Here is a 129,228-nt window from a genome sequence, read left to right as displayed (position 1 = left end):
CTAGGTGCTTAATTTAATTTAAGATTAGGTACTTTACTGAGATATAATTTACATACCATGAAATCTACCTATTGTAAGGGTACAGTTTGATGATTTTTAGCAAATTTATACAGTTGTGAACCATGACCACAATCCGTTTTTAGAACATTTCCATCAGCCGCATAAGTTCCCTCGTCCTAATTTGCATCAGTCCCTGCTCCAGCCTCTAGCCCCAGGTAACCACCCACCTGCTTTCTGTCTCTGTAATTTTCCTTTTTCTAGAAATTGCATGTAAATGGAATCATGACTTTTCGTGTCTGGCTTCTTTCACTCAGAATAATGCTCTTAAGGTGCATGCATGCAAGTTTACTGCTGAATAGTATTCCTTCGTAAGGATATACCACATTTTGGTTTCCATTCACCAGTTGATGGGCATTTGGACTATTTCCAATTTGGGGCTATTATGAATGGTGCTGATATGAAAGTTTATGTACAAGTCTTTGTGTGGACATACATTTTTATTTTTATTGGGTAGATACCTAGGAGTGGAGTTGCTGGGTTATATGTTAAGTATGTGTTTAACTTTTTAAGAAATTGCCAAAGTGTTTTCCAGGGTACTGTACCCTTTAACATTCCTACCAGCAATGTGCGAGAGCTCCAGTTTCTCCACCCTTGCCAACATACAGTATTGTCTGCTTTTTAAATTATTATTGTAGTGGGTGTGTAGTGGTATATCACTGTGGTTTCGATTTGTCTTTCCTTAATAACTAATGATGTTGAGCATCTTTTCCTTATTAGCCACTTGTATACCTTTGGTGAAGTGTCTGTTCCAATCTTTTTCCGACTTTTTACTGAGTTGTCTGTCTTATTATTTAATTGTAAGGCTTTTTCATGTATTCTGGATGCAAGTCCTTTATCAAGACATGATTTGCAAATATTGTCTCCCAATCTTTGTGGCTCGTCTTTTCCTTTTCTTCATAGTGTCTCTTGAAGGTCAAAAGTTTCACATCTTGGTGAAGTCCAATTTATCAGGGTTTTTTTCTTTTATGAATTGTGCTTTCCATGTCATATCCAAGAGATTTTTGCTCGATCCAAGGTCACAATGATTTTCTTCTTTGCGTTTGTCTAGAAGTTTTGTAGTTTTAGGTCTTAGAGTAAGGTTGAGCTAAATGTCCATTTTGAGTTAACATTTGTATATGGTGTGAGGGAAGGGTCTCAGTTTTCTTGTTGTTGTTTTATTTTGTTTTGCTTTTGCAAATGAATATCCAATTGTTCCACTACCATTTGTTGAAAAGACTGTCCTTTCCTCTTTTTTTGTAAACCTATTTTTATTATTTTTTATTGTTTACTAATGTTAACTGTATTCCACTGGTTCAGATATGTACTGTTTTTAATTTATTTTCTAGATAACATTTTACTTTTGGCTTTTATTTTCTTTTTGACTCAAGAATTTGTAAGCCTTAATTTCTAGATAGCAAGACTGACATTTTTCAATTTTAAAAATTAATTTCTATTTTTAATAATTGTTAGTAGAGAACATTTCTACTTTAAAAAAAATATTCTGAGGTATCCTTTACAACCAAATATATGATCTTTTGTGAGTGTGAAAATTCCATGGTTCTTTTAAAAAAAAAAGTGTATTCTGTATTTTCAGGACATAGAGTTCAATACATATCAAATTAGTTCTGCCTTATTAAATGTATCCATTATATATTTGGATTTCGATACCTTAGTTTAAAATATTTTGTTTATTTGTTCTATTATGGACTGAGAGGTAAATTAAAATTTCCTGCTTCTAAATATTTTTTTGTCATCTCTTATGTCCTATCAATTCTGCTTGATGAATTTTGATGCTGTGTTATCTAGTGCATACAGAGTCATGATGTAAGATAATCAGAGTGGATACGAAGTGACTCCTTGTATCTCATTTAGAGCTTTCTGTATTGAATTCAACATAAGAGATATTAACATGGAGATTTCTGCTTCCTTTACGCTTGTATTTGCTTTTACTTATTTATGCTCATTTTTATACTTTCAATATAATTAAGAGATTTAAATTGGTTAATAATTGGAAGCTGTTCTAACGTGCCTGGCACATGGCAAGTGCCAATTAAATGTTTGCTAAAAGTAAAAACAAACACAGCCCTTTTGTTTCTCCTATATACAGAGTATAGTTGGCTTTTGCTTGTGATGACTTTCTTTTTCCATTTACAATATATGAATAAGACAAATCTAATTAGTCTTTGGTTTATCATCTGATTTTAGAGCATGCTTTTTGTTTTTAATGCTTTTTCTAAATTTTTAATTTTTCTTATTTGGTTGTTTTTTTTTTTTTTTTTTTTTTTTTTGCCTTCTTGTGTGCTCCTTCTGATAATTTGGAATGTTTATATTCTGTTTCTCCCAGTGGTTATTATTCTTTTAAATTTTTTATTGTCATGAAATTCACATGACATAAAATTAACCTTTTTAAAGTGTCCACTTCAATGGCATTTAGTACATTCTCAGTGTTGTGCGACCACCACCTCCATGTAGTTCCAAAACATTTTCTTCTCCCCAAAGGAAATCTCATAACCATTAAGCAGTCACTCCCGGTTCCCCCTTCCTCAGCCCCTGGCAACCACCATTCTACTTTCTGTTTCTATGAATGTAACTAGTCTCGGTGCCTCATATAAGTGGAATCACACAATATTTGTCCTTTTGCATCTGGCTTATTTCACTTAGCATGTTTTCAAGGTTCATCCATGTTGTAGTGTGTGTCCCTACTTCACTCCTTTTCCTGGCTGAATAATATTTCATTGTGTGGAAATACCATGTTTTTTTTATCCATTCATCCATTGGTGGATATTTGGGTTGTTTCCACCTTTTGGCTATTGTGGATAGTGCTACTGAACATTAGTGTATGAATATTTGTTATATAGCTGGGGGTGGATAATATGGCAACTGTACAATTAGCTTCTTGAGGAACCACCTTATTCTTTTCCACAGCAGATGCGAAGGGTGTAGGAGGATTCCAATTTCTTCACACCCTCACCAGTTCATTTCCTTTGTGTGTGTGTGTGTGTGTGTGTGAAGTGTTATTTCATTGTGGTTTTGATTTGCATTTCCCTAATTGCCAATGATGTTGAGCATCTTTTCATGTGCTTGTTAGCCATCTGTTCTCGTGGTTATTTTTAAACAACTTTTTATAATATGGTTAATCCTCGACGTCTCAGACAATATCTACTGCCTGTCCAATACGGGTGAAGACAAAATTAGAATACCACTAATTGTGCTGCCCATCTGGCCACCTTTTCTGGTGATTCTTTCTAGAGAAGCCTCTCCTCCTCCATCTCTTCATTCCTTGTTCCAGCATCTTGTTTCCTTTATGGTTCGAAAACCAGTTTATATTACTTTTTATTATTTGCTTATTTGTTTTTGCCTCTCCTTGCACTAAATATAAGCTCCTTGAAGGCAGGGGATCTGTGGGATCTGTCTGTCTTGCTCTCCTTTGGACACCCAGCACTCATCTAGTACAGTGTCTGCTGGCATATCGTAAGCACTTAATAAGCATTTTTGAATGAATATTTGGTTTTGGGGGGGGGTGGGGTTTTTTTGGAAGAAGATTAGCCCTGAGCTAACATCTGCCACCAATCCTCCTATTTTTGCTAAGGAAGATTGGCCCGGAGCCAACATCTGTGCCCATCTTCTTCTACTTTATGTGTGGAATGCCTGCCACAGCATGGCTTGATAAGCAGTGCGTAGGTCTGCGCCCCGGACCCTAACCTGTGAACCCCAGGCTGCCGAAGCGGAGTGCACAAACTTAACCACTATGCCACTAGGCCGACCCCTGAATATTTGAATGAGTGAACTGAAGTCCAATTTTATAAACAATGCTTTCCTATATGATAATCATGATAACGATGGCTATAAGGACATATTTATATCCAATTGTATTCGTTTCCAAGGGCTGCTGCAATACATTGCCACAAGTTTGGTGGCAGAAATTAATTTCTCATAGTTCTGGGGTCAGAAATCCAAAATCTAAGTGTCAGCAGGGCCACACACTCTCTGAAGGCTCTAGAGAGGAGTCCTTTCTCATCTCTTCCAGCTGTGGTGGCTCCAGCCACTCCTTGGCTTGTGGCAGCGTGACTCCAATTTCTGCCTCTGTCACCCCATGACCTTCTTCCCTGTGTCACTGTGTATCCTCTTCTGTCTCTTATAAGGACACTCACCATTGGACTTAGGATCTGCTCTAATCCAGGATGATTGAGACCCTTCCCTTAATTACTTCCACAAAGGCCATTATTCCAAATAAGGTCACATGCTGAGGTTCCAGGTGGACATATCTTTTGGGGCAACACTGTCTTAGTCTGTTCAGGCTGCCATAACAAACAACATAGTATTTTGGTTTAAACAACAGAAATGTGTTTCTCACAGTTCTGGAGGCTGGAAGTCTGAGATCCAGGTGCCAGCAGATTCGGTGTCTGGTGAGAGTTCCCTTCCTGGCTTACAGATGGCCCCTTTCTCACCTTGTCCTCCACGGTGAGGGGTGGGGGAGAGCAAGCTGTCTGCTCGCTGCTTATAAGGGCACTAATCCCTTCACAGGGGCCCCATCCTCATGACCTCATCTAATCCTAATTACCCCTTGAAGGCCCCCACCTCCAAATACCATCATTTTGGGGGGTGGGACTTCAACATGCAAATTTTGGAGGGACACAGTTCAGTTCATAGCCAACATCATTCAACTCACTACGCAAACTAATCAAGTTCTGTACGTTCTACTTCCCAAATATCTCTCGAACCCATTGAGTTCCCTCCAGTCTTGCTCTCACTACCCTCTTGCCTGGATTATGCCCACAGCCGCCTGACTGATTTCTCTGCCTCTGCTCCTGTCCCTCTTCGATCCACGCTCTATTCTGCAGCCCAAGCCATGTAGGACAGGTAGCTTTTCTCTTTTTTGGAGGATGTGCTACCAACTGGTTCCATCCTGGGACCCAACCCCAGTTCTACAGTGATTTCCTGAAGCACATATCTGACTCCAGCCAATCAGAGCCATTCCCTGGGATTCTCCTGGCTAAACAGGCAGAAAAGCAGCCTCTTCCCCCTTCGGTAGTAGACTGTTGGGATGTGGGTCTGAGTGTCACATGCTACACTATGTGGAGAAAATCCTTCTACCATAGGACAGGGTGCAAAGAGAGGCAAAGATGGAAGACAGACATGGGTCCTCGTCCCTGGGCCCCTTAGGCCACCTCTACCCTGCCTCTCTCTTGCTTACTTGAGCCCATAAAATCTCCCTTTCTGCTAACTGTTGTGTAATTTTGAATGTGCGTCCCAGAGCATGCTGATGGTAGCCATCACCGTGACAGACAAGACTCACGGGATGTCGTAATAACTCAGCCTTATTTGTGCTCCTGCCGTTTGTTTAATTCTTTCATTCTGCTCTGTGGACTCTACCCATGTAAGGTTTGATCTTTCCCTGCCCCTATGGTCATGTTAGGTTGGGGAAAATGGTCCTAATTCAGTAATTAAACTATGCAGTCCCAGATCAAAATCAAAATTCTGAACTAGATTTAAGATGGAGACCCCTCACTTCTCCCAGCTCAGGCTGCAGGAGCAAGAGAGCTGCAGCGGGAAAGTGGCGGCTGCACGTGCTTCTGCCTTCCACCCCTGCTCTTCTGCTTTGACTCCCTCGACTGATTAACCGTGGTGTCTGACCTCCCCAGGGCTGAAGCAGGGGAGTGAGAGAGAGCTAATGGAGCGGAACAGTCTTATTTGTCGCTTCTGCAGTGTAAACTAGCAACAGGCAGGCGTTTAGAGCTAATGCCTTCTCCTGGGGGCACTGTCTTGAGGTCATTGTAGATTTCCTCAGCATCATCCGTCAGAGCGGGCAAGGGCGGTGTTCAACAGCGGCCCCATGTGGCGGCTGGAGGCAACAGCAGCAGAGGATTATTCAGATACGTCTGGTCCTGTGGGCCTCGCGGAGGAAGCCAGACTACCCAGCCTGCCGGCTCTGGACAAAGTACCTGGGAGTCCTGGTCAACGCAGGAGGTCTTAAGAGGGAGATAAGTATAAGATGTCCTGTTAACCAGGCAACCAGGGGCTCAAGCCATCGGTTGGGAGAAGAAATGAGATGTGACTGTATTTGCCCCTTGGGTTTGTGGAGTCACTTATGTCGTCACAATTTCTCTCTCTCTCTTTTTTTTTTTTTTTTTTTTTTTTTTACAGCTGAGGTTCAGAGCAGTGGAGGGACTTGCCCACAGTCCCTCAGTTAGCAAGCCATAAAACCCTACTGGAAGCTGGGTCCTCCCATTCCCAAGGCTGTGAGCTTTCCTCTGCCCCTCCCTGGAGACAAGCAGTGACAGTTAACGTCCTTGAATGCTGGAGACGACAACAATGAAGTTAAAAGGAAAAGAAAGAATGACGCATAAGTGAAAGATTTTTAAAATATGTAAAACGTCTTCGAAATGTCCTCTGGAAGGTTGTACCCCCTGCAAAGGCAGAAACATCCAGAATCTGTGTTCTTGGCCAGGAGGAGCTCTGAGAGCCCTTTGCTGGAGCAGGGCAGGCCCTCCACAGGGCTCCTGAACCGTCATTTTTCATATTCCTTTGCATGGTGGGATGTCCGAATTGGCTGGTGAGGTGTGCCCTCTCTAGAAAATACTCCTTAGAAAGAATGCCAGCTGTGGATATGAGCATTTATATTGACAGTTTTTTTAATATCAGTTCTGGCACCCTCAAATGCAAAAGCCTTGTTTCTTTTCCTTTTTTGTCTTTTTGGAGAGTCAAGTCCACATCATGGCCACCTTTGCTCCCAATTTAGACGTCTTCTAAGCCCACTGGCTCTTCAGTGAACCCAAAACAGAAAAATGTCCACGGCCCTCCAGGAGAGTTTAGTCTCTGATGTGAGAGGAGCCAGAGGGTATCGGAGTCCTTTCTCCCAGGGCTGTAGCTCAGACAAATATTTACTGGGCGAGCGGTTTTGCTTGATTGCGTTTAGGTCAACATTGGTCTGGACTGAACCAGAAGGCCTAAGGAGACATACACACATAGGAAGAAAATATCTGCCTTCGTGGTGGTACAAGCTGTTCCATTTCACTGTTGTATAAGCTTTCCGGAATGACAAACAGTGAGCGTCAGCCACACTGCATAAAAAGGCAGGCAGCTGCCCACCCCCTGTGACCATGAGCTTGACCGTCCCCCACCCCCAGGGACAGAACACTCTTCATTAGAAGGTACCATGTGGCCACAGCCACGACAGAATACAGAATCCTATAAAAATAGCATTTGTATTTTTCTATATAAACCTTAATTTTTTTTTCCCGTTGCCTATTAGGGCTCTCCATGTTAAGGAAACAACAGGAGAAGGTTTTCACTGAAGTGTAACATGCACGCAGAAAAGTGAACACAGCCTAAGTGTGCAGCTCTATGAAGTGCCCCAAAGTGAGCAAACCATGAAATGGAACACAACCAGCACCTGAGGATCCCCTCCTGCCCCCTCTAGTCACTTGCCCTTAGCTGAAGGACATCCATTATGCTGACTTTTAATGTCATAGTTTGATTTTGGCCACAGAGAGGGTTTCAAGGTCATGCATATGCCCTAGCAGTGACAGTACACAGTTCCACCTGTAGGACAAGCAATCGGGAGAATTCATGGGACCCTGGGTGCAGCTTGAAGGTGACATTCAGGATGTGGAAGGAGAATGCCTTTGGTGTCAGACATCCCACCTCTGACACCTACGAGCTGTGTGACATTGGGCAAGTCAATTCTCTGAGCCTGAAGATGCCCCCGATCTTTAAGGGGGAACAGCCCCCCATTTTTCGGGAGCTTATCACTCCCCACATACCACACCAGCATCCTGCTGAGCTGAATGCAGAAACCTTCAGGGATGACAGCTGACTTCACAGATGACACACTCTCCGAGGCCTCCACCTCTTGGCCGAGAGCCGCCAGGGCGTGTCTTCCCTCTGCCGAGGCGGCCGCGTTGGCAGCGCTCCCGTGAAGCCACCTCCACACCCAGCCTTCCCACCTGCCTTCCTGGAACCAGAGGGTATCTGATCCTGCCACTCCTCCACCTTACAGGTGAGGAAACTGCGGTTCATGGAGGGGACAGGACTTGCCTGGGGTCACACAGCAAGGACCCAGCTGGGACCGGAGCCCTGACTCCTACCCAGCCCTGTCACTGCCACTGGCCCTTTATCACCCAGGGCCTCCCTTCTGCCCCTTCTCACATCACCTGGTCATTGCTGGAAATCCCCATCTGTGTGGCAGAGCCGGAAGAGCCACAGTTCAGCCATTCCGTAGCAAGAGACAGCAAGAGCCTAAATAGAATTTGGACAAAGACTTACATTTAATTGATGGATGTATTTATCATTGAATAGACAACACACACATGGTTAAAATTCTTTATATTCATAAAGAATAGACAGTGAGAATTCTCCCTCCCACTCTAGCTCTCCATCTACCCAGGTCTCTCCTCCTTCAAGGAACTCCTGTTCTTACCTTCTCTGTTGTCCTTAAAGCAGCTTTTCAATGCCTACGCAAGCAAAACCAGATCCATTTGATTCTCTCCCTACTTTTTTACATAGATGGTAAAATAATCTCTGCTGTTTTCGTTCAACAGTACGTCTTGGAGATCTTTACACATCAGTGCACAAATAGCATCCTCATTCTTTTTCACAGCTGCATAGTATTCCATTGCATACCTGTATTATATTATTGAGATATAATTCACATACCATAAAATTCACTGCGTTAAAGTTTATAATTCAAGACCTTTATGTATTCACAGAGTTATGCAACCAGCACCACAATTAATTGTAGAAGACTTTTACCACCCCCTGTACCCCTTAGTAATGACCCCTCCAACTCCCTGCCTAGGGTTGCTCCCTAGGCAACCACTAATTTACTTTTTGTCTTTATAGATTTGTCTCTTCCTGACATTTCATATAAATGGAATCATACAATATGTTGTCCCTTGTAAGTGGCTTCTTTCACTTAACATAATGTTTTCAAGGTTCATCTATGCTGGATCATGTGTCAACACTTTATTCCTTTTTATTGCCAAATAGTATTCCATTGCATAGAGCTACCACATTTTATTTATCCTTTCATCTATTGATGGACGTTCCGACTATTTCCACTCTTCGGCTGTTATGAATAATGCTGCTGTGAACATTCATATACTTGTTTTTGTCTGGATGTATGTTTCCATTTCTCCTGGGTATATGCCTCAGAGTGGAATTGCTGCATCACATAGCTTGTTTTATAAATTACTTATCTAGTCCCCCATTGATGGAAATTTGATCAAGTTACATCTTAAAAGCCAACAGCCCTCACAAGTTTAGCAGGTCATGATCATATTAGTGAGGAGTCAGGAGATGTGGGGCTGGAGAGGATGGCTGCCTTACAGAACCTGCCAGAGTCTTCCAACCTTTCCTCTCCGTGTTCTCTTTTCTTCCAGACTCTTATTCTGGCAATTTCCAGTTAAACCTGCTTTTATTCTAATGAGGTCTGTGACTCAGGGTTGTGGGGAAGAGAAGCACCTTTCCCCACAGCCTGGCCTGTGAGCCCATTGCCCACTGATCCCTGAGGGCAAACTCCAGCCCCTCAGCTGCATCCTCATGTGCCTGCTCCTTCCTGTCTGGGTTTCCTCATCTGGGAGACATTCCAAGAGGAAACTGGTGACTCTTGACCGTGGAGTTTCCTGGCCCTGTGGCAATGGGCCTCTGCCACACCTGCAACAGGTGCAGAGCAGGGGAATTCAGGAGCCATCCAGGCTATAAGCTGGTGAGCCAGCCTCAGGGAGAGCTTCCACCACCACAGGCCTGGATGGGACCTGGGAGGGCTGGAGTCTCTTTGGTGACAGCGTTTTTGAAACAATTCCTTTGCTTCAGACCTTCTCAACAAGCCAGACTTCTCAACAAGACAGATTGACATCGATCCTCTGATTGATTGAATGAGAGAGAATTAGTCCAATTCCTCTGTGCTAAGTGTCTATTTGATACTGCTGTAAAATTCTCAGGGTATCATGTTACTCCCTGCTCAGGACCCTCAGTGCAGACCAAACGCAATAGGACTGTGATCATTTGCAAGAAGGAGTTCTCCTTTTATCCTTTTCTCTTTCCATGGCAGCCGCTTAAACTTGCCTCCCCAAGAGTTGAGGAAAAGACCAACTCGTGGAATGTGAGTATATTCTGCTATGATGCAAGGACGGGCAGTTGTGGAATTACCTGTATATTTCACATTGTTAAATGGCAAATGCAAAATGGCACAAAGGGTTGTCTCTTCTACAGGATGTGTTTATCCAGTAAGATATAATCTAATTTACTCTTATTTTTCTTAAAAAAGGTAAAGAACAATTTACTGCAATAATTAATATAGTGAGTTTTTTCATGTGGAAAATAAACTGGTTTTAAAATAATTCAATGTTCTATCATTCTTAGTTGGGTATGTTTTATATGTATTTGAACATATCACATCTTTCTATAACAATTCCAGAAAGGTGTATGAGTTTAGGTATGTGTTCCAAGTGTAAACAAGTTCTCTTGCCTTCATTAAGGTTTATGACATTCTTGTTGGCTGATTTGTTTTTTAATAATTATGGGAATTTTTTCCCCTTCCTGACGTGAAGTTCTCAAACCATTGCACCATCAGTGATGTAAAATTCCTGATTGTTTTGTTGTTTCTTACGCATGACCAATTTTGTATAATTAAATCTGTTCATTGGGGTTTTGTCACATGTGATTTGTAGAGTTATTTTTTTAAGTGGTTTCTCTTTTCATCTAAAAGTAATAAGATTATTCACTCATCCTGACAGTTAACTATGATAAAAAATGCCAGCCTCTCTGAATCTTGCATTAGCAAAATGAACTAGCAGCAAACAAATCTCCCATGGAAAGCATTTATGGAGCACCTTTGGTATACTCAGCGAGCTATGGGATTTATCCTGATGTGTCTTAATCTAGCTGTGCTCACAGAGCACAAGAAATAGAGATTTGAACCAGGGAGGCTCAACTAAAAATGTCTCCCAGTTTTACCACTTCTTCGGCTGTTATCATTTCATTTTCACTGGCTCCCCTACTAGAGAAAACAGTTTTGAATTAAACAGTAGTTAAGATCTTAATCTTCTGGTCCTGGAAGGTCACACAGTATCTTTACCCAGAGACATTTCCAAGCAGACCAGAAAAGTGTCCACTTGTAGTCTTTCATTTTTAAATTAACTTCTTTTTGAAAATAAATACACATGGGACAACATGTACAAAAGGGCATCAAGAAAAGTGCTAAAGGACATCTCCCTCCCCCAATTCTCTTCCCCATGAACAACCATAGGTACCAATTTCTTGTGTATTCTCCCAGAAATATTTTGCAAATAACACTTCCCTCCTTTATTTATGCATATGATTGCATACTATATCACAGTTAGGTTACTTTTTCATTTGTTAATATTTAGTATCAAAAATCTGTTTATTGCTGTTTAGGGCTGCATAGTATTCCACCGCATGGAGGTTCCAAAATGTCTGAAACCATCTCCCAATTGATGCTATTCAGGCTGTTCTCAAGCATTAGTCATCACAAGCAATGCTGCAATGAGTAACCTTAAACATGCATTGTTTTGGACACGTTTCAGAGTATCTTTAGGATCAATTCCTACAGGTGGAATCACTAGATCAAAGGTAAGTGCGTTGGTAATGTCGCTAGATTTTGTCAACCTGCCCTCCGTATTGGTTGCATGAATTTGCACTCTTGCCAGCAATTTAGCAAAGGCCTGGTGGCCCTGCAGACACATCCACACAGTGCTTTCTGAAGCATCATGAGTTTGCAAACCCAACAGATAACAAAATTTTATCTTGTAATTTTAATTTTCGTTTATCTTATTGTGAATCATACAAGAAGCTTTTTCTGTGTTCAAGGTTTGCTTTTTTTCCTCTGACCTAATTGTCCATTATCCTTTGCGTACTTTTCTACTGAGATTTTGGACTTGAAAGCTATTAAGAAATTTAGTGATAAAATTGCAATTTTTCTCCAGTTTGTTGTCTTTTGGTTTTATGGTATATAATAACCTTAAAATTGTCTATGTAGTTGAATTTAACATTTTCTGTCTTTTTTTCTTTCTTCCTTCCTTCTTTTTTGTGCCCCCCTCTCAATTTTTGTTTATGCTTTGAAAGGGATGTCCCACTCCGAGGTGTTGAAAGAAAAAAATCTACCATGCTTTTTTCTAGTACTTTAAATTGTTTCATTTTTTTATGTTAAAATCTTTGATTTATCTGGACTGTTTTGGGACATAAAGTGAGAGATGTGAATCCAACAGCATGTGGCTCCAATGTTACTTATTGAATAATCCATCTTTTTCCTACTGGGCAGAAATGCCTCTTTCTTATCCACCAATTCCAATTCTTAGCTTTCCGACGGTGTCTTCCTCTATTCCATTGGTCTGCCTGTCTATGCAGCAGCATCACACTCTTTTAGCTATTGCAGTCTTATGGGGAGACTTTTTAGGGAGAGTTGTACCTGGTTCTGAAGAGCCCCCAGACCCTTTGCAAAGTCCAATGAGCCACAGCTGGGCTGTGGGCAAATAAGGCATTCATTTATTCCGACAACTGTAAATTATTTTTCTAGCTGGCTAGTTTTAAATCTTTGGCTTGGCTCATTTCCATTCATCACTATTTTTTTCAGAGTTTTCATAGTTAATCTGATGGTTGATTTTTCAATATGCATCATTTGTCTATTTCACAAGGCAACTCTATTTTTATTGCAATTTTGTTAGTTACATAGATTATTTTAGGGACAATTGACATATTTATGATGTTGCATGTCCTGTTCAAGAACTTGGTGTTTTGAACTCTTGATTTTTAAGAATTTATCAACATATATATTATTAGGTTCCTGCCAATTCAATAGAGAAAGTGTCTTTAAGCAGTCCCACGTTTCCTGCTACTGCGAGGCCCTGCTGGCATTGGCTGAGCCAGGCAGCCCTCAGCCCAGGATGCTGGGTCTCATCCAGACCTCTCTATTTCTCAGTGATCAAGTGGACTCTCCGGGAGGCCCCATCCAGACCCAGACCAGCACTGTCCTGGGCACCTGCTGAAGGCCCACATGGAGGGGAGCAACAGCACCAACTCCACCAGGGCCCTGAACCTTCCAGATGGGACCAGCGCTGCCTGGTACATCCTCACCATCATTGGCATCTACGGAGTGATTTTCCTCTTCCAGTTGGCCAGCGACATCCTCAGAAAGAATGATAAGTGCTTGGAAGATGTGTGTTACTCAAATTTGACCTCTGAACTCAAAAAGAAAGGGCTCCAGAGCAAGGTGGCCAAACGCTCCACACTGACCATTAGCAACAGAGCTTTCCTGCCGCCCAGCCAGTGCAGCGTGGGGCCAGAGCGTGGAAATAGCGGGCCCCAAACCGAACTCCAAGGGACCCCTGAAAGTCAAGACAGGCAGGCCTCCACAGGGGCCAACTTTCTTGCCGGGGAACAGCTTTGGATTTATCGGGAACATTGAGAGAGGAGTCAAGGTCCTTGAATGGGGCTGGAAGAGCATCTCTGAGCTGTGGGCACTTCTGGCTGATAGGGATGTGACTGAAAGCCAGCATCCCGTTTCCTTCTCAGACTTTCTGGCACTTTGAGAAGAGAAAGCAGGGGCAGCAGCTTTCAGTCATATTCATTCTTCACTGGAAAATCTTGTGCTCCAGGGAAGGGCATGGGGCACTCAGTGTTCCCAGAGGAACATAGGAGACTCCTGAGGGGTATATGGAAAGGTGGCCTCTGGTCGTGGAAAGAAGGCTGAATTTGGAGTCAAATGCCCTGGATGAAAACTGAACTTCTAGGGGGTCATATGAACTTTGAGTGGCTAGTGGCTCACCTGGAACACATGAGGGCTGCAATATATGGTCTCAAATGACCTTTCATTCAAAGACTCTGACTGGAGCATAGAACCAAAGTTGTTAATATCAGAATTTAGTCAGAAGTTCTTCATTTTCATTGGGAGGATGGGGTCCACTGAAAAAAAGGGTTCATTTTGCAGTCAGAAGAACCAATCTCTAGTCTGTGTTTGATTGTCAACCACTTTGGTGTCCTTGCGCACACCACTTCACCTCTCTGGACCTTCGTTTCCATACAGACAAAGTGAGGATAATGATGCCAGTTCTGCCAATCTTACAAAGTAGATAAGAGCTAATGAGATCATGCATATGAATATATTTTGAAAAGTAAAATAAATATGTAAATATAAGCCTTGTTGTGGTGGAGGTGATGATGATTGACGCTGATGGCGTATTGGGGTTGGTGGTGATGGTAGGGATGGTTGTGCTAGTGGTGGTGGTGTTGGTAGTGATTGATGGTGGTTGATGTTGATGGTTGGTGATGGTGATAGTTGATGGTTGGTGGTGGTTGATGTTGACAGTGGTGGTGTTGGAATGGTTGATGTTGGTGGCGGTGGTAACGCTACTGTGGAACAGGAAACAACTAGTCCACTGGCAATTGGTCTGTAAGCAATGGCTGTCTTCCCTTGTCCTACAGGAGAACCCATCTGCATAACAGGTGATGACCTGTGCTCTGAATCAAGTCCGTGAGATTCAAGTTTTACGTGTAGACAGAACAGCCACTTTTAGGTTTGTTACATTAGGCGCAGTATGATTCACTCAAATGTTTTACAAATATCTATTACTCATATACGTGTCTCTGCCTAAAAAAAAAGAAATAAGATCTGGCATAGATGACTGATTAACTTAGAGCAATTGGGATTAGCTGAATTTCTACAAGTGGCTTTCAGCAAGCAAAGAGAAAAATTGAATCTTATACCAACTTCTGTGAAGTTCAACCAGTTTGGCTTTTGGGGATGTTCCCTACGAGTGAAATATTTTTTTCCCTGCCTGCAGACAGTGGTCTACACCAGCCCCGTGATTTCATAAAGTTCAAACTTAAGCCCCAAGCTTTTGTTTTTGGAAGGTGGGATAGACTTCCAAGTATTTTTCTTTGTTTCCATATTTTCTACATCATCATCTCACGGGTTCTCCAACAAAGTGTTGGTTTGTTTATATGGTTATGGCTGGGCTTTCTCCATATGTTTGAGTTGGTTAAAGGGCAGGACAAAACAGAAGACACAAAGATAGACAAAATGTAATCCATAATGAGTAAGAATGCAGAATGTGTTAAAATGAGACTGAAAGGCCAGAACTTAAGTGAATTTAAAGATATGATCCTCTCCTGTTGGTCGCTTTCCCAGTATGCATTTCCCCCTTCTTTAACCCAACAGCCTCTAATTTACGTTTGGGGATCCATGTGGCTCTAGGGAAGCTGGAACTACTCCCAGCTCATGGGCTGAAATAAGAGACCTAGGTTACTCCAATCAGTGCGTTCCATCTCCCAGCTTCACTGATCGGGTCCAAGACAGACCCATGACCTAAGTAAGCCCACCCCATAGGAATGACCTGGAAGACTTTAAGGGGGAATTCTGGGACACGAAAACACTCTCTTGCTCTGGATGGTGTTAAACACAGATCTGGAATTGCTGGAACCATGTTGCCACCATGAGAAAAGCCAATTTGAGGGCAAAGGCCAACACAGAGAGGGGAGCTGAGAAAATTCTAGAGACTAAAGTCCTGATCAAACTGTGCCTATAGCCTTAAATTTACCACTGGATTGTTTTAGTTTGTGAGCCAATAAATTCCCTTTCTTGAGTCCATTGGAGGCAGGCTTTCTGTCCCCCTCAACCAAGAGTATCCTAAATGATACCACTGGATAAATAACTTCCTGAAAAAAATGGGCTCTGGAGTGGAATTTGAAAAGAAAAGCTATGTGATGTGGTAAGTTGAGATATTTCTTTCATCAAAATTTTCATATTTATAGGATTTTAGTATTTATAGGGAAAACATAGATTTCATATGCTTCTTATGTCAGCTCAGTGATCACTTATGAGATTTCTTGTTGCTTGACCTCTCAAAAAGCATTCAACGAAATCTGTTCTCTTTAATCCCCAAGCCCTGACTCTGTCAATAAACTGCTATGGAAACCCCAAGGAGGGCTTGTCATGTTAGACACGTGGTCAAGGCCTAACTCCAAAGGTCTTTCCTAAGGAGCAAAAGCCACTGTCTTCCCATTGACACCCAGACAGTTACATGAGATCCAAGGGCATTTTTCCAAGTCACCTAACTGTTGCTTGATCCAACTTCCCCCACCTTCTGGGGAGCTAGTTTGAGAGTTTGCCTGGCAGATGTGTTCTTGGATGGGAACTGCGTCTGCATAGTCTCCATTTTAAGCAAGACGCGTGGGAAGCAATCTCAAGTTATATGGATAGTTTATGCAAAATCCCTTAAATCTAATATGCTCAGGTGCAGAGCAATTAACCGCTGTCTTGGCAAACCCCATGTAGTGGGACTGGTGGGGAGGGTGCCTGGGCACAGCGTGTGTTCAGTTCAGAGAGTGGGGGAGAGATTTGCTTGTTCCACCAACCCTGGTGGAGACAGGAACAGAGGCAGCTGATTCCCAACATTCCAGACACTTTTTCTTTCTTTGTCCCTATAAGTTTCCCCCAAGGTTAGGGGATCAGGTCAGATAAGGCCTTCCTCTGAAATGGAAATTATTTAAGATCAATGCAGAATGGATCCAGTTGGCTGTTTCCGGGAATGGCTCCTCTGGGGACTTGTGGCTGATGGTACCAGGATTTGTACCAAATCGAGTCAAGGTTACTGGAGACTTCCTCTGTGATTGGAACACGTCTATTCTAAATAAAATTCTAATCGGCTCAGCTGCATTATCGTTGTCTGGTGTGATATAATTATCATAACATTTTAAAAAAAGATTGAAAGAAAGAATTCAGAGACGAAACATTTGTGAGTATTTGCTCAGCCTTTCCTAGAGTGGCCAGTGAATTTGAAGCAGATGGCAGACACGGGATGTTGGGGACAGAAATGCTGTAGTCTAGTTTAAGTTTAGTTTCAGCTAAACTATCTAAAGGTCACAAAAGTCATTGGAAGGATGGTACCAGATTTAACCCAATATCTGTAGAATGGGTGCAGGGAAGAGAATAAGAGTAAGGACAACATCTTATTAATTTTGACATGACCCACTGCTTACGAAATTCACAATAGGTATTTGCCGAATGAATGAAGGATGTAACACTAGTGCGTCAGTAAATTGTTTACAGTGGGTGCTCTTTCGTTTGGGATGGTAGGTCCTAATGATTTTCACGAGGCACTTCTTTCTGGTGGAAATGTCTAGTCCCCAGAAAATATAATAAGCATGGAATTTGAACAAGGGGATTGGTTGGAGTTAGGTCCACTTCCAGAAAGCAAAGATAGTTGGATTATTACTGTCTACAGTCTCTCTCTATGTTTACAAAGTACATTTATCTTTCTATCTCACTTCAGTCCTTGGCAGGTGGGCGAGCTTCCAGCCTTGGCCCTGGCGCCTCCCTTTCCGCCCATGTGCCCAGCTCGCTTCTCTGTCTTCAAAGCACCTCAGACATCATTTCCTCCAGAAAGACTTCTGTTGCCCAGCCTCCTGCAGATGTGCTAAAAAAAATTCACTTAAAAACAATAAAAGCCAAAATGAAAGGACTTGGTAGGGCCAGGCACTGAGTGTGCTACATGCGCTATCTCAGCTGCCTGTTGCCCATCCTCTGTACCCCTATATCCTATGCTGCGTCTTTGGTGACACCCACAAATGAAGCTGGAGACAGACCACGCAGTCATTTGAACAGAGGGAGTGTCACATAAAGAATTACTAAATTGTGATGGGGAAGAAACTACAAGGATGTAAAGAGAACTCTAAAGCATGTCCCGGGGCTGAGGGAGAGTGTCCAGAGGACAGACTTGGAAGGGGGTCCGCTCCCTAAGGCTGAGGTTTAGACCTCATCAGAGAAGTTCTGTTTGCAGCCACTGGTTGGTGGAGAAGTTCATGGGGTTGCCTGGGCCAGAGCTGAGCCACAGTCTCAGGGCAGCAGAAAACAATTTCTCAGGGCCCTGGAGAGCCAAGGCTGGTGGGCGGGGGCTCAGAGAGAGTCAGGATGTAGGAAGCCCACTTGCTGGCAGGGTGATACATAGTCTGGTGTGCACTGTGCCCAGGATGGAAAGGCTACGGAAAACAACCGTCCAGGACAGAGGCCAGCAAGGCTGGTGGACGTCAGGTAGAGGGGTCAGGGGTTGGTAGTGTTCTGTGGACTGAGTGTTTATGGCCCCTCCAAATTCATATGTTGGAGCCTTAGCCCCAGTGTGATGGCATTTGGAGGCGAGATCTTTGGGAGGTATTAGGTTTCCATGAGGTCAAGAGGGTGGAGCCCCCATGATGGAATTAGTGTCCTTATGGAAGAAAGACACCAGAGCTCGCTCTCTCCACCCTGTGAAGATACAGCAAGAAGGTGGCAAACCGGGAAGAGTCTCCCTCAGAAGCTGAATGTGCCCGCACCTTGACCTTGGACTTCCAGCCTCCAGAACTGTGAGAAATAAACGTCTACTGTGTAAGCCCCCAGTCTGTGATATTTGTTATGGCAGTCCCAGCTGACGAAGATGGAGTGTCCAAGAAAAGCCAGCACTGGACACTCGTTAAAGGAGGCAAGACAGATCATGTTCAGATGAGGGCAGTAGGGGAGGGAGACACCGGTGTAGACTGAGCTGCACTCCAACTGAGACAAATAGCTGAGGTTTTTAAAGGGAGAACAGAGAAGACACAATAAGGGACTGGGGGCTGGGCGGAAGTGGAAGATTCCAGAAGGGGGAGGTGGAGAATTACTGAAAACGGTTTGGCAAGGTGGGTTGTACACAACGTGTATGTTGTGGGACAATGTACATTTCGTGGTTTCGCAGAATTGTGTTTTCTTGAGCCAAGACTCAGCGTGGGTGTGCGGTCATCTTTATGGACACTGCCTAGAGCAGGTGGAAGCCAGGCTACGGTTTGGTCGAACCTCTTAGCACAGAGTTCAGGGGCGTCCTTTGTGCCATGTGGAGTTCGGAGCTCACAGGAGCCGGCTCGCTGGCAGGGCTCCGTGCAGCCTGGGGCGCATGGTCTCCCCATCAGGAGGGCCACGGGAAACAGCGGCAGCGTCCCCGGAGGGATCCCTGCCCCGCCCACCAGCTTGGCCCTCTTGTGCCCTGGGAAATTGTTTCCTGCTGTCGGAAGACTGTGGCCCAGCTCTGGCCCAGGCAACCCCACAAACTTCTCCTCTACCCTGTGGCTGCAACCACACCTCCTCTAACCAGGTCTGAACCCCTGCTTGGGGTGGGGACCCCCCCGCTTCAGAGTTGTCCTTCCCTGGGCACTCTCCCGTAGACCTGGGCACCTTTAGAGTTCTCTTTACATCTTTATAGCTTCTCTGTTTAGTAATAGTAATTCTATACATTAAATGTTCGCCGCTCATTAAGGGGCTTTGCACCCAGAGTGATACAAGGTCTGACAAACAATGAAAGTCCACAGCCAAGCAAACTTGGGCCATGGTGGACGAAAGGAAGCTCAACAGGCTTCTGGACCCCGTGGTTACCGGGAGACTTCAATATATCCTTCAGCCTTAACCAAACAATGGGCCACTTCTTTCATTGACCTTGGCCAAGGATTAATGTTTAGTGTGGGACTGGCTCCATGACAATAAAACATTGTCATGGAAACCAAGAGACAGCCTCCACATTTGTGAGCCTTTTACTTCTTTTTCATTTTCTATTACTCTAGTTAAATCGACCAATAAGCTGCTATGTACACAACACCTACTTTGTGCATGACGCTTTGCTACATAAAGCCTAAGACAGCTTCCTCTTACGTAGTTAAAGCCCGGAGGGTATAAATCATACAAGATTAACTACAAATACAAAAGTCAGGCAAGAGGTGCTACGTGACAGCATATTTATAACTATAAAATGGGTGGTGGTGAGTGCTCAGAGGTCAGGAGGGGAAAAGCCACACATCTATTGTGTTAAGGCTGCTTCCCAAGCAACGACTTATAACCCCTTTTTCTTTCCTTCCCTCTCTTTTCTGCTCTTCGTCTTAACTTCATCTTTTTGTAGCAGGCCTATCAAAGTAACACTGCATATTGGCAAGGTGCACAACGTTCTTGTCCTGAGGTCATATGATTCCCCAGACATTTTCAAAGGAAATTCTGAGCTGTTTTTACTCACACTTGTGACACCAAATGTGTGGGTTTTCCACACCAACAATCAGTTCTCCCACTCTCCAGACCCCAATTCAATTCTGCTCTGACACTGACTGCCCAGAGTGAGTGCAGACCCCACAAGCCAAGGGTTCATCCCACAAGACTGCCCCCACCTCAGATGCCAGTCTCAGGTCCCAGGTTGTCACCTGCACTTCTGACCAATTGCCTATGTCGACGAAAATAATCCATAACCAATCTATAAATGAAAATTTGGGTGAGTTTATTCTGAGCTTAAATCTTAGGATTATAACCCGGGAGAGTCTTTCCACAAAGGAACAGAGCACTCCAAAGAAGTGGGGGTACACAAGGTGGTTATATATCCTCAAAGAGGGTGTTTCACATATGATTGAAATGTCCCTTTTACAATAGTCACAAGGCTGCTCTGTCAGCACACCAATTGATGGAAATGGCAGATAGGTCTGCTGTCTCAGTGAACGCTGCAGGGTGGCAGGTGTGTTGCCTCCGGCTGGGGGGTCACAGATGAGTGCTGCAATCGGTTGCCAGCCTAAAGAAAGATGCTTAATCTTTAAGGAGATGCCAACGTTGGCAGGGGGAGGGAAGTTGCATCTTTATCTCAAGGGCCTTTGCTCTTGCCATAGGGAATCTCTAAAGCAGATATGCAATGCACGCTCAAGGGCCTCGGTCAGGCCCTTTTGGAAAGACAAGGTCAGGCCAAATTAGGTTTATACCAAATGGCTTCCTCATATACTCCAATATATCCTATTGCTTGCCATTTTTATTTGTCACCTATAAATTGGGGGTTCCCACGACCTCCTCCTCAGGTTCCATAATTTGCTTAAACAGCTCACAGAAAACACTTGACTTAATGGATTACTGGTTTCTTACACAGGACACAACTCAGGAACAGCCACAGGGAAGAGACCCACGGGGCAAGGAATGGGAGAAGGGCACTGAGCTTCCATGCCCTCTCCTGGGGCACCACCCTCCCAGCACCTCTGTGTGTCCACGAGCTCAGAAGCTTTCCAAATCCCATGTTTTAGGAGTTTTCATGGAGGCTTCATTACACACACATGGTTGATTAAATCATTGGCCGTTGCTGGTTAACTCGCTCTCCTGTCCCTCTCCCCTCCCCGGAGATTGAGGGGTGGTGGTGAAATTTCCAACACTCTGATCACAGGGTTCGTTCCTCTGGCAACCAGCCCCCATCCTGCAGCTATCTAGGGGACCACCAAGAGTCACCTTATCAGCATAAACTTGGGTATGGTTGAAAGGGGCTTGTGATGAATAATAAAAGATGCTCCTACCACTCAGGAAATTCCAAGGGTTTTAGAAGCTCTGTGCTAGGAACTGGGGACAAAGACTAAATATACGTTCCTTATTCTACCACAGGCACTCAAAGGCCCAGGCACTGTGCTAGGGCCAGAGATGCAGAGAAACACAGTCTCCTGGTGAAGACAGTGTCAAGGGAGCACTTACGGAGCAGGGCAAAAGGAGCAAAGCTGGAGGTGAGCCAGGGTCTTGTAGGAGTAGGGAGGGGGGCAGTGAGCCTGGACAGATATAGTGTGTTGGGGGGATGAAGTAAGGATGGGCTGCAGGAGAAGAACCACCCTTCAGGGACCTGGCCTGTGATAAACACCTCCTATAAAGGGAGAGATTCAGGGCGGATCACCTTCAGAAGGGGTCATGACCTCTCTTGGGTTCCCTGTGGCATATGGACATCCCCTCCAATTAGACCCCTCCTCCCAGCCCTGGCAGGGTGACCACTCAGTGTGTGACAGAAGGAAAACCTTCCACGGTCTGTGACCTCTTTGTAAGAAGAGCATGCATAAAGTGTTGGAAATTCAGAACAATATGTTACAACAGTACTGAAAAATGGATGGATAAACCGCAGGTCAGGGCAGAAAAAGAGATTTATGTCATCCAGCATCCGCACAGAGCAATATAATTCGACACACTGGCAAATTTAATGAAGTGAAACCAACTAGCGGGATTATGTTGATGAGTCTTCAATAAAAGTCATAAATGTCAACTTAAGCCACATCATTTCCATGACATGGATTTCTGCGTTGCCTTCCTGTGGGCACAAATCCTAAACTTCTTTGGAGATGATTATTATTGTAATTATTACTTGCCAGGGAGATGCTGAGCTGTCTGACCCCCAGTCACGGTCTTCCTGGTTGTTTGAAATCCTGATTATTTCGTCCCTTCTGCCGGAAGCTGCCACCATGGCCCAGACAAGTACTGTCACTCATGTGTCTCTTTATTAGTACGAAATGCAGAGGGGACTGCCTCCTCTCCAAGCCAGGCAGGGCCCTTTATCCCACACCCCCTGCCTTGCAAACCCACTTAGCACAGAGTTATATTAGGAAGTTTAATTAGCAGAAAACAAATAAGTAGGGGTCCCAGCTGGAACCCAGGCTGTGTCCCCTGCCGGGGGTTGGATGTGTCTGAACAAGTGTTGGCTGGAGAGGCTTTTTGTATGAAGGACAGAGGACAGCTCTCCTCCTAGGGAAAGACAGAGGCAAGGAAGGAAGTTTGGCCCCCTCTCTTGGAGGCTGAGTGCTCAGAAGTCCAAGCAAGAACCCCGAGGTTGACTGGGTCTCTTTATGTCACAACAGCACCCCGAACCATGCGGTGGGCCCAGCAGTGGAATGCGCTGATCAGCTTAAATCTGGAGCAGGAGTGGTCATGGCTTCCTCCAAGAGGACTTGAGCTTCACGGGAGACAGGTGAACACCTGAACCAAACTCAGGATAACATCAGGAGGGAGGGAGGGCGATGGAAGCAGGGTAGGCAACATATGTCCATTAAAAGTGCGATAGGAAGGCAAGAAAACCAACATTTAATGAACGCTACCAAATGCTAAGTGCTTTGGAGTATACTAGCCTGGTGATCCCCTTATACGCTCCACGAGGTGGGTACTATTAGGGAATTGAGGCTCAGAGAGGTTAAGAAATCTGTATAATGTCACACAGCTGGCAAGATGTTCAAAGTTGAGTCTACCAGATTCTCAAGTCCACGTGATGTTTCCACTAAGTCTTTGTCTAAAATATACTTTTATTTTCATTCAAGGTGAGGAGAGGGAAGGTTACAAGTTTGGGCTGGGTTGATTGCTGTCTCAGGCCACATGTACACAGCAGGTCGGCTGAGGCTCGGCTCCATGTCATTGCTGTCCGCACCCTGAGAGCCAGGTTTCCGGAGCAGCCACTCTGGGAACCATCGCTGGTCTCAGTGCCAGAGGGCAAAACTCTGGAGGGTCTCACTCGGATAATTAAATGCTCCAGCCTGGAAGGGACACCATCACTTCCGCTGGCCGCTCACTGGCTAGAATGAGCCCATGGCTGCTCCCATCACAAGCCATCCTACCTACCATGTGCCTGGAAGGCCCAGAGCCAAAACATCTGGGGCAGAGGAGTGATGGCTACCAGAGTTGAAGCAAATGTGAGGCTCTCAGACCAGGTGCTATGGACTGAATGTCTGTGTCTCCCCAAAATTCGTATGTTGAAATCCCAGCTTCCGTGAGATGGTGTTGGGAGGCGGGGCCTTTGAGGGGTAATTGGTTCATGAGGGTGGAGCCCCCAGGACGGGATTCTTGCCCTCGTAAGAAGAGACTCACAGCTTGCCTCCTCCCTCTGCTCTCCCCGAGGCGAGCATACAACGAGAAGATAGCTGTCTGCAAACTCGAGAGACAGCTGTCACCAGATACCATATCCACCAGCATTTTGATGTCGGACTTCTCAGCCTCCAGAGCTGTGAGAAATAAATGTCTGTTGTTGAAGCTCCCCCAGTCTCTGGAAACTTCTTACAGCAGCTGGAATGGACTAAGACGCCATGTTCCATGAAGGTTCCTCAGGCCACCACAGGGAGCAAGGAGAAGCCCAACCCCATTCCCTACCTTCTATCTTTATTTATATAAAACTCAAATGTTTCTATATTAAAAAGTCTATATATGTTTACACGAAGAATGTGTTCTATTCCTTTTTTTTTTAAGATTGTTTTTTTTAATTTTTTTCCTTTTTCTCCCCAAAGCCCCCCAGTACATAGTTGTATATTCCTCGTTGTGGGTCCTTCTAGTTGTGGCATGTGGGACGCTGCCTCAGCGTGGCTTGATGAGCAGTGTCATGTCCGAGCCCAGGATTCAAACCAACGAAACACTGGGCCGCCTGCAGTGGAGCGCACGAACTTAACCACTTGGCCACGGGGCCAGCCCCTGTGTTCTATTCCTTTTAAGACTAACTCTGAGGTCCCAGCAGCTCTAACATCCTGCACCTACAGGTCCCCACGGGCCCTGATTAGAACCTACTTGAAGACAACAGTTCTCACCTTGACTTCACCCCAGAGTCACGAAGAAGCTTGTAAAAATCTCCATGATGCACAGGCCTCACCCTAGGCCAATTCAATCAGAACCTCCGAGCTTGGAGCTCAGACACAAGCAATGGGGTAAAGCTCCCCATGCAATTCCCGGATGCACCTGGGCTGGGGTCCACTGTCCCAGGCAGAGCTCGGAAGAAGCCTTGAGCTCTGTGGGTTATTTTTACCTCCCAGGGGAGGGCCGTAGGAGAAGCCAGAGATGGAAGTCTTGGCTCAGCCAAACAAGGCAAGAAGTGAGCCGCAGGAGACTGAAGAGAATTTGGTAATTACTCTGACTAATGGTTCCAGCTCCGGGCCCAGTGGGAAGTGCTGTCACTCCGGGCCAGGCCTGAGGAGGGCGTTCTCTGGGAGCTCGGCTGCTGAGCAAACAGGAAGCACATCTGGAGAGGGATGTCCTCCCACAGGTCCCAGGTATTCAAAAGTCACACATGCACATACGTGCGCACACACACACACAACACAGGCCACATGCACTCACATACAGACACATATGTACACACACATTTACACATGCATTTGCACACCCTTTACAAACATGCAAACTCACACACATATGCAACATCCCACACACGTATACACAAACACACACTCTCATGAGTCTGCACACACAAACACACACAGTTACATCCACACTTATATATATATATCTTTTTTGTTCCACGAGAAAGAAAAAAATCCAATTTTAGGGTGAATGAACCTCAGCCCTTGCCTGGTCCAATTCTCTCATCTTGCACGCAAGGAAAAGAAGCTCTGGAGAGGGTCAAGGAATGTGAGAAGCCCCCTTGTCCTGGTCAACTCTCCGTGGCTCTAGAAAGCACATTAGAAGGATTTTTTTTAAAAGAATCTCCTTTGCAGAGAAAGAGGTGACTGGGGACTCTTCTCTTGCTTGGCAAGGAGACAAAAGGGGCCCCTCTGCCCTCTCTCCCTAAGCAACTCGTCCTGCAAATGGGGCGACAATCCTTCCAACCCCACGGGTCCCAGCGAGGATTAACTAAGATGCTTCATGCAAAGGGGCCAGGGCCTTTCCCAGCGGTTCCAGAAGAACTGCACCTGGCAAATCCGAAAGTTTCTCTCTTGAGGGGGATGAATGGGCTGAACAGAGACACAAAGACGTGAATGCAAAGCAGGAGAAGGAGGAGGAACCGATGACTGCGTGGGAGAACGGCATTGAGAGTGGGGTCACGGGGACACTGTTTATATGCTGTCTGCACACTTCCTGTTTGCTAAGTGGTCTGTTAATTAAACCTCTACACGCACCTGGGTGGTCAGAGTACTTCCTCCTATTCCAGGGCTGGGAAGGGGCGGGCAGTGGGAAACAGAGGATCTCTTAACCTGTCAGAATTTAAATTAAAAAAAACTTTCTCGTTACCTTTTAAGGTATAAACACAACGCTTGTGTGTTGTGAATAATTTCCAGCTACTGGCTCTTCCTCCATCCACACCTCTGTTCCACTTACCAGAGGAAACACTGTTAGAGTTGTTGTGTCATCCAGACGCTTGTCTATCTGGATCCGCAAAGGTAGATACAGATCCTTAAATAGATGTTTGATTTTTTAAAAATGAATCATACTCTGCGTCTACTTGCTTTTGTAAACCTAACGATAAGTCATGGACACTCTTCCAGGTCATTGATACCCACTCTGAAATGGAATCCACACAAGGAAAGGCCGGACAAGCATTTGATTCTTTTACTTATTAATTGGCAAAATAATGCAATGGTGCTCTTCATAGTCACCTGCAAAGGCAGTCACTGAGTTTTTTGAGTATTCGTTTGTTTGAGTACCATTGTGAATGCAAAGATTTTTATACATACATTCTGCTTCAATTTATCACATTGTTTATTGATTGGTTGATTGATTGATTGATGCTCAAATTCTTCCATCTTTGGCCATGGGAGCCTTCTTTAATTGACTCTTAGTTCCTTTCAACAGACCTGGTAGTCTTTGATGTCCCAACCTCATCTTGTACATTTCCTACCCTAGGCCTAGAATGAAAGGATCTCTGATTCCTATAGTAGGAAACAATATTTAGAGACCATAACCTAGCGGGTAGGAGTGTACATTGCTACTGGATTGAGGGTTTTTTGTTGTTGTTGTTGTTACTGACCCAATAAGCAGTTAGGCTCATTAGTTTGAGTTTTATTTGTGTATCTTAGAGATCATTTTCTTGTTTTGCTTTTTTAAAAAAAAAATGTAAAATTCTTACATTTTCTGGTCAAAACTGTAAAAGAAGATACATTCAGAAAAGCCGAGAGGCCAGCCCAGTGGTGCAGCAGTGAAGTCCACTTTCGTGGCCCAGGATTCGCAGTTCGGATCCTGGGCTCAGACCTATGCACTGCTTGTCAAGCCTTGCTGTGGCAGGCATCCTACATATAAAGTAGAGGAAGATGGGCACAGACATTAGCTCAGGGCCAGTTTTCCTCAGCAAAAAGAGTAGGATTGGTGGTGGATGTTAGCTCAGGGCTAATCTTCCTGAAAAAAAAAAACAAAGAAAAGTCTAGATTTCTTGCTTTTTTCATTTCTCCTGTTCTAGCCCTCTTCTTATAGGTAAGCATTTTTAAGTAATGTGTGGTTTATTCTTCCGTTGTTTATATTTGAAAATATAGCAAATTTTCATATGTATATTTTGTTTACATACAGATATATATTTACACAAAGGATAACATATTATACATTCCCTTCTATACTTCTGAACATGTTTCTCATATCCATACATAACTAAAAATTGGATGAGAGAAGCAAAAAACCGTTGTCTTAAAATTGACTTTGGGGCCAGCCTGGTGGTGTGGTGGTTGGGTTCATGTGCTCTGCTTCAGTAGCCTGGGGTTCACGGGTTCAGATCCTGGGCATGGACCTACACACTGCTCATCAAACCCATGCTGTGGCAGCAGCCCACATATAAAATAGAGGAAGACTGGCACAGATGTTAGCTCAGGGACAATCTTTCTCACACACACACACACACACACACACATGCAAAAAAATTGACTTCGTTGTATTGTATGGTGTTTTCACACTGCCATTCCAGGCCACAGGGTCCCTTGGGGCAAGAGGGAGGAGGGGGTGACTGAACAGGGGGCCTCTGGGACCACCATTACCACTCCAGCCAGAGCAGCCACAGAAGCAGCCACTTCTGTTCTACATATTTGGCGTCCATGTCTCATTTGGTCTGAAAAAGAATTCCCGCTACCAAAAGAAAAATCCCAAGAGAAAATGGCCACAAGCCAATTGTCAACCCAAACCACTGATCCTGGCCTCTGAGAGAGGCTGTTCGGAGAGCACAGGCCTCGTGTTAACTTTGCTGTGCTGGAGAAGTCCTACTGTCTGGGGTTGCCTAAACCTTAATCCCAAGAAAGCCCTTGTGGGAGGAAAAGTTCTCATCCATTCAACAGTTGGGCAAAGGACCTGATCAATCATTTTGTCCACATCTTCAGTTGAGGGAATCCATTATGCACATTTATGAAACATCACTAACTTTGCGTAAGGGGGCAGGAAAATACAAACAAAGGAAATTGAGGAGACTGCTAGCATTTCAAGCAAACTGACATTTGGCCTTGAGTACGTGAAATTAAACCTGCTTTCCAGATGGGGTATTGAATTAGCTCAAGAATTCGCAGCCCCAGTGAAAGTAGGTACGCAGGCTGATTTTCTTTTGCTATTTGCTGTACTTTCTTCTGCCACCTGGAAAAATTATCTTGCTTGTCAGAGTGGGCAGACAGCTGGTGTGAACTCCATGCATACAGACATATGCCACACACATGTTCAGGCCTCATTGGACATGTCATGGCTGTACCTCTGGTGCCTGGCACAATGCCTGGCGCTTAGTAAGTGCTCAGTAAATATATTTTGGATGGATGGATGCAAATATTCCTCTCCATCCTCATGAACCACATGGAGAGGAGTCAGAAACTTGGCTCATCACTCTGAAAAGATTGTTGTTATGGGCTGGATTGTGTCCCCCGAAAATCATATGCTGAAGCCCTAACCACCACCCCCAGTACCTCGGAATGTGACTGTATTTGGAGAGAGGCTTTAAAGAGGTGATGATGCTAAAATGACGTCGTATGGGTTGGCCCTAATCCAACAGGCCTGGTGACCTTGTTAGAAGGGGAGATTAGGGCTGAGTCATACATGGACACAGAGGAAAGGCCACGTGAGGACACAGAGGGAAGACAGCCGTCTACAAGCCAAGGAGAGAGGCCTCAGAAGAAACCACACCTGCTGACACCTTCATCTTGGACTTCCAGCTTCCAGAACCATGAGACAATAAATTTCTGTTGTTCAAGTCACCCACCCCATGGTATTTTGTTATGGCAACTCTAGCAAACTAATACAATCGCCAATCTCCGTCCCAGACTTACTGCAGAAGTGATGTCAAAGAAACATTTTATGTGGATAGCATTTCCATTCCCATACGGCATAAGCCATGAGAGAATAGTTCCGAGTATGTGTTCCATGATGCTTGGAAATCCAAAGTGTATCTATGGGACTGGCCCAGTGTAAGAGTGCCCTTTGTGAGGTCATCATTCCACTCTGGCTAGATCTCCACGGAGGGAGACATGCCAGCTTTTAAAGACCCTTGAGGAGCCATCATGCCTCACTTCACAAACCTTCTTTTGAGAAACATCATTAGCAGAAATCTATTTGATACCGCCAAGAGGAAGCAATGCCTGCAGTATTTGAAAACCCTGAGAACGCTGCAATACGATGGATTTAAGACCATATATTTGGGGGAAGCTGAAATCCCTGAAAGCCTTGTCACTGGGGAAGATTTTAATGACGGATATTACATTCAGACTCCAACTTGGTGTATTGTGCATGCCGGTGGTAGTCAAGGATGGGTGCCCTGGAAATATCGGATGTTCCTAAGAGATGAGTTATGCGTCAAACAAGAAGACAACCTCTTCTTCGAGTTCTGTGATGCAGCAAAGAAGGCCTATGGGAGGTGCGCCATTGTGGTCAAAGAGAGAAGGCTGCAGGATGAGATGGGGCCAAAGGAAGATAAAGAGTCAGTCATTAACTTAACGAGCATCATGTGTTGCCCTGAGGTGGCCAAGTCCTGTGGCCATGAACTGCTCTCTCTGCCTTCCCCTTACAATTACCTGAACCCTTTAGACACAGCCTGGTCTTTTCTGAAATGGTTTATCATCAATAACAGAAAGGAGTTTTGTTTGCAGTCCATTGACAGTGTCTATTCTTACCAGTATATACTTTTAAGTGATTTAATTAGCAAAGGGATTGACAGGATAAACCCAAGCAAATGGAAAACACTAACTAACAAAGTGCGGAGATGGGAAAACTACTATCTTGGTAAATTTTCTTGAGGGTGATTCCTCCAACAAGTGGTGGGACTATGCTACAGGCATGGTCTTTACCAACTCCATTGGGCTCGATTCTGGACCACTGCAGCCAAAGACACTCCAACAGTGACCTCGCAGGGATGCTGTGAGGACTGAGGCTCCTAAAGGCATTGGCAAAGTACTTTAGGTTCACTGGAGGTTTCATTAAAGGTCATTGGTAAATTAGGGATCTCGACTTCCATCCCGTTAAGGCCTCTCTGAGGGCTATGTCACAGGGAGGATTAGAGGCAATCCAGCCTAAACCAGCTTGGCAGTGAGCAGAGCTAAAGGTTGTGTGTTCAAAATTTTGGTCTGAGAAACAAATAGAACCAAGTGCGTAATCACAAAAAAGTTGAAATTAAGTAGTGTGCCAACCAGTTTCAGCCCACCAACGTAATCCACAGGAAGCCAGCTTGCCAGCAGCTGGAGATGTGGTCCAGACAGGCTCTCTCCTTCCCATTGCGTGAAAGCAAGGCAAGAAGCATCCATGGAGGTGAAATCCCATCCAGATGCTCCAAGGCAATTTGGTGGTCCCAATAAGAACCTGGAAAGCTATCACAGTGATTGGTTCAAGGGGGACTTGATGGGTGAACAGGTGGAGGGAACGGGGTCTGTGGAACCCCCTTACCCAATTCATCTCCCATCCCAACCCAAGAATCCCAACAGGAGGTCATAAAACTTTGTCATGGAGTCGCATCTCAGCGCCCTGAGAGCTAAGCCACGTGCAGTTGGTGCAGCAGCACCCTGTTCCAGTTTGGGGCTGCTGCTGATGTAGATTGTAAGGATTTATGGTGATATTTTTCACTTTTATAGAAAAAGGCCTGCCTCCTATTAAACACATCATGAAGTTCACTCTTGTTTATATCTGTTCAGATAGTAAGTTTACAATGGAAGTAATTATTCTGGGGTGTAATTATTCCCCAGTAACTTCTGGGGTTGGCCTGGTGGCATAGTGGTTAAGTTCGTGCGCTCCGCTGAGGCTCCCCAGGGTTTGCTGGTTCAGATCCTGGGTGTGGACTTAGCACCGTTTGTCAGGCCAAGCTGTGGTGGTGTCCCACATAGAAGAACTAGAAGGACTTACAGCTAGGATGTACAACTATACTAGGGCTTTGGGGAGAAAAAAAAAAGAGGAAGATTGGCAACAGGTATTAGGTCAGGGCCAATCTTCCTCAGCAACAGAAAAAGCATACCTTTAAAAAAAAACAACTAAAGATCTCTTCTAGAGGGTGACTAGTTGATAAACGATCTAAGGGGAGGCTCTAAAAAAATAAAAATAACTTCTGAGCATTTCTACCCAACTCCTAACAGACTTGCCCATTTACAGGATTATGAGCGGGGCTCCTGCTGGCCCAGTGCTGAAAGCATCAGATTCCTTGCTTGTCTTCCTGCCCTGCTTCCTTTCTGCACCTCCCCACATTATTCAGAAACACTTTGTCCAATGAAAATAGATGTTCAATGCTTTTCGGCCACCAAGTGGTGGACTTCCATAGCATCTTGTCCTTATGTGTTTTATCTGGGGATGAACTGTGCCTACAACAGCCGACCACATGGAACCAGGCCATGTCAGTTGTTGCACAGCCCACTTTACAGCCCATGGTGTTGTATTTGTTTCCCGTGGCTGCTGTAAGAAACTACCACAAACTTGGTGGCTCGAAAAAACCAAAACTTATTCTCTCCCAGTTCAGGAGGCCTGAAATCTACAATCAGTTCAACTGAGCCAAAATCAAGATGTGGGCAGGGCCACGCTCCCTCCAGAGGCCCCAAGGGAGAAGCCATTCCTTGCCTCTTCTGGTTTCTGGTGACTGCCGGCATTCCTTGGCTTGTGGCTACATCACTCCGACCTCTGCTTCCCTGGCCATGTTACTTTCTCCTCTTCTGTGTCAAACCTCCCTCTTATGAAGACACTCGTGATTGCATTTTAGGGCCCACCTGGATAATCCAGAATCTTCTCTGCAGATGGGATTGAGTTGAGGATTTTGAGATGGGGAGGATTTTTCCACATAAGGTCACATTCACAGGGCCCAGGGATGAGGACTTGGGTACCTTTGGGGACCATTTCTCAGCTGACCACAGGTAAAGAAAGTCTTCTTCCCCCAACTGAACTACCACATTCCCCATCAGCAGTTAACCGGGTGAAATAACCCTCACCGCGTGGGACACTTGTGTGGGCTTTTTCACCACCTGTGTCACGTATGTTTTAGAATTCAAGTTCCCTGAGAGCAAGTAGGAGGTCTCAACCCTCCCTGCTGACTTCACTGCACTGGCACTGTGCAGGCCCAAGTGTGGGTGGCCCGGGTTTGGGGACATGAGTGCATTTTGCCCCAGCATCACATTTATCACACACCTACCCAGAGTAAAGCACTCACAGCTACACTTGCTGAATCATTTAATCTTTGCAATAGTCTGTGATGTAGGAATTACTGTTATCTCCATTTTCAGATGGGGTAAACTGAGGCACAGAGTTATGTAACTTGCTCCTGTGCAGAGGAGCTGTGGTTCAAGGCCAGAGTTCATGCGTAGAGCCATTATTCACACTGCCTCTCTACTAACAAGCGGTTCATTTAATCCTGATTGCAACCCCATCAGGTATGTTCTACCATCTTCCCATTTTACACAAGAGGAAACTGAGACATCAGGAGCTCATTTGGCCAGTCAGATTCCAGAGCCCAGGAGCCTAACCACCGAGCCTGGCTTAGTTATCGAAGGCCAGCTTTTCCCTTCTCACTCCTACAGTTCACACGGCGGAAGGGCCGCCTCTGACATCAGACCAGACCTCCTGGCAAAGCAGCCATCTCCAACTGGACACCACAACAGAAACGTATTCTAGCAGGACACTGAGCCAGAGGCGGAATACCTCTTGAAGACACGTTACTTGGTGGTGAGGAAACAATGGAACGTCTTTAGGTTCTCAGATGAACAAGATAAACCAACTGGAGCTATTGTTGTTTGAAAACCGAAACAATCTAGTGAGACGAATTTAGGGTTCCAACCCTCTGAGGCCTTGTTTAACTGTCAGGCAGGCAAGTAGGGGGAGAGAAGGTCCATACAACCAGAGAGACCAAAAGGACCATGTTTAATGTGCAATTTGGATTGTCTTCACAACTAAGAGACGCTGCTTTATACTAAGCATGGAAACTTCCAGCAGAAAGTAACGGAGAGGGCGCTGGGCTTTGGGGGGGGGGGGGGGGGAGTGGACCTAGTTGGAATCTCAAGTTTCCAGCTCGTTAACTTTGAGACTTTGGACAAGTTACCTTCCTTCCCGGAGGCTCAGTTAACTCACTGGTAAACTAGTCTTGAGGCCTTTAAAATTCTTAGCACACGCCAACCCACCTCATCGTGTCTGGCGCCTCCCGAGGGCCCAAGAGCCTGAAGCTCCTGTTCTTACTGTCCAGCTCCAGGTTCCAGCAAGTATGGCTACAATTATACCTGATGTCGCTGACCTCATTTCCTTTTCTCTTCTTGAGGAAAATTCTTGCTTCTTTTTATCATCAGGGCATAATAAGAGCAGACACATCTTAAGATACTGTGATCAAAGGAAACTCCGTTCTCTGGCATTTCTTCTGAGATCATCTGTGATGGGTTAGGAAGTCAATGACAATAAGAGGTTTCTTCCTGTGGAGTGGACAGGGAGGATGGTGCGTGCAGCCCAGAATCTCTTGGGGAGCAGCCATGTGTGGCGTTCGCATGAAATAAAAAGTGGGTGACAGTGCCCAGCAACCCCGCATGTCTGGACACGTCCTCTGGGAGAGACTTTACGATGTCGGCGGCGCTATTCCCCCGAGACGTTGGCTGACGGAACTCCCACCCTCTCTGGCCCTCACCATCACCAACAACCACATCCCACTCTCTTCCCGTGGGCCAGGGTGACTCCTGAGAAGTCGGTGGTGAGTTGGAAAATGGCGCAGCCCTGGAAAGAGCCCAAAGGTGTCAAGTGAAGCCAGATACCCCTGGCTCTGGCCTTGTCCATCCAAGGAAGGTCCAAGCTCAGCGGGGTTGATGGAGCCGCGTCTGGCCCAGAAGAGGGTGGAGCTGCCCATCCAGGCAGTTCACACTCCTTCTATTTGTGAAGGTTTTATGTATACAAATCATTTTTTTTCAAGGTATGCTTTTGTTTTGGTGAGGAAGATTGGCCCTGAGCTAATATCTGTTGCCAATCTTCCTCTTTTCTTTTTTCTCCCCAAAGCCCCAGTACATAGTTGTATATCCTTGTTGTATGTCCTTCTAGTTCTTCTATGTGGGATCCTGCAACAGCGTGGCTTGATGAGCAGTGTGTAGGTCTGCGGCCAGGATCTGAACCAGCGAACCCTGGGTGTACGAACTCAACCACTATGCCACCAGGCCAGCGCTATACAAATCATTGTTACATACTTGATCTCATTAGGTTCAGACGACCACTCTGTACATGGGCAGGGCAGTGACCTTTAAGCTCGTTTTACAGATGAAGACAAGGCCAGGCACAACTGATTCACCTGGGGCACGCATACCCGTACTGACAGGTGGCTCAGGGCTAGAATCCACGACTTCCTATTGGGAAGCCCTCGCACCCCTCTCCAGCTGGCTCCATGGGCAGTTAGGATTGGGTTGGGCTATGAGTACTGGAGATGTAACTACAGAGATTTAAGCAAAATAGACCCAAAACAAGAAGTGTTAAAGTGGCAGTTCACTGTTAATGAGATGGATCCAGGTTCATCAAGAACCCAGGGTCCTATCTTTTACTCCACTGTCCTAGAATTGGTTCTATCCTCAAAGCCACTCAATAGTCCAAAATGGCTGCTGAACAAGCCATTGCATTAGCATTCCAGGCAGTAGAGAGGGAGAAAGGGAAGAAGAGGGGCTCATTCCTTTCCTTTTAAGGGAACTTCCAGGAAGTTCCACACAACACTTCCACTTAAATTTCATTGGCCAGACTTTGTTGCAAGGGAAGCTGGGAAATATAGTCTTTTATTTTGGGTGGCAGTGTGACCCCAGCTAAAAGTCAGGGTTCTAATAGTCGGGAGGAGAGGAGAAGGAATATTTAGGTGGCAATGGCAGTCTCGGCTACACTCCCTGCTCTCCTTCCTTTTGGTGTTACCACTCATCCACTCCTCAAACATTTGAGCACTTTCTAGCTGCCTGGTAAAGTGTGCCAGGAACAGATGTACCAAAGAAGATGAGCTCAGGCCCTCACAGCGGTCAGGGTCTGGGGGGCGGGGCATCTCTCGGTCAGTGGGAGGCTGGAGGTCAGGGTGGCGAGGGCTCCCAGTCTAGTGCCTGGTGCTGGGGAGATGGGGTCAGAGCCACAGGAAGAGAGAGACTGGAGCAGAAGTCAGAGGAGGAGCGAGGATTTCATCATGGGCAAAGGAGGGGGACAGGAGGGCCCTCGAGGCAGGGGCTCGTGCAAGCGTTCAAGTCTCCCCGCTTCCTGGGGCACAGGCGTGTGAGTGTGTGTGTGAGAGAGACTGCATGTGTGAGACTGTGAGAGGTGTGTGTGTGTGTGACCTTGTGTGAACGTTGTGTGTGTGTTAGCTGGAGAGTGGGGAGCAGAGTGAGAAAGGCAAGCGGAAGGAGAAGAAGAATGGCAGTGGGACAGGGACGGGAGGGGAAAAGGAAACGACAGCGCGTCCTGTGCGGGGGGCCAGGCTTTCTTCTGCAGGGAAAGGAACCCCAAAGGGTGTTGAGCAGGAAGACGCCCCTTCAGTTCGGCTGTGGAATCACAGCCCTTCCCACAAGGAGGCCACTCCAGGTTGAACCCCCTGGGTGAGTTTTCAGGCTGGACCACAGGCAGTGAACAGGACCCACAGGGACACAAGCTACCTCCCCCAGCAGATGTGGCGGCAGCCAGGGCCCTGCGGTTTCTGATGGGAGGGGCAGTCAGGACTCAGGCCCCTGGCTGGCCCAGCGCTTACACGTCTGCACACCCAGCCCGGAGCCCTCCTTCCTGGATCTCCATCTGAGGCTGGGTCTTCAGGCTCCTCTGCTGACACCTCCTCACAGAGGGGAGGGGACACCTGGAAGACACTTTGCCCCGCTGTGACTCAGCACCCAGTACTTTTCCAGTCTCAGTCCTTCCGCCTTGCCTCCCACCCCCATGCCAGGGTCCATAAAACAGAGCCTTCTGTTTGCAGTCAGTCAACAGGGAGATGACCCCCGTCTGCACGGAGCCCCCTGACCTGGACAGGTGCGCTGTTCCATGGAAGTGGGATGGGAAGAGCCGGGGTGTCCTCGGGTTTAGATTCTTGCTTGTACCGTCTTGTGCCCTGGCAGTAAGTGGCTAAAGGCTTAACCCTCGTTTTTGGCTTGTTGCTCCTTCTGACACCTGATGGCTCGGCTCTTTGTCTCTCTCTCTCTCCCAGCTCAGCCAGCCTCCTGACACTCACAAGCACCTGGAAGCGGGGGGACACCGGACACTGGAGGGGGCTGGGAGGACGGTGCTCCACCTGACGGGAGAAGGGAGAGGGGAGGGGGTTGCAGAAGCTGGGCTCCTCGAGGCTCTGGTCAAGCCCCAGGGGCTCTGCCCAATGCACCCACACCCCTCCCATTTGGAGCAGAAGGCCTTGCCTCAAGCCAAAAGGGAAACTGAGGCCACCAGCACGGCTTCCCTCGATTTCCCCTTGCCCTGCACTTATCAGGGGCCTCAGTGCCCGGGCCCCAGATGGCCCCCAGGTTCCCTCCCCACTTCCTCCGGCAGCCGGTCTCCCTTCCTCTGCTGTTGCCTTCAGCCTTGATTCTGCTCAAGATCCTGCTCAAGCTCCCGCCTTCTGGAGTAAACCTTGCCCTCCATCCTGCCTTCCCCTGAGACACCAAAGTCTCTCCCCTCCTGTGAGGTTTGCAGCGTCTGCAAAGTGGGGAAACAGGATAACTTCTCCTACAATTCTCAAATCATCAGCTCGTTATGTTTCTAGGTGAAGTACCTCCAAATTTAATCCAATGAGGCTGATTGTGAATCTGAAAAAAGCACAATTGATACGTTAGAGTGTCCAAAACATCTGGAAACACAAGGAAACTATTAAGCCAATCATTTGAAAACTAACCAGTTACTTGCAACTAACACAGTGTTCAAAAATAAGTTTGTTTCAGGGCTGGCCCCGTGGCATAGTGGTTAGGTTTGCATGCACCACTTCAGTGGCCCAGGGTTCACAGGTTCGGATCCCAGGCTTGGACCTACCACCACTCGTCAAGCCATGCTGTGGTAATATCCCACATACAAAGTGAAGGAAGATTGGCACAGACATTAGCTCAGGGCCAATCTTCCTCACCAAAATAAAGGAAAAAAAGTTTGTTTCCTGCCTCTGCAGACACAACCACTTGCGCGTGCACTCACACACACACACATGCACACACTCTTGAGTAACGCAAATGGCAGTGTTTCCATTTCCTCATGTCCTCCCAGGTCCTCGGCTCGCCCCAGCCTGGCCTCTGTCCTTGTGGCCCTCATGCTGCCATCTTGAAGACTTGATGACTCACAACTGGGAAGAACAAGAACTCCTGCCCGTCTTCCCTTTCAGTGCTTAGAAGTGAAAAGCTGGACCACCAGGCCTACATCTTGTCTCTTTCTCTCGCCAGCTGGGGGACGACAGACAGGGTGACTAAGCTCTCTGTGCCTCAGTTTCCTTACTTGTGAGAAGGGATGAAGCAACTGTTGGAGGTACAGGTATAAAGTGCTTGGAAGGACAAGGGCAGAATGAGGATTCACGCCACCTTCACGCTCTCCTGCTCTGCACCCTCCCGCTCTCAGCTTCTGGTTCATCTCCCTCTGCCCTCTGTTTAAACCTCAAAAGGAGTTCGAAGGCCCACCTGGTCGGAATCCCCTGGGGGTGATCAAATCGCAAATTCCTGGTCTCTCCCCGACAGGTTCTGATGCAGTGGATCTGGAATCCAGCCCAGGGGTCTGCATTTTAGACAGCCTCTCGTGCGTGCTCGCCTTAGACCCCAGCCTCAACTCTCTTCTCCCTCTGATGCGGGGTCGGTGAGCCGAGGAGTCGAAAGAAAGATTTCTTGGACTCTTAACATCTGGCAGTAGTGCTCTTTTATTTAGAGAATAGTGTGGAATAGCATGGGGACAGGACCCATGGGCAGTCAGAGCTTCTGCTGCTGCTGCTTCTGCTGCCCCCGCTGGCATGGGGACAGGACCCATGGGCAGGCAGAGCTGGTGCGTGGGGACAGGACCCACGGGCAGTCAGAGCTCCTGCTGCTGCTCCGAGTTGAGGGTTAGGGCTAAATTTAAGGCATGGGTATGTGAGTCATCTCTTTACAAGACAAAGGAAAAAAAGTTAAAATGGTACCAGTGCCGGTAGGGTCCGGACATTGGGCGGTCCCACAACTTTTAGATAAGAATCAAACCGGATTGAGTAAATGGCAGAAGTCACCGCTCAAATATTATCTTCAACTAAAGACAAAGGAGGATTTTGGGGTGGGGGGTCAGTTACATGAGGTTGCCAGACAGTAAACAACTTAAGTTCTTGCCTTCCCCATTAAGAGTTTCCAGAGATAAGGCCATCCCCCCTTCCTCCTGGGGCAGAGAGTGAGGCATGGAGATTTCCTTCACAAATGCAATTGTCTCTGATCAAAGGGCAAACAAATTCCACTCCTCGGAGCCTGCTTCTTATCTGTAGTTTTAAAAGTAACCAGCCTAAAAATCCTCGTCATAAACCATTTTAAAATTAAGCAGCCTAAAAATCCTCATCACCTCTAGACTCTGTGACCCCCGGCTTCAGTCCAACAAGGACAAGACCTGCTCCACAGAGCCGAGCTCAACGAACGTCCACGGAATCCAGCCAGGGAGACTGGCCTGAAAACCGTTAGGAATGCGTCCTGCAGACAGCCACATTTCCCTAGAATGAGAATTTGGACATAGCTTGGGGGGAGGTGACCCTTTTTAAAGCACCCCAGATTTTTTGTTGGAACTATTCAGTTCCTGAAATACATTACATGTGTCTCTGCCTTGTTAAGCAAAGTATATAAACACAACCTAACCTTTTTCTTAATGACTAAGCTCATCATTACGAACATCACGTCATAATATGTGGTGTTCCTGATCCGGCACTGGGCAATCACGCCATGAGTTCTCTTAGTCTGCTGCTTAAAGACTGTCTCTCTTGCTCTAAGGTATTTCTGCTGCCAACAGCCTTTCTTCCTTTCTATTTCTAGTATGTTGTAAGCTTGAAAATCCAAAAAATGTGTTAGGAACGCGTCCAATAAGATTGAATAGGATCTGGGATCCTAGGCCCCTCTTGTGGATGGAGGACATGGATTTCCATTTATGTCTTTGAAACACCTTTCAGCCACCCAGGGTCTCCTCCTTCTTGTGGACTTATGCTCGATTATGGTCAGAGAGTGGCCGGATGGGTGCAGTCCAGATGGAGTCCTAGTTGTGGGCTTTATCATCTATCTATCCACCTACATCCACCCATGCATGCGTGTATCCTACCAATTATTTAAAGTCAACTGCAAATCGACTGACTTCATGTATATGGAGTGGAATGCTATCAATAACTCCAACTGGTGATTGATCACCTCCCCCTAGTGGTGGAAAAGCGTATAAGAAAGGTAACTAAAAAAACCCCCACACACTGTTTACAGAAAACCCACGGATGAGGTCAACGGTTTAGTCCCATTCTTAGGTCATCCTCTACAAATTTTCCAAGACGGCCAGGTGTTCCGCAAATTCCAAAACTGAGTTTTAAGTCCCAAAGCCTAGAAAAGCACCTGTGTTTAAAATAAACATAAACATCTACTGGTTAGGCATATTAAGGTTCTTCGTGAAAAGCCAACAGCCGCTCCCCTTCGGATTTATGAGGCACACGGGCAGGAGCGCAGTGGGAGGAAAGGGCACGCAGAGGTGGGGGTTATGCCAGGCGTGCTGGCAACCAGTGACACCCTAGTCCTGCAGAGAGAGGAAGCAGAGGCTGCGTCTCTAGAGCAGGGCGGGCAGGTCACCTGCCAGGCTGCAGAGGGCGCTCTGACGATGACAGGAGGGTCGGCCGTGACCCAGGGTCGTTCTGGGCCCCACCTGAGTAGGTGAGGGAAGCTTGGGAGCCAGGTCACAGAAACCCAAGGGCATTACTCCTCTGCTCTGGCCATTCGTTCACACTCCACGAGATCCCCGGCGGACGGAGGCTCCGGGGCAAAGACTCGCAGGAAGGCTGGGGTGCAAGCTTAACGGAAAGCCCCCTTTTGACTATTTTGGGATTTGCAGTTTGTAGGGTCAGGGTCTATTCTGCACTCATAATTCTGACTCCATGTGAATCCTGCTCTCTAAATTGTGATTAACAGCATCCAGCAAACAGGAAAATTTAAGATAAAATTCCCTCTACTTCTCACGTTTAAAATTCCACCTTCTACCAATCTGGGCCGGGACACAGTAGACATTTATTAATACACAGTCACACAAATTTTCCACATGGCCAGTGGCAATGGAACCCAGCACTCCACTGCATTCACAGCTTTGGTGACTGCTTTCTCATTCCCCATCCTCTCTGGTTTCTCGAAAAGTGAGAGAACTTGAACCTTTTAATAGAGACCTCAGTCTGTTAGGTGCCAAGTCAAAAAGTCTTATCAGGCCCCCTGCTCTCCGATCTGAAAGTCCCTTCGGTGTGTCCACCCTTCCTCTCTTCTCAGCAAACCCCAACAAGCAAACCGGCGGGAAGAGGACAAAGCTCATGGGTTCCTCCTGTTCCCTCACCACAGGACTCAGCGCAGGGGGTTCTTCAAGACTTGGGACCCATCGTGGCAGACGGGCACACGGTGATCCTCCATACAGACCCTCACAGATCGGCAGAGGCATCAACGCTCCTGGACAAACTCCTTCCCCCAACAATGAAAACACGCGCACAAGGGTGACAGTGCTTGTGGGAGGGAAGAGAAGAAAAGGGGTGTATGGCAGGGGGCAGACTAGAGGGACGGAGGGGTGGGGGACGGCGAGCAGGCCGAGGCTTCCATCCCCCGTGGCCAACGCCACTTCTCCTGCGGCCCAGTCCTCTGTGGAGGCGAACCTGTGATCTGGGACCCACAGTGAGAAAATGCTGGAAGAGGGTGAGTTTGCAGAAGTCCCTCCTCTCACAACATAGAGGGGGGTGTGTGTATGAGAGAGACACACACAGACAGACAGAGAGACAGACTTTGGTTTATTCCAAAGACCAGAGACACCTTTTTTTACAAAGGTATTTTATTTCAGTAAACAAAATACTGTTTCTTTCAAAAGCACATAAAAATTCACATTATTTTAAGTTAGAGCTATAGTTTGGGAGTTTATCCTCTGACCCATGATTCAATAATTAAGTCTTTCTTCTCTTTCTTCTCAGCTGGAGTCCCCTCAAGCTGACATTTAAATTACAAAATCTAGAAAGGAAGACCAAAGGGATAGCATGAAATGTCTAATAAAATAATAGTGAACATTTCACTTGCTCAGCGTTAGCCCCTGTGTTCAGCCATTTAGATTAACTAACAGAAACCAGTGAAGTTCATTTATTAATGAATAGATTTTTAGTGTCATAATTTCCTTCCATCTAGAAATCCTTTTGTTTAAAACAAGGCTCCAGGCTTTGAGGAGCTGCCCCCTGGGAGGGAATGTGAAGCCCGTGGCCAGCTCCAAGCGCAGCTGTGTGAGCCATGGTCCCCATGTCACTGCAGGCCTCTGTGGGTGTTTGTGGGATGGAAGAAGCGTTTATGACCACACACCCAATCTTTGTTCCTCTTCTTGGGTTAACACACAAAATGATGTCTGGAACGGAAATTCAGTCAAGATTTCAATAGAACCGCCTTCCCTCACCCTTCTTAATTTCTAACTGCTCCCTTTTCCATCACCCTAGTGCCTACTCTTGAGTTTCAGTCCATAACACATCTTAAAAACAAAGAAAGGCGAGATTCCACCACAGTAACCTCTCTGCCTGGCACAAGTGTGCAGCTCCCCGAGGCTCAGGGAGTGGCGCCGGGCGGGTGACAGAGGCGGCGAGCACCAGGGAGCCACGGGCCTTCTCACAGCTCACGGCCCTGCGCTCAGCGAGGCGGCGCGGCCAGGGGTGCGGCCCGGTGGTGGGGTGTGTGACCTGGGCCAGTTCTGGTTCTGCTCCTCACCGTGTACAGTGTGAGCCACTTTCTCAATCTGCATGGACCTCACAGAGTTGTCAGGAGGAGGATACGACACAACACCGCTGTGTATGAAACGCTCAGCAAAACGCCAGCACAGAATAACCATTCAGTAAGTACCACTATTACGACTAACAAGTCTGCCCGTACCCTCGACAAGTCTGCAGGTACTGTAAGGGAGGTCACCTTTCCAGAAGCATGGAAGCTCAGCGTGGGTGGGGTTTTGGATGTCACCAGCCCTGTGGTTCCTACAGTGACCTGTTGCTAAGACGACTACGTAAGAACAGATGTCCAGACCCAACCACAGGCAAACGGAATCTCTCTGAGGCTGGAGCCTGGGAATCTGTATTTTCATTTTTATTTTATTTATTTTGTTTAGGAAGATTAGCTCTGAGCTAACATCTGCTGCCAATGCTCCTCTTTTTGCTGAGGAAGACTGGCTCCGAGCTAACATCCGTGCCCACCTTCCTCTACTTTATATGTGGGACGCCTGCCACAGCATGGCTTGCTAAGCGGTGCCATGTCTGCACCAGGGATCCGAACCAACGAACCCCGGGCCACGGAAGCAGAACGTGCGAACTTAACTGCTGTGCCACCGGGCCAGCCCCGGAATCTGAATTTTTAGCAAGCACCCTAGGCAATTCTGACTGCTAGCCAAGTTTGGGAATCACTGATCTGGAACCACCTACCATGATATTTGAATCCTCTAACTTTTAGAGAAGCACAGAATTCAACCTGATAAATGAAAAAATTGGACAGCACACCAGAATTAAGGAGACCGCTAACTGTCATATGATAACTCTCTCACTGGGCTTAATAACAACTTCCTGGTGCCTTGATGTACTTAACAAACACGTTCCGGGCACCCTGTGTGCGCTGTGGGCACTGGGCTACGACGAGGAGTAAGACTTCGTGCCTGGTGAGGTCGTCTTTGGGAAGGGCCCTCTAGGCCAGGGAGCCAACAAGCAGTGGCAGAGGGGCCTGACAGTCTACTGTGGTGAAGCAGTGGCCTGCAGGAGCACGGGGAGAGGGCTGCAGAAGCGCAAATGTAACCTGGACTGGGAAGGGATTTACACGCCGTACCCAGGAGTCAGACTTCATCCTGAAGACAGAGGGTTTCTGATCTCAGGCACAGGCAGGGGTTTCAAATGACCCGGGAGGAATTTTACACACACTTGTAGGTATTTCTAGTATGTGCACTTCTCCGAGGAGAAGGTCCACCGCTTTCATGAAATTCCCAGGAGTGCTGTGGCCCAGCAGCTGGAAAGCACCAGCACTCCCGCTAAGGGAGAACCAGGCAGGCTCAGAGCCGAGGCGCGGACGGATCACACATGTGCCCTGGCTCAAGGGCTGGGATCTGCACTCCCCTCATCCACAGCAGCCCGACCTCAGAGGACAGGCGGGGCCCCGAGCCCTCAGCCGCCTCCAGACCCGAGGGACGTGGGGTTCTCTGAGCTCTCACATCCGAGGACGGCCCACCCTGACCCACCGTACAGTTCACACTTGCAAAGTCCCAGTACCTCTGATTTCCCTTTAGTTGTCTTTCTTCTCCGCCTGCTGCTGCTTCTCAGCTTCCAGCTGTCGCTGTTTTGCTTCCAGTCTCTTCCTCTGGTAGACTTTGACTCCAGCAAATGCCAGGCAGAGAATTAATGTTTTCGCTGCCAAGATATACAGCAGCAGGGGCACGTGCTCAAGCACCTTAAAGAAGAAAGAAACCACTCTCAACGTTCTGCAGTTGATAAGGAGTGTTTCTTTTATGTTCCGTCAGTCAACAAACATTTACCGAGCACCTCTTATGTAACAGGCACTAGGCCAGGTGCTGGGGCTTCACTGGTGAGCAGGACAGACATGGTGCCTGTCCCCACATCACTGACAGTCTGGTTTGAGCTCTGCCTTTCATCACCCCCTGGCTGCTGGCTTCACCGAGAGGACCACCAGTAGACTACAGACGTCATAACGCTGGTCTCTCACGACCTGACCATGTACTTTGCCCATCACCCAGGCCCTCTGCTTCTGATGCAGCAGCGTGGTCCAGTGCAAGGAGCCAGAGCCAGGGAGCCTGGGTGACGGCTCCACTCTGCCACCAACTGACTGTGCGACCTGGGTCAGTCACTTGACTTTTCTGAGCTTCCTCCTTTTCACCTGTGAAGGAAGGCTGGACCAGACCTTCCTTCTGGATTCTTCTACTTTAGTACACAATTTCCTCTTGGTTCCAGCTACCCATCAGCACTCATACTTGAATGTAAAATAAATACAAAAATAAAATACAACAAAACTTAAAACATTAAATCATGGCCACTATTTACTGTTCCTGTAATTTTCTGTTGGAGAGAAGTTTTAAGCCATTGGCTAACATGAAGTCTGGGGAACAAGCGGGGATTTGAATTCCTCTTTGCACGAGTGAGCTTTCTTATGAAATTCTATCTACCACAATAGTATCTCAAGGCAAATACTATGCTAGATTTGTCAACATGATTAGTATGACCTGAAGGATAATTATGAGCTTTTGGTGCGATTAAAAATTCCTACCTGGGGCTGGCCCCATGGCCTAGTGGTTAAGTTCAGTGCACTCCATTTTGACAGGCTGGGTTCGGTTCCCAGGCACAGACCTACACCACTCGTTGGCAGCTGTGCTGTGGTGGTGGCCCACATACAAAATAGAGGAAGACTGGCAGAGACGTTAGCTCAGGGTGAATCTTCCTAAAGCAAAAAAAAAAAAAAACCTTCCCAAATAAAGCAAAAAGGTACACTTTTGTTGAATGATCATTATTCTAAAGGACTAGGTAGGACTTATTCTAATGAAATCATTAGTTAAACTGCCAAACACCACGTATGATATGTAACACCCGCAGAATGAGATTCTACTACAGGGAGTACACTTGTCCTCCCCCTAACAGTGTAGCTCCAGTTAATCTGAAACTAGTTAGTGAAAACTTTAGCTGAGAACAATATGCTCACAGACCTGAAGGGCAGGAAAGGATTTTAAAGATGACTCAGTCTACCACCTTGTTTTATAAACAAGGAAAGTAAAGCTCCTGGCAGTTGAGACATCAATCAGTATCACACAGCTAATTCCTGATGAGGCCAGAGTTGGGACAGAACATTCTAACCCCCGTGCCAGGCTTCTTTCCACTGATTCCTGATTTTCAATGAAATGGCATTAATGAAATGAGAAATTATGTACACGTATGTTCCTATAGTTTTATTCTAATTCTTTATGACTCAGACCTAGACGAAGATTTCACATATGGAAGCTGTAGCATCAGCTACCACCCACTGGGAGCTTCCTGTGCTCTAAGCGCCTCACACAGACTTCTCCCTTTAATCCTCAGAGTGTCCCCACGAGGCGGACAGACTGTCCTCATTTTACGGCTGAGAGAACGTCAAGTCCAGAAAGGTGAGGGTCTGACTGTGCTCCGACTGCCCCAAAGCCTGAAGTCGTCATCACCACACACGACTGTAACAGACATGCTGCTCTCCCTGATCCTCACCAATTTCACAAGTAAATTATGCAAATCAACGACGGCGTGGCTACTGACCCTACCAAAGGCAGCTGGAACCACCACCTCTGAAGTTACTGAACGGGTTCCTTACCGACATTTGAGGAAGGCTGCAATGCGACGCAGTAGGAACATAACAGGTATCAAAAGGAGGACTCCAAATACTTAAATTGGTTTAATTTAACTAAAACAATAGGAACACAAGAACACTCGGAGTCACTAGGTAATAGTTTTCAACCACAAAATCATTTTAACAGTCGAGAATAAACAGAACATATGCACTTCAGAAAGATCACTCTGGCAACAATACAAAAGACTAAAAAAGTTACAAAAGTGAAACTTTCTATCTCGACAAACATAAGCAGCTTAGAACGCTGATTTGGTTTCCAGGTCCTTCCTCCTGAGACCCATGGCCAACCTCCCCACCTCCTCCAAATCATCCTCTAAGTCATTTACTTTCTGGAAGGTTCTCATTTTAGAGAGAAGAGGCTTGACTCCACGTTTATAAATCAGCTATGAAAGAAAAGAATGTTAAATGTTATTTGTCTCTTTGGAGGCAAAAATCACGAATTTGTTGAAATACACCTCTTTTTATGTTCACTAGGATTTTCTAGGCTAACTGAGCCCTGTTCATATTGGAAGAGCTACCATCTTCTAAGTCTCTCGATCTACGGATGAGCCACGAGAGTCCTACCGTGATGGAGCCCACATCACAGCCCAGGGTGTCGCCCGCGTGAGCTAAACACGAAACTTAGCTTTAGCAGCTACAGTAATGTCTCTCTCAATCAGAAGTTAGAAAATCCACTGAAATGGTAACACATCCACAGATGGGCACAGCTAAGAGGTTTTGGTATTTACTTTCTTTTTAAAGGTAATGGAGAGGAGGTGACAAGAGGCAGAAGTTTCAGGTTTGAGAGGGGGCCAGAGCAGAGGCAGGAGAGGTCAAGGATGCTACAAGGGCTGAAGCAAAGGGGCCTTCTTGCGTACTAAGGGGCCCCGGTCCTGCCCTCTGGGGTACCAGGCTTCAGTGGTGTTGAATCTCTTCCTTTGATTTCCTTCTAACAAACCCCTTCTCACATTAACTTTCAAAACATGCAAACCCTCAAGGCGGTAAATGAATAAAATATTGTTGGGGTGGACTACATCTACACCAATTTTTTTAAACAAAACCCCAACACCTCCGTAATGAGAATGGCTGACCCTTTAAAGAATGAGGCTACACTCTGTTGCCAATGCACAGGCAGTGCTGACTGACGGCCACAGGCCCCCAAGGCAGAGAGGGAATGCACCGGGGGCTACATAATCCTCCAGCCTCCTGGGGCTCCGAGCAGTCAGGGCACAAGGAGAGGCCACTCCTTTCCGATGCTAAAGGGAAGGTCTCCCTTTTTAAACATGACGTTGCTCCCTGGCAGCCATGGTGCTGTGTGTCTGCCTAAAGCTGGGAAGGTCCAGGTGGATTTTGTTCCTGATACAGAAAGGAGTCCTTTTGTCAAAAGTAGGACTGGCCTGGGGGGTCAAGTGGGTTGATGTCACTCCACCACTAAAAAGAAAGCTTCCTCTGTGCATTGCTTTAGACCAGTGTGCATTAGCATCAGCTGGGAACTCATTAACCCCAGGCCTACGCGATCAGAAACGCGGGGGTGGGAGCCACAAGAGGCCTATTAACACAGTGGTTTTGATGCTGAAGTGTGAGAGCCATTGCGGCACCAAGCACAGCGCTCTGACCTTGCTGACAGGGCCTGTAGCACAGTTACTGCCTGCCGTCCTTTCGGTGCTGCAGAGGGCAGAAGTCCCGCCCTAACTCCCACCCCCAGTGCTTCTGCTTCTTCCCCTTACACCCTCTCTCTCCCACCCTCTCACTGTGAGCTCTGGAACCCCACTACCTGATTAACAAATGCGCCTAATTTTCAACCCTTCACAGAATCCTCGCTCTGCCTCCTTCACTTCAACCAGGCTCTTCTGGAGAAGTCCCCACAGCCCTCCTGCAGGGACCCCAAGCCCGTGCCCCAAGGAGCTGGAGAAGGAGGGAGGGTCTGTACTCTCCTAGCTCCCGGATCCTGCTTCCAGACCTTTCCAGTTCTTGCAACAGAAAGCAGGTGGATGTTTTGAACAAGGAAATGCTTATAATAATTGAAAAAACATGTACAACAAGAACCTAAATTTGAAAGTACACACACTAAACTTATATATATGGAAAAAAATACTGGAAGAAAATACACCAAAATTGTTAACAGCAGCCATCTCTGGATGGTGAGACGATGTATGATTTTTATTTGATTTCATACTTTTCAAAGAATCTACAATAAACACGTATTTTAGGGGCTGCTCTGTTAGCCAACTTCCCAAGCTCACCCTGCTACTTCAGAGATCTAACGGGGCACTCTCCTCTCCCTCTCTAAGACCCGCAGACTGCTGCCCATGGTTAATGGGAACCTCATCAGCTGCCCTTGAACTTCTGCTCCCACCAGCTGATCTCATGTTTCACAAGGGTCAGTGGTGTTTATTCCCCAGCCAGTTTAAGTGTACCTGATGTTATAACAGATAATTTATTTAAACATTGACACTTATGCAATATGACCACATAAAAGAAAAAGTTGTTTCCATGAAAACTAACCGAATGCTTTGAAAGGCTTAATTTGAGTTGGAAAAAAAATGCTGTTGGCAACACAAATATAAAAGATTAGGGAAGAGCATTACAATCTGGAAAGACTTTGTGTACAGATTGCTTTGTAAGATCTTAATCCACTTTAAAGAAAGCAAAATGTAACACTGTAGGTGAAACTTCAAAGGCGTGGTTTTTGCAAGTGAAGTAAGGCAGATCTGGAGGCAGTGGACACCCTGGCAAAGAAAAGGCCTCGCCTGCCTCCAAAAGTCTGATGAACAAATGTACATTTATATGTTTTAACTTAAAAGATTAAATGTTATTATGATTCCTGCTTTAATCTTTTTAATCAACTTACCTCTACAAAACTATCATTCTGAATTCTTAGAATCAGGAGAAAGAACAAAGCCAAGCCCTAAGTGTTTAAAACTATTCTCACCTTCCAGTTCATGTTGGACCAGCCGTGAATTCACTCCCGATCAATGAGGTCCACGCAGACAGGCAAACGAGCAGAGGGAGCTGGAAGACCAGGACCCACTGCTCTGGTGGAGAAGAGAAGAAACAGGTCAGTCTGGGCTTTCTAGAGCAGACCACCTTAGGAAGACTCCTCTTTGATGGAGAGAGGGCAGATGAGCAAAGAGAGCAAGCTCTGTAGAGAGGAGGGTTAAGGGTTCCCACAAGACCCAGAGCCCGGTGGAAAGCAGATGGCCCAGGTGAGGGCTGAGACAGCCTTGGCCCTTGTTGGGCAGAAAGATCTCCTCGCTGCCCTTCACCAGGGCTGGGAGCCTGGGCCCAAGTGGACGGGGCAGCGCTGCTCCTAAGGCGACACATGCTCCTTCCCATCCATCTGAGGACACGAGAGCCCGGGTCCAGAATCTGTTCCTCCACCCACTCCTGCCCTACGAGCCAGTTTGTGGCTGAGTGCCTTTCTGGTGCTCAGGTCCTCTGAGTGTTAATTAAGCTAATCTAGGTATTTAAAAAACATCTGGAGGGAAGGGAATAAACGACAGGGGGAAAAAACTGTCCTAAGAAAGAAATTCCTATCTAGGATTCCCTCTAAAACGTGAGGGAGACCGAGGAGGAGGTGAGGCAGGAAGTGACATGGCAGGGACACAGCGGAGCACAGGATCTGCTCTGAGGCCCTGTATGCCACCATTTTTAGAATACGACACATACCCCAAGACTCAGAAGACTCGAGCTCTGGATGGAGAACCTACACACTCTGGAAAGTGACTTCCCTCTGGGGGCCTCGGTCCCATCTGTCAATGAAGAAAGGGGTGTCAACTAGATGGCCCTAGGTTTTCTGAAATTCGGCACTTACAGCACAATAATCACAGCTTCCCTTTGTCGTGCGGGCATGCTGAAGTGCACAGATGCATGAACTCGTTCTGCCTTCACAGCAGTCCTACGAGGGAGAGTTTATTGTCTCCACTTCCGAGACGAGGGAACAGAAAGATTACATAATGCATCCAGGGTCACACGGTGGGAACCGGGATTCGAACCCATCCACGTGGCTCCCGAGTCTTAACCTGATGCAGGCAGAGAGCTCTGCATTCAACAATCACCAGGGAGCTTCTTTCAATGCACTTAGAATTCAGAAAAGCAGCAGAAAATTCCACAGACCTTTAGAATGGGGATGAGATGAACTTCAGGAAAGATGTTGTAGAAAAACTTTCGCTTACAAAAGCATCTGAATATAAAAAGGTCATACCTCATCTATTCAAGGTCACACACGATCATGAAAACAAGCTGGCAGGTGGCACGAGATAGCCAGGTTTTCCCCATAACTTTTTCAAAGTCAGATAAGCCAAGGACAGGAATTTACACCATACACCTGTTTGAATGTGACGACGGCGATTGAAGGTGCCTGTTACCTTTGTGTATAAATGGCCTGTTCATCTTTAAGTAGCAGCAGATGCTGATGCGCACTGGAGAAATACTTTCCTAACATGTTATAAGCTGCTGTTGGAATTTTCACTTCGAGTAATCTCTAATAGTCTCAGGGTTTACCCATTTGTAAATCAAAATAAAATGTTTAAGGTCATGGAAATTTTATTTTTAAAACTTCTACTTTGAGTTTTGTACAAATGCAATAAGTGAGTTTGGCTGTTCCTGACAAATTTTCTGAGGCCAAACTACATATCTAGCGAACTGAAGTAGGTAAGAGATTAATTCCCAAGGTCAAGGACAACAAATAGGTCCAAAAAGCTTAGAGGAGGAAATAAACTAAAAGAACACCCAGTGGTCCAGCCATTGGGCAAACATGTACTATGCTTACTAGTGTGACCTTGGACAAGCCATTGGGCCTCTCTAAGCCTCAGCTCCCCATCTGTAAATTCTCCTTCAGAGAGCGGATTGTATACACTCAGCACACAGAAAGCACTAAATAAATAACCATTATTGTTATGACAAATATCCCTCCTGCCACTAATGGACATGCCAAGCTGAAGAACATACATGAGGGGCATGCACGGCAAACAGCAGTCACTGCAAGACAAAAGGACAAGGTATCAAGAACCACCTGTGGACCCGGAGAACTGCAGATGCGGACTCTATTCCTGGTGACACCAACGGCAGGGCATGTGACCTGGAGCAAGTCACTAATCTCTTTAAAACAAAGCATTCTTATTTTTAAAAGCAGAATCCAAAGAACAACTCTGAAATTCCTAAGTCACCACTGTCTCTGATATCACAGAACCTGACTGGAAAAATACACTGGCAGCTGCCTCGACGTCATACCTAGAGCGATAAATTCAAGCTCTTCAGGAAAGAAACATTTAATATCAACCTCCAAGTAGTGAAAGGGGTCCCGTGAGGGTAGGAGACGAGAGGGCAGAGCAAGCTGGCTCATTTCCACCCACTGCCTCCAAATTATAACCTTTCCCCACCTCCCTTCAATTACATGCTCCAACTCAGCCATTTCTGTAGCACCCCGCAGGACTTCAGCAAATGAGGACAACTGAGAAAGCTAAAAATATCCGCGGGCTATTTGCTCGGCTGCCATATGTACACCGCATGCAGTATTAGAAACAGGAGGCAGCTGGCATCTGAGGGCTGAACTGCAAAAACCAACAACATGGGGACAATTTGGCGAGGCATAAAATCTATGAAGTGCAGGAAATTTTAAACTTCCCCAGAACTATCCACAGTTTCAGCTTAAACTCAAGAACCAATGGCTTAGATAGAAATCATTCTATTTCCTTTACTGCAAAAAATCCTAATTTTTTCCTTTGCCAGATTTCGCCTAGAAAACAGAAAAAAATTATTCACTCATTTTGGTTAGGCCGATTAAAGCAATACAGAGAATGGATTGGCCACAAACTATGTTTTCTTCTTGGCACACCTAACAAACTCAAGGATCCGTCTGTCTCTTGGTGTCTAAGCTCATTCCAGCCACTAGTTAGGCTGTGTCCTTAGTGTGAACTTTGGGAAGCTGTTCTCATTCCCAGTCTCTACCCTTTTCTCCCCAACTCTTCACCTGATCATTTGAGGTAGGGCTGGTTGGGGGAGGGGAGGTTCCATGCGAAGCTTGGGCATCACTTGGTGGACCTCTGAGCCCCACAGCCCGGTCAGCCGGGGTTCCCAGGGCCAGAGGGGCTGGGCCTCAGCCCGACACTTGGAGAGGAACACCTGCCCTGCTCAGACCCCAGGATGGGGGCCAAGGGCGGCCACCGCATCCCTCACCCTTCCACAGAACACGGCGTCCAGAACATTCGCTCGTCCCCCAAAACCCTTCGGACACCAACACCCTCTGGCTGCCTCTGGGCCCCGCTCGGACCGCGTGCCGGCCTAAACACGCCGCCCCCGGCGCCGGGTCCGCGGAGCTCGCGACGCCTGGATGACCCGGCCAGGCAGGGGCGCTCCGTAGGTGCGGGCCGGGGTGGCCGTCAACCCCCAGGTCCCCACCCACAGCCGGGGGCCAGCTGGCGGGCGTCCTGGAGAGAAAGCGCGAACGCGAGCCGCCAGCCGGACTCCCCAGGTCCCCAAAGAGCTGTCCTGCTTCGGGTCAGGATCCCGCTGACCCGGACGTCATCCACTTACAGCTCCAGGCCGCGGAGGCTCCAGCGCCCGGCCCGCAGACAAACCACGACTCCCACAATGCCGCGGGGAACTACCAGTCCCGAAGTGCACCGCTCTGCGCCGGCGCAGTGGGCCCAGCGGCCTTCGTAGGCACACCACCCCGCGCCGGCGCAGTAGCCTGGGCGGCCTTTATGCAGCTGCGGCGCGGGTTGCGGATGGGGATTGGCCCGGTGGGGAGCAGCTGCTGGGAGTGGGTCGGGTACCTGAGCCCGCTCCTGGGGTGTGTTCTCATTCCGAATTTATCCGAGCTGGAGGAGGACTGGCGGAGGGCGGGGCGTCGCGGGGCCCCTCGGTCCTCGCCTGTCCCTCATTCCCTGAGTGCTCCTCGCAGCTGTCTGAGCACACGTGGGTCCCCAGAAGTTTCCAAACAGCGTTCATCTTCGTTGACAAAATGCATGCATTTTCCTTTGGGATAGCGGCAGGGTGCTTGGTACTGTTCTCAGATACCTTCATTCAACAAATGTTTCGTAAACGCATGCAGAGTTTGAGCATACTCAGTCCCTGCTCGGGGAGAGCGCAAACTGGACGCCCAAATACAAGGGAACGAGCAGGAATGTTCACAGAGCTCTTACCACGGCTCGGCTCACTCTTCTGTGGATGAGGAAACGGAGGCAAAGGGAGGTTAAGTGGCTGACGCAAGACAACGCGCGAATTGCAGCGACAGAATCTAGGTTTGAACCCAGGCGGTCTAACTCCCGATCCCGTTATGACATTGTGTGATGATGAGGTACAAAATGCTAGGGAGTGCAAAGGAAAGGACAGACCGAGGGGTAGGGGGTTTAGTTCTGTCAACAAGCGAAGTTTTCCTGGAGAAAGTGACAAAAATAGCTTTGTTCTAAGCACTTGGAGACTCTTGTCTTACTGAAGTCTCATAACAAGCCTGTAAAGGACATAATGTCATTATGACCGTTTCACAGGTGAGGAGATGGAGACACAGATTAAAGGAGTTGTCCAGGGTTTTAAAGTCAGCAAGTGCCGGAACTGGGACCTGTCTCAGTAATCTGGATCTAGACTCCATCAGGGCAGCCACTACCATGAGCACTTTGTCAAATCGCTTCTGAGCTACCCTGTAAGGACTAGGTAGAACTCGGGTCCTGTGGAGCCAGTAGACCAATCAGGAGTAACTCTGAAAGCAAACGGGATGGAAAAGAAAAACAGCAAGTTGTTTGAATTGGCATCCTTAGTGGCCGAGTTGAAAGTGGCAAGCCTGGGTCTGAGGGGAATTGATGCTGGAGTGGCAAACTAGGATAGATGGTTTCCACAACTGTATACCCAACATGCTTGTAAAGATTCAGCAATTCCTATTCCCCAAAAGTAAAGTGGCTGATTACCATCTGTGTCACTCCCTATGCTTTCAGTGATGATAATAAAATGAACTTAATTGGGAAAAGCTAGATTTTTGTCCCTCAATTTGTTTTCGTGTGTCAAAGATGAACAAAGCCAGGCACGAGTTAAAGTGTTAAGGATAAACTTTATTCAGGAACTATTGCAACGGGAAGGAGGGTCCAGCATGAACTAAACTCGACTTTGATTTGTGCAGAAGTAATTGGGAATTTTAAAGAGAGACTGAGGGAGTGGAGGCACTTGAGCAGAATCAAGGAAGTGGAAACTTACAAAAAGCGGGGAATTGGTCAATCTGATCTGGGTTTGTTAATAGGCACTTACCTGGAGGAGAAACGAATTTCTGTCTTTATGACCAGAGGCAGTGGTGCAAGTTAGAGCAGGGTGCCCACCTGGCAGGGAGAGTTCCCTCCTTGCATGCGGGCATTTCGAAGAGACAAGATGGTTCTGGGTGATAAAAGATTTACGTCTCAAAAGTGGGAGAGAAAGGATTTATAATGGCAAGCTTTCTAAAGTAACTGCTCCAAGAGGGGGTTTAGGGGGCTGATTTGCCTACCACCAGGTTTTGGCTGGAATGAACTGTAAATTCTCCTGGCAGCATGGAGCTTTCTCAGGCAGATACTCTAAGGGGGGCAGGATCCTCTTAGAGATGTAACCTTGAGCTGTTAGAAACTATGCTAGTATTTGTTCCAGTCTCTTAGTGTGGGGAGGAGGATGAAACCATTTGTGCCAAGAGTCTGCAGTTTTGTTTTGTTTTTTTTGAGGAAGATCAGCCCTGAGCTAACATCCACTGCGAATCCTCCTCTTTTTGCTGAGGAAGACTGGCCCTGAGCCAACATCCGTGTCCATCTTCCTCTACTTTATATGTGAGATGCCTACCACAGCATGGCGTGCCAAGCAGTGCCATGTCCGCACCTGGGATCCAAACTGGCGAACCCCAGGCCGCCAAAGTGGAACGTGCGAACTTAACCACTGCACCAGCAGGCCAGCCCCGAGTCTGCAGTTTTTATAGGCCAAGGTTGAGGCCTAGTGGAGAAGAGTGCTCAGAGGAGCGTGACTAAGTTTGGTCAAGAAGACAGTCTTTGTCAGCTGGTGGAAACCTCGGATCCCTGTCTGGGATCCAACCCAAGGCCTGGATTTTTTAGCCTGGATTGCTGCTCGGGGCGCACTGGGATGAATTTTCCCTGTGGAACCGCATTTCTGGGTTTCTGATCTAAGGAAGCCACTCTTGCCATATCTGCTCTTGGAATATGAATGACTTTCCCTAACACTGTGTTTAAGGCTTGTGTTAGTATAATTGCACGTTTGTTTTTAGGAAACAGATACTGTAAATCTCTCAACTCTCAACAGATAAAGCCTGTAGTCGATGTAAGATGTCCTACAAGCATGCCTTGAAGAAGGGCTCCAATTTTGAATTTTGTCTTAGTGCCCTAAGACTTGAGGCCGTGCTCACGGTTGCTCTGCCTTGTCTGAGCAGATGAGGACATGGGGGAGGAGAAAAGGGTCAGCTAGGAGGCACGAAGCTATAGCCACATACCCCTGTCTTGCATTGACTTCCTACTCTCAGCTGCTGAGTAGACCATGACCCACCTTAGGCCTCCCCTCGTTTCCCTGCAATAGTTCTGCCCACTTTGTGTTGATCTCTCTCATAACCTTGTCACGTTATGTCATCATGGTGTTTATGTATAGGACTCCCTCTCTACTCAGTGTGTTCCTCCAGCTCAGGGAGTCTCGTTCATCTCTAGATTTCTGGGGTCTAGGCCAGTGACCCAAGTAGACAGATGTTAAATGTTGCTTATCGAATTAATGAATGAAGGCACCTAATCTGTGGACTGCTGATTCCTCATTTATAAATGAAATGATATGATGAGAATATGAGGTGCCCCCCTGACATCCTATGATATCGTGAACCCCAAGGTGCAAAATATTAAGAAGATACTGTCTAGCTTTTCAACAGACATCAGCAATTTAGACACTTTCTATACCTTTCGTCTCTCAAAACATAAGTGGAAATAAGTAATTGTAAATAGAAAATAAATTGAGTGAAAAGAATAGGTTGTTTATAAAGTAATGTTACAACTTCATATTTTTTCTAAAATAATGAGAACTTTTAAAAGTTAATTTTCTCTAAAACTTTAAGTATTCGTTTAAAAATATGTTTCTGTTGCACTGGGTAGTTCTTAAAGATTCTGCATCTCTGGTGTGGACTATTTTCCCTTGTGAAATGTTTGTCCTATCTTCGGACTTCCAGATAAACTAAATGCCAGGAAAACAATACACGTAAAGTAACCCCATGATTCTGTTCATTCATCATTTCAAAATATACGTTCATGAATTAATAAAGAAATGCTCCTGTGTCAATCCAGTAGCAAGTGATAGATTTTTGAACCTCAGCTTCTGGGTAATACATCTGGGTTATTTATAAATTGAATTAGTCACAGACAAAATAATGTTTCATGAGAAAGAACGTCCAGTGATTTGTTAATCTCTCCTTTCTACCCTCACTGCCACTGCCCAGGCACTTTACTTCAAATTTGGCTTTATTTTCACTGTTGACATTGATTAAAATGACATTTACATTGTACAGAAAGTAAAAGAGGTCTTCGGCATCAAATATTTTGCTCTGCCGAGAAGCACGAATCACTGAGATTGAAATGTCATCTGTCTTAATTGCCCAACCACATGATCTCCATGGAAATTCTGAACAAAGACCAAGGAACTTAATGTCTTCTGAGCAATGACAATTTGAATTTGCTCCATGGCACGGGCATCCCTTCGTGCCTGGATGTCACAGGTTGGCTTTATGGCTCTCTTGCTTATCAAGGCGACATCTGGAACTCGGTTGCACTAATGTTCTTGTGGATGGTGGCCTTTGGTTCCTCTAGATTCAAAATTTGACTCCTGTATTTCTCTTGCCAGTCCTCTACGATGTACTGGTGGTAGGGGTCGTTGGAGTGTTCTCGTCGCTTGGATTTCACCGTGCTCACCAGGATGGCTACAATGATGAAAGAGAACATTCCAATCATCACCATAAGGTACAAGATGACATAGTAGAAATTCTCAGCGTCCACTTTAGCTTGCAGGGCCTCTTGCTCAGCTGTCGTGTTCCTGCGCCAATTGTTCATATAGGTAATAAAAATCTTTTTGAAGACATCTTCCAGGGTCTGTGTCAAATTGGATAAAGTGGGCATCTTGCCCTTCTGCTGCAATTTAAATCATAAGATAATTGAACAAGGTTAAGAAAACGGATCCTTTCTGCATTTGGCTACCTTAAGGGATGGAGGGAGGGGCATCCGTGGGGAAGTAATATTATTTCTTCTTAACCTGGCTGGTGATTGATTGAGTGCATAGTTTGTTATCCTTTAAATGTTTCGTATGCATTTTATGAATTTTTTGCATACTTGACATCTTGCAATAAAAGTTTAATGGAAGAGATAAAACTATATATACTATGCTCCCAATTTATATACGTAAATAAATGTGTACATGCCTATGAAAATGGAAAAGACTGGAAATAAACGTTTCAAAATGTTGATAGTGGGAGGTATGTTTAAAGAAAATTCTTTTTCTTTTTTATACTTTTCTAATGTTCCAAATTTTCATCGCTAATCTTGCATTACTTTGTTTTTAAATAGATCAGTAACCTCACAACGGCTAGCACAATGCCTTGTTCATAGCAGGCGTTCAACAAACACCAGTTGAATGAAACAGTGACTCATGTATGTCCCGTGTTTTTAGAGAATTACGGGGCAGAAGATTGCAAGAGCATTGACAGATTTTGTGGTTTGTTTCATCTCCTGTGTCTAGGCAGTTCTTTTTCCAAATATCCCAAAGAGATGAGTATGTACATCCAAATTTGAAAGAAGTATTTTAGGTAAGCGATACAAAGAAACAACCTGAGAGATGATTCGTATTTCTCAAATCCAGCTCTCCTCTCCATCCTCACTATCACTGCCCAGCTGCCAACATCTCTCACGGGGATGATACAACGCAATCCAACACAGCTCTCCCCAAAGCCATCTTATGGGGGGCACGTCTGTCCTGCACAGCAGTCAATATGCTCTTTTTACGACAGAAATAGGGTGGTATCATTCCCTTGCTTTTAAAACAATGCAACACCTTCCTGTTGTTCTTAAAATAAAATCCTAATTTCTCATCGGGGTGTACCTGGCCAGGCCTGAGCTGACCCCTGACCACCTCCCCATTTACCCCACACTCACAGAAATCTGGTCATACTGGCCTTCCTTCCGGCAAGTTGATAAACATTCTCCTGCTTCAGGACATTTGCATATTCTATTCCTTCAAAGTAGAATACTCTTGCCCTGTTCGTCCCTCTGCTACCCTCTGCCCCTTACAGTCCTAGCTTAACTGTCACTTCTGAGAAAACTTCCTTGGCCCTGCTCTCAGTTGGTTCCCACCACCACCATCACCACCACCGCTTTTCTCCAAGAGCATCTTGTTATTTTTCCTCAAAGCACTCTTTGCAATATGTGGGAATTGTGCATATCTATCACTGGTATGTGTCTGTGTCTGTGTGTGTGTGATTATTGGCTTCTGGTCTCATCTTTCCTTCTTGACTGTCATCTCCGTGAGGACAGGCCTCAAATCCCCTTTGTCTACCTTGGCCCAGCCCAATGTTGGTCACAGAACCTGACACATAGTTGGCACCCAATGAATGTCTGATGAATAAATTAATGTGCCAGGGACATGCTAGACATTGGAAATGCCGAGATGATGAATACGAGCATTCTGTCTGTGGAAGCTCAGTGTAGTGGGAGAGATGCAAACAGATGTCAATGCGAAGTGCCAAGAGTTGTGACAATTATGAACAAGTGATAAAGGAGCTCAGAGGACCGAGCTGAACCTGGTTCATAAATGGGCATGGAGGTGTGAACAGAACCAGAAGGACTACAGGCAGGAAGGAAACCTGTGATTGGCTGGGACCTGCAGGTCCACCCAGTCAATACAAGCCCAAAGGACCCAACCACAGGTTTGCCTGATACTGTTCTGAAAGGAGTGTCCCCTCTCTTTAACATGTGTCTTCCTTTCCTCCTATGAAAAGAGATGTTTCAGACCTCCCTGCCTTGGAAAGGAGGACAGACAAACTTCCAGGTCTTTCTCCCACAGAACATGCCTTCCCAACATTTCCCACATTGAGAGTTACTGTCACTAAGATAATATATGTTTCTCAGTCTGTTTTAAGTTCTATTATTCAAAGAACTCTAAGATCTTCCTCTCCTTCTCACCTCCACGCAAAGCCTAGTGGGTTGAAAAGAAACTTAACAAGTAGACGATTGCCTCAAAGCCAGGCCAAGCTCATATTCCAAGCAATGTAATAGAGACATGCTTTTCCCCACTTAATACAGTTCACTGAAAGAGTGTAGATAAGTGGCTTTAATCCTACTCAAGACTTCACCACTGGCTCCTAACCCTTGGAGAGACAAAGTCTACTCATTTTGGGGGAGTTCACCCTTGTTTCATCAATTGAAAGGCAACTACCCACACCCTCTGTGTTGTGTCGGGTCTGGTCTTCAAACGCTACGGGGCAGGATGACTTCACCTGCGAGCGTTCCTACCTTCCGTCTCGGCCAACCCTTCTCCACCTCATCATCCGATGAAGCAAATTGTGATTTTGCCAGCTTATCTGTCCCCCTGCTCACCCTCCAGAGAGATTTCAGTTTCCTTTTGTGAAGCCAAATTGGAAAATGGGTAGAACATAGAGACAACTGGAAAAGAACCAGAAGATCTAAGTTTACAAAATAAAGGGCTGGTAATGGGGCAGAGGAAAGTCACAGGGATGGGCATTGAGGGAAGCTGGTGTGGGGGCGTGTCCTGAACAACTGTGGAGGAGGAAGAAACCAAGAAGGGGAAGAACGAACCTCTTCCAGGTAGAGACTCAGATCCCTTGTAGGGTTCTTTCTGAGATCCTGTCAATATTGGAATTATTCTAGCTACTTTCACTTGTTGGATAGCACTTCTTTGAAGCAACTCCAGTATGCACTGGGCCTCATGAGGCCCTGCCTTGGATCTGGGCTCCCCCAGAGAGGGGGTGGCGCTGCAAGCTCCTAAGTGACTTGAGCTTCTCTCCCCACCCCGCCTCCCATGTGTCTCCTTTGTGAGCTGTGCTTGGAGTTCACCAGTGGCTCCTCTGAGTGGAGGAAGTAAAGGTCCCAGTGTGATAGGGGATGGGCAATAGGACAGGCCACACTCACTGCCAACATCCTTCTGCGAATGTTTTCATCAAAGCAGCTGGTTAGCTTTTCACCACCTGTGGAAAACCCAGGTCAGTGCCTGACTCATAAGAAGTGCTCAGTCATTAGTCCCCTTCCTTCAGGGCTCTGAGGAATGGGGACATGGAGAGGTATGTTTCGATGCTTAGCAAGCCCATCTGGGATGGGGTGCCTCAAGGGAAGGCTGAGAGTCCACAGCCAGAATGAGGATGGGGCACTTTAAATATTGAGGGGGAGGGAATTGGGTCCCAAAGGAGAAGGGAGGGAGCACTGAAGTAACCCTGGTCTTCTGAATGACTTTGCCTGTGTTGTCCCGCGGAAGAAGAAGGAAATACAATTTCTCCAGGACAAAGGAGCTGAATGTTTCCTGACTCACATGCACAAGAAAGTGGTATGCTCTTGTAGTTTCAGAAAACTCACCCCCCAGCCTTTCCCTGGCTTCCCAGTCTGGGTTGGAGACCCCTTGTCTATGCTTCTTCTGCAAACTGCCATGTTTGCTTGCTTGTTTTCAATTACCTGTTTCTTGTGTGCTCATTCATGTGATGCTCAGAACCACGCTATGACATTGGGGTTATTACCTCCACTCTAGAGACAAGGAAACTGATGTTCAGAGAGCGTCAGTCATTAGAATCATCATTACACGAGAGCCTGAGCTGATGGTGGGCTGAGACTGTTTTATTTGTCTTTGAATCCCAGGGCCCAACGTCGTGGTTGGGACATAATGGCCTTTACTAAATGTTTGGTGGATGAATGAGTGTTTCTCTCCGCGTCCTGTGGAATTTGACTGGAAACTATGGGAACAGTGATTCTTAACTTATTTTCAGGGGAGGGGAGAGGAAGAGTTCACAGATCCCTTGAAAAGTGTACATATGCACATACGAAGCTCTACATTCACTTTCAGGGGCCTCCTGGGCCTCCCAAAGCACCTCCAGAATCTCTGCAAAAAAATCTCGCTGAGATGAGGGACGTCAGTGCCCAATTCCACTGGAGTCATTTGGGTTTGTTTGAAGGTGCGGGTGTGGTAGCATTCACCGACCTGTTGGCGCTAATACTGCTGATTCTTAGCTCTTCTAACGTGGACAAAGGCCCCTGCTAGGCAGATCAGGAGAGGCTTAATCACAGAGCCGAAAAGGTCCTAAGGGGGTTAAGTCCCCAAGTGCTGACCCCTGGCCAGGCTGAAAAAGTCAAGTCCAAGGGGGATTCGCTTTTTGAACTCTGTTGCATGAGACATGACTGAGCAGTCCATTGTCTGTTCCAGGAGCACATAAAAAAGCAAACCACAGTGTGTGAAAGCAGTTTCATTGGTGGACATTGTGCTAAAACATATTCAAATAAATTTACATTTCTGATATCCAGAGTAACTGTTTAGCTGGTAGACCTTGACCATATTTGGTATACATACTTCTCCCTCCTATAGAGAGAATACCATAATTGGTGTTTACTTCAGTAATGTGAAGGCAACTATTATTAATGTTCCATTAAACCATATTAAATTGCTCTTTATATAAGTTAAAAATGGTCAAATACTGGCAACTTCATATAGTTTGACCTAATATATATAGTCCTATATTTTGGGGCATTTTCAATAAATAATTCATGCTCGAAAACCAGGATAGGCCCCAAGAGATTATTTAGGCTGGACTATTCACTTGCCAGGTGGAGTGACTGTAGCCCACAGAGCTTCAATCACTGACCCAAGGTCACAAGGTTTGCATGTTGGCCATGTGCAACTTGGGGACTAGAAACCCAAGTCACCCAGCTTAGCACCCAGCACCCACTCTGTCCTAGCAGAGGTCACACGTTCCAATAACTCCCTGTTTATATCGCCTGTGGCTGGTGAGCTCAACTGGGCAAAAGAAATGAGACCGAGACCATGGGTGAGCTCATGCACGTCAATTAGTTCTGCCCTTTCTTTGGACACATAATAATTCCCTTATTCCAGCTGTGCCTGTCACAGTGTGTGTAATTCATAACAAGGGCAATCTGGACACTATGAGGAAAGTAACACCCACTTGATCCCCAGATCCAAAGTTCTGTCTTCTTGAAACATGGTGGATCATTAGCATCACCTGAGCCTGCAGAAGGCAGCAAAGTCTTTCATTTTTATATCAAGAATAGAAAAAAGATACACTTATCTACATTTGCCATGAAACTCCCATAAAAAAACTTCCAAAATTTCATCCAAAGGCAATTACTGAAGGAATGAGTAAGGAAATACTACTGAAAAAAAAAATAAGAAGAAGAGGAAAAAGAAAGAGAGGGAGGGAAGGAGGGAGGGAGGGTGGGAGGAAGAAACGAAGGGCTAGGTATTATGCCACAAAAATCATTCCTTTTATAATTTTCTGGAAAAGGAAAATAGAGAGCTTCATTACTTAATTCCTCAAAAAATAAAGAATTTGCAATGGAAACTTACCGAGGCAGTGTGTGAGCAGTGGGAAATTCCTTGCTACAAAGCTAGGCTGATCTGAACCTTCTTGTTGGTGTTGTCGAGCTCTTAGGATTGTGCATAAATCTCAGTGGGCTGGGCACTCTCAACTCGCAGCCAATTAAGCCCTTGCTAGATGCAGCCGGCAATCCTAGGCTTTTATGAACCCAAATGTTTAATCTAATCTTATGTGGAAAGTCAAACACTGACCGGCATTTGGGAATTAACCTTGGAGCCTGATGGGGTGTGCCTGCTTGGAGTCTGGCATTGGGCAGAGCCAGCACGAGTTCCCTCTTCAGGCCCCGTAATGCCAGCTCCATCCAGCACAGTGCCTGGGCACAGTGACTGACCCTCCCAGGAAAAGTCTCAATGGACAGCACCATTTCTTGCCAGAACTTGCTTGGAGGGAAAGCATCCCAGAGAGATGAGACGAACATGGGCATCCCTGGGTGGTTGGCGTAGGTTGAGAGGAAGGCCAGTATGATTCAAGGCAAGTGACCCTGTTCTGACCACCTCTGCATAAGGCAAATTTTGTTTAAATATGCCTCTCTTGGACAATTTCCAAATGACTTTATAAGAACATTATCATCTTTTGAAATAGAAACTGGCTACTATACGGAGGAAATGGAAGTAAGTCCAGCAAAGTATGTAAACACCTCAAAAGAGCTAACCAAACTCTACTTACCAAAAGATCCTTTTCTATCATGGTGGGAGTCCTTGGAATTTGGCAGAGCGGTGCTTAATAAGAGCTAACACTTATTGAGTATTACCACGTGCCAGGGCCTTCTCAGATGCTTTTATTGTATTAGCCTCAGGTAGTTATTGCCACAACCCGCTGGAGAAGGTACTATAACCTTGACAGCGGAGGCAATCCAGGCACAGAGAGGTCAAGAGCTCAGGATGATAGAGGTAGAGCCAGGATTTGAATTCAACCCTGCATGGCGGCTGCAGAAGTTACAGTTCTCTAAAATCACTGGAGGGTCGTAGGGCTGGCCATGACCGTGACCTTGAAGCTGTGTAAAGGAAGGTTGACTTTGTTTTACAGTTGGATTTCCTCATTAAGTGGTGCTCTGAACAATGTGGTTTGAAGAACACTGGGTGTCTAGGATTTTAAATTATCTCCAAATTATGGTAGTTAACATGGTAGGTATGATCTGAAGAAGTAAGGACCCCTATAACTCCACACCATTTGTCCTCGTCGATTGTCTTCACTGAACAAGATAAGGCAAACCCAACCGGAAAGAAAGGAATGGTTTGACGGTCCAGTTGGGCTGAAGGTGTCTCCTCAGAAATGGAAGGAAGACATTCAAATGGCTCCGTGGGAAGTTCTACTGGGGTGACTATGCCACCTGCTGGTGGAAACAAGGAACAGAGGCCCATCTCCCTCACTCTTCAAGTAGCCCTGGCTGTTTGACTTCACGTCTTGAATTCTCCTAGGGCAAAGGTGAGGAGAATCAAAAGAGTGCACAAGTCTACACTTCGGTGACTAGAGGCAGAATTGGAAAGCGATATGTCCTGGAGGCTAAGAGCTCGGCTTTGGAGGCTGAAAAACCAGGTGAGCAAATTACTTAGCGTTTCTGATCTTTGAATCCTTCATCTGTAAGAATCCTCCTTAGTGGATAGCCATAAAAATTAGATGAGATGATGGATATAAACCACTTATTACAGAACCTGACACATAGTAGGGAAGTAAGTGCCCCATACATATTAATTTTTGCTATTATTTTTAAGAGAAATAAGCAAGAGGACATGGCAGTGAGAGGCAGAGCTTGACCAGACCTCACCGAGGAAAAGAATGTTCTAGCGCCGGGTGAAGAGTAGGTCCTTGATGGTTTATTTTTAGATAGCTCTTCCCCATGCCCTGATATGCAATTCACATGACTGGAAAGAGATGGGGACCTGAGGAAATGGATGCATAAGCAAGTGTACATATGATCCAAGTATAGTTACAAGCTGGAGAAGAACGGAAGGGGGAACGGACTGTTTCACGTTTCCCCTTGACAGGCGTCAGCCCCCTGACCTCTGCAGAAGGCTCTCAGACTCACTCTGCATCGCCCTCAGCAGGAAAGTAAAATGGTATCTGCCCAGAAAGCAAGGTAGATAAAGGCAAATGTTCTCTCTGAAAATCAAATTGCAGCCCGCGTCTTTTCAGAGCTCCTCTGCCTACACGTGGCATATGTCTTTCAAACCCAGAGAGCCGAGTCTGCCTTTGGATTGAAATTGGATGTTATTCACTCTGACATCCGGCACTAACAAAAACCAAAACTCCCTCAAAAGAGAAGAGCTGTGGGAGACTTTGTTTAAAATCGAGTCTGCCTTTCAAGCTGCCAGAACTGTTCCTAGGGCCCCACGATGGATACAAACCAGCAGGCTAACGAGACTCCTTAATTGAAACACAGCAGCTAATGATAAATGATGGGGCATGCAGAAACTGGGGGTAATTGCCTTTGGAGAACTTCAAATCAGTTAGGGTCTCTCTGCCTCAAGCGAATCCTGCTACGAGATACCCCGCATGGGCTCTATCCACGGACCTACTGTTACCGTAAGGCAACAGAATTGATGACGCTACATCCATATCCTCATCCCTCCTCCGCACCCTCCCAGATAGTTGTGTCACCATTTAGGGTTCAGTCCAACTTCAGAGTTTGCATTTCTATGATGATAGAAATATTGTTCTTTGATGTCCCAAGTAGTGAGCTGTAATTACATCTCTCCTATACAAGTTTTTGTTTTTCATGGAGTGAATAGTTATTTCATCTTTGCTTAGCTACCTTTGATCTCTTAGACATCAAAGCTACCTTTGATAGGGGGTATCTCTTTCTATATTCCTCAGTGGTTCAACATCACTAGTCATTAGGAAAATGAACTTACGACCACAATGAGATACCCACTATACACCTACCAGAATGGCTAAATTTTAAAAAGACGGACAACATGAAGTGTTGATGAGAATGTGGAGTAACTGGAACTTTCATGCCTTGCTGGTGGAAATGTAAAATGGTGCAACCACGTGGGAACAGTTTGGCAGTTTCTTAGAAAGTCACTATGTGGCCCCAATAATCTCACTTTTGAGTATTTACCCAAGATAAGTGAAAAAAGTATGTCCACACAAAGACTTACACATGAATGTTCATCATAGCTTTATTCGTAATAGCTGAAAACTGGGACTAATCCAAATATCCCTCAACAGATGAATGGGTAAACAAATTATGGTATATCCGTACAATAGAATATTGCTCAACAATAAAGGTGAATAAACTAATGATACGTGCAACAACACGGATGAATCTCAAAAACGTTATCTGAGCAAAAGAAGTCAGATAGAAAAGAGGTCGTACCGCATGATTCCATTTCTAGAAATTCCAGAGAGGCAAAAGTAATCTATCATGATAGAAAGCAGATCAGTCGTTTCCTGGGGCCAGATGAGGGGAAGGTTGACTGCAAAGGATTGAGAGAGAACTTTTTGGGGGTGACTGAGTTGTTTTAGAGCTTGATTTTAGTGGTGGTTGCCTGGGGGCATGCATTTGTCAGGACTATGCGCTTAAAATGGGTACATGTAATTTTATGTAAACTATACCACGATAGAGTTGATTTCTTAAAACTCCATGTTTATTTAGGTGACTTGTAAATTCACATCTCCAGCCCGGTCCTCTCCTCTAAAGTTCAGACTCAAATATCCAAATGCTTACTTGACATTTCCACTTGTATGTATAATGGACATCTCAACTTCAAAAGTCCAAACAGAACTCAATTCTCCCACCAAATCTGCTCCTCCTCTGTACTCTGTGACAGTAAAGTGGCCTCACCATCCTCCCAGTTCCTTAAGCCAAAACCCTAAGAATTAGCTTTGATTTCTTTCTTTTCCTCACCTCCCACATCTAATCCACTAGAAAATACTTTTGACTGCCTCTCATGAAAGAGAAATCTCTCCAAGCCTTGAGCATTCCCACTGGCAATGAACCTACCAGAACCATAGAACCTACCCCAATCTCTTTGAAAACTGTGCCTACGCTTTTGTGTCAAAAATTAGCATAATGGTCAATTGAAAAGAAGAGTTACAATCCTTCTCATGAGCCAACTAGACACCTGTTCTCAGAATCTTGCCTTTTCTTTGTTGTACTTTCTCATTGCTGCCCTAAACCTAGTTCTTTCCATTTCTGCACAGGCAGGCCCTTTGACTTGTCTTTTTCGCCTGGCAAGCAATAAATTCAGCTTTGTTTCCGACTGCTCTGGTGGTTTTCTGTCTTAATTTGACACTTCAAAACACATCCCAACTCAGTCTGCTTCTCTTCAAACCACCCTGGCTCGTGGCTGGACTGTGTCATGACTTGCTCACTGCTTTCAGCTTTCCACTCTTTGTCCCCATTCATCCACCTCTAAGAGCAACCAGCAAGATCTTTTAGAAACATAAGCCAGAACATGCTAATCCCTTACTTAAAACTCCCCATGGCTTTCCCAGCACCTTCAGAGTAAAATCCAGAATTTTTAGTGCAGCCCACCAGGACGTAGCCCCTGGTGCCCTCTCTAATCTCATCTTCCGGTCCTAGTCTGATCCTGCTTCCCTGCTCCTCTTTTTTCTGCCTTAGCAACTGTATTCGTTTCTCATTGTTGCTGTAACAAGTTACCGTGAACTTGGTGGCTTAAAACAACACAGATTTATTATCTTAAAGTTCTGGAGGTCAGAAGTCTTAAGTGGGTCTCACTGGGCTAAATTCAAGGTGTGAGCAGAGTTGGTTCCTTCTGGACACTCTTAGAGGAGAACCTGTTTCCTTGCCTTTTCCACGTTCTAAAGGCTGCCTGTATTCCTTGGCTCATGGCCCCTTCCTTGTATCACTCCAATCTCTGCTGTCATCATCACATTTCTTACTAACAACTCTGACCCTCTTGCCTTCCTCTTATAAGGACATTTGTGATTGTACATGGCCTGCCCAGATGACCCAGGATAATCTCATCTCAAGGCTATTAATTTAATCACAACTGCAAAGTCCCTTTCACCACATAAGGTAACTTAATTCATAGGCTCCACAGACTAGGACGTGGACATCTTTGAGGGGCCATTTTTCAGCTACCACAGCATCTTTGCATCAGCTGTTTCCTCTGCCTGGAATGCTCTTCCTACACATCTTAGCACAACTCACTTCTTCTTTACTTCAAATGACATCTTCTTAGAAAGGTTTTTTTCCTGCCTATTCAATTTGTAACACTGGTGTCCACCCCAGTGACCAGCCACTGTTTTATTTTCCTCAGAGCATTTTTAATTATCTAAGTTGTGCGGGGCCGCCACATACGGTTGCATAGGCTGGACAGTTCACAACCAGGGACCACTATTCCTTTGGACTAGAGTGTGAATGGAGTCTGTGTGCAGCCTGCACTGCCATACATGGCATGTTTGAATTCTGAAATCATGTTTTATTGCTTGGTTTTTTTTCTTCCTATCTCTGAGGAGAACTTGAGCTTCTTGACAGCAGAAACTTTGCGTTGCCCTTTTTGAGTCTGGTGAAACAAAAGCTCTCGCTGCTTCCCAAATTCATGGGAAAGGTAGCAATTCTAGATTCCAGATCTGATGAAATCAACAACCTCATCGATTTACAAGGTACTGAGATTATTCTTTCAATCAAAAACATGCTTGGAAAAGAAACTTTCATCATTTCAAAAACATTAATAGCACTTGAAGTTTCCAAATGGGGCTCATAAAATAGGAAGCTTGTTTGACGGTCTTAGCATGAGCATGATGGTTTTGTGAAAAGCTGGAGCTGGCTGTGCTGGGAAGGACTGAGAGTTTCATGCAGCTGCACACTGAGCTTCTAATTTCTCTATGCCCAGCTTTAGAATATTAGAAGAGATGACAATGATTCTAGAGTGGACGACATTATCTGACTGAGGAACTCCCGGAATTGTCTTCTTCTCTAAGCCACAAACAAGTGCAGCCATTTCTTTTTTATTTTAAAGATTGGCACCTGAGCTAACATACGTTGCCAATCTTTTGTTTGTTTCTTTTTTCTTCTTCTTCCCCCCAAAGCCCCCCAGTACATAGTTGTATATTCTAGTTGCGAGGGCCTCTGGTTGTGCTCTGTGGGATGCCACCTCACCATGGTCTGATGAGCGGTGCCATGTCCATGCCCAGGACCCAAACCTGCAAAACCCTGGGCCGCCGAAGCAGAACATGCGAACTTAACTATTCAGCTATGGGACTGGCCCTCAAGCTCAACCATTTCTGACAAATATGGCTTCACCCGGACCCCCCAGACACATGGGCTTCTTTTGTTTATCAATGAAAGAAGCAACCTTGTAGGATGCTTCTGAGACGCTGCTTTAGTGTAGAGCAAACCAAATTCTGTTAAAGTTTATCCTCTTCAGATGGAGCCTTCACCCGAGGTGCTTCCCCACCTTTTCTGGCTTCATGCTTTTGGGGATGAGAATCTTGCCACCAAGAAGCAGCAGGCCTATTCTGCAATGGCAAGCCAAAGGACATCTCAGCATCATCATGTTCTATTTTCCTCCAGCAAGGACCAAAGTGCACAATGACACATGGCATAACCTACTGGCAGGGTATTGTCTTAATTTCTGTTTATCTTGGTAGCATTTCTCCACAGGTGCATTAATCTGGAGTGAGTGAATGAGACCTTGCCATTATATGAGGCCATTTGATAAAGATGATTTTCAAGGAAGAAAAGGATCAAAACAAACAAAAGAGAATCAGCAGCATGAGGGCTACAGGCATGTGGGGATTCAAACAGGATGGAAAGATGAGAAGGGAGGCCCGGAACTCAAGGGACAGCGTGGGGCTTCCTGTCCCCCAGGAGCTGTGGGAGGCCCATGGGCCCTTGTAGGGAAAAGAAGATCAACCCAGACAGGGAAACAGAGGAGGGGTCACAAGCAAACTTTGCTTTCTAGTTTTGCCAAGAATCAGGCCTGCCTTTTGGTCTTTGCTCAGAATCCAGGTTCCTGTTAGTGCAACCAGTGAAACTCTTTCCAGATGTATTCTTGACAGCTCTCCTCATTCCTGAGCCCTTCATTTGGGCAGATGGTTGAGTGGGTTTTCTCTGGAGCGTCTGTGTCTGATTCAAAGACAGAAGCCAGGGATGGAGAGTGTCCGGGGCAGGAAGAGTCCTGTGTGCTCCCTGGGAACACCCACCCCCCAACTCCATCACCATGGGCTCCCAGCCCTCTTGGCGCACTCAGGTTTGGCCTCAGTGGGGCACATCTGCCAAACCCAAGCACCTGCTCCCTTAAGAAATCTTCTCTAAGATTTCCCTCTCCTTGAAAATTTGAAACAAATCCATGGTTCCTTGCCTTGTCCTGGAGAAAACTATCTCCAAGTCTTTCCTGGGTTCAAAGTGTGGTAGCTTTAAGAATTTGCTTCACCTCACACCTTTTAGGATGGCTATTACCAAAAAAACAAAAAACAACCAGTGGCGATGGGGGTGTAAAGAAATTGGAGCCCTTGCACACTGCTGGTGGGAATGCAAAATGGTGCCGTCACTATGGAACCACTATGGAGGTTCCTCAAAAAGTTAAAACTAGAACTACCATATGATCCAGCAATCCCAGTCCTGGGTATTTATCCAAAAGAGTTGAAATCAGGATCTCGAAGAATATTAGCACTCCCACGTTCATTGCAGTGCTATTCACTATACCTAAGATGTGGAAACAAGTTAAATGTCCATCAGTGGATGAACGGATGAAGAAAATGTGGCATATACATACAATGGAATACTATCCAGCCTTTAAAAAGAAGGAAATTCTGTAATGTGTGACAACATGGATGACCCTGGAGGACATTATGCTAAGTGAAATAAGCCAGGCACAGAAAGACAAACAGAGCCTGAGTTCACTTCTATGAGATATCTAAAATAGTCAAATTCAGAAAATCAGAGTGGAATGGTGGTCACCAGGGGCTGGGAGGAGGTGGACGCGGGCAGTTACTAATCAACAGGGGCAAACTTTCAGTCAAGCAAGATGAACAAGCTCTAGGGATCTGCTGTCCAACACCATACCCAGAGTCCACAATACTGTATTTGACACTGAAGTTTCTTAAAAGGGTAGAGCTCACACTAAGCGTTCTTGCCACAATGCAATGAAATTAAAACAAAAGACTTTGCTTCAGATCCACAACCCCAGGGAGACAGCACAACTTTACTGAGTATCCAGAAAAGGGATGGCCGGGGGGGACCTGCTGCCCTCTCTGGAGAATTCCTGAGGACCACTTTCTGGTTTCTGGTCTTTCAAGCCTGACTATTCAGGGTTTTTATTATAGGTTCCCCTCTGCCAGGGCTAGAGAAAGAAAACCTAAACCAGAGGCTGTGGTATTCAAAGCCACCACACTGTGTCCCCACAGGGCTGTCGATCAGGCACGGCTCATAAAGCAGCCAAGTCTGGAGGTGTCAGTTCTGCATGTAAAAGTGGCTTTGCAGGGTTATTGGCAGGTGGAGTCTCCCCCCGCCTGCTCTAGCTGCCAACAGCCCTTAGCAAGGCTGCCAGCTTATTTCTTTTTTAATTTCTTTTTTTTTAAGAGAGTGATGAATACAATCATTCTATATAGTTTAATTTTTTAAATTTTGAAATCATTATAGATTCAGAGGAAATCGCAAAAATGTAGAGTCTCACGTGCCCTTCGCCCAGCTTCCCCCAGTGGTGGCATCTTACAGAGCTATAATGTACTGTCAAACCCAGGAAATTGACATTGATATGATGCTGTTAGCTAGACCACAGACCTTATTCAGATTTCACTGTTTTTACCTGCATTCATTTGCATGTGTGTGTGTAGTTTGATGCAATTTCATCTAATGTGTACATTCACAGAGCCATCACAATCAAGGTACAGAACTGCCCCCTAGCCACTGAGGAACTCCCTCTTACCCCACTTTACACTTGTACCCCCCCACCCCTTCTCTATCCCCCGGTCACCTTCTCTATTAACCTGTCATTTCAGCAATGTTCTATAAATAGGATGATGCAGCACAGAACCTTTTGAGACTGGCTTTTTTTCCCCACTCAGCATAATGCCCATGAGCTCTATCCAAATTGTTGTGTATGTCAATAGCTAGTTTATTTCTATTTCTGAGCAGTACTCCATTATACAAATGTCTAACTTTTCACCTGCTGAAGGACATTTGAGTTTTCCATTTTTCGCTATGGTGAGCAGAGCTGCTATGAACATTTACCCACAGGTTTGGGTGTGAGCACTAGTTTTCATTGCTCTGAGATAAATGCTCAAGTGCACAATTGCTGGGTCATACGGTAGATGCATGTTTCGTTCGCTAAGAAATTGCCAGATTCCAGAGTTACTGTCCCAGTTTACATTCAGCAATGAGTGATAATTCCAGTTGCTTCATTTTGTCACCAGCATAGCTTCATATTTTGTATCCGTGGTTAGGAACCCCTAGGATTCAAAACGTTAGACCGACATGGGGCCTTAAAGATGATCCAGTCCAGCCCATTGATTACCCGGGGAGGGCCCAAGATGCTGAGAAGAGATCTGACCGTCATTTTCTCTCTTCACTCAATTCTTCTGTTATTATTGCTACCTTTCCTGTTTGCTGGCCTCAGGCAGAGCCGTCTCCTCTTTCTGATGTCTCTGAAAACTGGTCAAAGGTGAGGCTGGACCGAAGGGCCTTGTTTAAGTGTCAGGGGAAAATCTTACCGGGGAATTTGATCTTGTGCTTTGCTGCCATTGAAGAAACCAGGATCCTGCTGCACTTTCAGATTCTTGCGCTGCTCTTAGTGCACCGCTGCATCATCTTCTCTCAGGAAATTCCTAACAGCACCAAAGTTCTAATACAATCTGAATTGCAGCCTGTGGCCAGCTTCCCCAGGTTCACCCGCCCCTGCCCGTCAATAATGTCAACAGCCATTGCTACTAGCTCAGCTACTCCCATTTATTGAGCACCTGCTGTGTGCCAGGCAATGTGGGAGGCACTTTGTGTACCAAGCTTCCCATCTTTACTCCTATCTGCAAGATTAGTACAATGAGCTCATCTGCCGATGAGAAAAAATGGCTACAAAAGTCATAATCTCAGACTCAAAAGTTTGAGAATAAAAGAACTGGGTCTAAGTCGTTCTTTTGCACAACCATTCACAGTACAAAATGAATAAAATATTGTTTTTGGTGATCAAAGAGGCCTTTCCTGTCACTTTCTGAGCTGAAGCGTGCAGTGTGCCTCTCTTCCTAGGTTTTGTACCCGAAACTTAGGTAGCTGACACCAGATGGCGCCAAAGCTGAGCTTTTCCATGGCGCGGACCAGCTAGACCTTTCCCAGAAGCCCCGGATTGAGTCCTCATATCGCCGTGCGTGCTTCCATCGCAACCGTAGCATTTTCTAGCACGTTAAGCTCTTTATTAAAATAGCAGGCATTTTTGCTTTCTTAAAAATCAAATCGCTAAATATTAACATCCACACATCTTTTAAAAGGGCTACACTTTACAGCAAAAAGTAAAGAAATACAACAGCCAGGTAGAACATAGAACCTTTCCAATAAGCATCAATTGTCTCAAATCGCTGTTTGTTCTAACTTGGACTTTTCTGTATGTGAATGCTCCTGAAAAACAGAAAAATGTTTCAGACCCTCACTTCGAGTGATTAAAAGCCACGAATTTCTTTGCAGTTTCCTGTGGAGATGAAGTGAAACCATGGCCGCAGTTTTCTTTACAACTGGGTTTGTTGGAGAATATTTTAAGAACTGAAGACCTCTTGTTTTGCTTGTCAGTGCCGAACTCCTCATAACCTGCTAATTTCCCTGTTTCTTTCTACGTGGATGCATTCTTTTCTACTTCTTCATATGCCTGTAATAAAACACGAAAGCAGAAAGGCTACTACTTCATACAGGCTTCATATCCCAACGACCTCCCGTTTTCCTAATTCAGATATTTCCCGTGCAGGAATTTTTCTTCTTCTTAGTTCTCCTTTCTTTGAAGTTTCACGTTGGGTGACCAACTCGTGCTGTATTCCCTGGGAATTCTTTTCCATCCTGCATCCCGGGAATCCTCTTACTCCCAGGCAGAGTGGGGCAGTTCGTGAGTTTTAGTTTCAGTAAAACTTTACTTGAGTACAGTTTTAAGTTTGAGTAAAGTTAACTTGCATTGAATTTAAGATGAAGATTTAACTTCGACCACTGTAGCGAGCTTCATTCTCAATCATAGACCTATTCTTCGTTCATTTATTCATTCAGCAAACATATATTAAGAAAACTCAGGGGGCCGGCTCCGTGGCCCAGTGGTTAAGTTCGCGTGCTCCGCTGCGGCAGCCCAGGGTTCAGCTCCTGGGCGCAGACATGGCACCAGTTGTCAGGCCACGTTGAGGCGGCGTCCCACATCCCAAAACTAGAAGGACGTGCAACTAAGATATACAACTGTGTACGGGGGGGGGGGGGGGGTTAGATAAAGCAGAAAAAAAAAAAAAAGATTGGCAACAGTTGTTAGCCTCGGTGCCAATCTTTAAAAATTAATTAATTAATTAATTAAAAAAGAAAAAAAAAGAAAACTCAACTCCCTCTGCCATCCCAAATCCATCTAAGTAACTCTTAAGGTTCCCACATTTCACTGCAGCTTTTTGACACCGACAATTTGTGTTACACATCTGCTAAGACGCACAGTGCCCAACACAGCATCTAATCCATTCCATAGATGCTTCATTAACGGTTATTAAATGAAAGGAAAACAATGAACATCCCTTCTCCGTCATGGCTACTGCTTCTCTCTGGTTCTAAGTATGTCATCAGCCTAGGACCTTATAAGCCCCTCCTGGAAGCTAAAGAAAGTTCTTAGGAGGGAGTAGCAAAGGAGACATCATGATGTCACACGGGGTCTTGGCTCTGATAGGGGCAGCAGCGTCCAACAGCTTTTAGAACCTGCCTCAAACTTCAAAATTCCTTGTCAACTTTTCTGGGAATAAAATCTTCTCCAGTTTGTTTTCTGTGAGGCTTATATTTGTATTGATGAGAAGCTAGCATTTAGGAGGGACTCATAACTCGGGAGCAGTCTTCATTTTGCCCCAGACCTCAAAATCTCAGAAGAGGAGGTAGTGGCTGCCGGCGTGGGGGAGAGGAATTTTCCTGAGAGATTGTCCTCTATTCCCAAATAAGTTCTGTCTGTCTTTCCCAGCCAGACTCTCTATAAAAGGGAAAACTGGACAACAGACCGTGGGGAAGGAGCATGTCCTGGCAACTTTCTGTGAAACGCGTACACCACGCTGTTTACAAATTCCTGCAGCCAGGCCCGGCATCCAAATGTAGACAACTCTGTTTATGTAACTAAAATAGACGCTTATACCGTGCGATTAAGGTGGTACTGGGAGCTGGGTCACAGTGAGGAGCCATTTGCTGCAGCTGAGGCCAGAAAGGAGTGCAGGACACAGGACCCCCTGGGACCCTGAGCAGGTATGCAGTTTTTTGGACTAGTTTTCTGGTCCAGAAATCTCCCAGGGTAGGCATGTCTAAGATGCAGGGAGAGCCAAGAGAAGTCATAACCGGACATCCTACGTTTACTGTCAGCCTCAGAAGATGGAGTTCTTCATCTAAAAGGGACCAGTCCAGCACTGTCCCCTTCCAGCTGGGGGCACTAAAGGGCCTAGAGCAGCCAGCTTCTTTCTCAGCATGGTGTTTGGAATGAAGCTTCCATCCTTCACCACCAGGAGAAGACTTGTTCCAACATGTGGTTCCAATCAGCCACCCACTGCTTCGGTCAATAAGGAGGCTCGAATGTTCTAAGGTCAGGAGATGTACAGCCCAATAAAAGATTCCCTCCAAACCCTAGTCACAAACTCACCATGCCCGTCACAACCCTGGACCCCCAGCCTTGTGACTGGAACAGCCTTCCTCCATGAAACTCATTCTTTAAGACGCAGCTCAAGTGTCATTTCCTCTGCAAACATTCTTTAACCCCTCCCCACCTGGAAGAAGTCGTGACTGCCTCCTCCAGACATGGAGGCCACCCATCTGTAGACCCACCCACCCCACTCGCAGAGGAGCCCCTTGGAGTCAGGGTCTGTGTCTCGTCATCTTTCTACCAGCCTTGACCCTCGCATAGAACCCAGCATGGGCAGTCGTGGTAGTAAATGGCTTGTCTTTCTAAGTCATGGGAAGACGACATCCAGGGGCCATAGGACAAGAGCAGGAGCAGAAGTTAGTCTTGGTTAAATGCCAAGGAAGTTAGGGCCGACTTCCTTGACAGCACCTCCCCCCAATCTAGATTAGGTCCCCTTCTTATATGTTTGTACCACGTACCAGGAGCTGCTGGAGCATCTTGTGTGTGCTCACTCCCCTAGTGAGGGGCAGAGCTGGGTTTTATCCCGGGGCATCTGGTTGTGGCTCCCCGTGTATCCCCTCCTAAGACTTACCACGACAGTACTCGATTATTCTGTAATTATTTGTTTACTGCCTGCTTTCCTCTTTCACTCTCAAAAAGCCAGAAAATCCATCTTCTTCTCCGCTGACTTCTCAATGCCCAGCCCAGTTGTCTGGCTTAACGGGAATGAATGAACTGATGAATGGATGAACTCATTGATCAACCAGAGGAGGCCCGGAATAACTTAGGAGAGAGAGCCTTAAGCAACCAGAATCGAGGTCACCTTGAGGCAAGACCAAGCTGGAACTCGACGGTAGCCCACCATAAGAGGAGTTTCCAGAGAACAAAGAGTAACCGTTCTTTGCGCAAATCAACAGGATCTTATAAGGCAATGGTCAGAGGAGAAAAGGCAACAGAAAAACCCTACAGTTTTAAGTGGTGTGTCGTTTTCTCTTTTTCTTTGGAAAAAATAAACACAAGTGTTCTTCACTGAGTTCTTAAGGGAGAAGTGGGTGGCTGTGGCACGGAGCAGGAGGAAGAAACGTTCTCAACAGTCAACATCTCCGATCTCAGATGCAGACTCAAGGAGAAGGAGGCCCTGGTGAAGTCACACTTGGATGCCAGACTCACGGTGCGAGGGAGGGCACCGAGGCTGCCAGGACAGCGCGGGCGCACACAGCGGGCATTCACAGCCCGGTGGCCGCGGCCCCTCCTGCCAGCCCCATGCACCTCCAGCAGCAAACAGAACTCTCTGTCTTGGTTCCTGAGTCAAGCCTGCACAGAATTAACTGTAATAATTGGCAGGTGGGCTGCTGGCTTCTGGGTTTCAATTCACCAGGGGCTCATGAAAAAAAACTGGATGTTCCGCCGCAGCCAGTATTTAGCTTGGGCTCTGAGCAGCTTCAGCTTTCCATGACAAGAAACAAACTGTGTGGCTGCAGCTGCCCTGGGCAAACAAGAGCTCCAGAACCGGCTTGGAGAGAGAGGCCCCCTCTGGCCAAGAATCAGTTCGCTCCTTGGGGAAAGAGGAGGAAATAGTCCTTGACCTGCTGCCCTTCTCAGGAGCACAAGATAATGGAGAAGAAAGGAGTCTTTCTGGGAGCTTTTTTTCTCTTTTTTGGAAGAAAGGGAGTGATCACCACCTCCAGAGATTTTCCAGGGCTTGATGCTCTTGTAATTCTTTACATGAATACCTATGATAATGGGAGTGCCTATCCCAGCTCACAACGGAGCCAGCACTTCATAGCATCTACTGCCCACAGGACAGGAAAAAGCCACCTCTACTGCTGTACTCCTGTTATTTGCCCATGGCAGACATTGCCAGTCAACAGTGGTTATCTTTCCTACCAAGCCTCAGACATGGACTCAGAATCCTTCTCAACACTGTACCCAAGGAAGCCATTACAAATTAATAAGAATTGGCATGAGAGCAGAAACGTGTTTGCCACTTCTATTTTAGTAACTCAGAAGAGGCCAAAGTTATAATCTCATCAGAAGGTTTCTGCGAAGACAGGAGTCAAGTGATGTCCTATGGCAGGGCTGTGGCTTTGAGGCCACTTACTGCCCAAACAGAGAGTCCTTGTCTATGCTCTCCGAAGAGCAGGCTCTGATGATGATGCTGGGGGAGGGGAACACTGGATGGGGTTTCACTGGAGACCCAGGCACGGTGGCCCAGGGCTGAGACAGCCAATGCCAAGGGCACATCCTTTCTGCTCATCGCACCTGCTCTTGAAGCTTGTCCTTCAATGGGAGTTTTTGCCACCAATCTGCTACAGTAGAGGGAGAGCTGGCCAGCTGCCCCATCCACCGTGGATCCTGAGCATGTGTCTCCCCAGCACTTTCTCAGAAGGCCTGTTTGGGCCCTTTTCTGTAGAAAACTAGCGTGTAGTGCTGGTGTGGGAGGACTCCGGCTCCAGGGCTGGGAAATGTTGACTAAGTGGCTTCCCTTGGGGTCAGGCCCACATTCTCCATGGAGGCTCCAGGTAACACCAACTGTTCCTTCATGGACAGTTGTCCTTGTGACCTTGGGTTTCATTCCAATGGGCTTCTCGTTTCCCTTTTGCCTTCCTGTTTTTCCATAGGCCAGAGACCAAAGCCTGAAGCAATGACAATGGCGTCTCCTGTTGCCCAGCCTCTTCTGCCATCTCAAGTTGGGTGCTGTGTCCCCAGCTCTTTCTACTGCCCTAAGAAGGAGGGGGACCTTGGCAGTCCCCTCCTCTCTCTCACCTCACTGCTGGTCATACTCCCTGGGATTTGGGTGGTCACTTTAGCTCTCTAAGTCTGCTTCCTCATCTATAAAAATGAGAATAATCAAGGGGGCAGGCCCAGGGGCACAGCGGTTAAGTTCGCACGTTCCGCTTCCGCGGCCCGGCGTTCGCCAGTTCGGATCCCAGGTGCAGACATGGCATCGCTTGGCAAACGCCATGCTGTGGTAGGCGTCCCACATATAAAGGAGAGGAAGATGGGCACAGATGTTAGCTCAGGGCCAGTCTTCCCCAGCAAAAAGAGGAGGATTGGCGGCAGATGTTAGCTCAGGGCTAATCTTCCTTAAAAAAAAAAAGGAATAATGATACCACCTCCTAGGATTGCTATGAAGACCAAATGAGATAGTCTACACAAAATACCTAGCATGCAGTATGCACCCAATGGATGCAAGCTATTATTAATACAGAGTAGATATTTCAGCTATGACATCTCTCCTATGGATTTTTAAAAATTGTGGTAAAATAATATGTAACATAAATTTACGGTTTTGAAGTGTGTACAGTTCAGCAGCATTAAGTGTCTTCACAATGTGCATCCATCACCACAATCTAGCCCCAGAATTTTTTGTCACCCCAAATGGAAACTCTGTTCCTGCTAAGCAATCCCTCTTCATCAGCCTCTGGCAACCACTAATCTGGTTTCTTTGGCTGTGGATTTGCCTATTCTGGATGTTTCAGATCAATAGACTCATACATTACATGGGCTTTTGTGACTGGCTTCTCTCACTTAGCGTAATGTTTTCAAAGTTTATCCATACTGTAACATGTATCAGTACTTCATTCCATGTGTTGGCTAAACAATAGTCCATTGGATGGATATACCATATTTTGTTAATTTATTCATCTGTTGAAGGGTTTTGGGTTCTTTCAATCTTTTGGCTATTGTGAAAAGTGTACTATGAACATTCATGAACATCTTTCTGTTTGAACACCTGTTTTCAATTTTGGGGGGTATATACCTAGGAGTGCAATTGTTGGGTCATATGGTAATTCTATGTTTAACTTATTAAGGAATCACCAAACTGTTTACCACAGTGGCTCTATCATTTCGCATTCCTATTAGCAATGGATGAAGGTTCTAATTTTTCCACATCCTCACCAGCACTTGCAATTTTCCCTTTTTTTTTAAATTCTAGCCATCCAAGTGGGTGTGAAGTGGTACCTCATTGTGGTTTTGATTTGCATCTCCCTGATGACTAATAACACTGAGCATCTTTTCATGTGCTTGTTGGCCATTGTATATCTTCTTTGGAAAAATGTCTATTCAAGTCTTGACTCATTTTTTTAACTAGGTTGTTTGTCATTTTGTGGTTTCTCCTATAAATTTTAGGTCGTTTTCTAACCAATGAGGTCAGGAAAAAGAATCAAAAGACATGAAAGTGTGTGTGTTTTGAAACTCCCTGTACAATTTGGATGTGCAAGGAATAAAGCTAGTTCCTTTATTTTATCTAAAGCTTATTTGTCTTCCTTCTGGGTCTTTACTGCTCGTTAATAGGGAAAAGATTAATTTTTAATCTGATCTGCTTTATAACTTATATCTGAAAATTTAAACTGCCTCCCAGTTATGCTCAGTCTTTCTGGAAAAACAAAACAAACCCAAATTATAAGGCTCTGAGATGTCTCTTCCCTGGCCCCAAGGTGGTCATGGCCTCTGAGAGTATGGGGTGATGATGGTTGTAACCTCTAGGCAGAGGAGCATCATCCTTAATGTGGTGACTTCTGCCTGCTCTGGACTCCTGGGCCATGTCTCTTGTCAGCTGGTTGACCCTCACCAAGACAAAGGCTGTGGTCATGTGGTCAGTCTTCTCCTGTTGGCTCCATCAGAGAGCACCTGTCCCCAGTGACTCAGCCTCCCCTTTGAGATCTGGCTGTGACTTCCCCTGTGCCTTCCTCGCAGAGATCCCACCCTACCCCAGCCAGAAGCTTGGTTCTTCCTGAGTCTCAGCTTCACCACAGGTAAACCAAGGACAGCTCAGGAAAGCTAAAGCCTCAGGGCCATCCTGCCGAACCAGCCCGCACCACCATGTTTGCACACAGGAATTGCCCCCAGGTGGCATCCTCCCAGAGACCCAAGGTGATGTGACAGCATTCTTGTGGTTTAGAGGAGGGAGAATGCAGGAGGTGGCAACCAAATCGGTGCTTGAAGGATAGAGGAAGCATCTCGGGGGGGAACTCTGCATCTGAGTCTCCTTTGTTCGTCACAGCACCTGACACAGTATTAGACAAAGAGGAGGTGCTCAAGCCATCCATTGCTTGAGTTGATCATGAGAGGTGAAAGCCCTGGGAGGTTAAAGGCAATAGCTCCATGGCTATTTCTCTTTGAATTAGAAGAAATTCAAATGGCCACTTCCATCTCCATCATTGACCATGAACTCCCCCAACTTACTTCCCACAAACTGACAAGTATCCAGGGTCTTTGTTTAAAACCCCTCCCTGCCAGTCTTGCGGATCAGAAGAAGGTACATCCCCTCCTCTTTGAAGCTAATTCTCCCACCTTTGCTCATAATTCCCTCCCTCCACCTTCTTCAAGATCTAGATCTTGATTCCAGGAGCTCAAAGAGAGGATGCCCTGCTGAGATCTACAGAGAAGTGCTTGACCAGTTGTTTTATTGCTGGCTCCTAAGAGCAGAAGTTGCTGAACCTTCCATTGCCTGCTGGTTTTGCCACTGCTTGATAAATGTTCTCATTCTGATCTCCCTGCCAGCAGACTACAAAATCAGGAGCATTTAAGGGTCTCTGTGGTGAGGAGGGGAAAGACCAAGCCTCCAGCCCAAGCAGCCCTTATTGGAGCAGGACTCATGAAAGAGGTTTCAACAAAACGGTAGTAAGAATGGTCAAGAGGACATGACTGGTATCTGAGAAAAGGACTTCCTGAAACTAAAAGAAAACTTCTTTTTATTTTAAAAACTTAAGAAATAAACCAAAAGGAGGATATCACTGCTGAACAGTGAATTCTAGAAGATCGAGTGAAAGAGATAGCTCATAATAGGAAAACACAAAGAGATGGAAACCAGGAGGAAACAGGCAGGGACAGTAGAGGACAAAACAGGAGATATGACATTCAAATAATAGAAGTTTCAGAAGGGGAGAGAGAGAGAGAAAAGAACAGATGGAGGAGAAGTCATATTCAAACAAATAACAGAAGAAAATTTCCATGATCTGACACAAGATTTAAGACTGTAGATTGAAAGGCTCAAGCCCTAGGCAGGACTATGTTTTTAAAGACAGACACACCTTGATATAACTCAGTGAAATCTTGGCATTCTAAAGATAAAGAAAATTGTTTACCAAGATGAGAGAGATGGAAGAGATATCAAGGGAGATGCAACTTTTTCTTGCTACGTCTTTACATTGTTTCACTAGTAAAAATGATTACTCACTATTTTAAAATTGACAAAGAAAAATATTTTAATGCCTTCTCGTGATTCTCATTTGTCTATGGGCCCTCTTAGCTCAGCATCTGGACCCAATTCCTAATTGTCCTGTTTTTCTTGGCTCTGCTCCTCACACCTGGGCCCTGGCCAGCCTGAGTTCCTTCAGACCAGCAAGCACTTCTTGTGCCTTTACTTTGAGCCTGCAACTGTACTTGACACTGAAATGCAAAGATGAATACACATGGTTCCTACGCTCAAGGAGCATAAGTCGGGATTGAGCTGAGTTTACTCCTGGTCAAGCCCAGGGGATGTGGTGAGATCATAAAAGATCATGCACAATTCTTCCATCAGCCTGCCTAGGACCTCCTTCAAAGGAAGGTGGGCTGACACTATATCCCTGTGGTTTCCATGACAACCCCAGCATGGCATTTCCCGTGACCCAGCTCAGGTTCTTCTGAGACAAGACGGATGACTTGGCCGCCCCGCACCCATCCCAGCTCCATTCCCCTCTCCTTGCTCCCACCCTCCACATATGTCCCCCGTATCACCTCAGTCACAATGTATGTGGGGATCCCTTATTCTCAGGAACACATTCTATATCTGAATATCAACTCGCCCCCGGGCTTGCTTTCCAAAGACAATGGAAAACAGTCCCCAAATGCAGGCCACCTTGAAGCAGTGTCACCCAAGTGGGACAAGGGACTGCTTGAGGTTAAAAACCAAGGAGAGAATTAAAAGAGGGAGCTCCCTGAGTAGGAGGGTTTCTCCCCTCTTCTCTGGTGACTTTCTGTTAAGGGGAGAATGATCAGGAAATGGAAAGGGAAGTCAGTAGGGGAAGTGGCAGGGTGGAATGAAGAGGTGACCTCTATAGAAGAACTGTGGAGGGCCACCACCCAGGACACTGAACTGCAGTGCCAGCTGCCAGGGGACAGCTCAGGAGGGCTGCAAGTGATACTCAGTGGGGCTGGAATGTCACTGTATTGGACAAAGTAGGGTTTCCAATCACCATATGTGGCTCAGAGCTAATGCATTCGCATGTCTGGGGGCACCTGGTTGAGTAAAAGGGTACAGTTTCCCAGATGCACAATGACTCTGAGTGACACCAGATAGGCCTTTCGACACGGTAATAAACACACACTCCCTGCTGGTTTGCCATTTCTCCTCCCTTCCTTGCCATTCCAAAGCCTGCCTCTCTGATTCTCCCTCTACCTGTCTGGTCAGAAACTGGCCAAGGCCTGGGGCTGGGGACTATTCTTAACCCCAAAGCTTCTTTCTTTTCAATTCCAGAGGCCAAGAAACAAGACCATGGGTCAGCCCTCCTTCCTGTTCCCTGAGATATGCAGTTAAGTTGGAGCAAAGATCCCAGAGGCCCAAATGAGGAAATGTCAAGGCACCCCGGGGCAGCTCAAGGCCATGTTGCCAGCATTGGCCAAGGTCTGAGCCAAAGGACATAAAGAAACAGCCTTTCCATGGAGAGTATCTTCAAGGATTTGCACTCCTGCCCAGTTGACAAAAGCCCCAAAGTGTTGGCCCGCGGAGGGAGTGCCAGCTTTCTGTTTAGTCTGGCACTGATCTCACAGGCCTGCAAGGATCAGCAAGTCGTAAGTATGGATTTCAAGGCCCCTGAGTACCCATATTTATCTTCAGGCTCAGATCCAGGAGCTCAGCAATGTGTCCATTTCAAAATAATAATTATAACAATAGCCTGTCTTCGGTAAGATGCAGACTTTGGAATCCATGTCAAAGTACAGTAGAATAAAACACTTTAAGAAAAAGCGACTTTGCTTAATAACTCTGGTGCATGAAGAACAATTTATCATACAAATTCTCAGAATCCATGTGGGCCTCAAACACCTCAATAAGAAGAGGATGTGAAGACATTATAATTGGATGAGATAATTAGAGAAATGACTGGAACACAATGTTTTGCAAAATTGGGTGTTTCAGCTGGTTCTGGTCATCGGACAATGGAAGCACCAGCATTTGGATATTCAATTACCTCCTGAAGCTGAGGACTAGTTGAATATATTTGGTTCCGGAAATGTCCCAATGAAGCAAGAAAAAAATGGGACAAAAGGCTTTGGCAGAGGCCAAGCCATTCTCACAGCTGCAGAAATGAAAGACGAATCCCAGATCACCGTCATCCCACCCCAACCCCAGCCCCCGTGGGGCCTTAGGAGAGTGCATGAAGCAGGGCTTAACAACAGCCTGGCTGGCAGCATGAGGCGTTCACAAGACCCCCAAGAAGACTCCTTCTGTTGGCCCACCTACCCCAATGGCACACCACCTCTGTCTCGCTCAGAAGGAGAAGTACTGAAACCACCTTTCTGACTGTTGGTGCCAGACACTTACCCATCAGCTTCCCTGCCTCCTTCTAGAAAAATGCCAACTTCTCAACCAAACACCGACATTCCTGGCAGAGAAAAGCCTTATTATTCCACCTGAACCAACGAGAAACAAAGCCAGTCAAGAAATTTGCCTATTGGGATTGCAAAGCTTTGAATGCCATCAGTCATGTGGAAAATGTTGAGCTGAGCCTGGCAGAGTCCTCCAAGGCCTTCACGCAAACACAAAAGGCTGCTGAGCGCTTTCAAGCCCACGTGGAGGAGGAACGGCTAATCACAAAACCAGGCACCGGCCTCCTCCGCAGCTCTAACGAGGACCAGGTGACCACGGATGAAGGCGACCACACTCGCTTGCATTTGTCAAATCTGAGATGACTGCAGAGCCTGGAATGAACAAGCCTACAAACAAGAAAATCTATCTGTCCAGGAGCTGGAAAGAATAGGATGTGGAAAAGGCGGGGGGTGTCATCAATTACTTGTGGTTCTCGGAGAGCCAAGAATTATGCTTGGAAGTACAACTTCTGAGCATCTGGAGAAGTCTTTGGTCAGCATCCTAAGTCTTCTGGATAATATCAAAATCGTTCAGACCATCCAAGCCGGGCCAGATGGAGGCAATACTGTGTAGCGTGCAAACTTGTCTTGGGCTCCTCTCTGTCCTGCCCCTGCTTCTTGCCCATCTTCCTGCTGCCCCATGCCTCCCCGCTCCACCACCACCACCACCACCAAGAACAGCTTAGGGTCTTCCCTTCTCCCCAGCCAACATCTGCTCCTAGGAAAGGATCTGATACAACGATCTTTGCACCCATCACAGGTCAAGCATTAATGTGTTTACATCATAATGAGAGTAAACGCCATCAGATAAAGGGTTCAAATTCTCACTGTGGAAACTGAGGGATTAGCCGAGAGCAGGAGGAGGCAAGGACATATCCAAAAATGCTTTGGAGAAGAAAGGAGGGACACCACCCAGCTCCGCCCTTTGCTTCTCTGCGTCTCAGTTTCCTCCTCTGTGTAAGAAGGAACATGACTTAGGTGACACCAACATTCTTTTGCTCATGACCGGCCCAGGTACAGCAGGAGCTTCTCATGAGCCCCTAAAAGTAACCGGGCATGTTTTATGAAGATGTAGAGATTCCACCTGCTTCTTCAATCCCAAGAGATGTTGCACCACTTCTGTGGAACAGCCTGCCACAGTCCTCAGGAAGGCTGACCGTGGGGGTCTACTGAGGAAGAGGGCACAAGCTGTCACTCTCACAGTACCTGGGGAACATTTTAGGGTCATACGGATGCGTTGATAGTACACATGCTGGGGCTTCTCCCGTGTCCCCGGGACAGTAAATTACCCTCCCCAGACTCCTTAAGGCCGCTCCTTCAGCTCCTAACTCCTCCACAAGGCATTCCCTCAGCCCCGCTCCTCCCTTCTATGTCTCTCTGGGTGCCTGGCCCAGGCATATCTCAGTTTTACTCTCCTGCGGGGGTACCACTCACACTGCAGTTTAGACAAATGGCTGCGCTTTGCCAGGGTGAAGGACGCACCCTGGATTGTGCCAGGAAGTGGCCCTGCCTTCTCCTTCAAATTCTTCCCAGGCAATATTCTGTGCATCCAAGAGTTCTATAGTCCCCTGCAGACAATTTCGTTTTCCTCATGGGCACTCCTTTTCCCTCACAGCGAGAAGCTCATCTCCTTTGTCTTCATCTCTCTCTGAGCATTGCACAGGACTGGACATCCCAAAATGTTCCACAAACCCCGCCAACTTGACCAGACTAGAAGTGAGGGCCGCAAATGACCATTCCTTGTTATTCATAAATTTTGTGGGGCTTTTTTTTCATAGGAGAAGTATTTGGGTGTCTGGGAAAGAGTTTTTAAAATAACTTTTTATAGCTAATGAAGAATTTTAAAATATCCTTTAGAACAAAAGGCCTCTTTGAAACCCAGTCCGCAGAACATGGACACAATGGACACCCTGTTTACTTGCTACAAATTGTTTACTTTGCTACAAATTGAATGCAGAGAGAGGGTTTTTTGTGCCTAGGGTTGCAGAGATGTCAGTCTCGAAAAGAATTCAAGTAACCTCAGCCCCATTCCACAGACTCCACCTCAACTATGTGCTATGGAATGATGTTGTGTTTGGAGCGGCTCTCCCTCGCTCTGATTTGGCCCTGAGGTGGGGTGGGGGTGGGGGTGTGGGATGGGCAGGTCTCTCACAATAACTATATTTTAGATCCTAGGGTGAAGGAAATGAATAGAACAACTCGGTACTTTTGACCCATAGAGACATTTCACTCGGGGATGGAAGGGAGGGCGTGCAGGAAGGAGGGCGAGAGGTGTGTTGTCTCTCCTCGTAGCTTATTGTGAAAGTCCTCCTTTGACCTCTCCCCCTCCATCTGCCCCCCAGGCCTGGACATGAGGAAAATACACCTTCCCTGCTTCCAAGAGGGGGTCTAACTAGACTCGACGACCATGCTAATCCCATTGTCCTCTCTTGGTTCGCCCTACTTGCTGTCCGCTTCCGGCTGAATTGTGGCCCTTCAAAATTCGTATGTTGAAACCCCGACCCCCAGTACCTCAGAACGTGGCTGTATTGGGAGACAGGGCCTTCAAAGTGGTGATCAGGTTAAAATGAAGCCTTTAGGCTGGGCCCTAATCCAACCTAACTGGTTTCCTTATAAAAAGAGGAAATCTGGACCGCAGAGAGAGACCAGCAAAGCGCACTCACAAAGGAAGGACCATGTGAGGGCACATGGAGGAGGCAGCCATCTACAAGCCGACGAGAGAGGCCTCAGAAGAAACCAAACCTTTCGGCACCTTATCTTGGACTTCCAGCTTCCAGAACCATGAGACAATCAAATTTATGATGTTGAAGCAGCGTAGTCTGTGGTATTTTTTTATGGCAGCCTTAGCAATTTAATACACTGTCAGAAGAACAGAGACCGTGGAGCTTTCTCCAAGCTTCTGTCTCCCCTTCTGTGAAATAGAAATGGCTGCCTTGCAGGGCTCCTGTAAGGGTCAGGATTACAGAAGACAGGGCACCTGGAGCAGGGTCTGACAAAGCAGGCACTCGCTACGTAATTGTGAAGGTTAAAATTGTGCTTATTAGAGACCAATCAACGTTTATATGTTATTTATGACTCCTTACCAAATGTCATTCCTAGAGTCTCTCTCCATTGATTTGATGATTTAGTACCAAAGAATTTAGTATTTTTGGCAACTCTGGAGATTTCACCCTCTCTGGGCCACCATGCTGGACAACTCCAGGGGCTACATTCACCGCATTTGTTGCCCCTAAGCCAACTCCCTCCTCATGACTTTACACACTCCCAAACTTCACAGAAAGTCAGTATTTCACAGTATCCATTGACAAGACAAAGCATTGTTGAAAGTCTATATAAATTATACCCACAAGGCTACTCACTTTCATGTCAAACTCTAATAAATTGGTCAGGCACAGTGTTGCCATGATGTAATCTGTTTTCTTTACCCCAAAGAAATATTTTTTTTAAAGTATTGGTGATTCTGTCTTCTCTTGTACCCCTCCTGTGTGACACACAAGAGAAGGCAGGCTTGTACACTGAGCTTTCTTTTATGTCATAGGGTTTCCAGGGACACTATGACCACATGTAATGATGGGTTACATCCTTCACCAACAGTCCTGGCCATTGATCTCCATTTAGTTTGCTAGTCCTTGAAAATACTGCACTTTGACCACCTCTGAATTTAAACCTCCAATCTGATAAATTAGACTCTCCCTAAAGGTTCTCCCAACCAACATTGGCACGGATCTTGGTTGGCCACATACCGTTTCTCTACCTTAACGTCTCTAAATGAAGGAATCCTCTGAGCCCTCAGTTTCTGATGGCAGGACGTTCTCCGCCTGGGTTCTTGTTTTAGACAAATCTATCTGTACACCCTTGGGCCCTGCAAAGTTGGCTCACCACCAGGGCTATTTCTGATTTCTCCCCTCTATTTAAATGAGCAGGAGGACAACATGCCCTCGGTGAACCGTAACATCAGAGATAAATGTACGGTTTTATGTTTAATTACTATTTTTCAACTTTAAATATATTCTCTCATTCCTGGCTGATAACCTCACCCCCCTGGATTGTGAAGAAGGCTGTGGTCATGAAAAGTGAGTTGTGTTTATTTATGCCAGCTGTTGCTATCTGTCTTTGATAACGATTTCCCTCCATGTCTGATGTCTCCTCCTTCCACTCGGCCTCAGGAGAGCAGCGTCCCTGAGTCTCCCTAGGGCCAACTGCCTGCCGGAACTCTTGTCCAGCATCCGCCCTCACCTCAAAGGACCTTCTTCTCACACCTTTCTCAGCCTCTCCCTCCCGACACACAGGCTCCTTTCTGACACCACAAAACCCTCTTCTATTGAGCATACTACTACCCTTCCCCAGCCGACGATTTCTCATGGCCAAGATTCTTTTTTTTTAAAATTTACTTTGATTTTTAAATTTTTATTGGGATATAATTGACATATAACATTGTGTGAGTTGAAGGTGTACAACATGTTGATCTGATATCTTTATATATTGCAATGTGATTGCCGCTGTAGTGTTAGCCAACACCTCTATCATTTCTTTTCTTGTGGTGAGAACAATTAAGATACAGTCACTTAGCATCTTTGAGCTTTATGATCCAGTATTGCTGTCTATAATCTCTCTGCTGATCTAATAGACCGCCAAGACTTATTTATCTACTGGTTTCAAGTTTGTAGCAGTCAATAACATCTCCCCGACTCCCCTGACCTCCAGCCCCTGGTAACCACCATTCTACTCTCTCGTTTTTATGAGTTTGGCTTTTTTGGATTCCACATATAAGTGATATCACACAGTATTTGTCTTTCTCTTTCTGACTTATTTCACGTAACATAATGCCCTCAAGTTCCATCCATGGTGTCGCAAGTGGCAGGATGCCCTTCTTTCTCAGGGCTGAATAATATTCCACTGTATGTATATATGCTATGTCTTCTTCACTCCAAGGTTCTTGATCACAAGGTCCTCACTCACCACCACATCTCATAGCCACTTGTTCACTCCTGAACTTCTGAAGTCTGATTGCCATCCAACCACTCCACTAAACAAAACTCTCAGTCCCAAGGCCAAAGAGGGAGCCCCTAGACGAGCTCACACTCTGGGGAGGGGGGCAGAAGAAGCACAAGGCTACGAGCAGGAGGAGCAGTGGCCGGGCCTGGCTGAGACATTCCTCGTCAGAAAGTTACAGAATCGCACACAGCAAACTTCCAGGCAGTCTAGATTGCACCCATTAGTCCACTGCCTACCTGTTGGAGGTGTCCCCTCCTTTCCCTCTCTGTGTCCATGACTTCTGTCACCTGTAACACCCCGCTCCAAATGTGCTAGGCCACCCCACTCATCTCCCATCTCCTTTGGGTCTTCCCCACTCTTCCCCCAGTCTAAGCGAGTCCCTCCCCCAGCACCTTTCCACATCCCTCAGAGACCCCCGCAGTCCCCCACCCATTGCACTGATGAGCACCACTGTATACTTAACATGGGCCAGGCCATCACTTCATTATTCTGTCCTTGTAACAATTCTATGAGTTAGATATGGTTGCCATCCTCATTCCCATTTCACAGGTGAGGAAACTGAGTCCCATAGAGGCCAAACTGTATTTGCAGGATCTCCTTTTTAAGGGAACCAGAACTCAATCTCAAGAGATCAGGCTGAACCAAGCATGTCCTGCCTCATGTCTGTATCTGTTCCCTCTTGCTCTCTGTGTCCACTGCATGGCCCCTGGGCAAGGAAGACGCTCCTGCCCAGGGCAACCCAGACCAGAGGGTTCTGCCCTTTTCCAGAGAGCCCCGAGCATCTGCAGAAGACCTTGACCTTGGCAGCTGAAGCCCCGACACCTTGCTCTCCCTCCTGGATTCTGCTCCTTCTCCATCTCCTCCCTACTCCAAGCCGGCCATGCTGCACTCACTTCTGCTGAGTTGTCACCATTAGAGAGGCACCTGACTTTGTCCCCAAGAGGCAGAAGAGAGGAGCAGTTATGCCACGGACTCAAAGTGGACTGTCCAGGTTCAATCCTGGCTCCTCTACTTATTTGCTCTCTGCTTTGAGGCAAGTTACTAAAGTTCTCTGTGCCTCAAACTCCACATCTGTAAAATGGGGCTGCTAACAGTACCTGCTTCCCTCAGAGGCTGTGAGGATGAAGTGGCACAGAGTAAGCACTGAATAAGCATTTGCTCTCATTATTTGCACTCGAAGAAAATAGCCCTTTTCTTAGAGGTAATATTTCAATAGAAGGCTCTTACAGGTGGAAACCACTTGAAAAGCTAAAGAAATACATCTCTAACAGGAGAACTCCAAGCACCCTGGAAGGCCAAGAGTCTTTCTTCATACCCTCTAAATCATAGCACCAAGGCAGCTGCCCACATGTCCTGACCATGTTCATGGCCCAAGTAACAGCCACCAAGTCGATTTGCACAAAGTGGCCCATCGCCTCTCGCCACCATTGACTCAAGGTTTCACTGATCAGATGTGCAGGGGGCGTTCTTGTGCTACTTATATGAGCTCAGTGGAAGATTTACCTCTGGAGGGGTGACCATCGCCCCAGAGGAGAAATGAGGGAGGGCCAGGGCATGGTCCCAGAGCGGCTTGCTAGGCTTTGCATGAATTCTGGCCATGGGGTGGGGAGCAGGGCGAGGGGAGAGCTATGCAGACGGAGAATGAACAGCTCTGGTTTTTTGGGTTTTTCCCCCCTTTTTTTGTCCATGCACAGTTGGAGCTGTTAGCAGTCCCAATCGTGACGTCTTGTTTATTGATTCCACAGGCTCCAGGATCAGAGCATGATGAATATCACTTTTCCACTGGGGCTAGAGTCACACGGCCAAGAGAATGAGGCAATCATCCAGAAAACAAAATTGTTTTTGTCTGAATGTGCCATTGGAGACACTCTGAAAAACAGGCTCTTCAGGTGATTATAGAACTTAACCAAAGCCAGGCTCTTGCTTGAATTATCTGCTTAACTGCCTTAGGTCTCCCGTTTGTCCATGCAGATGTGACCTCGCAAATGGCCAGCTCACCTAAGCAAGCACATTCAAACTCAGGCAACGATAGTCATGATGCCAATTTAATAAAAGAAGGCGCAGGCTCTGCTGAGCTTCCGGCTGCAGCAACAGCCTGGTGGTTAAGGATTTGCGTTTAAGGACTTCCTTTTGGCCATGGGTTTGATGAATGTTCTTGTTGCTAGTTGTCCATGATAATTCTGGAAGGTGTAATTCCCACCTTGAAGATCATCTTGATCCCCAAGCTTGTCATCTTGGATGTCTTTCCCCTTGCCGGGAGATCTCCCGTCCTGTCACTGCTGGGGTGTCTAACACAGATCAGTTCTTGAGGTCAGCCACCTGGGCCAGATTGACCCAACTGGACACCGTCTTGCAAAGTCAGTGCAGTTCTTCTGACACTCTTCCTGTTCCTTGTTCCCGGCTATCCAGGCAGAGTTAACCCCCTGGGGTGTCCAGAGCATATGAGCACATATCCTCCACTACCAAAGCCACAGTCAGGACCCCAGGAGGAAGCAAGTGGCATGGCAAAATGGGACCATTTAAGGAGAGAATAATTACAAAGGTGTGGGCCGGCTGAGCGGAGCCCCACTGGGTAGTGCAGGAATCCAGAGCCTGTAGTGTTGGTGCTGTCACAGCCCCTCCATCCACCTGACTGGATGGAGGAAGGAGAGGCCCCCAGAACATGGGACCTGAGGGTCGTGCAGAGCAGGCCACTTTGGGAGGAGCTGTGAGGGACACAACCAGCCAAGACTACTTTACAGGGAGGGTCAGGGGGAGTCAGACCATGGTGCCACCCTACCGCCTGCTCTGATCTCAGGCTGGGCATCCCTCTAGCTGAACCCAAAGAGAAGGCAGAGACTTCAGGATCCCATCCATGAGCTCATGCAAGTCAGGCCACCAGGACAGACAGCAGGGTGGAGGAAGGGAGAGCGTGGATATTGCAGGGTGAAGAGAAGATATTCCACAAACAAAACAATCAAAATGCAATTATTAAAACGTACCCAGCTTGGAAGTTCAGAATTGAATTTGCTTGGGCATTATAATCACACCTTATATCCCAACAAGAATCAGTTGGTGAAGAACCTAGAATCTGCTGCCTTGACTAGGTCCAGAGGATACTTTCACTTTGGGTCCGATAATCATCATAACCCTAGGAAGGTATAGTAATTACTGTCTCCACGGTCACTGCCATCTCAGGAATGGATACAAATAAAAATACGTAGAAAGGTAATAAAGAAAAAAATTAGGTCGATGACAGTAGTGCTTGTATCATTGTTTTAAGTGTAATTATAGCAAAGTATCCCTATCATTGTGATAATATGCACATTTTTTGAAACGTGTAAAAGAATCCAACATAGTAGACTTGGGATTTTAATTGAATGACTAAGAAAATTTAATTAAAGAGGTTTGTAATCAATATTTAAATATCAGGAAAATTTTAAGTTTGTAAATTCCTACATTTTGTGTTACTGGTTAGGTAAGTGGTGTTTGAAGAAGAGCAATATTTAGTAGGTTTATGAGATTAATAAATGGTGCATTAGATTAAGCACCCGTAGTATTGAATGTTGCTCTTTATGCTTAAAGCCCTGGGACATTCGCAAGGGTGTCCTCGTGTTACTATAGACCTTGTAACATAAGGTCCAACCCAAGCCCCATCATGTCCAGGATGCTTTCATTGATCCCTCCAGGGCTGTCTCATCTCTTAATTCTTTAGCTGCTTGATCCTTTTTTTGTGTCTCTGCTGTGCAGCTGGTTCTTGTCCTCTTGTTTTTTGGGGCGTATATCCCTTGACTTCCCAACTGGACTGTAAACTCTTTGGGGGACGAGCCCTTCTCCTGAAACAATCTTCATTTCTTCTCCATCCTCCACTTCTCCAAGGCCAGTGCTAGACACATATTAGGTCCTCAATGCATGCTCGTTATTTGGTTCGTTGTTTTTAGACATGCATGGAATGGTTCTGTTACACTACAGATACTCCAATAAATGAAATCAAAGTTTTTGTCAAGGAAGGAGTTGAATTTGGGTATCTTTTAGAGGACCCAGATGTGGCTGGCTTGAGTATTTAGTAGGGGGAATGTTTTATCAGAACTTCTACAACTTAAAAATACTTTCTCAGTTCTAGAATGACCACTGTACCCTTTGCCCATCACCAGCATGCACAAACACCCATTCAGCACCATGGACTTCCTAGGCTGTGGGGTTCTTCAGAAAAGAAGGACAAATCTCTCCTTTTGGAGAGTCTCAAACCTTGTTAACAGAATTCATCTGTTAAGAAAACATCTGATGAGTACCTACTGTGTACCCAGCACTATACCAGGTCCTGGGGATACAACGGTGAAAGAGGCAGAGTCCCCGCCCCTCAGAAGGTCATGATCTAGTCAATATCTCACAAAACAGCAATACCAAGCAGCAAGGGCTCAGTGAGATGTGAGTGAGTGACAGTACACACTCTAGGACTTGAGAAGGAAGCCATCACTGAGCAACAAAGTGATCAAGGAAAGTTCCATGAAAGAAGTGGTAGGGTGGCAGGATAGAGCTTAGGGAGTCAAGATGTGTGGAGGTAGGGGATGTGTTCTTATTCTATTGGGCTGAACAACATAATAAGAGAGGTAGAAATTAATTTCTGTTTTGGCCATGTTACGTGTGAGGCACCACCACACCCGGGGTAACTGCTGAGAGTAGAATTATTCAGAGATGATACAAGTAGAGCAGAGCTGAATGAGGGCAACCACAGAAAGAATGTCAAGGTGTCAAGGGTTCAGAATAGATCCATTGGCAGCACAATAATAGTGTGATATGTAAAAGTAGTGTTTTTAGTTCTAGACATTCCTTTCTGCTCACCAACTACTTCTCTTAGTCTATAAATCAGGACATTCCAAAGTTAGAATTTTTTAAATCTGATCCAGCCAAACTGGGAAGGAGGTGGAGCTATGTGATGGTGAGGGTGGGGCATGCAGTGGGAATAGGAATGACAGAAATGCCCAAGACACAGGGAGTTCATGAGCCAGACACCACTCTCTTTAGGAAGAATTACTTCTTACAAGGATTCCTGAAAGAGGGCAAGCCTGGGAGGCTGCCTCCATGCCAAGTATGGGTACTAGAGAAGCAAAAGTTCAGTGGCATGTCACCAGGAAGGTGGTCCAGTCACATGTCACAATTTCCCTGCACCCACATCATTGCAGAGAGTAGCTAGATGTTTCCCGTGTTCCCCAGAGTTGCACAGAAGTATTAGAGAGAGATCCAGCTCTGGCAAGAGCTCAGTGGGGCCCAGGAGGACACTGTGATGACATACATTGCTTAGGACAGGGACCTGATAGGAATGACAGAAGCCACAGGGTGTGCCAGTGTGTGTGGAAGATGATGAGTGGTAACCAGATGCCAGCCCCCACCATGCCCCCCAGAAGCACAAGAATCCCAGGGGAAGGGAAGAGCAGGGCAGTGGAAAAATTCGAGATGACCCTGAGTTCACTGACATTTCAGTTGTTACCATCTGGCAAAGTAAGAGCTTGAAATACAACAGAAAATCAGTTGTTTTAAAAATTAAAATAACGAACAATTCTGAGTTCACGATCTGAGATTTGTGCCACATCTTTAAGACTAAAAGGAAAAACAGAGACACAGAAATAGACACAAGAAAGTAGGACAAAAACCAATAGGGAGGAATGGGTGTCACAGAAGACAGGGGAGAAAAGAGAGCCACAAAGCATGGGTGGTGGTGTGGAGTGTCAAATTCCCAAAGAGCCAGGGATGAGCCACAATTTCCGTAAGTATGTTGTGAGAGAAATAGGCTGTCAGCTTTCAAGGGACGGAGGCCACACATACCATGCTTCTCTCCACCTTCCAGCTGCCTCTGTCTGCAGCATGTCGTGCACCTTAAACTCAAGGAGATCCTGTTGCATGTGCTCTGCTTCAGAGAGGCCAGCGCTCTCCTCTAGCAAGGTGGCTGCTCGTCCTCGAGGACCGTTTAGCCCTCCTTTGAGCCTGATACAAGGCTCATTGTCAGCAAGTTTGACCAGACTCAGAATATATATTAAAAAGGAAACATGAAGAGGATTTGGCCTAGTTTTGGAGTCCCAGAGAAATTCTAGTCATCGTGATCCATCACGAGCAGTATGGGCAGCTGCCTAAACATAATGCTTTAAACTGGTGGTACAAGAAGAGTCCGGTAAGCCTAGGGAATCATTAACTCATTGATCCAATACTGCAACCAGAATCACTCACTGCGTTGACCAGGCCAGTGACTATACTCAAGTCCACTGTCAATGAGACACCTACTAATAACCTGGATAACTTTGGGCAAATCACTTACTTCTCTGGGTTTCACTTTCCTCCTCCCTAAGGAGCCAGTCCGCATTCTCAGAGATTTCTTGAGCTCTCCTGACCATTTTCAGTGTTTGTAGTTGTCTATTGGCATATTATGGTTGAATCCAAAGTACGACAACTGTTGATTTGCCAAACCATAAGGAAATGTTTTCCAGTTGGTGTGGGTTTGGTGAAATGACCATGCCTATACACTGTTGCAGAGAATGTGATCCTAGAGGAAAATTTGGCAATAGTATCAAAAGCCTTGAAACTATTGTACCTGTGACTCAGTGATCCCATTTCTGGACATTTATCCAGGAGATAATCATGGACAAGTAAAAAAACTTGTGGGCAAGGATGGATGTTCACTGCTATGTTATGGATAACAGGAGAAAACTGGAAACAACCTAAATATCAAACAATAGCAGATGATTACATAAATTATGATACATTCATACAACAGAATACCAAGTATAAATCACACCTTAGATGAGTATTTGGTAACATGAGAAAATGTATATAATGTATAAATGTATGTATATGGTACAGGACGGGGGTTACAATAAGATCTGATCTTTGGAACATTATTTGTTCCATTTATATGAATAAAAACTAAATGAGAAAGATGTAGCCTAAATATTTATAATGCTATTCTCCTGCTGTGACGGTAGAGGTCATTTTAATTTTCTTCTTTGTGCTTCTCTGTTTTCTGCAATGAATGTGAACTCTGTTTGTAAGCATGTTTTCAAATATATTTTTTATAGAGAGTATTTTGCACCCAGCCCCTCTTCATATTCTGATGCCAATCAGTCTCTCAGAAATATGTCAGGAAATGCTTCAAAGGCAAAGCGTCTGTGTCTCTGCCTGGCTCTGAACCTTTTGGAGTGTGGTTTTAATGGGTATTGGGGAAATTCAGGTGGGTTTTGTTCAGATGATTGGGATATCGTTGTGGGGAAAAGTGACAGCAGCTAGAGGTTGTTGCATTGATTGAAGGACAGACTGAAAAGAATGAAGTAGTAGTTCATTCTATTCTCTCCACCTATAGCGCAAATAGTCCACAACCCAGTTCAGCACAAAACCCTCCAGCTCTACAGACAGGGACCAGAGTGGGCGTCTGTCCATAAGGATGATGTAGCCTCGAATATCTTTGTAAACAATATTTAAAAGCATTGTTTTTACATGCCAACCGTAAAAGAAGTTCCCCTCTCTGGTGGATTGTCAGCTTTCCTAGCTTCAGAAGTCATGCAGCGTCTCTTCCACTACATTCTATTGGTTACAAGCCAATCACCAAGGCCAGTGTAGATTCAAGGTGAGAGGAATTAGGCACTATCCCTTGATGGCAGAGTGGCAAGGCCACATTACAGAAGAGCAGGCAGGATGTGATGTGTGTTGCATCTGTCTTTGGTGCAAGGCCTTCCGGAAGAGAATGGCTGATGCCTGTTGAGATGTGGATATATTGGCATGGTGTTACCAGATATAATTTTTCAGGGGTAGCCTGCAAAAATCTTGATTGTTATCAGAAATCTCTTATTTTTTTGCTATTGGCAATGAATTCTAAGCATTTTAAGGACACTTCAAAGCCATCGCCCGATGTTACTTCTTCAAAAAGTTTCCCCTTATCTCCTTATGAGAGCTCCTGCCTTTCTTTAAGTGGTATTACTTTTATTTACCCTGATAAAAACAAGTTTTCAACCTTTGGTATGGAATGGGAAAAAAGATGAGAAATAGAAACTTAGAAATGATGCTGAGGGGAAGAAGAAGATGACGTTGATGGTTCTGGGAAGGAAGCCAGAGAAGGACCAGGGTTCTAGAAGGGAGAAGAATGACAAGGCAGGTGGAAGTCATCCTTGACTAGGAGAGAGGCCATGTCTTCTGGAGGGAAGGAGGGGAGGAGGAAAGGAGAATGCAGGGGGCTTCATCAATGTGAAACTACACTTTGTTCAGTACAGATTCTGTGCCAGCCATTGTTCAGGAGCACTTCCAGGACGGGGGCATCAGTAAGCCCAATCATGATCCTTCATGGTACTTGCCTTCCCGTGGGTTGCCTGTCTTCTTTGTAGGGCCCAGGTATGGCTGAGAGTGAGATGGGAGGTTACGAGGGCACTGAGGGCCCAGGGGAGTCACAAGGGTAGGAGTAACCACCATGGGCAGTGGGCTGGGAGCTCTCCGGAGTTGATCACCAGCCCTGCAGAGATTGCCGAGCATGACCTTGCAAGAAGGCACCCAAGAGCAGGGGCCTTCTGAGGCTCGGGAGCAGCGACAAGGAAGGCTTAACACGGTGCTAGGTTGAAGATTAGGGCAAAGGAAGGCCAATGGAGTGAGGGATGAGTGGCCTTTAAGTGATATGGATCCAGGAGAGAGCCAGTGGAGCCCAGGGTAGGGACAGATGCTCTGGCTCACAGGCTCCTCTCAGGAGGTTTGGAGGAACAGATATGACTTGGCCCAGAGGCCATCCCATCTGCCACTTCTGCCAATGGCCAGGATTGTGTCTGCACCCCTGGCTGGCCAAGTGATGGGTCTACCTAGTCGTGAGATACCGCAGGCCTGAACCTCTGAGAAAAAAGTTAGCTCCACAAGGAATCAAATTACACTTTAAGAAAATGGAACAGGGGGTCAGCCCCATGGCCCACTGGTTAGGTTCACGCACTCTGCTTCTGTGGCCCCAGGCTTTGCTGGTTGGGATCCTGGGTGTGGACATGGCACCACTCATCAAGCCATGCTGAGGTGGCGTCCCACATAGAAGAGCCAGAAGGACCTACAACTAAAATATACAACTGTGTACTAGGGGGCCCTGGGGAAAAGAAAAGAAAAGATTGTCAATAGATGTTAGCTCAGGGCCAATCTTTAAGAAAAGAAAAAAAGAAATAAAAAGAAAATGGAACAGAACTGATGATGCTAACCATCTCTCCATTTAGAAGGAGAAATAAAATATGTGATTTTTGTATTTAGTCCAATGATTAAGGACCTGAACGAAAATTAATAGCTGCAGCTTAACTGAGCAGAATGATGCTTTAATATTCTGTAGCAACTTAACACACAGGGACATTATTGATACTCTTGTGTTTTTAAGAGATGAGCAGTTAGAACCAGGCTGTAAGAGAACCTGCAAAGATTCACCAGGAAGAATATTCAAATGCATCAGTACATGAGCAAGAAAGAGCTACACATATATTAAAACTCAAGAGCAAGAGAACAATTTTTCTGAGCCTACAGACACTGGATAATCAGATCAGCTCTCTATTGGATACCATATGTAAGAGGATTCAGCAACTTGCTTAGATTCTGTGAAATGAGGCATACCTTCCCAAATTTCACTTCCAAACTTAAATTTGAACCTGGAATAAAATTTAATTCCTCACTCACCATGCTATGCATCTGTTGGAAGAAAATTTGAAACCAATTTTCTATTGTACAGCAAAATCAATGCCAATTCATCCTGATGTTTCTAATCAACATGTCTTATTTTCTTCTCTGTTCCCATGACTTATAATCATCTGTGGTACTCTCCAAACAGACCCTTCTGTTCTTCTCCTTAGTGTTTCCTTCTGGCTTGCAATTTATATATGTGGAAGTTTTTGAAGGCTGGAGACCATCGATCTCTTACTAAGGAATTCTTTGGGGCTTCAGAGCCCCGTCACCTTAAAATACACAGCTCTGTCTCTTGAGTTCTCATAGTTCAGGTACAATATTTTAAAGAAAAGGTTAAATTCACAGTTAGAAGGTAAACATGGAGCCATACAGTTTCTTACTTTGGACTTTAAGAAAACAAATCATTGCCTTAGTGCCACCACTGTTCCCTGTTAAAATAATTTCCACAAATGCTGGAGGACTGAAATATTTGATTCTTGCTCAGAAATCCCATCCAATAATTTGACATTGGCACACTCCCACCTGGGCCTTCAGCACGAGGCTGCCTCCTACCCAGCCCTGACATTCCCCCATTCTTGATCCCTTTGGGGTTGTTTAAAATATATGGGCATATTTTCAGCTTGAAAATATTGAAAGCACTTCCAGTAAGTTTTTACAATTATTGAGGTTTGAGTTTTGAAGAGCAAATTTCTCCAGTGGGCATCAGACCATGGAACTCTTGAGAAACCAGCCAGTCCTCATGCACCTGAAATGCTGGGCAGAGTTGGGGCTGACTTTAAAGGTTATGTCCACGGCAATTCCAATCCAGAACTTTCCTGCTTGTCTTCATCTTGCCTCAGTCTGAATGATACAGGTTCAAGGGGTGGCAGCCCAAGAACTAAGAAGCCATGCAGTCTCACTGCTTAATTTAGGCGATTATGTGGTTGAATGAGAAGACAGCACAAAGACCCAGAAAAACACTCACACGGGGTTTATCCATTGCATATTGGTGACTAGGTTGGAATCTCTTGTCCTCTGGCTATAGTAGACCCAGGTGATACAAATTGGTAATATGCTTTCCCATTAAAATTTTCCCAATGTTGACTGGAGAGATGTAATTTTGTGGTCCTTCAAGCCATTCAACACCACTGCTTTTTAGCAAACAGAAGAATTCTTCCCTGCAGCATTCGTGTCTGCATCCCACTGGACTGAGTTTGCAAAACTAAACAGAAAAGCCCCACAAATTTGTGAGATGCTGCACAGCCCTGAGGTTTTCATTCCATCTTCAATCTTTCTCTATCGTATCTCCAAAAATGTCAAGGAGTGTTGTGAAATCCTCCAAACAAAACTGATTTTAATTCACTCTAGTCAAAAACAAATAAACACACAGCAAGTGGGGAGGAGGGAGAGGGAAAGGTTGTGAAATAATTGTTTTCCATCGTAGGTGGTCAACACCCCTAAATTTAAGGACACTGTCTGGGAACTACCATCTGAAGATTTCCTTACCCACTTGGGAGATGTCAGGATTAGAAAATGGACTCACAACTGAAAGGAGGGGAGAATGGAATCTGGTAAGGAATAAAGGAAGGCTGCATGCTGGAAGCCATATTAGAAACGATTTGAGGTAAGATGGCAACAGGTGGAGATGGGGGATGGAGCTTTAAGAAGAGGACGCTCTCCAAAGATGGAACCATGGGGCCTGGAGGGCTATAAGGAGAGGGGTTAAAGGATGCTACATCCCCTCTCTTAGCTCAGGGAACCCAAAGACCTTTGAGAAGGAGCGAGCTATGTCAGTCACCCCAAAGTGCAGAAAAATTAAGCCATCCCTTCACCATATCCTTTCTCTTTTATTTTCCTCTGCATTCAAAGTCAGATAGAAGTGATTTCGAAAGAGAACTTTTTAAAAGAAAGTGTTTTAATAGAATAGCATAGAATATACTTTCCGAGAGATCTAATGTGGAAATAAAGCCATTTTATCAAAGAAGACAAAGACAACACAGTTGGTTATACTAGAGCAACACCTTCTCTGTTTCACCTTCCCAAGTGTTTCTTGCAGCCTGATGGATTAGAGCTGTGGGTGCAGATACCCCACCAGAGTATACTCATAAGGCATAGAAATCTGGTCCATTTTGATTGGTTGATACCAGTCCTTAAGTACTTTTAGTATTGTTATCGATGCCTTCACAGTCTCTTTCAGAGTGGTAAGGTATAAAACACAACAAAGCAACGTGAGGCACATTTGAGTTCCAGGAAGCCGAATGTGAATCCCTGTTGCACTACTAACGGTGGGAGCTAGAGCTTCAATTTCCTCCCTTCCCCATTCCTCTTACCCACAGTGACACATAACTTCTCAGGTAGCTCCAACAGGATAAACCAATAACCTCTCCAGCTGAGTGCCAACAGCACTTCTTGTCCATTGGTCACTTTTCGAGGAGGTGAGAAAGAAACCAACCAATAAACATCAATTCAGGGGCAGGGGCACATCTCTGGAGGTCTTTATCTTTAAGATAAACTTATCTGTATCAGCATTTGGATCCCTTTGTTAGCCCACATTGTCATTGAAATTGGCAAGGCATTGCTACTCTCATAAAATATACAGTGTCATTAATAAGGGATAATGTAGCTTCCTCCTATGTCTGTTGAGGTATCAGTTCTTAAGCAGGCATCCATTGCCACTTTGTGTCTTTGCCCTTTCAAGTCTGATAAGGATTACTCATCAATTATGTACTTCCTCCCAGGGAGGACTCCTTTGCCTTCAAGCCCAGAGAAAAATCCACTACCTGAGATGGGCCGAGCTCTGTGGTTAGTTTCTTCCATATTATCCAAGAGAATTTTAAAAGCGATGTCACAGCCCTTTTGATATTTCATGGTGATGTTCCCACGTGATGCTCACATGTTTGCATTTGCTTAAGAAGCCCTCTATATTTTTAGAAAAAAAACTTATAAATGCAGGATAACTACCTTCACATTTTGAAGGACATTCCTGTTAAAGGGACACTAGATTTAATCTGTTGCTCCAGAAAGAAGAAACCAAACCAAGAGGTGGAGTCTATAGGAATATATTTCTTCTCCAAAGTAAGGACGAATTTTCCTTAATAGTTTGAGTTGCTGAAAAATGGAACCACTTACTTCAGGACAGTGGGGCCAGTTACTGGCACTAGAACAAGATACTCCTAACACAGTATTTGAAGAGACTGGAGCCATTCAGGAGGGAAGTAAAAAGAAGGGTTCATCACCAAATGACTACTGTGGTTCCTTCCAGCTCAAAAGCCAGTGGGAGCCCCCAACTTTGAGGAGTCAGTTTATGCTACTAGGAAGTTGACCTGCTTTGGAACACAGGGTACTCAAAATAATACTTTACTTCATCTCTGCAAGTCTTCCTTACTTCTCTTAGTAGGGTTTTATAGTTTCTGATTTTATTTGTATAAATCCTACGTTTGGTTTGGTTTCTGCTTTCTGAGATTTAAAAGTTACAGTGAAATAAAGGACTAACTTACATTTCCATATTCCCACAATGTAGAATCAACAAATGGTAACTTTTTCATCATCTGTTTCTTGTCAGTTTTTAGGAAGATAAAAAGAAGGAAAGAAGGAAGGGAGGAGGGGAGGAGGGAGGAGTGGGAGAGTGGAGGGGTGGGTCAAGGAGAGATATTAGCTAATGTCCTCTGAACCACCAACCTCCCACTCATTCCTCTCCTCATCTCCCTAGAGCCTAAAACAATCATGTATCATTCTATTTCTTAAAAAATTTTCTAGATGCATATGCATCCATTAAAACACACACACATGCACACACACTGCACAGTTTTGTTTTAAAATATACAAATACATTATCTGTATATATCCTATCAATCTGCATCTTGCTTTTTACACTCTACCTTGTGTTTTTAAGATCTATTAATGCTTGATATATATCAATTTTATTTTTTAATTGTTGTATGGTATTTCATCATAAGAGAATACGATATTATATTTATTTATCCCTATATTGAGGGTTTCAGTCATTTCCCTTATTTTTCTGCTATTAGAAACAATGCTGTAACAGACACGGCTATATATAGGACCATGGGGAACTACGCAAGAGGTTGTCCAGTGTGTATCTTAGAGCATAATTTCTAGGACACAGAGTAAGCACGTTTTCCATTTTTCTAGATGCCACCAAATTTCTCTCCAAGATGCTTTTACCAATTCACATTTCCAGCAACAATTTTTGAGAGTAGCATTTCCCCTACACCCTTGCCAAGAGTTAAGATAGACTAACTACTTAATTTTACAAATACAGTGGGTGCGAAATGGTCACTCTTTGTTCTTTTTATTTGTCTTCTCTGAGCTTGAGTATCTTTGTTTGCTTGTTTGTTGGCCATTCACATTTCCTCTTTGGGCAGCTAATTCATTTTTTTCTACTTTTATTTTTCTTATTGTGTGTTTTGTTTTATACTAATTCCTAGTCTACTAAATGTATCTCCAAGTCTGTTTTTTAATCTTTTGCCAACAGAAGTTTTTACTGTATGGAAGTAAAAGAAGTTTTTCAGTACAGAATTTTAAAGTTTGAGGTAGTTGAATATATCTATCTTTTTCTTTGTTGTTTGGACTTTATACATTCTTGTGTTTTTTTTTTTTTAGGTTTTCTCTACTTGAAGATCATGTATATACTTTTAATAGTTTTTGAAGTATATCTTTCACATTTAGGTCTGTAATCCATCTGATGTATGTGTAAATTGTATGGTGTGAGGTAGGGATCTAATTTCATTTATATCACCCTTTCCCCTCCTCCTCTAATTCCCAATCCCATAAGATTTTTCTGGGGTTGTTTCTGCCACTCCAGAGCTGGCCTCTTCTCATCTTGCTTTAATGATCTCTGGAACATATTTCCTTGTGAGCCAGAAGGTGACAAGGTGATATAGATTCAATTGATTCACACAATGGTACACACGAGTGTAAACATGGAATTATAGAGAACAGTCCTGACGTATCACTTAAGTGGTATGCACTGTCTGCTTCACTGGCACAGACTCTCTCCCACCTGTATGCACTGTAGATGTCATGGGTTGAAATGTGTCCCCCTAAAATCCATCTGTTGAGGCCCTAACCCCCAGTACCTCCAAATGTAACTGGAGATGGAGCCTTTAAAAAGATAATTTATCTTTAAATTTAAAAAGGTAATTTTAGGGTGGGCCCTAATCTAATATGACTGGTGTCCTTATAAGAAGAAGAAATTTGGACACAAAGAGACACCAAGGATGTGCTAGCTCAGAGAAAAGACCATGTGAGGACACAGCAAGAAAGCGGCCATGTGCCAGTCAAGGAGAGAGGTCTCAGGAGAAACCAACCCTGCTGACACCTGCTCCTGGACTTCCAGCCTCCAGAACTGTGAGAAACAAATTTCTGTTGTTTAAGCCTCCCCATATGTGGCATTTTGTTTTGGCAGCCCTAGAAAACTCATACAGTAGGATAATCCCCAACAAAGATGGGTGAAGGTGCTTGTAATTAGATTTAAAATTTCTCAACAAGGATTTTTCACTTAGCATAGTGAAAAGTATGTGGACAATTCATCCTACAGTCTCACCCAAACAAAGCAAGGCAGCCAAGAACTGCATGCAGGTCCCCAGGGAGCGGTTAATTTATGTGTGAATTAGTCAAGCGTTTTTCAAGCTGGCAGGCAGGATCTAACCAACCACAATAGGTTGTATTAGTCTCTTATTGCTGCTGAAACAAACTGACACCAACTTGGGGGTTAAAACGAATTCATTATCTTACAGTTCTGGGGGTCAGAAAGCCTAAAATCCAGGTGTTGGCAGGGCTGCATTCCTATGTGGAGGCTGCAGGGGAGAATCCATTTCTTCACCTTCTCCAGCTTCTAGAGGCCACCTGCACACCTTGACTTGTGCCCCTTTCTCCATCCGCAAAGTGTAGCACTCCAACCTTTGCTTCTGTCCTCACCCCTCCTTGTGAGACCCCCACCCTCCTGCCTCCCTCTTATAAGAACTTTCATAATTACATTGGGCCCACCTGAATAATCCAGGATAATCTCCCCATCTCAAAATCTGTAACTTCATCACATCCGCACAGCCCCTTTTGGCCACGTCAAGTAACATGTTCACAGGTCCCAGGGATCAGGAGGTGACCATTTTTGGGTAGCCATTATTTTGTCTACCATGGTTGCAAAATAGTTCAGTCCAATGATTTCAAAGGAAAATAATTCTATTATGTTCAAAAGTATATAATTTTAAAAGAATAGAAGTATTGAAAGGCTCATTGCTTCTGAACTCAACAGAAGAGTTTTTAAATTAATTTTTTAAAAATTGTCTATTAGTACCAGAAGTTTTTCAAAATGGTTAAGTCCTTGTTAAACTTAAAAGGTGTTGTTTTGGGTAATTTTTTGTTTGGTTTGAGCCCTCTGTTGAGCATTTTTCCACATTCAGTTGGATTCCAGCTGCCAATGTGCAAATGCGCCTGTTTCTACTTAGGAGATGGCTCCCAGGAGCAGCCTCGAGGCAGAAGTGTCCCAAAGTACTGCAAACGCCTTCCCACCGCTGGTTTCTCCAGGCAGATTATGCAACCGTGAGAGGCAGGCTCCAAGTGAGAAGGGCAGAGCTGTTGGGGCCGGCAAGGAAGAAACGCTCCTCTGGCCCGACATGATTCAGTTCCCTCACATCTCCTGCCACTGGTCCCCTCAGGCAGCCGCAGGCAGCACGTTCTTGCCCCCCCAAGACCTCCAGAGTCATATGAGTGAAGTGAGTGTCATCAACCAACAGCACTAAATTGCAAGCTGCCTCAGACATTGAAGATGCGTGGGTGGGAAGGCCACCTGCAAGCAGACTGAGATGGACACACATGTGCATCTGCCAGAAACCATCCTGGGAGGCTCCCATACAGATGGAGCTCCACCACGTGCGGCTGAGAGATGGAGGAGGGAGGGCTGATTGTTCTGGAAGGCTGTTGCAATCCCAGGGGACGTGTGTTAGAACAGTTAACTCCCCAGGCTATGGCGAGAGCATGTTTATCAGCTGCTACTGCTTGTATTGCAGAATGGCGAGCTGCCTTGATCATCCGTCTGTGTGTATCCGTTAACAGATATGAACTCTGAATGTGCACACACATGTAACTGTGCAAGTGTGCACTGGCTATGTGCGCATCAATGTATGCCTGTCCATCTGTCTACATCTGTGCACTTGTTCTTGGATATGCTAGTGTGTGTAGGTGTATGTGGAAGTCCTGCTTTTTACTAAAAATCAGGGGAGGTCAGAAGCGACATCTTCCAGCTGCCGTTCCAGCCTCTCCCGGCTCACTCGGATTCTCCCCGAAGCGCATGCTTGTGCCCAACACACCAGCCTTCCCAGAAAGCCACTCCACAACACTTGAGAAGGCAGGAAACGCCAGATGGCTCTGCTCTCACCTCTCTGAAGACATGCCCTCTGGGCTTGTGGGAGAATGTGCTCACTTCCTTCTGTACGCCCCCAGCCCCAAGATGCCATTGCTCATATCTCCTTCCCAGGGCCCAAGATCACGTCCCCAGCCAGATAGGGACACATAAGAGGAGCAGACACTTTGGCCTGAGTCCTGTGTATTAATTCAGGTGGATTGTTTTTCTCAGGGGGTAATAGCCACTCTGAAGAAGCAGGTAAGATACAAACTCATTACATTCTGCAGGCTTTAAAAAAATTTTTTTATTAATAAACTTAATTTTTAGAGTGGTTTTAGGTTCACATCAAAATTGAGTAGAAATTTCAGAGAATTCCTGTATAAGCCCTGCCTTCACAGATGCAGAGCCTCCCCCACTGTCAGCATCCCCACCAGAGTGGTACATTTGTTACTATTGATAAATCTACACTGACACAACATTATCACCCAGGGCCCATAGTTTACATCAGGTTTCACTCTTGGTGTTGGACAGTCTGCAGGTTTCAACAAATGCATGATGACATGTATTCACCACGGTAGTATCTGACAGAATAGTTTCACTGCCCTAAACGTCCCTAGTGCTCCACTTAGCCATCCCTCCATCCCTCCCACCCCTAGCATCTCCTAATCTTTTTACCGTCTCCATAGTTTTCCTCTTCTGGCATGTTCTACAGTTGGAATCATATGGTATGTAGCCTTTTCAGATTGGCTTCTTTCACCTAATAATATGCATTTAAGTTTCCTCCATGTCTTCTCATGGCTTGATAACTCATTTCTTTTTATTGTCAAATAATATTCCATTGTCTGGATGTACCACAGTTAATCCATTCACCTACTGAAGGACATTTTGGTTGCTTCCAAGTTTTGACCATCATGAAAAAGTTGCTATAAATATCCGTGTGCAGGTTTTTACATGGACATAAGTTTTCAGCTCCTTTGGGTCAGTACCAAGGAACTTGATTGCTGGATCATATGGTAAGAGTATGTTGAGTTTTGTAAGAAACTGCCAGAGTGTGCAGATTCTTTTTAAATTTAGCATTTCTGCCTAACTTTATTTTTCACAAAGCGATTTATTAATATGCAGTAGGCGCTTGAAATCCTCATGGGATGGCACTCTTGGTTCTTCCAGAATTCCCCAACTCAAGAATGTGAAAAATTTGTACAGGCTCCTGGCGTCTTCCCGAATCACATTTCCATCGGGAGTTGAGTGCTTCCTGTGCGTCTATGCACACCACAATCCAACTGCCTCTTCAACTTTTACAAAACTTCTAGCTTGCACTTGGTAACCATTTTTCACATGCAAGAAAATTACTTGTTTTTGTTTTATGATTTCAAAAGACTTACTTTGTAGTATAAGTCAAGGAGCAGCGATCACACACTGCCCTGGGATGAGGATGCTGGTGGTGGGCTAGGCACATTCACAAAGCCACCTTATTTGTTCCCAATACAAGCCTCACTGCATAGTTGGTTCATATTGGTGCCTCAGCAAAATGACAAATTGCAGCTTTCTGGGGGCCTTCTGAATCACACAGGGAAACTCAAAACTTCAAGGGATGGGTCCACAAATTCCATGCATTTCCTTTTTAAAAGGGTCCTATGAAATAGATTCATGTTAGTAACCTGGTCCAATCTGAGGACTAGTTCATTAGTCTGTCCTCGAATAGCACAGCAGCATAAAGACAGGATAACACAAGAAGGCTGGGAACAATATAAAAATCTCTGACCCATTCTTTTTTTAAAAAATGAATTGAGTCCTGGTTCTGAACTTCTCCACATGCAGATGAGGAAATAGAGATAAGAAGTAGTTACCTACTGGTGTTCCTGGCAATATGGTAACAGCACTCTTAAATAGGCCACTTGAAATACTAGAGATGATATTAATTAAATTAATTTCTGTAAAGCACAGCTGATCTGGCATCAGAACAAGTGATTCCTAGAAGGTCAGAAACCTTGAGAAAGCGTGAATCCACAAAGGAAAGCTAATGCTCAAGGCCGTGATTGCCTATGAGGGCATGAGCCATTTCTTGGTGGCCTAACCCAGGTTTTAATGGTCATGCAGGCACCAGGGACAGCTAGGGTGAAGAGATCATTGGGAGATCCCTTTACATAAGGCCAAGACCACCAGAGGACATCACCCTGAAAATTGGACCAGAGGAAAAGAGCCAAACTCTCACAGGAGCCCAGGAAGTGTGTTCCTCTCTCCAGGAAACAGCCAGAAAGTAGTGTCCCCTGAGAATTTTTAATAGCGAGCTGAAATTCATATTACTTGGGTAGCCCTAAAGCCAGAAATTTATTTAAAGTGATACCAGGTTGGGAGTACTCCCAGGCACCTGACAGAAACAAATGCAATACCTTATTTGAACCTAGGCCTCAAAGAATTATCACAGAAAAAGTTCTAAGCAATATGAGCTCAGCAACAAAATTCACCAAACTCATGATAAACTAAGCTGTCGTGAACGAAATCAAGAGAAATCATAAACCACAGAATCAGATCTGCAGAGATCACAGGAATTGGAAATATCAACCCAGAGTATGAAGTTAGTTTACATAAAAATATTTAAAGAATAAATGAGGAGATTGAAGATATGAGACTATCAAAACATGAGACAGATTTGATAAGGAGCCAAAAAGTACTATTAGAAATGAAAAATTGATCTGAATGCAGCACAGAGAAACAGAGGTAGAAAATATAAAAGTGGTTAAGAAGTATGGAGGATAAAGTGAGAAGCTCTAACATACTATCATCTCAGATCGTCATGAATGAACAATAGAAATGATGAGGAAGAGGCAATGTTTTAAAAGATAATAACCGTGAATTTTACAGAATCAATGAAAGATATCAATCCTCAGATTCAGAAAGCCCAAAGAACACCAAACAAGATAAATGAAAAGAAATCCTCACTTAGGTACATTGGTAGTAAAACCGTGCAACAGGGGTCAGCAAATTACGGCCCATGGGCCAAATCCTTTTGTGCTACAACGGGCAGAGTTGAGTAATTGCAGCAGAGACCATATGGTCAGCAAAGCTGGAAATATTTATTACATGGCCCTTACCTGAAAATGTTTGCCTACTCCTGTTGTAGAGCATCAAAGCAAAGAGAACATATTAAATGATGATTCAAATTTATGGTGAATTAGCAGAGTAACTAGGATTTTACCTCAGATCTCTTGACCAATGGTTTTCAGAGTTGGTCCTAGAATAAAGACCAGCAGCATCATGTGGGAACTTGTTAAAAATGCAACTTCTTGAGCTCACAAGTCTTCTAAAAGATTCAGATGCATGCTAATGTTTGAGAACCACTGGTCTTGACTAATCTACTAGACCAGAGGTTCTCAACCCTGACTGTACATTAGAAGCACCTGGGGAGCTTGTAAAAAATACCACTGCCTGGTCTCGCCCCCAAAGATTCCCACCTAATAGGATGGTGATGGGGCCTGGGCATTGGCCTTTTTTAAAACCTCCCCCAGTGAGTCCAACCTTCATTCAGGTGAGAGCCACTGAATTACATGTTGCTGCCTTCCTTCTTTTATTGATAGTGAAGTGGACATGGAGAAAATCTGACAAATTCCCAAAGCTTTGTCCATGTCATGTATGGTATTCTTGATTATGCAGACTAAATAAGAACAAGGGACACTTGGGGATCGGGAGGAATGATTTTGCTGACTTATTTGGACCAGCCAAATAAGCTGAAGTTAAGTCTTATCCTCTCTTCCTTTCATGCCCCTCATGTCTCTCCTGGAAGAGCAACTATGTATAACTGAAATAACCAAATAACAATCCATTTGAATGGATGGAGAAGCAAGCTTCACAAACAGTCAGTTTTGTCAGGATAATGAAGAGTTTTGATAATGCCCAACTACACTGACATGAGAAGAAGGACCTGAGACTTGATGAGTTAAGAAACCTCAACCCAGAGAGTCTTCTGTAGTGTGGTCCATAAAAGAGGACAAGAAGGGGACACGTTCATGCTAAAGTTCTCACAAATGTGGAGGATCAGAAAAGGAAGGCCGACATCTTCTCTATTCACCTCTGATGACATGGACCTATGCTGAAGGACCCGCCCCCTGGGCATGGCGTCTACTGAAGGCCTGCCCCACCCACACTCACCCTCTTTACAGTGTCACAGCAAGAGTAGCCCTCCTGGCAGGCAGGGCCACAACATGAGAACCAGGTGACATCAAATCACCATCATCTTCTTAGCTTTTGCCTGAAAGGGGTTATTTGGACCACGGGCTTCTTTGATAGACAACAGTAAAATTCAGGGAGAAAGGAAAAAAGGATTGACATTCCCGAGCTTGGCAAAATTCCACTTGCATAAAAAGGAATGCTGAGAGTTGATCAAATTCTTCACATAAAATTTCAAAATAGCATAATGTAGAACTACCATGAAAACAAGTGGTTTTTTTATAATAGGAAAGCCCACAAAATGGCCACAGTAATTTGCATCTTCATGGTTTATAGGCAAGAAGTCTTCAACTTGAGTTGAGGGAGAAGTAAAATAAACAGCTGGGGTTCTTTTACCACTCACCAAGATACTTATGCACTTAAAAGACCGATGCTGGAAACCACATTCTCATCTACTCTGAGTTTCCACCCATTCCCTTGGAGCTATATCTGGTGGACCTTGTTGCAACGCCACTGTGAGTATTTGTTGAAAGCTCACCACACATTTATGCGGACCAGATTTGGCTCCCCATGGAAACCTTACATGAGGCAATTGAGAAAAATAATTGTCATAAGCAAGGCTTGGGCAGCAGAGGGAATGAGAGGGTTGGAGAAAACCAGAACCGGAAGGTTGGCAGACCCCCAGGGTTGGTGGAAGCCAAGGATCTCTGCTTGGAGATTTCACACCAGGAGTCACACTCAGGTCCAGGAGGCCAGGGAAACTGAGGTCAGAAAGCCGATCTCAAACTAGTCTTTTTGTCTAAGGCCGAGTTCAGGACAACTGCAGGAGGTGTAGGGGTCATGCAGGGTGACCATTCACTGGGTCAGGGTTGGGAAATGCCCAGTGTATGGAGCAGTGTAAAGAGAGAGAGCTTGAAGGTGGGTAAGGAGCTTCCTTGCACAAGGTCTGGTCAGGCAGAAGCTGGGACTTGTCCCCAAGGATCACTGATGCCAGGGGAGGCCAGCTGCAGGTGACCTGTCCCTGGGAGACTAGGCACTTTCCTTGGCAAGTCCACCAGAAGTCTGTTCTCTCTGGGGCTCAAAGAAGCCCAGACCATCATGGACAGACTGGGAGTTCCCTTAGACTGTTTCTCAAGGGCTGGTACCTCTTCAAGGCATTTGATGAAGACCTGGCAGGGAAGACAGGTACAGACTGGGAGTGGGCTAGACTAAGCAGTGGACATCATGGGGATGTGGCCAGTGGGGACTGGGAATTCAGTTCCGGAAGTGCATTCCCTGGGAGGCTGGAATACAAACTGACAAGGCTCAGTGTTCTCACCCTGGCTGGGCATTAGAATGATTCAGGGGAGCTTATTTAAAAAAATCACAGTGCCCGGGCCTCGTTCCTGGAGATTCTGACTTAATTGGTTTGGGGAGGGTCCCTGGCTCTGATCCTTCTCTCTCTCTTCTCTTTTTTTGGAAAGGCTGTCCTGTGAATGTCCAGTGTTTGACAGTCTTTGAGTCTTTGTTCACACTATTTCTTTAAAGAATAGTAACTGTTGGCTTTATTTATTACTTTTCCACTAAATTGCTTTTAAATGCTAATTTTATGTAAGTCATTTAGTTATTTAACAATGACTAATCACCATATATTGTCCTCCAATGGGGAGGCACAAAATGACAGGAGATGACAAGAGTAGGGAGAAGAAATGTTCAGGCTCCCCGCAGGGATGTGTGTGTTCTCACCTGTCCACACCCGTGGCGAGTGAGCTGCACATGTCCCACCCTCATCCACAATGTCACCACCACTTACGTTGAAGGTGGGTGTCTCTCCCATGGACTGAGCTGTTTGGCAACAAGCCACAGGGAATGGGCACTATCTGAAATGCTGTAGATCCAGAGATGAATTGGAATGACGATGCAAGGAATGCACGCCATTCTCCCAGGCTTGAGCTCCTCAACAAGGTATCTCTTTGGAAGACCCCTAGGCTGCAAACTAGCTGGCCTTTCCCAGGCAACAACTCTCCCTTAACATATTTGCTTTTTCTGACACCACCAAGCCCAGAAGGAAAGGTCCAAGAGTTTCCTCCTCCACCAGGCGCTCCAGAACCTTGGTCAAAATATGGCAGCGCATCTACCACAACCACCCCAGCCATGAAACCCATGCCTGCCTGTCCAGGAACCTTAGGTTTGCCTGAGTTTTCTCTATTGACTAGGGATACCCAAGTGGACTCCTATGTCATGCTGAGTGAAATAAGTCAGACAGAGAAAGACAAATACTGTATGATCTCACTTACATGTGGAATCTAAAAAAGCCAAATTCTCAGAAACAGAGAGTAAAATGGTGGTTACCAGGGGCTGGGGGAGGGGGAAATGGGGAGATGTTGATCAGAAGGCACAAACTTCCAGTTATAAGATGACTGAGTTCTGGGGATGTGATGTACAGCATGGTGACTACAGTTCATAACACTGGATTGCATCCTTGAAAGTTGCTAAGAGAGGAGTCTTAAATGTTCTCACCACACGAAACAAAAAGGTCATTATGTTAGAGGATGGAGGTGTCAAGTAACCTTACTGTGGTAATCATTTTGCAATACACGTGTAAAACCACATATTGTACACTTTAAACTTACACAACGTTATATGTCAATTATATCTCAATAAAGCTGGAAACACATTTTTAAATTTAAAAAAGGTGTGTATTTTAACTATCAGGAAATGTTCTTGAGAATTGTCCTATTATATGGACAATGTCACTGAGTATATTTGCTGTATTTCTGTCCCAGTTGTGTAGCTGGTTAGGCCCTTTATGTTTTTGTGTGCATCTTTTGACTTGTGAGTCAAGTGGATACACATTTTTATATTTTTTAATCAGTGGAATTAAGGTGTATTACAGTTGAAGAAATGCAATTCATTTCTTTTTTTTAAGATTGGCACCTGAGCTAACAACTGTTGCCAATCTTCTTTTTATTTTTTCTGCTTTTTCTCCCCAAATCCCCCCAGTACTTAGTTGTATATTTTAGTTGTGGGTCCTTCTAGTTGTGGCATGTGGGATGCCGCCTCAGCATGGCCTGACGAGTGGTACCATATCTGCGCCCAGGATCCGAACCAGCGAAACCCTGGGCCACTGAAGCAGAGCTCGTGAATTTAACCACTTGGCCACGGAGCCAGCCCCTGCAATTCATTTTTTATGCTTTGTATGGTTTATTTAGAATATCTCATTTAAAATTAAAAGAATATCTCATTAAAAAGACTATCTTTTTAACAGCTGGTGAGATAAGTATGCGTATTCCTATTTCAACAGAAAAATCTAGGATCAGAGAAATTAAGTAACTCACCCAAGGTCCCAGAGCTAGTCAATGGAAGGGTTGCAGTTCAACCAAAGTTAATTTGTACATTAATTCAGTTATTTGTACATTAAGCAAATTTTTCTCTGCTTTGTTCAGGACTAAGTCAAAATAAATATTTACTTGATTTTCCTTTTATATTGAGAGTTGCATTTGTTTTGTTAGTGTGACTGTTCTTCCTTTTATTTTTTTTACACACATACAAAAAATCCCTTGGGGACGTAGGGCACAGACTCCTGAATCTGCCTCTTTACCCACATGGTTGGCAGAGTAATGGTCCTCTGAAGATGTCCACGTCCTCATCCCAGGAACCTATGAAAATGTTACCTCACATGGTAAAAGGGATTTTGCAGCTGTGATTATATTAAGGATCTTGAGACTGGGAGATTCTCCAAGATAATCCGAGTGGGCCTAATATAACCAAAAGGGTCCTTATAAGAGGGAGGCAGAAGGACCAGAATGAGAGAGAGAAGATGTAAGGAGAGAAGGAGAATAGGAGTGACGCCCTTTGAAGATGGAGAAAGGAGCCATCAGCCAAGGAATGTAGGTGGCCTCTAGCAGTTGGAAAACGAAAGGAAGCGGATTCTCCCCTGGCGCCTCCATAAGGAATGCAGACCTGCCGACACCTTGATTTCGGCCCAGGGAAACTGATTTAGGATTTCTGACCTCCGTGTTGTTTTAAAGCCACTAAGTTTGTGATAATTTGTTACAGCAGCAATTGGAAACTAATACACCCCCCTCCCTGCACCATCTCCAGTTCTTGCACACTATGATATTTTGCTCATTGACCTAGCCAGCTCCCCATTCTACCCCAGGAAAGTGTTACTTTTAGGTGTGTGATCAGCTCACTTTTCCCCTGTAGTTTTTTATAACATCCTAGATCCTAAAAACAACAGCCTTGTTGTTTTGGGCTGAAACCATGTAGAGGGGACTGGGATGTTTTCTGGAATTCCTGGCTTTGGGTTGAACTTGGTGGATCAGGCCAAGTTGTGGGGGGTCCCAACTCTGGCAGATACTTAGGGGAGATCTCTCTCCTCTTCTTCCCCTGCTCCAAGACACACCACCCACACTGGCTGGCTGAGTCGTACTTGAGTGTTTGCACAGAGTTCTGGAATGCATAACCGTTCCAGCCACAGAGGTGGCCAGGAGACTTCCAGATCCTCGCATCCCTGTCCCCATTCCATATTTCTTCTCATTCATTCATTCATTCAACTGACACTAATTAACCACCTCCCAGGGCCAGATGCTGTGCTAGGCACTGGGGATGAAATGCTGAACAAGACAGCCTCTGTCTCTGTGCAGCAGAGATGGACAGTAAAAGCGTGGTCAGTGTGTTCTAACAGAGATGTGGGGTCCCACAGGAGGGCGATCCACTCTGCCGAGAGCTGGTTGGAGTCAGTCTCAGGGACAGCTTCAGAGAGGACACGACCCTTCAGCTAGGTCGTGAGGATCAACAGGGTTTAACAAGCAGGCAGGGAAGGAGTGTGGCAGAGGCAGAGAATAAGTTTTGCCGCTGAAAAGACCAGACATCACGGACTGACTTGGCCCAACGCCAAACGCAAAGGGGATAAAGGGAAGTAGACAAGAGGAGGTGGCGAGAATGGCACAGCCCCTTAGAGTCTAACAGAAACGTCAAGGGCAGCGTTTGTAAAACTGAAGCCCATTTTCCTACACATTTGAATTGCAAAACCTTGACCCACTGGTTGGATGATAGAGGAGTCTGGGAGCAGCTCGTTATTGAGAATATTTGTTGCCTGATTTAACTAATTTAAGTGTTATTTGTGGGATTATCTTAGGGCTGGTGTACAATTAAAGAGGAAAGATGGGGTAGTGTAGTGGTCCAACCGTGGGTTTTAGAATCTCAGAAATGTGGGATATGACTTTCTAGCTGTGTAACTTTGGGCCGGTTAGATGACCTTCTGAGTCTGAATTTTCTCCCATGAGGTTCAAAGGTCGAAGTGAGGATTAAATTAAACAATGTGTGTAAAGTGTGCATCCTACTACCTAAAACACAATCAATACTCGGGCATCATAGTTGTTTACTATCATAGCCCTTTATGTCAGTTTAATGTGTCACTCTATTTTCTTACTAGGGGAAAATAAGAGGAAGCTGTCAACAGCTCCAAGATGGGGTTTTAATAAGAAGCTGTGAGGAAAGTGACAAAGGAGCCGGAAATACAAATCTCGAGATTAAAAGAAGATTCAGGTTGAAAGCAGATGGGATTAATCGAGCTGTTGGAAGATCCTTAATTAATTAGGGCAAAGTTTCAAGATTCTAGAATGACAGACCTTTCTCTGGTTCTCGTCAGGGAAACCAAGACCACAATGGCAGGAATTTGGAGGAGAGACAGAGTTAAGTCATTTTCTGAAAGAAGCTTGACAGAGGAAAGTGGAGAAAAAGGAGGATAGAGTTTGAGTTAGCATTTGACACAGCTGTCACGTTTGGTCATCGGTGGAATCTGGGCTCCAAATTCTTTGAGGACATTGTCATAGTGGCTTTGTACCTACAGAGTGTCTGCCACATGGTAGAGAACCAATAAACGTTGAATGAATGAAGGAGGCCTCATTGAGTGTTTCTTCTTAACCAGCTCATCTACCATTTCAGGCACTATTTGAATGTTAATTCAGCACAAGTAAGCCAGTGGGTGGCTTTTTTTAAATGACAACTTCTTGTCCCTGGTTTGAAGCCTGTCTATCATTCAAATTCCTCAAATCTCTCAGAAACTTTGTCTTCGCTTGTGACCCCACGGTTACCTGGTAAGTGATGCCACGAAGACATGTGGTCACATGCTTGGAAGCGTTTTATAAACTGAATTAAGCTCTGTCACTCCTCTCCCGTAGAATGTGGCCTGATAACAAAAGAATACTTAAAAGCATGTCTTTAGGGGCCGGCCCCATAGCTCAGTGGTTAAGTTTGTGCACTCCACTTCGGCGGCCCAGGGTTCACAGTTTCGGATCCTGGGCACGGACGTACGCACTGCTCATCAAGCCATGCTGTGGCGGCATCCCACATGGACGAACTAGTATGACCTACAACTAAGATATACAACTATGTACTGGGGCTTTGGGGAGAGGAAAAAAAGAGGAAGATTGGCAACAGATGTTAACTCAAGTGCCAATCTTTTAAAAATATATAAATAAATAAAATACAATCTTTACCTTTACAGATTATGTTGATGTATTACTTCAAAAATATCTGCCAGCTTGCAAACCACTGATAGCCACATCTGGCAGAGGCTAAGTTTGCACCACTCATCTGTGTAAAAGCACGAGATGCCTCTTCTCTAAGTTGGACGACTCTTTTAAGGATTTTACAACAGACAGCCAGCAAACCTCTATGTGATACCAAATATGTTCACAATTACTTCCCCTTCCATTACAGAATAAAGATTCTTGTATATTTTAGAGTGTTTTTTGTGTTTGTTTTATTGCTATATTTTGTTTTGAAAGTTAGCCTCAATGTCATTTTCTAAAACTTTGTACCTTCCAGTGACAAATTCTTCCTGATGAAGCCTTGTCTGTGAAGGGAGCAGTAAATGAAAGCCACCTTTGGATGTGAGGCTACCCTGGGATTCCTTTTATATTCTGGTCAGATTGGCCACCACATCAAGTGTTACACTAATACAGCTTTCTCATAAAGCATTGTTCTTGTTACAGAAGTCACTTCGAATTACAAATAGCTTCTCCAGTCCATCTTTTTTCTAGAAGTTTACAAAGAAAGTAGTCCTGGATGTATTCCATGACTGAGTAGAATTAACAAATTCCATAGGCTGAGACATGTTAGAAACATCTGTACTTCGACCCAACTGTATGGTAAACCTCCCACACTGTCTAATTTCTCCTAGTACTTATTTCAGATCTTCAATGATATTTTCAAGGCATCTTCCAACAGTATTTGCTGACAAAGGAAAGCATTTTAGTTTAGTCACCAATTTGTGTTCCATGCATTATTTTCCAGCTGTTGTCACCAAAAAAGGAATAATGAAGTGTTTCCTTCATAATATGTAGCTTTTTCTCATTTACTATTAAATAAGAAACTTCCATAGGGGCTTCTAAACATTTATCATCAAATTTATTGTGATTTTTGTAAAGCACTGGATTGGGAAGGGCATAGCTCTAAAAGTTAAAAAATTGCAAAAATTTACCTTCGTATTCTAGATAATAGGTTTTTAAATGTTTTGTAAATAGTGTTGGCTTCATACCAGCTTTAGTTAATAATCCAAGTTGCAATGTGTATTTAGCTTGAGTTTCATAGTTAATGGTAGATGATGAAAATTCATATTTCAAGCAGGTTTTTCTCATTTCGATGTTTTATTTTTTTTGGTAACTTGTTGCCAGAACTGATTAGATTATCATTGTTTTGCCTTATAATGTGGCCAAAAAAGTGCTTGCGTCGGGAGAAGGGTCAGCCCTGCTATCTTTCTAGTGGTTCCTCACTGGTCACATTATCAGTATTATCTGTAACCAGCAATTTCACAACAGGTTCATTTAAAACCACTTGTCTACTTTGCAGGGGTTGGTTTTGTTAAAGTGTGATAATATAAACCATAAATCCACTTAGCTAAGCTCACATAATTTGCGGTTTGTCGTATCACCCTGAACTCAAATGAACGCAGGGGCTCTTGGCAACCTCACGTACTGGGGATGCCACTCTTCCCTCAAGATAACTCACACGCTGGATGAGACTTGAGACTGTCTGACATAAGGACCAAATCTAGGCACCAGTGTCATTTTGTATTCTGAATATCAGCAACGCTGAAGCTCTTTCTTATTATTTTAGATTTTTAAAAAGACGTTCTAATATACCTTTCTTTATGCCAGTGGATCGTCTGGTACAACCTGGGGTGTGTGTACCTTGCTTTGGAGACCACCTTTCCTAACCCACTTCTCTGACAAATAAGTAGCAATATCTTGGTCATTCATTCCACAAATATAGACCGGTTAGCTATTCACCAAACCCATTTCTTCTCCTTCCTAACACAGTGACTACACTTCCAATCTTATATGGCTTAAATGGCTATGAGACGGAGTTCTAGCCAACGGAATGTGTCATTTCCAGGCCTGGGCCATGAAACCTCCCATGCAGTCTTTCTCCCCTTCCTTTCTAGTGCTACATCTGCTGTCTGAATGTCCACGCCCAAAGAAAAATTGGAAGCCATATGTTGAAGGTGGTGGAGTCTCCGTCTGTTTGGGCCCCTGAATGACTATGTGGAGTAGAGCACCACTCTCACCCCTCCACCATCAACTGAACTTGACATCAGTGAGAAATAAACTTTTGTTTTGTTGGGCCACTAATATTTGGGCTGTATGTTGCAGCAGCCAGTGTTAGCATAAATAGACACATCCCTGACCTCAAGAATATAACTAAGACGTGCATGCAAATAATCACGTTATGAATCAATCCAGAGCACTAGCACCATGAGAGTGGCCCAAACTGAGCACAATGGGAGTTTAAGCAAAGACAACAACCATTCCAGTTAGTACGGTCAGAAAACGTTCCACAGAGATCACATTTGTACTGGACTTTAGAGGACAGAGAAGATTTCAGTAGAGGTAAGAAGGGGTCTTCTCAAGGAAGAGAGGTGTGACCTCCTGGTGGAACCAGGACTTTGAATGCCAAGCTAAGGTGTTTTGACTTGATCCTGCAGGCAAGGAAGAGCCAATGAGAAATTCTGAGTAGGGGAAGATGCAGTGCCATTGGTGCTTTAGGGAGATCACCCTAGTAACAGTGAGGAAGGTAGACTAGAGGAAGCACAGGAAGACCTGTGTATTTATGAGATTGATTAAGAAGCAACCACAGTGGTGAGCCTTGTGTCCCAGTTCAAAGCTCAGGCTGTGGGGTCAGCAGACCTGCGTGTGAATCCTGGCTCTTGCATTTGTCAACTATACTGACCATGGGTAAGCTGATTAATTAACTAAGCCTCAGTTTCCCCATTTGAACAAAGTGGGTAATAACAGAAGGTGCTACATAAGATTGATGTGAAGAGTGAGATAATGCATAAAAAGCATGAAGCACAGTGCCTGGCAAATAATAAACAGTCATTGTTATTTGTATTCCCAATATGAGATAGTAAGGACCTGAACTGTGTTTGTTACAGTGATAATGGAAAAGAAGGGCTGAATGCAAGAGATACGCAAGGAAGGCTGATGAATCAAAAATGACTCCAAAAGGTGGTCTCAGTTGCTTGGGAGAATGTTCTCCCCCTGGGAGGATGGGTCGGTTTTGTGAAGTACAAAAAACTTCCACATTTTTAGATAAGCCAAGTGTGAGATGTGAAGGGAATGCCAGAGACATTTATAGACAAAGACGAGGAAGGTGGTAGAGAAGGAGAATTTTAGGAAGTGAAATAAATTATTGGAGAAAGATTCCAAATGAGAAAGGAGCAGATGTGATCGAGACATAGATTAAAGTCTTATCTGGAGAGGGATGAAGACACACACCCTTCTCCCCTTCCTCTGAGATAAAAAGAGAATGAGAGGAAAAAGGAAAGGAAAGCTCTAGACAAACCATGATATTATAATATTATGGAATGGAAAAGTTGAGGTTGCTGGTGGTATATGGTCTTGGCTTTTTCTGGAAAGCTGATGCTGTGGTCATCTTCTTGGGGTGGAGGTGGAGACAGAGATCTCAGCACAGGAAGCGATCACCACTCAACACTCAGCATCTCCAAATCCTGTCCACTGAAGACCCAAGAATGTAAGACTCTGGGCTCACTGCTCTACAGAGAGATTTTTAAAGGACATTGTTTTTATGGTGATTGTTAAATGACCAAATTCCCTGGCCCTCCTGGAGGCTTACAAGAGCAGACACTCTGACCATCCTAGAAAAATTGGCTTCTAAAGTTAAAGGTCCAAATCAACTTTCTTTGCTCTGATGTTGTTGGGCAGAATCACCCCCAAGGGCATGGCACATCAAGGTGTTTGCCAACTGAGGCCATGCTGTAATTTGTTCTCAGTGATCCCAGGGAAGCCAGTGGGTGACTGGAAGCTGGTTAGCACAATTGATGCTAAAAAAGATAGAAGACTGGTGCAGACACTCCTAGGGTGAGCTCCTACCTCCCTATACCAACATATTCCCAAGGCCAGGGTCTTTATCGACTCTTCATCTTCCAGGATACCCAGATGCTCTCTTTAACTTGATTCCATCTTCAGACAATGTGATTGAGGAGGGAGGGAAATGCCCAGTGGGATAGATACCTAGAGATGGCCATGCCTGGCTGCTGGAACCAAGTTTCAGCCAAAGTGGTGTTTGAGCAACCCAACTTGGAAATTCCTAAGTTTGAAGACCTCTAGCCAAGAAACGCATCCATCAGAATATACTGGTCACATGAGAACCTTCCTGATGAAATGAAGCCTTGTTTATTTTTCTGTGGTGGAGGTGATTGCATGTGACATTTCTCTGAATCTTTTATTTATAGTTTTTCTTTTTTTTCAGCATTAAGAAACTAAACAGATGGAGAAAACTCACTTAAAGTGTTTTCTTATTACTCCTGGCAATCTTTGGCTCCAGACAACTGCTTAGCCTCTTTCCCTGGCTAGAAATAAGGCCTGGAAGTGTTTACACTGCCTTCAGATTCACAGAGGATGAGCAGGGACCACGTTTTTCCCATTTGTTCCCTTCATCAAAGTCTTCTCCAGTACAAAGATGTTTTATTGAGGCTCTGGATCCCACTCAGAAGCTTTTTTGTTTAATTCGATTCTTCTTGTTGACATTACGAGTGCATTTAAGCATGTCTCCATTCCCATATTTTAGCCGGAGTCCAGAGCTCCTTGTTAGAAGGTTGGACATGGATGAAAACATCCATGATGGTGAACACAGCTGGGAGCATGGGCAGCTGAGGAGACGACAGATGGGAGGCAGGGGCAGGCCAAAAACGGGGCAGCTCATTGCCCTCTCCTCAGAGGAGACATCAGAGGGCACAGCATGCTATACCAGCACCCTTATAGGTAGGGGCCCTGGGGAGATGGGCCTAGGGGACTGTCTAGGGGGTCAGGAGCCTATTGTTACTCCCAAGAGGCTCAGTTTCTTCAAAGCTTAAGCCAGATTGAGCCCTCAGGATCTGCGACTCTTGAACACTTGTTCTCCGCTGCTCAGGGCGGAGTTTATACCCAGAAGACAGAGTTTAAAAGGGTGACAAAAGAAGAAGAGAAAGAAAGGGGATGTAACTGGAGTGAGGAGACTTTGAAGGCTCCAGATGTGGGCTGAAGTTTGGGTGGGAACAGGATCTAGAATGAGGCACAAGTGGACGCCCCTAGATCCCTATCCTACGACCTGTCTTCCAGCTGTAAAACTGGAGTTCCCTCCCACTTCCCCATCATCTTCTGCTCCCGTTGAGAAGGAAAGCAGTACCACAGCAGCACAGCACTCCCCGGGGCACCCCTCGGTCACCACAGATATTTGGCCAGAATTCCCTTATTACACCCTTCATCCCAGCCTGGGTGGGGTCCCCCCTTTTCCTGTTCCCACAGCACTTAACTCCCTCTGTATGAATTGGAACGTACCTGCATATGTGTCTCTCTCCCTCATCAGACTGTACACAATTTGAAGTCAGGGACTGGCTCTGGGCTAGCGGGTTTTTCCATGAATTAGCACAGTATTGACTCATAGTTCACAAACTGTTCAAATGAACCTGTAAATGAACCAACAAACATCAAACAAACAAATGAACTTCCTCACTTCCACTCGTGTAATCCCAGTTTGAGACTGCCATTCAACAATACCCAACAAACACGAATCGGATGCCTGCTATGCGACCAGCACTATGCCAGGCCCTGGAAACACCATTATGAGAAAGAAGAGTTGGGACTTGCAAGTCGCACACAGGCATATGAGATGACAGATGGGAGAGCACTGGTTGCTGTAACCTGTCCTGCCCTTCCTGATCGGGGGATTGCTGGCTGTCTGGCTGGAAGGCTGATTTGGTCCCTTCAGAATGGCACTCTCCATTGCTTCTCAATCTCATCTTTACAGTCACTCCACTTGGGCTGTTTGAAGCCCTCTCTTCTTCCCTGGTTCTCAATGGATCAGAACCATTGCAGAAATTTGTACGGTATTTTTGTCTCAATGACCAGGGGTGTTCTAATGATATTTATTTGCTGGAAGCCAAGAATGCTCAACATCCAGCAATGCCCAGGACAGTTCCCTGTCGTAAAGAGTCTCATATCCTTCCTAATTTTCAAACATTCCACCGAACTTCATGTAGGTAAAAACTCTATTTGTTCTGTTTTATGTGTAAACACAAAATATTTCTTGGAAGGTTTAAAATAACATTGAATTTTCCAGGAATGAGACTCCCATGTAAATCGAGGCAAGGCTGTATTTTGTTTACCAAGAGTCAATCACCATTTGGGACACCATGTCACCAGCGGCAGTGCCCCATGCTATTTGAGTTGCCAGCACAGCTCACCTGTGACAGGCTACATTGAATCTGCTGCTTTCACAGAGGCCCCAGGATCTGATTTGGGCATTGCATTTTCTACCTTACTGCTGCCTGAGCATTTACCTATGAAAACACATACTATTTTGTTATAAATCACTTTCCACTTATTTTTAAGTTTGAGCATTATGTTGACCTTTTCAAACATAATGCATAGAGGAAATTATGTGATTAACTTCTGTTTCGGGTTGAAGTGTGTCATTGTCCCCCACCTCACCAAATTCATAGGTTGAGGTCCTAACCACGAGTATCTCAGAACATGACCTTATTTGGAAATAAGATCTTCATAGAAATAATCAAGTTAAATTAGGTCCTGAGGGTGGGCTCTAACCCAATAGGACTTGTGTCCTTGTTGAAAGGGGAGATTGGACATAGAGATACACACGGAGGAAAGACCATATGAAGAGACACAGGGAGAAGATGGCCATCTGCAAGCCAAGGAGAGAGGCCTGGAACCGAGCTTCCTTCACAGCCCTCAGCAGGAACCACCATGCCGATTCCTTGATCTTTGACTTCTAGCCTCCAGAGTGGTGAGACGATAAATTTCTGGTTTTTAAGCCAGCCGGCGTATGGTACTTTATTATGGCAGCCCTAGAAAACCAATACAACTTTATCCCAGACAAGTAGAGGAGCTGTGAGATATGTTACAAGAAGAGGGGCCTGAGTACGATGGGGGTGAGAATAACTGCTGGCTTCAGACTCTCAGAGCTGCTGACTGCGGCCCCAAATAGCAATAATAACACAAAAATTGGGCTTGGTTTGGCAAAGGCAACACTATAATGGGTAATTTCAGTGTCAGAAATAATCAAAGTATTAAATATCTAGCAAAAGAGAGGAAAAGTAAACTTCTAACTATGGAGACTTCCTGCACTTGAGAGGAATTGACCACAAAGCAATTAGAGTCAAGTCGAAAAGAAAGAAAGCCTTCTATTTCATACTTGGAGAAAGCTCTTAAAAATTCTTCTTGCTATAGACAAATAACACCACTTATATTTGTATGGCTTTTCACAGTTTTTTAAACACTTCATGTACTTTGTTCCATTTAGCGGTCCCAAGAGATAGGCAGGGTGGATAAAATTTTCCTCATTTTATAAAGGAGGAATCTGTGGCAGTTAGAATGATTTGCCTAAGGAAAGATAAACATCAAATTTTTTTATTGATTAAAATTATTTTGATTCTAAGAAATAGCCACAAATTTGAATAACTGAGACATGAAATAACTCAATAGTAGAGATCTCTTCAGCTAAGGAAGCCATGAGCAACTGGCCAGGGAGGACGAGAGCCATAGCTCCTCCAGGGCCTTGTCCTGCAGCGGGTTGAGGGTCTTCGTCCCTAGGCTGCCATGAAGATGACTCCACAGCCAACCTCCAAGATCGAGTCTCTGATCAAATTTCAAATTCTCAGATGAGAGGATCTGATTGGCTGATCAGGTATCTAACCCTCTGCCAACCAACTGTGGTCAAGGTGGCCAGATCATATAGTATCAGCAAGGTGTATGGGGACCTGATCTTATAGATTGAGGGGACAATGTCTAGACAGAGGGTAATCACCTTGTAGCTGAACAAGTCTCTAGATGTTCCACGCCTTGGCTGCCCAACACGCACTGACCTTCCTATGCATTCGGATACACCCTTGGGTAACATGGCGCAAAACATAGACACAAGCACACTTATCCACTCCCCGGCAGAAACAACTGAAAAGTCATGTTAAGTTAACAGTTAGTAAATGGACTAGCAGTTCATGAAACTTGATTCCTTTTCATTCTGGGCTCACGGATTCACTCCATTTCCCAGCCTCCCTTGGAATTGGATGCGGCGTGTGACCAAGTTCTAGGCAGTGGAACATGAGCAGAAGTGTTGGGCATCACTTCCAGGTCTGATCCTCCTTGCTCTTCCACATTCACTGACTTGATGCAGATAAACACAGTGACCTTGGAAACTTCTGTAAATTGAATATGGAAAAACCACAACATGGAAGGAGCCTGGGTCCCGAGTCACTTCTTGGAGGAGAGGGACCAGCAGATCAGGAACACATTTGAGATTTTAGGAGAGCAAGAAAGAAAATTCTGTGGTGTTTGATCCCTAATACATTCTCGGTATTGGTTTTACAGGAGCTAGTGTCTTCTTAACCAATCCAGAGGGTGATGCTAAAGGTGCACTGTTCGGGGTGTTCCCAAACTCCAACTGGTGTTCGTGCTGCCCCTCCATTCCATCTCAGTCATTCTTCCCGTTCTACAGCCTGTGGACTCCACCACCACCAATATACATTATATAAAGGGGTGGGGAGAAGGAAAGGCGATACAATATTAGATGTGAATCAGGAGATTCAGTTACACATCTGACTCAGTAACTCTACGTCTTTTGCTCACAGTGATTCCCTTTTCTCTGGGAACCAGGGCAATTGACTACTGGCAGTCATGTTTATAAAGTGTGAGCTTGCCTCCTCAGGGCTAACTAGGGCAGGGGCACATCCCTAATTGGGTCAGTCAGCTTCTCTCTTCTGGGAATTTGGAATTTAAACAAGGGCAACAGAGACCAGGAGATGAGAACTAACCGCATTAATAGCAACGTTCTAGAGAGAAGGTCTATTAACTCCTGGGGTTCACATCAATAGAGCAGCCCAGTTCCTATCTTTCCTGAGTTGACTTTTCAACTCTTCCCTGACTTACATGATATTCCAAGTAACCTCCCAATAAATTCCCCTTTATGCTTAAACTTAAAAAGAAAAATGTAACCTAAAACAAATAATCTAATCAAAAAATGGGCAGAGGATGTGAACAGACATTTTACCAAAGGATATACAGATGGCCAACAAAGACATGAAAAGATGTTCAACATCACTAATCATCAGGGAAATGTAAATCAAAACTATATTGAGGTATCACCTTATACTTGTTAGAATGTCATAATCACCAAGACAAAAAATAGCAAACATTGGAGAGATGTGGAGAATAGGGAACCCTCCTCCACTGCTGGTGGGAATGCAAAGTGGTGCAGCCTCTACGGAATACAGTATGGAGAGTTCCAAAAAAATTAAAAATCGAAATACCATATGACCCAGCTATTCTACTACTGGGTATTTATCCAAAGAACTTGAAATCAACAATTCAAAGAGACTTATGCACCATTATGTTCATTGCAGCATTATTCACAATAGTCAAGACATGCAAGCAGTCCAAGTGCCCACTGACTGATGATTAGATAAAGAATATGTGGTATATATATACAATGGAATACTACTCAGCCATAAAAAAAGACAAAATAAGCCCATTTGCAACAACATGGATGGACTTTGAGGGTATTATGTTAAGCAAAATAAGCCAGACAGAGAAAGACAAACACCATATGATTTCACTCATATGTGGAAGATAAACAAATACATGGATAAAGAGATCAGATTAGTGGTTACCAGAGGGGAAGGGGGTTTGGGTGGGCCTAAGAGGTAAAGGGGCGCACATGTATATGACAGACAAACAACAATGTACCACCGAAATTTCACAACGTTATAAACTATTATATCCTCAATTGAAAAAAAATTCTCATGTCAAAAAAAAAATTGCAACCAAAAGAACTCTATCTAATAAAGAAGGTAGCTCCAGAAGAAGGGATTTGCTGATTTCCTCAGCACCCAAAGGAGGATCTCTTCAGCCACTCACTCCTTCACTCATTTCAAGACTTTTCGTTGAACTCCTACTATGTGCCAGGCATACTGTGCTAGATATTGAGGACTCAATGACAAGTCTGATCTCTGTCTCCCGATGCTTCCAGTCTAGAGGGGAGAAAGGCGTGAGTCAGGTAATGCCACTCATGAACACGTCATTGCAAACTGAGGTAAGGACTCTGAAGGAAAGATTCAGGACTGTGAAAGAGCACAGCAAAGGATGGAACCTTAGATTTCGGGATTTGAAGAAATGACGTTTGGGCTGAGTCCTGAATATTGAGTAGGTGTTAACTCATGGGAGAAAGCAATCCCGACACAAATACTTATAGTTCCCTGTGATGCAGACTTAAATGGAAGTACACAGAGAGTACCACGGGAGCCAAAAAGAGCATTTTCATTTCTCTAAAGGAAATGGAAAAGGCTTCTCATAGTTTCAGTTCAGTCCTAGAGGACAAGAAGAGGTTTACAAAGAAGAGAAAGGAGGAAGGACATTCCAAGCAGAGCGGGAAAAGCGTGTGCAGAGGCATTGAAGGCATCAAAAGTTAAGAACAAATAGTTCTCACAGTTGTGGCATTTAGGGTAAGGATGTTTGTGAGGCAAATGGTGGGTGAGGAAGCCAGTGAGCTGTCATAAAAGGCCTCATCTAGGTCATGCTAAAGGGGATGGACCTTATCCTGTGAGCAGTGGGGAGTCAGAGGAAGACGACGGCAGGGAAATGTTCCAGTAAGATTTTTGCTTCAGAAAGTTCGTTCTAGGTTTTATGAAGAGCAGATTGAACCTGGGAGAGAAGGGAGGCTGAGAGGATAATTCGGAGCCATGAACTGCCTCTGTGTTAACAGTTATCATCTACTAAATGACCTGCTATAGGCCTGAGGTCTCCCATAACCTGAGCCTTGTGGGAGAAAGAATAGTTTGAAGTGTCTCTCCAGAGCCCTGCCCTCCTACCTGGCTCACTGCCGCCATCTTGGTTGGTCCTAGCTGCCTCGGGTGGGGCTGGTTGCCATAGTCTCCTAACTGGTTGCTATTCCTCTAGCCTGTCCCTTTAACCCCTTCTCCACATTGCCAGCTGGTTATGCTCCCTGGGACTCGCAGCTGATCACATCCGCCCGGCTCAGAGAGCTACTCCTCGTCTACAGGGTTAAGCCAGGGTCTTCTCTTCACCATCTCTAGCCTCCTCTCTTTACACGTTAGTACTGACTGTCTGCTCAGCTTTTTACATACATTATCTTTAATTCCCATCCTACCCCAAGGTGACTGTTACTGTCCTTATTTTATAGCCTCAGAGAAGTCAGGTCACAGGTCACAGGCCAAAGGCCACAGGCTAGTAAATTGTGGAATTCAGGACTGTCTGCCTCAAAGCCCATACCTTTCGCATTCAGGCATGTTAACTCTAAACCAAGTAGCCTGGATTAGTTAGGCCATAGTCCCCAATCTCTACATCTCAGAATCACAGTACCCCAAGAACTGAGCCCAAGTATTACTCACAGAAAACTGAAAAATGCCAACACTATTCTTCTCCCAAACCACAGTAAATAATAGAATTTTCTTAATTTTACATATGTACCCTCTATAATTTTTTTAAAATCTTTGGCTCCTGCTCTCATTTGGGTAAATTAGGATTTAGTATAGATCACTGACTCTGTCCTAATTATATAGTTGTTTTAATTGACTCTGTCTCTTTAATAAGTTTGAAATCTACTGAGTTGACTACACACTTGTGGGGAAAGTGGGAAATGAGGCTAGAAATCTTGCTTGGGATTGATACACGAAAGCTCTGGAAGCCTGACCCAATAGTTTCCCGTAAGCAATGGGCAGCCTTAGGTGGCTTACAGCTGAGGAGCAACGAGGCCATGGGAAGACTTCTCTGAACACAGGGGCCAAAAAGATAAGAGCAGAACTTCTCAAAACGTGGTCCCCTACCAACTAGATTAGCATCCCCCAAGAGTGTGTTAAAATACAGATTCCCAGGCCATGTCCCACACCCCCACTTAGAATCCCTGGTGATGGGACCCAGGAATCTACATTTTATTGACCACCAAGATTTTGATATAAACTGAACTCGAGAATCAGCAAGGGAGGAGGAGAAATGAGAGATGTGGAAACCAGTCAGGTGGCTGCAGTGTCTCCAGAGAGAGGCACTAAGGGAGTGAGCTAGAGGGAAGGAGAGGAGATACGAGGGCTGAGGGAGACAGGAGAGGAGGTCTAGAAGGGGGCAAATAATTAGATGAGAAGGAAAAGGAGAGATGGAATTGCAGCCCAGGGTTTCTGACCAGAGTGGCAGGGAGGATGGTAGAGTCATTGACAGAAACAGGAGGGCAGGAGAAAAAGCAATTTGAGAGAAGATAGTATAAGCTTGCATTGGGTCACTTTGAAATTGAGGCACTGACAGGACACCCTGACCGGTGTATGGAACAATATATTGTTAGCATGTCTCTACGTGGCATTGAAAATCTATGGCCAAGGTGCAGGTTTAGAAACCAAGAGACACTAATGAGGCTCAGGCCAGGGGACAGGTCTTCTGGGAGTCTATTAGCTTTCTCTGCTTGTGGCCACAGGCAACACCCCTCACCCAACAGCCAGCTGCAGATAGAGGCCATTAGTCACACGAAGGTGGGGAGAGGAGGACGAATGGATCCCTGCAGATCCAGCCTTGCTGTGTGAAATCCAGCTCCAGACTCCTACCTGCCAGGGCTACCTTACCATGGCATCTCCCAAAATGCGCCCCATTGATATTACTCTCGTGCTCTGGTTGGGCACTTCATGCATCTCCTCACTGAGCTCGCTCACAGCAGTGAACTCTCAAAGGCAGCTTCAAAATCTGCACAGCTGTGTTCTAAACCCGGCCAATTATATTTGACTGGAAAGTCAGTCGGGGCCAAAACCTGGGAGTAATTTCAAGGACACCTTTTAAGACCAAACGAAGGCCTTTTAGCATTGACAGTGTCTGCAGATCCAAGTCAGCCGGGGCCTTTCATCTGCACAGTAACACAGGCAGGACGAGGGGAGGAGGGCTTGTTTGAAACTCCAATCATCAGGTTTTCTAAAATACACACATTTTCTTGTTTAGCTCGCAGCCGGCGGAGGGGGTCATCTGGGGAATATCACCGCCGGAAATGCATCTAGAGGATTTCAATGAAAATAAATGGTCTCAATCTTTGTAAATTATACAAGAAACTATGGTGTCATACGAGGGCCACAGACTCTTCACTCTAGGCGAGCACCAGCTCCGTTGGAGGCCGCAGACGAGGAAAGAAATACCTGCAAGGCTCAGAGCCTGCCCACCGGACCTTGTGAATGAGCCACTCTGCCCGTCTCTCCTAAACCTCAGGAGCTC

The 129,228-nt window shown here is 45.4% G+C and overlaps 4 protein-coding genes across 9 annotated transcripts; 2 read left to right on the top strand and 2 right to left on the bottom strand.

Annotated features, from left to right (window-relative positions):
* Positions 1–12,941: 12,941 nt before the first annotated feature.
* On the top strand, positions 12,942–13,597 carry SMIM34 (small integral membrane protein 34). Its single transcript, XM_070252111.1, is given in 2 exon segments — positions 12,942–13,032; positions 13,035–13,597. Coding segments are annotated over 2 exon segments (519 nt in total). The 3' UTR covers positions 13,463–13,597.
* Positions 13,598–28,946: 15,349 nt separating this feature from the next.
* On the top strand, positions 28,947–29,895 carry C21orf140 (chromosome 21 open reading frame 140). The gene has a single exon (XM_014736493.3). The coding sequence runs from the start codon at positions 29,017–29,019 to the stop codon at positions 29,746–29,748; it is 732 nt and encodes a 243-aa protein (XP_014591979.1). The 5' UTR covers positions 28,947–29,016; the 3' UTR covers positions 29,749–29,895.
* An 11,136-nt stretch (positions 29,896–41,031) lies between these two features.
* SMIM11 (small integral membrane protein 11) lies at positions 41,032–52,110 on the bottom strand. Of its 5 annotated transcripts, XM_070252575.1 has the most exons (6): positions 51,970–51,991; positions 50,450–50,535; positions 49,105–49,187; positions 48,368–48,470; positions 43,347–43,524; positions 41,032–41,079 (listed from the first exon to the last, which is right to left on the bottom strand). In XM_070252575.1, the coding sequence occupies exons 4-5, from the start codon at positions 48,377–48,379 to the stop codon at positions 43,360–43,362; spliced, it is 177 nt and encodes a 58-aa protein (XP_070108676.1). In that variant the 5' UTR covers positions 48,380–48,470; positions 49,105–49,187; positions 50,450–50,535; positions 51,970–51,991; the 3' UTR covers positions 41,032–41,079; positions 43,347–43,359. The 5 variants fall into 5 exon arrangements, with proteins under 5 accessions (XP_070108676.1, XP_014591837.1, XP_070108678.1 ...); XM_014736351.3 differs by lacking the exon at positions 50,450–50,535 and having other exon boundaries at positions 51,970–52,110; XM_070252577.1 differs by lacking the exon at positions 50,450–50,535 and having other exon boundaries at positions 48,368–48,465; positions 51,970–52,110.
* A 3,919-nt stretch (positions 52,111–56,029) lies between these two features.
* KCNE2 (potassium voltage-gated channel subfamily E regulatory subunit 2) lies at positions 56,030–121,420 on the bottom strand. 2 transcript variants are annotated; one of them, XM_070252573.1, is made up of 2 exons: positions 121,300–121,420; positions 56,030–56,552 (listed from the first exon to the last, which is right to left on the bottom strand). In XM_070252573.1, the coding sequence occupies exons 1-2, from the start codon at positions 121,303–121,305 to the stop codon at positions 56,169–56,171; spliced, it is 390 nt and encodes a 129-aa protein (XP_070108674.1). In that variant the 5' UTR covers positions 121,306–121,420; the 3' UTR covers positions 56,030–56,168. The 2 variants fall into 2 exon arrangements, with proteins under 2 accessions (XP_070108674.1, XP_014591836.1); XM_014736350.3 differs by lacking the exon at positions 121,300–121,420 and adding an exon at positions 61,993–62,128.
* Between the last annotated feature and the right edge of the window lie 7,808 nt (positions 121,421–129,228).

The sequence above is a fragment of the Equus caballus genome, chromosome 26 (genome assembly GCF_041296265.1).
Source record: "Equus caballus isolate H_3958 breed thoroughbred chromosome 26, TB-T2T, whole genome shotgun sequence".
In the NCBI taxonomy this organism is placed as follows: Eukaryota; Metazoa; Chordata; class Mammalia; order Perissodactyla; family Equidae; genus Equus; species Equus caballus.
The sequence above is the reverse complement of the archived record's forward strand: the minus strand, read 5'-3'. Positions and strand labels throughout refer to the sequence as shown.

Bases quoted from the DNA above. Each gene is read 5' to 3' on its own strand.
- C21orf140 (XM_014736493.3), top strand. From the start codon at position 29,017: ATGCCTCACTTCACAAACCTTCTTTTGAGAAACATCATTAGCAGAAAT.